Source organism: Chanodichthys erythropterus, chromosome 12 (genome assembly GCF_024489055.1).
Source record: "Chanodichthys erythropterus isolate Z2021 chromosome 12, ASM2448905v1, whole genome shotgun sequence".
NCBI classification, from domain to species: domain Eukaryota; kingdom Metazoa; phylum Chordata; class Actinopteri; order Cypriniformes; family Xenocyprididae; genus Chanodichthys; species Chanodichthys erythropterus.
Genome location: NC_090232.1, coordinates 15,872,077 through 15,976,561, shown reverse-complemented (window position 1 = coordinate 15,976,561; position 104,485 = coordinate 15,872,077). Strand labels below are relative to the sequence as shown.

Sequence of the window (104,485 nt, the reverse complement as noted above, 5' to 3'; positions counted from 1 at the left end):
CAAGAGAAATCTGGGGGGGCATTGCCCCTCCTAGCCCCCCCTAGACCCGGCCCTGCAACATGCCCTAATGATTAGAAATGTTCTGATTACTTGTTATTGTTCAGTAAAACTTTGAAAACATACAGCTTCATTAGTTAACATGTTAATTCATTATCACTAAACTGACAATAAAAATACTTATAAAGTATTATTATTAATTAATGTTAATTTCTTAGTTACTGTTTAATAACATTACTAAAATCACAATAACTTATTTAATGGACCTGAGATAAAACTAACAATCATCAGTTGTGTTTCTAAACTAACATTAACAAAAATAGCACTTTCTGTAACAAATGTAGCTATTGCTCAATCTTAGTTAATGCATTAAATAATAAGACCTTATTGTAAAGTGTTATCTGTTGTTTTTTATAGCCTAATTCTTTTGCATTAGACAATTTCACTTTATATATTTTTTGTGTATTGTATTATTGTATTTAAACATTCAGAGTTGTTTTTGTTTTATTACAAAAATAGTTCTTAAACCTGTTAAACTATGACAAAAAATATCACGATAATACCGTATACCGTAATAAAACCTTCATCAATTAATCGCAACATGAAAATGTGATACCGTCACATCATGCCTAGTGTCAAGATGACATCCCTTGTCTGATGCCGTCTCATTTTTTTTAGAGATTCTCAGTTTTCCCTTGAATGGGGGCCTGGCAGGTACAGGTGCTCCCTGTGGGGACCCATCTGGCATGGGTGCTCCCACAGGGGACCTGGCAGGCACAGGCTCTTCCTGCTGGTGCCTAGCAGGAAATGGGGCTCCTTGTGGGGCCTCTGCTATTTCCCACTGGCCTGAAGTGAGCCCACACTCAAATGATGAGCATAAAAGATCCTTTATTGCCCACCAGTGCCATGCGAGGAGGGCTGTGATGAGCTCATCATGCTCATTTAAGGGGCTGAAGGGTTCTGTTTCTGTGAAACAGGTGGGCATGTTTGATATGCTCAATTTGTTGGATACACATCTTTGCGTTATTAAAAAAACAAACAAACAAAAAAACTTTGAAAGGCTGTTTGTGTGCAACGGTGAACTATCTGTGAAACCCTGTGAGAGAAAGAGATTGTGAAAAGAAGTGATGAGTTAAATACACCCAGAAGCTTCAGAAGCCAGTTGCCTTAGTTTTACAACATTCATTAAATGTATTAATTAATTATATAACTAATTAACCTATTATTATTTACAATAAGTGATATGCCTAGTGGCAGTCTGTCAAAGGAAGAAAAAGAGATAATCATAACAATGAAGTTGAAGTTAACTTGTGTTGTATTAATGTGCCAAAGGCAGATGCATAATGTGAAAATACAGTTTTATATTTTCTATATGCAGTTGTCTAGTCTTTTTTTAAGTGTTTATTGTTATTATACATTTGCCTAATGCCCTAAGGAACAAAACACTGCCACACTGACATAACGATACTTTAAAACAGTGAAATAAATATACATTTTATTTCATGGTTGTTTAAACCGCTCCGTTATTATCTTTATACCTTAAAATTACAACAAACCAATGCTTTTTATCAATCAACTTGCATGCAATTAAATTTTTTTAACAAACATGGTCCTCAGGTCAGGTGTTATTCAGTAATTTTGCCCTCAGTTCTTGTACTCTTTTGTTTTGCCAACATCTATCTTTGACAAGTGTTGGAGTGAAAGTGTAGAAGCGGACAAGAGCATCTTTGTAACGGTAATGACAGTAACTCAGGGGCGAGCCACTGTTATTATAGTGATGGGCGGGGCCACGATCGGTGGCTCCAGTGCATCATCGAGCCACCGTTTTACCCCTGCCCAAAAAATCCTGAACACAGAATTGGTGAAAAATGATCTAACCTCACAATTCAGTACTACACAGTTCACAATCTTTGTAATGTGTTTCAGCAATACATCTGAAACATTTATAATGTGTTTAGAAAACATTCTCAGAATTGACTTTACTTAATGGACTTATGTCAGAAACATGTTCTATTTTGTGCAGCCTGTTGTATCGGGGGTTTTCAAAGAGAACCCCAGGGTTTTGCTAGATTCAGCCATACAAGTGCTTTAGAATCTTTAAAATCAAACTTTCATCTCAGATGTCACATGGCTATCAGTAAAAAACTGCAATTAATTTCATGTCATAATGGAGCTGTTACAATCCATTGGAGACTAAAACTGCCTAGCTGATATGCCGTCACTGTCAGACAGGAATTATGCATCTGAATTGCTATCAACACAGCATGTACTGCTCCAATCACATTCAAGCATTGATCTCCCTTTATACATGTGAAATATTTCAAGTTAAATATCTGAATTGTCCTAAATGTATGTATAAAAAGTAAATAAATGCATACAAGACAAACGCCCATTTTAGAGAATAATTTATTGCCAGTAGTAAAGCAGTTAAGCTAGTGGCAGTATTTAATAAAAATCATAAAACAAGACCATAGCATTGCTCACACACACAGACCCTGAAAAAGTCACATGTCTGTGAATAATCTCGCACTATAAATATATTGTGTCCCATTTTCATGGTCGAAAAATAAAGATGTTCCAAAGTCACAATTTACAAACAACAAATAAAAAAAAAGAAAACAACACATCACAAGAATATGCAGACGTCCATCGGATGATCCGTTCAGAAATGAATGCGTGTTGTGACGATCACACATTCGTATCCTTTACATTTTATTTTTATTTTTTAGATTCTTTGCTTGTGAATGAACATACAGTAAGGCTGATAATGACACACCAGTTGACTTGGTATACTACTTTTTCCTCTCTTTTTTTGAAAAAAAAAAGCAAAAAATATCTACAAAAACCTAGTAAAACCTTGAAATCAAAACTGTACAATAAAATTTACATTACAAATGAATGAGGATTTGTATAAAAACAGTTTGCATGGTTATATCTATACAAATACAGATATCACCTTGATGCTTGAAATTATGCTTTTTCTCCCATTATCCATGACAAATATCAGTTATAATTTTCTGGTTAAATTGTACATCTCAGCGTGATCTTGTGCATGATGATTATTTAACGGCACAGCCAAGTTAAGGCTCTCTCCAATATTGTTAAATAATAATAATATTAATAACAGCCCACAAGAGCTACTGGAGAGAACTCATGTTCAAGCAAGTCTTTCCAAAACCCCTCTTCAGTGAGATACAGATGTATATGGTGTGTGCGTTTGGATGTTTGGCATTTGCGTTAAGTGTAAGACTACGTTTGTGTACCGTGTTATGGTGTGTGGTTATGGTCAGTCTCCTGTAGCAAGGTTTCATTTAGGCACTTTTGATACTTTTGTGTTGGATCCAGTGTCAGACTTCAGTATGCTGCTGCTGATGTTGAGAGTCCAGCGGTGGTATGATGAGCCTCTGAAACTGAGCTCCCTCCTCCTCTCCTCCGCTCTCATAATCGCTCATCATCACTTCCGACTCCTCGCAGCAGGCGGACATGTCCGAACAGGATGCCGTGGACGTATACAGCGACAGTGACATGTTATCGGCAGCAGGGGGATCGAAGTCGCGGCCGTAGCCCAGTGTGAATCCTCCGCGCCTGTATCCTCCAGTGGAGGATGATGTGATGGTGCTGGTGGGGTTGGTCTGGGGTTCGGGATCTGAAGAGTAATGGTGGTGCGGTAGGAATTGGGTGAGGCTGTAGAGTTGGGGTAAGGGTGGGCGTTGGTGTACCACAGAGCCTCCGGGACTAGAGGGGGCACTGTTTAGCGCCCGCGTGGTGGACTGCAATGTGTCGTAGCGCTCCCCGTACTCCGGCACGGGTGGAGGAGGGGGCAGGTCATCATGAGAAGGAAAGTCGTCGGGTGGAGGAGGGAAGTCGCTTTCGATGTCGTATCCACCGGGATAGTAGTCCGTGTCCAGCAGGGCGGGGTCATTGTAAAGGGTGGGTGGGGCCTCCACTACCTCATACTGAGGGAATTCCTGGATTCCAGGAAGTTGAACGCTCGGCATCCAGTCAGATGTGTCCCAATGATAGCCTGTCGGACAAAAACAGTAGTAAACAACACAGTGACAGATCACAATTTAAACAAAATAAAATTTTATGATTAGATTGGGGTCACACACTGAAGAAAGGCTGGGGTCAATTCAACTTCAGAGGGGTCCATTTTATTTTTGGAGTCAACATAAAATGGCATTCATAACCTGTTTTACGTCGTCATGTGAACTGCTAAAGTATTAAAAAAAGATGATTTTGAAAAGATGATTTTAATCATCAGGAAATAATTCAAATGACGATTACATTTTTTTTTTTTTTTTTTACTTCTCTCATTATTTGCTTTTATTGCCATCACCTTTATTATACTAGTGTTAACTGGAAAAAGTAAAGTGTTGCACATTTATTTAAAAAAAATTAAACCTATGCATGGATGAATTGTTCACAGTAAAATTCATAATATGCATTTAGAAATTATAGAAATTTCAATTTCATGCTGACTTGAAATTCACAGAAAATTGTTTTTTTGTTGTTCAAATTACCATTTATTCCGTTTACTCCCTGAAAAAAAATTGAATTGACTTCAACCCTTTTCGTAAATCACTCTTATTCACTCACAGTTAATACAAGCCAAGTCATTTAAAACCAACAACATGCAATGTAAGTATCACATCAACACAACGCAGATGCATTCAGCTTAACACTAATATTACTGGAGTGCACACAAATACACACACCACACATGTGCATACACAATAACTCAGAATATGTCTATTGCTCGTAGAGTTACACAACCTTGAGAGAATACTTTCAAAGATTCATTTTTACACAATATATTATTAGGAAAAGTCTTTTAATGGTTATTATTATGTGGTTTGGGGAAATTCAAGGAAGACAACAACAAGTTAAACTGGGAACACAAACGCAAAAAAACAGAACTTTTTTAAATGCTGTGACAAAAATAACACAAAATTACCAAAAGAACGTTTTAAAAAAGGTGAGTTGATTTTTGTCACAGATTTGTGGACATGCAGTTTTGTTATATTGAAGGGGATACCAAGCCAAAAGTAAGTAAATAAATACATTTTAAAAATTAAATTTAAAAGGCTTCAGGCAAATTGTACAAAAAAAAAATAAATAAAAATAAATCAATCACCTCTTGGGTTCTTGTGTTCATGAGCCGAGAATGACTCTTTAGACAAAAAGCAAAGAGAATTGCAGAGAAAAGAGAGAAAGAGAAAATGTCAAATACAAGAAGATCGAAGAACAATGTGAAAAAAAAAAAAAAAAAAAAAAAAAAAAAGAGTAAGAGGACGTGGATACAAATGAAAGAACCATGAAGGAATGAGACAATCTTCATGCCATTTGCTTACACAGAAAAATTGTTTCATATCACAGAACGGTGGGAAGGTGAAATCAGCCTTGGCAAGATTGCAATTTTTCCTTCTCAAATTAGCAGAACAATCCTCAAATGAGGCACCTGATTGGCTAATGAGGCATTTCAAAGAAATTTTCCAGATGTGATTAGTCTTTTGATTAATTTCTCTGTCTCTGTATATTTGGTATGGTTGAAGAAAATGGCATTTTGGACAGCTAATAATCACCCATCAAACACTAAAACAGACAGTCAATAATCAGCAACGAAGCAGCAAAAGAATACCTTCTTTCTCCACCGAGTCAACAACAGAGCTGACAAGGTGGATTACGGTCACTAGGGAGGCTTGTAACAAGGGCAGATAAAGAAATCTAACATTAATTTTTCAGAAGTAAACATGACAGTAAAGAAACACTGGAAGTCAAGATTGCGGGGGAGAGAGGAAACAGATAGACAGAAGCGTTTCTTACGATGAGACACTGCATTCTGACATCTGACAAAACTGATGGATTTGATTTGATTTACCAGCACTTTGAACAACAAATACTGACTCTGGTTTTATGGGATTTTGGGTGTGATCTGAGGGATGGGAGAATGGCAGAGGGATTTGGTTGTGTCGGTAAGGCACACGTCTGGGTTGAGCTCTGGTGGAGGACAGTGGGAGTGACAACTGACGTTGTGCTCATGATTACACACATTAACAGAGAGATGGAAGGAAGGATCAGGAAAATTCTCAAGGATAAAAGAGAACAAAGACACTCGCTGGCCCCAAACCAAAACCAACAGATGGAAAAAAATGAAATAAGCAGGATTGACGCTTTAGAGGAATATGCGGCTACATGGCCATAAGGAAATATGGATAATCTGTTCAATATAATGCATTAGTATATATCCGAGATCCATTGGGGCAGTTTTTAGGTCAAGATCAGGGGTTGAGAAGGTCAGTTAAGGGTCAAGATTCAGTGGTTAGATGACTTTAGGTCCCTTTCACATGACTTCCTCTAGGGGTGTTCGGAACTACACATCAAAATCCACTTGCAGGTTCAGACACTGACAGATCAGACATGTTACTTTAGCGGCAGTCATACAGGATGTGCTTATGAATTCAAAAAAAGCTGAATGGAGTGAACAGAACTTTTTTGGGCAGTTGGACAGTTTGTTTGTTTTTTGGATGGTTATAGTGACGATGCTTAAAATGGGATGAATTGAGAGATGTAACTTCCGTGTATGTTTTAAAATGAACAGTTACCTACTATGAATTGTAAATTCTTTCACTTCTAACTGCCAAAGAAGGAAAATATTAAAACAAAACAAAAAACTGAATCTAGAAACTGGATAAACTCGCCAACAGACCATCCTGCAGTGTTTTTATTGTTAACTAAAACTAACAAATATTAAAAAATAAAATAGAAATATTAGATGGAATGCTTAAAAATTAAAAACGTTGCCTTGCGACCTAACAGAAATAAGTAATAAAATGACAAACTAAAATTTAAATAAAATATACATAGGAATATTTAAATAAAACAAAAACTAATAAAAAGGACAAAAGACACATTAAACTAATAAAACATAAAATAAAAGCCAATTCAAAACATGAATAAATACTATATTATGTAAATAGCCCTAAAATAACACTGCCGTTCTTACGCATTCCTACCTTCAACGCACTTCTCGGCACATGCATAATTCGCCGCTTTGATAAACCAATATCTAACGTGCATAATATGAAAGTTATTTTCTGAGTCTGATGATATACACACCTTTGACTAGATTTGCACTTAATCAGTCTGCCTTTTATCTTGTTTTCATTTTTGCACTGACACCAGCCTCATAATGACAGCTTTATAATTTGTCTGTTAACAATTTGCTTTGCTATGGAAGGTCAGCAGCAAATGGTTCAAAGCTGAAATTGTTTGTACTTTAAACACTGTGTTACAATGCTCAACCTGACTGCCACACAGTGCCTAGGGTACAAACTTGACGGTTTGTTCCCTTCAGTTCAACGCACTGGGGAACGCTGCCACAAGTCATGTGAAAGGGCCTTCAGATATAGTTATCAGGATCAACAGACCCATCATGTGTACTTTTCATACCCTGCTTTTACACTCTGAGCTGATGTCTTCAACCATCCATTGGCTTCATTAAGAGAAACAAAGATAAGGGGGAAAAAAGAGAACAGATCCAAAACATGAATTCCACACAGAGAACTAATAAAGATACTATATAGGTCATTCACAGATGTTGCCTTGAACTGATGAAAAACTTATGAGAAGCTGCCGAGAGCAACTGCAAAAGAAAAAGACGAAGGGGTTTGGAGGGAAGACACGCTTTCTTCTTTTTATGCATTGAGAATTTCACAGGGCCTTTAGTGATCGCTTCCTTTCACCGTGGGCGAGTGTTCACTTACGAGCAGGCCTCTATTTAAAACCTTGCTCGGTGTCTGTGGTGAGATTTGATCCAAATGGGAGCTGAAGCCCCAGTGCAGCGAGAAGGAAGAGAGAGAGAAACGACATAACACATGACCCAAAACATATCACCCTTTACACTCAGTTACATCAGTAAAATAAAGACAGACAGGGTTAGCAGATGTACAGAATTAAAAACAAACAAACAAACAAAGCAGTAACTATATGATGAAATAGGAGTCTCTCTACTAGAAGAGCATGCAAGAGATTTAGGCTATGTTTGGAATTGCATACTAGTAATGTTTCTACACTATGTATACTGTGAACAGTATGCAGAATTCCTGTATGCAGAGAATAACCATTGTTGACCTTTCTAGTATGTCGAATAATCAGAAATAATATCAGATACTTTAATAAAAGTCTGTAATATGACAGTTTTATTTATGAGGTGATGACCGAACACCACTAAAAATAAACGAGTAATGTAACGTGGAAGTGTGTCGCACATACTACTCATAACTGCAACCTCTGGACTGGTGAAAAGGAACTCTAATGCCTTTGCTAACATCCTAAACCATAAAAAGAACCATAAAAACAATATTAATAATAATAATAATAATAAAAAATAAAAAAACTTTACAGTTCTAATAATACAAGTTTTGACAAAAAGTAAACAATTGAATGATAAACTTCATGTTTCAGCCTTTAAACCTTTTTTTTAAGGAAAGATGAGTCAAAATTGTACATTATATGTTATATAATCGTACATTATATTTACATCAGAAATCATTCTAATATGCCTAACATTTTTTATTATCATCAATGTTGAAATCAGTTGTAATCAATCGTACAATTTTTTCCCATAATTATTTGATGAATAGTAGAAAGTTCAAAAGAACAGCATTTATCTGAAAAAGAAAGCTTTTGTAATCACTACCATTCAAAAGTTTGGGATCAGTAAGAGGTTTTTTTTTTTCCTGAAAAGAAATTAATACTTTTACTCAGCATGGATGCATTAAGTTGGTCAAAAGTTACTTTTCGACATTGATAATAATAATAAATGTTTCTTGAGTAGCAAATCGGCATATTAGAATGAAGGATCATGTGACACCGAAGACTGGATTTATGATGCTGAGAATGTCAGCTTTGCCAATACAGAAATAAATTGCATTTTAAAATATATTCAAATAAAAAAAAGGTTATTTTAAATTGTAAAAATATTTCACAATATTACCGTTTTTGCTGTATTCTGGATCAAATAAATGAAGCCTTGGTGAGCAGAAAAGACTTCTTTTAAAAACATTTAAAAAATCATCTTACCGGTAGTGTTTACATACAGTATATATATTGTCACAACAGCAAATTTAGCTGTAAAATGAGTTTGCAGTTATGGCTAATAGTGTTCACACTAAAGTAGCATCCTGTTATTTGAAACATTTTTTACATCTACTTCTTTGCACACAATGTTTTTTAATTAATAGACAGCATTCAGTGTATACTGTCTGTATGTAGAATGTAATGTGCAGTACACTCCATTCTAAACATAGCCTTTTCTGTCTACATAAAAGAAGTTTTATCATTTCCACAATATTTTTTCATCTTGTTACAAGGAAGCATGCTATATAAATAATTCTGATATCTGTTAAAAAAAATAAATAAAAAATGTCATGTCATTTCACTTATAATTTGCAGTGTAGCCGGCTGATTACGACCCATCAGTCATCTGAGTAAAAGCAAACGTACCATTGTCGTCACAGGACTCGGACTGGAAGGAGCTGAGAGAGTGGACCTCAGACATGCTGCCTCTGGTGTTGTAAGGGTGGCAGGCACTGTCCTCCACCGGTTTCTTACTTAGACATGGGTCCAAGTCCACTACTTTAGCTGTGAGGAGAAAAAAAAAAGGCACACAATCTTACTTACTGAACCCATGTAATAGATTAAATAGATTGTCTTTTACAAGTCGCATGCACAACATTTGGATTACAGATGGATCTCCGTACATACCATCGTAGTCATAATCCCAACTGGGCTTCTGTATGGAGTCGCTGTCAGACACTGAGTTGGAGGGTGGGGGAGGTGGCAGGTTAGGTGCTACACTACAGACAGCCACTGTCTTCCTGTGCCCGTGCACAGAGTCAGGGTTGAATGTGCTGAATTCTGGGTGTTCTGGTATGGTCGAGCCCTCAAAGGAGTTGCGGTCTAGATTGTTGCGGGAGTCGCTTGGAATGCTGGGTGTGTAGGAGATGGGCCGTACGGGGACCTGGGGTGGGATGTCGGAGTAGATGTTCTTGTTGAGTTTGGAGTCGAAGTATGGCCGCTGAAGGAAAGTGTGTGGGGCCCCTGAGCCAACCCTGAGCTTGTCCTCATCATCAGATTTGGATTTTGAACGCCGACAAATGCGCTTCCGAATCACTACGAAGAGTAGGACAAGGAGGAAGATGCTGGCGACGAAAACGACAATTCCGATTACTTCCTCCAGGCCGATGTTCCAAGAGGTTGAGACAAATTCGTTGCGGATTTCAGAACGGAGTTCACAATGCTGCCCACTGTAGCCCGTGGAGCAGTTACAGTTGAAGGAGCCGTATGTGTTCTGGCAGTGACCACCATTGCCACAAGGGTTCTTCAGACACTCATCTACATCACTGAGGCACCTAAACACATAAACGCACACAAACATGGCATTGGCGGTAAGATTTTGAAGTTGGTAATGTTTTTGAAAAAAGTCTCTTATGTTCACCATGGCATTTGATAGATAAAAATAGAGCAAAAATAGTAATACTATTATTTTTTTTATTATTATTTAATATTTTAGAAATGTAATTTATTCATGTGATGGCAAAGCTGAATTTTACTCCAGTCTTCAGTATCACATGATCCTTCAGAAATCATTCTAATATGCTGATTTGGTGCTCAAGTAACATGCCTTCTTATCAATGTTGAAAACGGTTGTGCTGTTTAATATCTTTGAGGAAACTAATTCAACTTTTTTCTGATTCTTTGATGAATATAAATTCAAAAGAACAGCATTTGTTCGAAATAGAAATCTTTTATTACATTTTAAGCGTCTTCGTTCAAGTCTCATTGGTTCATAAGATGGATCAAAAGATTTACCTGTCTCCTTGAAAACCTGGTTCACACTCACAAACAGGACCATCCAGGCTATCGATACACTTGCCGCTATTCTTACACGGGTTATCTGTGCAGTATGGACCCAGCTGACATCTGATAGAAAATTAAAATGAGCCAAATTGTCAGTAAGAAACTTCACACGCACAAATTTAGATAAACTTCAAATACGAAGAACTGTGTTTGGATAGTTTTTAATTGCAGTAGAAACTTCTCAAAAAGAAAATTGATTCTGTCTTGCTGAATTAAATCTGATTACCAATCACACTGCCTCCCAAAGCTACTGATTAAATTTCCAATTTAACAGGAATTACTGAGAATGCCGCATGGATCTCTGAAGTATTTTCCTTAAGTTTGAGTGTCAGACTATGCATATTAATGAAGTTTAATTAATGAAAATATTGACAGAGCTTACTTTTACTTGGTTACATATCTGGAGTATACAATGTCATTAAAATTGAAAAAGAACTAATTTAATGAAATATCAAACTTTAAAATTTTACTTTGCACTACATCTTGTTCTTCTTCGTTTATCTAATTATTTTAATTAGGTATTAAGTATTAGGTACAAATGAGTGATTTAACATATTTAAAAAGAAAAAGCATGACAAGTAATCAAATGTATCTGCTAAAACAGTCACATATAGAGAATGATGAATATGTGTGTATTCCAACAGTGTACAGCTGCCCCAAAAATATCAGGACACTTAAGCCACTCTTAAAAATGTATGAATGTCACTGCACAAAATATCAAAACTGATAGCATTTGGAGCAAATCATTTATATTAAAAAAGTTCAAGTTATCAAACAAAATAAAATATTAATGTTCATAATTAAAACAAAAAAGTGTCTGAACACTTTTTGAAAATACAGAAACGTTTTCTGAACTTGGAACATGTCTATAGATATTGGCATGAATCTGCACCTACACCTACTAAAAACAACCAAGACCCAGGGCTGATAGTGAAAAAAATTCCTGAGCCTGAACTTTTTTCCTTGCCCCCCGAGAGGGTACTATGTATGCGACACACTTTTAACACAACTTGTTGGCCCCTGGGCCCAAATATATAAACAGCCTAAGTATGTATAACCCTGATCATCATTATTGACAAGTGGCTATTTTTAGATATTTTCATATTTGCATTATGCCCTCAGTATTATTCAAGAAAAGACAGCATTTTCTTCTCAATATGTTCAGTGCCTACATTGACCTTATAAGCCCATCTTAGTACAATCACTGGAAGTAAATGCTGCAGATGCTACAGTCATACCAAGACAGGTCAGTAAGTGGCAATAATAGGGCTTTCCGTCGCTACCCACATCCTCAATCCAAGCCCAGCGCCATTTATTCTTTATGCTTTTATCAATGTCTTTAATGTCTTCCCCTGGCTTCATAAACATAGCCATGACTTACGTTTTGAGTTGAAAAATATGAGACACAATTGTAAACACCTTCGCGCATGGAGTATTGCCTTAACCTGTATCAATCTATTTGACAAAGACACGAGGCCCGCCCCTTAACTACTTCTGATTGGCTCATGAGTCGTTGAGCGTTAAAGCTGCTCTCTGACCTGCGCATCTCAGATCTAAATGACAGATCAATACGACGACATATAGTGCCATGTTAAAAAAAAAAAAAAAAATTAATAAAAAAAAATCTAAGTTTCCGAGATTAAAGTCGAAACTCCGAGATTAAAGTCGGAATATTCAGAGAATAAAGTCGAAATATCTAACCTCTGCAAAAAATAATAATAATAATATTAATAATAAAAATAAAGTCGGAGAATAAAGTCGAAATGTTCCGAGAATAAAATACTTTATTCCGCACGGAAACAAGGCTATGGTTGTGACGATGACGCGCTTGATTTATTAGCCTATGTAGCCTACTGCTGTTCTGTTTGCATAGACAGAACATAGCAAAACGTTTAGATATCGTTTCAGCTATTAAAACAGTTCCGTTTTGTATGTATGACACATTGATTTCGTTTCTGTTTTATTAAGTTCAGTTCCGCAGTAAAGAGACTTCTGCAGATTTCGTTTGTCTGTAAATACACGTGCGCTGTCATTGATGAAAATAAAACTAAATGTCATTCTCCATGATTTCAATGAATAATCCACCTGGTCAACATAATGTTTTATTCATTGATACTTTTAATTGAATAATGCCTATCACTTGAAACAGTTTTGCTGATTTGTATTTATTAAAACGATGTATTTTAAATTTATATTAGTCTACATCAACTTGTATTCCTTGTACATAACAATGAATGTGTTGGAGGGTAAGGGGATATTTGAATTATTTATGAATAAACTAGTGTATTCTAAATCAGTGACGCAAGATCCTTAATAGAAATCTCCACTTTGACGCGAGAAATGCATCTTTACAGATATAATGAAAGAGTTTTTGGTTTGATTTGTTTTATTTCGTTAAGCAATAATTTAAATCTCTCCATCTATGTATTTGATGTCGGTAAGGCAAGTATTGTTTTGAGGATAATTCGTTTCCACTGGATAAAAAAAAAGTGCAAGTGACGGCTCTGGCGCCTCTGTATTGCATTGTGCAAACTTCCACTCTCCGCACAAACCAATGGATATGCACCTATACCTTATTTATATCTGACGAATAAAAAATCTTCCCATTACAACTTAATTAATAAAAACAGAAACGAAATCACTGCCATACATACAAAACGGAACTATTTTAATAGCTGAAACGATGTCTAACAGAACAGCACATATTCTCTTCCGTGCTTTTAAAAACAGACATCAAATAAACATTAGATCATCTTTATTATTATTATTATTATTATTTTTTTAACATGGCACTAAAACGCCGCAGTAGACCAATATAACCAGAACCTGATTTTTTTTTTTTTTTTTTTCGCAGCCACAGTAGCCTACGCCGGAAATCCGGCGTGGTGCCGGAACGCTATCACCCCTGAAGACCTTGCATCATTTGTTTGCAGATGCAATATGATATGATATTGTTATCTAATGTAATTAAATTCATGAATTTATAAGTATTGGCTAAGTGTCTGAATAACTTCTGGGGTCATGTGTGCATGTGCTCTTACCTTTGGCCAGAGTATTGTCCTCTGCACTGGCAGTAGAAGTTTCCTCCTTGTGGGATACATGTGCCTCCATAGAGGCAGGGATTAGAAGCACAGGGGCTGATAGTAACTTCACAGTGAGTACCCATGAACGCAGCAGTGCACTTACAGAAATATCCTACAACAGCACATTAGAGCACAGCATTATTAGTCAATCCTATATATAAAACCAACCACAATGACTCAAATCCAAAAAACACCACACATACCTCCATTAGGCAGAGATGAACATGTGCCTCCATTGGTGCAGGGGTTACTGGAGCATCCCTGGACTGGAGGAGCTAAGCTGCATCCAGGAGCCGCTTCGACCAACTCCTCCAGCACTGAGTGAACCCCTCGAACCTGAGACAGTGGCAGCTCCCTCCCATTAAACACAATCCCCTCCAGACAACCCCGCAGCCCATTTGCCACAAGTCTTCCTGAGCCGGACGCCGGCCGCGCATGACCCCCAAAGAACATGCTGGTGTCTAGGTTAAGGGTGCGGAGAGTGCCTGGAGCTGTGCCGGATGCAGCGTGGACCTGATCCAGGACCAGTCTGGCGTAGTTGCCGTCTACCTCAAGTGAAACTGTGTGCCATTGTCCGTCACTGACCTGGGTACTGTGCACAGACACCACACCAGGTCCACTGCCACAGTCAAACTTGTACTGTAGGCGGCCGTTCACAATCTGAAACAAACACACATAGTTTTGTCTTTCATGCTGACCTTATGCAACAATCACATACATCTGGGGTAAAGTAAAAAAAAAAAAAAAAAAAAAAGTAGTGTCTCAAATCTACCATAAGCCTATTATTAGTCTTTTTTTTTTTAAATATTATTTTAAATTATTTATTAATAAATATAAATATATATATAAATATAAAACAATAAATAACTTTAAAAATAGAATTATAATATTTACAAAAACATTTTTTTTTTTACACAATTTTCAAATGTTACCAATCAAAAGTCTTTCTGTAGAGATTCTTTTAGTTAAAAAAATATTTAAAAATGTGTTCCCCCAATAAATAAATAATATATAAAATAACAAAACGTAAACAGCTCAAGCAAACCTGTCCATTAAGTTATTTGAATGAATTTAAATGGGTGTCTGAGAACCTATTAAGCAACCCAAAGCCCATGCAACATTTTTGGGCATATTTTGTGTTGGCATCATTTTTGGACAGAAAACAAGCTTATGACACCCAAAAATGTGTGCCTATAAAAACCGATGTCCAAATAGACAGTTTGTTAGTTATTATTAAACAGCCAAAAAGATTAATCTGGGAAGTACTTCAGGTGTGATATTACAGTATTCAGACAGTTAAAAAAAAAAAAAGATGAAATGAGGAATGATGCCACACATTATTATAATGTAACAGCAGGGAGATGACACTACTTGTATTTCAGTCTCAGACTCCTTTGCTCTATCTGTCAGTTGTGTGGTTTTCCCTCACCAAAGTGGAATGCGTGAGAAAGAGCTCCCCTCTCTTCTCCCAGCTCCAGAATAACTCCCTTTCTATTTTCTCTTCTTTTTTTGGAAGGATTGAGGGGGTTAAGAGTACACACTCACCTCCAGTATGCTGTAGTCTGTGCCTTTGGCATACATGACAGTAGCATGGGTGGAGTACGTTCTCAGTCTGAGGGACAGCTTCATTTCTTCTTTATTCTCGTTCTCCATCAGCCTGTACCGTGCATATCCATTTCCACTGAATGTCAAGGACTGATGCTCTATAACACAGAGAACAAACCCAAAAAAGTGATGTTATCATAATGTTCACACCCAAAAATAAATGTTTAATCCAATTTTCATTTCATGGGCAAAATTACACAGCAGCAATGACATCATCATTTGATACAGCTAAAGGCCAATTCACACTGCACTGACAAACGGCAACAGACACTTTGTCGGGTTTTGACGAATCAGTGCGTTACCCCTATCTGGGTCTGTTGCCGTCTGTTGCCGTCTGTTGGAGTTGGTTTTTGCCAATTGAAGATGCGGAATCAGAATTAGGATGTCTGAGAGGTGACGTGCTCTAATCTGGTGACTGTAGACGTTGGTCGGTGCAGTGTGAATTTGCCTTATCTTTCTATCATTCAAAAAAAAAATGTGTTGCCCGTAGCACAAATACAGCAGGACAAGTTATGTACCGAAATTTAATTTGAGCATGATTGAAAACTTGACTTAGCAAGTACTACTAATAAAAGGATGGTATTTCAATAAGGTGCTTTAATAAAGAGTGTATGACAGCAAAGAAATGTTTGTTCATACCAGAGCACTCATCCTGTTTTCCTTCAGGACAGATGCATCTGAATTTGGTGCTTATGGGGTCTTCTACACACTCCATGCCATCAGGACAGGGGCTTCCCTCACACAGTTTACTCAAGACGGGACACTCAGCTCCTATAAATCAAATAAATAAATGGTTAACATGACTCTAGACTGGAAGTGAAATACATTTTTGGAATATTTTGTGTCTGTATATTTACCTTCGCATAGACATTTGGATGTGCGCATGTGACGTGGAGTAACAAAACTAATCCTGGCTGTGCTGTAGGCCGACACTGCTCCTGTCTCCAAAGAAACCGTCTCTTGGCAGTAACTAAGCGGACAGTCCAAACCGGCACAGAGTTTCTTTACAACTCGCACAATGCGGACTCCAGTCATCTCTTCGATTACCCCAACTGAGGCGTTCAGCTTCCTGTACACCACTTCCTGGGGCTGGAATGGGCTTCCTGACCTCTCTAGAGCTAGAAGTACTTCCAAGTCACCGGACGCATCAGCAGCAGGTTGCAAGCTGACTAACTGTACATCTCCACGTCTGACACCGGCGATATTCCGCAAAGCCCGCAAAAAGTTGCGCCAATAATCTCCAATAAACTCCTCTGGTGCTATTGCGGAGAAACGCACCGCAATGGAGTTATCGAGCGCTTGCGCCGTTGCCTGCCGTACGTGAATATTGACTCGGGCAGCTGCGGTAAAGCGACCATCTGTCACTGTAATGTTAAGGACGTATTGACCAGCATCCAGATTCCCACGAGCCACGAGTTTGCCATCGGCAGGGGAGACGGAGAAGAGGCCAGAGTTTTCAGAGGTGGAGGAACTATCGGGCACGAGACTGTAAGTTAGAGTGTCGTAAACATCCTGATCGGTGGCGTGGATTTTACCCAGGACCCCACCTGAATATTCGTCTGTTGCAGTGGTGATAAAGATGTCCAGGGGAAGAATGACAGGAGGGTAGATGCTTTCTTCAATCAAGCGAACACTCACAAACGCTGTGGAGACCAACGGTGGTCGACCGCTGTCCGTTACCTAGGGCAAAAGAGTCAAAAGAATTGGGATTCAGAATCGCAACAGTCAGAAGTTTAGTTTCATACTTAGATGCCAGAGTTTAAAACTTGGGGTTAGGGGTCGTTTTCCTTTTTTTTTTTCTTTGATTTTCAATACCACAACAATGGTAGCAGAATCTCAAGGTAGCATTTAAAACATCCACTAGCTTATATGATCTAAGTAGGAACAGGGCATAAAAGAAAAAGAGGGAAAACTAACACACACACACGCACGCACACACACAACCATTTAAACGTATAAATAAAAGAACAATAGTACATAAAATAGAACTGTCTTCATTAAGAAAGCCCCAAAGAGAAGATATGCCATATGCCAGAAAGTCTCTGCTCTGTGATGAAGATCTTTGTGAAGTTTTTTTAACCCTAATTTTAAATAATAGCAATAGTGATGTTTTCTTTAGCAAGCACTATTACATATTTACAGGAGGAAGAACTCAGAAAGGAGTATTTCGCAGTAATATATATATAATAACAATTTCACAGCCACCTATGATGTGTCTCACTTTACAGCACAAAACAGCATGCATCATAAACGTTAACTAAAACAATCAATTATTCCAACATATGGTGCCAAATTATGAAGTCAGCTGTCTGAAGTGTAATTGAGTATTAAGGGCAAAACGGCTTTGAACCTTCTGCATGGGGAGGCTGATAATAAGTGGCAGTCACTGTCAGTAGAGGGAGCACTTGAGCCTGAATTTACTCTTGGCATAACAGACTATTTGAGTCCCAGCTAATTTCTCAGTTCACACACACACACACACACACATCCTAGTTTATACTACTTTGTGGGGTCACGCACACACACACACACACAGCAGAGTTACATTTATACGCTGTTCTTTTGAACTTTCTATTCTTTCTGAACTTTTTGTTCTTTCTAAAATGTATCATGGTTTCCACAAAAATATTAAGCAGCACAACTATTTTCAACATTGATAATAATAACAAATGTTTCTTGAGCACAAAATCAGCATATTAGAATGAAGGATAATGACACTGAAGACAGAAGTAGCATTGTTGAAGTAGGAGCTTTGCAATCACAGTTTTAAAACATTTTTGATCTACTAATTGGTCAGAATAAGATTTAACTGAAACAGAACACCCAAAAGAGGGGGTGACTGGGAAAGAGACTGCTGTAATTATTTCCTTACAGGTCCACGCCTCTACAAAGCTTTTCATGCCTGCTCCTTCATCTTACTTGAAGTGCATGCCTGGCCTGTGTGGAGAATACTGAACAAGTTTCACCTCAGCTCGATTGCTCATCTATCCCTTCAGACTTGCAATGAAAACTGAACAAGACCCCTACAGCTTCAGTTAGAGTTAGAGATTCAGACTGAGGTCTCACCTGGGCCTGTAGGAGGTAGAACTCTTGGGTCTGGCGGCTCAGCATTTCTGTGGAGACCAGGACACCCTGAGGAGTGATGTGGAAAGCGTTGCCCTCATTCCCACTGATGATTGCAAATGTGAAAGGAGGTCCATTGTGGGAGGCATCACGGTCAGACACAGTAAGCTGGAGAACACTGGTACCGACTGGCTGGTTCTCCTATACAACATATGCAGAAAGTGTTAAAGGTTTTATAAAATAGACCTACAACATTCACACATTTTGTTTTTTTACACTTAAAGGAAATTTGGCATGTTACACGTTTCTTACAACTTAAACTGAGAAGCTATGGTTATATTTTATATGTGCCAGCAAGCACAGGCATTTCTGGTGACTAATTATAGTTTTGCTTAGAGCAACATTTCAAAGGCAAATGGGATTCGCAATGCTTTTAACTTCCACAATGATGAATTTCAGCATGAAATGCAATAATCCTAGGGAAATAATATAGAGAGGGACAATGATCCATTGATTTTTGATTGCACCAGGAAAAGTAGACTATAATAATACTGGTTAATGTTATTTTTTATAATGTACATTTATAGTGTACATTTATAGACTATTTAATATACAGTTTCAGTGTTACCTTAGCTTTATTTATATGCTATTAAAGTATTATTATTTCAAATAAGCTTTTATTTTTAGATGTTCAGTTTTCATATGAATTTTAGTTTAAGTTTTGGTCATTTTAATATCTTTTGCCATTTTTATTCATTTTATAAATTTCTATTTAGTTTTTAATTTATTTTTATGCCAGTTTTAATTAATTTCAGTTTAACTTAAATAAAAAATAAAAAAAACTAAATATTTATAGGTTTTTCATTTTATTTCAGCTTTAAATGAAAATGATTTATTTTTAGAGTCTCATGTCATGAGTGTTGCAGTGTTAGGACACAAGTCAATATAAAGAATTCTGTTTCTCCATCCAATTGTTTTTGAACATGTACTACGTGAAATGCATCTGAATCGTGTCTATTGACCCCAAACCATGACTCTAAACCAGTGGAACTGGACTTCCTTAAGATAAGAAACTATTGACAATGAAATCACTGTATTGTCTCTTTTGAGGACTCAGACCTGTATAATGATGCTGTAGTTGGCCTGAGAGAAGAGAGGTGGGTTATCATTTATGTCTGAGACGTCTACATTGACCGTAGCGCTGCTGGATCGAGCCGGGCTTCCGTTGTCAGAGGCCAACACAGTCAGCGTGTAACCTGAAGTCTAAAAACAAACAAAACCAAACATCATTATTAGGTCTCAGCAACAGACTGTCAATGCACCTGCTACAGAGACACCCGAGTGTTTTGTACCTTCTCTCTGTCGAGCTGCCGAGCCACCTTGACCTCTCCTCTGATGGGGTCGATGGTGAAAGGACTGCCTTGATTGCCATCAATGATGGAAAAGCGCACCTGATTACTGGATGGACCATCTGCATCATCTGCCATGACCTTCACACACAGAAACACACACCTGGTTAAGACAAAGATTGCCACGGACTCAGGTATGCAACACCCCCGCCTTTCGTCCTTGCTTCGTGAGTCAGTAACTATTGGCTGAGACCCTCGAGGGAAATCAGAAGGCATGCAAGTGAAACAGAGCTCGGTATCAAAGCATCACTTTCACACTGACAATTTATATTCAGCATGATAAGACATGAACATCTCTAATAAATGACCAGAGTGAGAGAGAAGACTACAGATTACAGATTGGGGTGAGTCGCCAAGCTCTGGTTTGACACTGGACTGTGTTTGTTTAGTGTGTGTGTTCTTTGCTCTGTGTTGATTTTAGCAGATGATGTAACACACAGACCTGTGAATAAAATTAGAAGTGCTTCAGAAAGAGAAGCCAATGACTTACAGTGAGCACAGTCTTTCCCAGTTCTGCGTCTTCACTGATCACAGCTGAGTAGATGTCTTGGTTGAAAATGGGGCTGTTGTCGTTTACATCAGTCAGGTTGATGTTCACTGTGGCCATGTCGCTGAGTGATGGTGTGCCTCCATCTGTAGCCTCCACTGTTAGATAAAACTCATGCGCTGTTTCGTAGTCCAAAGGTTCGATAACAAAGACACCGCCTGGGAAGAGAAGGACAATGAGAGTAAATAAAAACCTCTCTAAATAATGAAATATTTTATAAAAATTAAACAAAATATATAAAATGAATGAATAAATACTCTCACGTCACTCCAAACCCATAAGACTTCCGCTCATCTTCAGAACACATATGAAGACAAGCGAAAGTCTTACGGGTTTGGAACAACATGAGGGTGAGTGAAGGATGACAGAATTTTCTTTTGGGTGAACTATCCCTTTAAAGTAAGAAAGGAATGTGGGTGTATATTGTAGGTCTTACATAGTTTTTACACCATTTTAGGTTACATATTTTCTCTATTTGAATCCTCAAGTGCTGCAGGGATCTCAAAAGTTCGCCAAAGCTGCTGTGTTTACCTGTATGGGGGTCGATGCGGAACGCTCCTCTCTCGTTTCCATTGATAATGGAGTATGTAATCTCCGCACCTGCTTCTGTGTCTCGGCTGGCTGCGTGTACCCGCAACACCTGGCTGCCCACTGGGATGTCTTCAGCAATGGTGGCAGTATACTCACGGCGCTCAAAGACTGGAGGGTTGTCGTTAATATCCAAGATGGAAACATTGACGGTTGTGAGAGAGGAGAGATGGCGCGGCGAACCACGGTCAGTGGCGCGGGCTCGGAGGGTGTAGAGCGACTGGAGCTCGCGGTCCAGCGGACGATCGAGCCGTACGACGCCCGTCTCCTCATCGATGGAGAACACACCATCAGCAGAGTCCAGCAGTGAATAGAGGATCTCTGCATTAGAACCTAAACATACACACAAAGCACAATGAAATTAATATTGACATTTAAGATGTCTGTTTTATCACTCTCTCACAAAAAGGACCGTTATAAAGTACAAATTATACCACATCATTGTTGAATTCTTGATTCTGACACATATACCAAGGCTGCATTTATTTGATCAAAACTACAGTAAAAACAGCAATACTAAGAAATACTATACAATTTAAAATAAAATAATTTTAAAATTTAACTTATTCTTGTAATGGAAAATTTTATGCAGCGTCACAAGATCCTTCAGAAATCACTTGAATATGCTGAATTGGATTCTTTGATTCATCAGGATGCTTTGATAAATATAAAGTTCAAAAGTACAGAATTTATTTAAAATCTTTTGTAACATTATAAAATTGATAAATGTAACATCACTGCAAAATAAAAATATTAATTTCTTTATCTTTTCTTTTCTTTTTTAATATTACTGATCTCGAACTTTTGAATTGTAGAGTAATTATACAGCAACACTGGCTCTACAAATGACATTTGTCAATTATTTTCATTAATTTAATGTACAACTGAAACATGATCATATTTCTTACTAAGAAAGGAAAATCATTCTCCATTTAAAATCAATGGCAAAGCCTCCAGCAGTCAAAATGATTTGCAAGAACCTATAGTACAACTGTGTCTCTGTCTTGTTTGCTCAATTATAATGACTTATAAATTCATCCTACAAAGTATTCAGTGGTGAAACCTCTGGTACTGTGCTGCATATTAAGAAGTGTGAGTGAGTGCCACCTATTGTATTGCGGAAAGCACACATGAACAAACAAACAAGATGAAGATAGAGTACACTAATCCCTCTAATGCATTTTTGAGTAAGCCTCATTTGTGGCTTGCTAGTACAATCCTATCTATCAAGACACACTCTCTCATTATAGCCAGTTAACACAATCTCTTGTCTTTTACAAAGTTTCAAACTAAATTACTGGAATGCAGCTGCTTCATGACAGAATGTTGTAAGTCTATAGATAAGACTGAATAAACCACCTCTTATGATCATTTCAAGTTTACGGTGCAGCTATCATAGATGAGTCCCATAGACCTTCATTGTAAGTGTACGTAAAACATGTCACGAATGTGGTCTATAGAGTTGAACTATTTGGCCACATCAGGGACTTTCAAAAAGCAACCGGTGATCTGAAGGTTGTGGCACTGATGATGAGAAATGAAGGAAGAATAATAGATTGATTATGTTTATGCTGGGCTTAAGTGAAATAGAGTCTGGAATATACACAGATCACACAATGTGTCTGTTTGAGGATAGAGAGTACAGAACAAAAGGAAGATAAGAGGAATCCATGCAAATGGAAATTGGAGCAAACTGAGTCGAAGTGAATTAAAGTGACAGAAACACACAGAGGTTTGTATTCTCTCAGATTAAAGGTGCTGCCCTGTTTGACTGAGAACGTCATATGTGTATGTGTTAGTTCTACCACATCAACAGGCCATACTGTTGCAAAATTTGAGAATATATTGGGAAATACACTTACAAGCACACACAATATAGATATAAATATATCATTGTACTGGATACTGGAGATCTTACCTGTGTCCAGGTCCGAAGCATACAGGCGAGCTACGGGTGTGTTTATCTCTGTGTTCTCAAACACAGTGAAGGTGTAGGGGTCAGAGGTAAACTGTGGAACATTGTCATTGACATCTTCGACTGTGATTTCAACTTCTGCTTCACAAAAGCGTCCGCCTCCATCCAGAGCATGCACCTTCATCTTGTGCACTTCCACTTCCTCGCGATCCAGAGGGAGAAGTGTTTTCAATTCACCTGATAAAACAAAAACAGAAAAAATTAATGCATGCATTTATAATTAGCAGGCTTGACTATTGTAATGCTCTTCTTACTGGTCTACCAAAGAATACAATTAACCGATTACAATAATCCAAAATACTGCTGCTTGAATATTGCCAAAAGCCAAAAAGAGAGATCATATTACACCAGTATTAAAGTCATTACACTGGTTACCTGTTAGTTTTCGTATTGATTTTAAAAAATCCTTTATAAGTTTATAAGGCATTGCACGGACTTGCTCCAGACTATCTTTCAAAAATGCTCACAGTATATGAACCTAGAAGAACTCCTAGATCTTCTGATTCTTTTCTTCTAAATGTATCTCATAGTAGAACTAAAAAATTTGGTGATGCTGCTTTTAGCCGTTATGCTCCTCACCTCTGGAACAACCTTCCAGAGAACATAAGATGTGCTGAAAACATTAATAGTTTTAAATCTAAATTAAAAACATATCTTTTTAGTCTGGCCTAAAGTCTTATAAAACCTTTTTATACTTTGTTTTGCATTGTTTTTAATGTTTAATTTTATATTTCATATTTTAATCTTTATAAATTTGATTCTTATTCATGTATTTTAATGGGTCTATTTTATTTATTTATTTATTTTATTTTTTAATTGTTCGTTTTAATTTTATTAATTGCTGTATCTATTGGTTCCTTGTCTGTAAAGCACTCTGAATTGCATTAACTTGTTTAGAAAAGTGCTATATAAATAAAATTTGTTTGCTTGCTAATCAGATGTGACAAGAATGTCACAGAAGATAAAAGCTCTTCTATGTAAATTATGATTTTTTTTTTCTAACCGGCTGCAACCACAGAGTTGTGCTGAGTAGCCCTGCCCATTATGAATTCTCATTGGTCTAAAATTGGTCAAAACTGTCAGAATCAGTTGCATCAAAAGATTAAAACTTTTGGTCGCACAACAGTGTTTCATTTTTAATGAACCTCTGCATTTTTCCTCTGAATTTGCAAACCTTTTAATTGAAATTCTGTCATTATTTATTCACCTTCATATCATTTCAAACCCATAGGACGTTGTTCATCATCGAAACTCAAATTAAACTAAAATGTGCATTGATCAATGGTAATATATTAATAAAAGCCTAAATTATATTCATTTATCATATAAAGTGATCATTTTTCATGAACTTTTTGAAATTGTCAGGGTTTTGGTTGCATCTGCTTTCAGTGGAGGGATGGAAATCTCTCAGGTGTCATTAAATATATCTTTATTTGTATTTTGAAGATGATTGAAAGTCATATGAGACAGGAACAACAGAAAGTTAATGAGTAAATGATGACAGAATTTTCATTTTTAGGAGAACAAACCCTTTAACTTATTTGCAACATTCTGTGAATTAGCATAGCTAGTTTGTATGCACCCTGATGCTGCTAACACACACAGATAGTTTACTGCGCTCTCATTTTTCATGTCTGCAAAGTTGCTTTATGTATATTTATTATAGCTGTCACTTGCTAAAAAAAAATCCAAAATGATTGATGGGGAGTGAATTTTGAACATCAGCTGGCACTGCACTAATGAACAAGATACAATCCAATTCCACTTCAAACTCTCATCTTTCAAGTCAAGAGGGCACTCTAAGAAAGCCCCTAAAAAGAAAATCAGCAAGCGAGGGAGACAGTCGTCTCTGTCATGAGAAAATGATCTGACCTAATAATTTCTGCAAGCGTGAGCTACATTCCATTGAAGTGGTCACTAATTTAAAACTGCACTTTTGTGTGCCAGCTGTTTGGTGTCGACCTTTTAGCTGGAGCACATCTCAAGAAGGGATGAATGCAGGGTGTCCAAAAGTTTCCCCTCGAGGGGAGCTAAATTCATCCTTGCACTGAGCAGCTTTAAGAAATAGAAAATATTAAAGAGGAGAGGGATGGTGAGAAATAGCAAATAGGCTGGTTGGAGAGCGAGCTGAGTGAGAAAAGAAGGAAAGGGAAAGTCACCCTTGGAAAAGCAGCCGCCAGCTTTTAGGGGTCTAGTTGGCTCAAATGAGAGCACTCTTGGCACTGCTAACTTGCTATAATGCTCCTCTTCTTTTCCATGATGGAACGAAGGGGAAAAAAAGCGAAGAAAACCCTCCGTGCACACTAAACCCACACAGAAGAACAGTAGCGCTCCTTCAGTTTGTGTGCCAGCATTCCCTGCCTTCACACTCAGTGTTATCAAAGAGCCAGTGAGTAGCGCCTTTACAATAGCTTTTGTGTTGTAGCAGTGTGACGCTGTCACAAACCCACTGTTGATTTCTGCTCTCTTACCGCCTGGAACCAATGTTTAATTCACACAGTTGAGAGACAGTTGACTAGAGTTAATAGCTGAAGTGGGGCAACACTTGCTGAAATGTTTATTAAAATATTTTGTCTGAGTATGTTTGTATGAATAAAACAGACGAGTAAAAAAAAAATGTAAAAGAATAACATCAGAAACAGAATTCTGTGGTATTTTAAAACAGCAATGAAAGCCCAAGGGTGTACATTCTTCCCTGGAATTATACAAGTAATTAAATTAGAAATCATTATGGTTTTAAATGGGATGTGTTTGACTGCAGGCAAAAGCAAATGGTGCTGAAAATGTTCTGTGTATGTGGCATGTTTTTGTGTGGTTGTCGAGACAATGGTCTTAGAACTACTGTTCAAAAGTTTGGGCTTGGTTAGATTTTTTAATGTTGAGAAAGAATGTGTTAGAAAGAAGTCTCCTATGCTCATCGAGGCTGCATTTATTTGATGAGAAATACATTAAAACAGCAATACTGTTAAATATTGAACATTTAATTTATATTTCAAATTTAAAATAACCATTTTCTAATTTAATATATTATAAAATGTAATTTATTCCTGTGATGTTAAAGCTGAATTTTTAGCATAATTTCTCCAGTCTTCAGTGTCACATGAAAATCTTAATACTTAATATAAACTCTTTCAGGATTTTTGTAATGAACAGAAATTTTAAAAGAACAGCATTTATTTGAAACAGAAATCTGTTGTAACGATTGTAACTGTCAATTTTGCTCAATTTAATGCTTCCCAGCTGAAATACTCATAATTTTATTGACCCCAAACTTTTGAACAGTTGTGTATATAAATATGAACATTTTAAAATATACAGTATATGTATATTCATTTCCTTTCTAATGCACAAAAATGCACAATACTACTGTAGCTTTGATAAAGTTTTTAATACATATTGACCCTGCTGAGTACCCTATCACTGAGCAATAGTGAATGAGTTTGAGTAGGTTCATGAGCACACACATTAAATACACACAACATTTTATAAGGTACATTTGACCTATTTGACGTGCACATACAAATATAAATGCATACCTGTCTCAGAATCTATGCTAAAGTGCTCTGATCCAGGCCCTAGCAGCTCGTAGGAGATTTGTGCATTGGAACGTATGTCGGCATCTGTGGCGGAGACCTGCAGGATCAGCCTACCGGCAGGGGAGTCCTCTGGGACACTTTCCATATAAAATGACTGCAAACAACAGAAAGGGAGACATGTGACAAACAGAAGTGACTTCACAAATGGGATGATAGGGCCAAAAAGAAGAGAGAAACGAAAGGAAAGAGGAAGAGTTTGGTGGTAATTATAAAGCCAAATTGAAAAGAGGGCTAAAAGATTTTCACCACAGGAGTTCTATTAAATTAACATTATTCAAAAAGGAACAATACGTAAAAGAAGCACATTAGCCCTCACAAAACCCTCTCACAGTGCAAAATCACTCTCTTTGTTTCTTAAATGCTGCATTTCACATAAGGACCTTTTCAAATCCCTCCTGACATTCTCTCTTTCTCTCTCAGTCTCGTCCCATTTAGCATGCACAGCGGGTAGGCAGCACCCTCCCCTTAACTGACAGAATCAGACTACATGACATTTTGCAGCAATACACTTCCCACACACACATACACACAAAACTAACATTCATACCTTCTCACAAATTGGGCTGTTGTCATTGGCATCCAAGACCTTGACTTCAACTATAGCCTTGGCTGTGAAGGTCCCGTCAGTGGCCGTAATGTTCAGCAAGTAATTGTCCCTCTCCTCCCTGTCGAGAGGTTTCCGCACCGAGACCTTCCACTCACCTTGAGTATACTCAATGCCAAACTGCCCCAAGGGGTCTCCACCTTCAGAGAACAAACATGAGAAATGTCAGTCAAACAAATGAACATGAATGGCAGATAAACTGACTACTGTATGTATTTGTGGGGTTTCCTGCATATGTGTAGTAGCTATAGCAATGACTTAATTTATAACATGTATATTTCACAGGTTACTGTGAGATATCTGTGCAGTGAATAATCTACAGAGTTTATGAAGCTTTACTTCTTGTTTGCTTGGACTTCACAACAGTAACACAAAGCGTCTATGTAAATAAGTGGCAATGTGACTTGTTATGCCAATTTCTGTCATCACTCTATGATCAGGCGAAGACGAGTGGATGTAATGAGACTGTTTTCTGTGCCAGGAAGGGCTCATCTCATCTCCAGCTTGGCTTCGATGTTTGCGCTAATTAACTATCACCAGAGCTGAAACATTCCCACTTTGTTTCAAAAGCGTCATTGGGAAAATTATCCAGTTTTCAATTTAGAATCTCTTTGGTATCTAGGTATTCTTTACACAGAAATCCCTTGGAATGTGACAATTTGATCGCACTTCATAGAATATTTTGCTTTGGCTTTGAATGGCTTCCCATAGATTATGAATTGCTTGTACTATAAATTATTACATTATAAACTAGTTAATCTAAACTATCCTTTTAAACTCAACTCAAATAATAATGGTGGCATGCAACTGCTAAAATTAAAATAGAAGTACAAAATCAACATTAGACTAACCTGTGATAAAGTAGCTGATTTGCTTATTATTGTCCTCTGTGTCCAGGTCTGTAGTGCTAAGAATGGCAATGACTCCACCAGGTGGGTCATCTTCGCTTACTGTGCCCTTATAGATCTCTGCTGTGAACTTTGGTGGGTTGTCATTCACATCTACCACTGTGACATCCACCTTGGTACTGGCCATCATCTGTTCTTTGTCTCCACGGTCAGTGGCTAAGACTGAAACAGTGTACTTATTTGTCTTCTCACGGTCAAGTTCCTTTAATGTGGTAATCCATCCAGTTTCACTGTTGATGGCAAACAATTCTGCGATGTCCCTTGTCTCTTGGTTGGGATCGAGATTGTAAACCACATGGCCATTAGTGCCTGAGTCCAGGTCTGTGGCCTTTACCTGTATAACAGAAGTGCCACCTGGGAGATTCTCCACAACGAAAGCTTCATAAGGGTTTGATTCAAAGAGCGGTCGATTGTCATTGACATCTTTGACCTGGATACTGATATCCACAGTGGAGACAACTTTACTACCATCATATTCGCTTTGTGCTTGTAGGGTTAGCTGATACCATTTGGTGCTCTCGTGGTCAAGATTCTTCTCTAGCTTCAAAGATCCTGAGTTGGGGTCAACCACAAATACCTCATCCTGGTTGCTCTCAGGAGTATTCCCTTTCACCAGGCTGTAAAAGATTGGCTGATCACTTTCGACCTGAATGACATCTATTTCTGAACCAAGAGGAAGATCTTCATCTATGGCAAATCTGTAGTGGGACTCTATGAACTTTGGCACTGGGACCTCGGGAGCAAGAATCCTGACATAGACGGGTACAACAGAGGACTTAGTAGGATTTCCACCATCTTTTGCCCGCACAAGAAACGTGTATTGTTGGTTCTCCAATCCAATGAGGCTTTCCTTTGTTACAATGACACCACTGAACTGGTGGATTTCAAAATTCTCCTCAACATTGTCTGTGTCCGCTTCAATAGAATAGGTGATGTCTGCATTACTACCTTCATCCATGTCGGACGCTGCAATCTTAAGTATGGTTGTTCCTCTTGGCACGTCGGAAACAACATTAACTCTGTAATCAGCAGCTCTGAACTGTGGAGCATTATCATTGATATCCGTTAAGATCACATTTACAGTGCAGAATCCAACTTTGCCACCACCATCTTTAGCAATTAAAGAAATTGGAATCACTTTCTCCAATGTGTTCTCTCTATCAAGACTCTCCAAAGTAAAAATCTCTCCATTCTCAGAGATTGAGAACTTGTCTTTAGCAATGTCATTGACTATATGGTAGGTGAGTCTTCCATATGTGCCAGAGTCTTCATCTGTCGCTTGAGCCTCAGCCACCATTGTTCCAACTGGTGAGTTCTCAAGAAGCTCAACCACGTAATCCACCTGGTTGAAGGTAGGATTGTGGAAGTTAGCACTAATAACACTGACCTTCACAATAGCTGAGTTTCTGAATACACCATCTGATACGGACACATTGATGTTATAGAGAGACTCCATGTGGGGTTTCCGGTGGTTTGATATGACTATAGCCCCAGTCTTTGGATCTATAGCAAAGTTTTGCCCTTCATTTCCTGATATAATTGAGAAATCAAGTTTACCACTATCTGAGTTGTCAGCATCGGAAGCCTGAACCTGGGTGACAAAGTGGCCACGGGGGGCCAGCTCACTGACCGTAGCTTCATAGACTTTCTGTGAGAACACTGGAGCGTTGTCGTTAAGGTCTGCTACATCAATTAACACCATGACCTCACTGGAAAGGGCAGGCACTCCACCATCTACTGCTCTAATTATCAGTTTATGTGAGGGTTTTTCTTCATGGTCAAGCATCTGAGTTGTCCAGATTGTGCCCGTGTCACGATCGATGCTAAAGTAATAAGAGCTCTTGTCTTTATCTTCAACAATCTGGTAAAAGAGCACTTTGTTGTTACCAGTGTCAGCATCTGTAGCTGAGACTTGCAATACAGACGTCCCGATCACTGATGCTTCTGAAAGACTTGCATTGTACAATTTGGTATAGAACACAGGTGGGTTGTCATTAACGTCTTCCAAGATTATGTCAACAAAGACTTCAGCTTTGGCACCGGTTAGCGAGTCGGTGGCCCTTACGCTAAGTTTATAGGCTGGGTGGGTCTCGAAATCCAACGGCTTTACAACCTGAATGACGCCAGTATTGAAATTGATGGAGAACTGATTGAGAGGGTCCCCTTCTGTGATTGTGTACACTATTCTAGGGCCTTCTGAGTCATTAGCCTGAATGTGTACAATAGGTGTTAGTAACTGTATGCTCTCTGGGATCTCCAGACTGTAGAAGGCTTTCTCAAACACAGGCATTGCTTTGTTTACAACCATTATTGGCACCTCAACAGATGAGGAAAGTGCTGGTTCACCTCCATCTCTGGCTACAATGGTGATTATAAATTCAGTGTTAAGGGAGTCTTTCTCAAGCTTCTTTGTGAGTGACATTTCACCATCTATGCTGATCTGAACAAACTCATTTGGCTCCTGGAGATGGTAGCTGATCTCAGAATTTCTGTCAATATCGGCATCAATCGCAGTCACTTTTGTGATGACGTGACCCACCTCAGAGTCAACCTGCACCAGTGCCTGATAGGGTAAATTGACAAACACAGGTGGGTTGTCATTGACATCCTCAATTATCACAGTGACGAGGACATGGGCTACATCGGATGACTTGTCTTCTCTCGTCACCTCGACCACAATATCAAATACGCCTTGCTCTTCTCGATTAAAGGGTGTGCCTGTAGAGGAGAGTACTCCTGATGTACGGCTTATTGTGAATCTTTTATCAGGGTTCAGAATGCTATAAAACAAAGGTTCATTGACTTGGTTTCCCACTGCAGCTATTACAGCTAAAGTCTTCTTCTCTAAGGAATTTTCTGGCACAAAGGCCTTATAAGATTCTTGGGTGAACCTCAGAGTACTCTCCTTATTCTCTCTGACATTTATTTTTACTAAAGCTGTTTTAGAAAACCTGCCATCAGAAACCCTCACTCTGAGCTCATACCTGCTTCTAAGCTGAGTGACATTTTGAATAGTGATAACCCCTGTGACCGGGTCCATTTTAAACTTCTCTCCAATATTGCCTTCAACAATAGAGTAAAACAGCCTTGAATTTGGACCAGAGTCTGCATCTGTGGCATTGACTGTGATCACTTCCACTCCTTTGAAAGTTGGCACTAAGACTGTGGTTTCATATAGATCTTGGCTGAACTGAGGAGGGCAATCATTGATGTCCAGAATCTCAATAGTCACGTTAGCAGCCTTCTCTGCAAAATGACGGGGGATTCCCATATCGTGGACTTGAACAGAAAAGCGAAACACAGATCTTTGCTCATAATCCAATTCGCTGACGGTTCTAACTGCACCAGTGCTAGAGTCAATGGCAAAGTAATTATGAGCAAATGGCTCAACAATCTGATAGACCAGCCTCGAGTTAGCATCACGGTCAGTGTCTAACGCACGGATGACAAGTGGTATGTTGTCTTTGGTGAGGACTACACTGTTGATTGGAGAAGACTCGCTGACCATTCCAGTGAACTCATCTTGAATGAATACAGGTGCATTATCATTCTCATCCTTCAAGTGAATTAGTAGAGTAGTGTTACTTGCCAGACCGGCCATGTTGGTTCCCTGAATGGTTAGTTTGTATGATGGAATAGTCTCGTAATCCAAAACCGAATGGGTCACAACCACTCCAGAGTTGGGGTTGATGTCAAATGCTCCATTCATATTTCCATCTTTGATCTGATAGAATACTGATGATTGGCTGTTGGCGTTAACCAAACTTACAAAGGTTCCAGGCAAAGCAGTTTCGCTGACCTCAGCAGAAAACTCATTCTCTGAAAATTTAGGGATGGCATTGTCAGAAATAGTGACAGTTATGTCAACAGAGGCAGTAGCACTAAGTGGTGGTATGCCTTTGTCAGAGGCTTTCACAGTTAGCTCAAAATGGTTCTTGTTGCTACGGTCTAGCTCCTTTGCCACGGTGATGATGCCCAGGATAGGATCAATGGCAAATGAATTGGCAACATTTCCTAGGAAGAAATATGACAAAGATGCATCAATCACTTGCCAAAAAGTTTAGATTTCCATTTTTAGAACTCTTTAGAACTCATTAATTTAAAACTTTGTTGTAAAACTTTGTGCATTAAAGACTTAAGTGAAAAAAAATCATGGATGCATTGATTCAAAATTTAAAAAATTACATCCTTTTGCAAGCATAAATCCTTTTGTTTTGCTTTATTTATACTGAATATTTGAGTTTGTAGTTAGTCAAGAAAAGGAAGTGGCTGTATTGTCTTAGACTAATCGGCTGCCTAAGCGTCAGTAAGTATGTGATCTAAACAATGTTCACACACACACACACACACACACACACACACACACACACACACACACACACACACACACACACACACACACACACACACACACACACCATTTCAATTAGCTTCTGTAATCTCAGATATTTCAAATATGTGCATTCTTAAAAGGACACTGGGAATCATTTCTGTGCTATGCTCTGCTTTCAAAACTCTCACAGAGTTTGGTGGGACTGCAGGACCCTTGGCTGCCACATTCAACATCTCCCACGTTTTCAACTCTAAGTGGCCAGCATGGGCCGCTCCTGTGGCTCTCTCGACAATATGTTAAAACATAGAGGACATGATAGGCTTTTAAACTTACAATCTGTTTCTACTTGCCTTTTCCATGGTCAGACATTTCATACATGTATACATGTGTAGTTTCCTAGACAAATTGGATTAAAGTCAAGAGCAATCAAATCAATCAAATGGATTACCTGATTCAATGCTATAGATGATCTCAGCATTCTGGCCTTTGTCTTTGTCAAGAGCAGAGACCTGAAGCACAGCAGAGCCGATGGCAGCAGATTCAAACACACGGCCCACATATGGTGAACCAGAGAACCAAGGTGCATTGTCATTGGTGTCCTGCACATTTACAATCACACGCACCAGGTTCCGCTTTACAGGAATGTCCTGATCTCGTACCTGCAGTGTGGAGGGCAGAGGAAAGGGTAAAAAAAAAAAGAAAAAAAAAGGCAATTCTCCAGTAATTTCAACACTTTAATTACCTGCTTATCTGAAACACATCAAACACTTGCAAGCCCTTAGGAGAGTCGTCTCAATGTCTAATGAATTAATTCATATACAAACTGCCAGGATAGTTTACCCTGAGGGATGGCTGACTAGCTGAACATTTCTAAATCAGACAGAAAAATCAATTACCATGACAGTTAGTGTATGTTGGTGCATGGTTTCATGGTCTAGTCTCTCTGCAGTGTACAACACTCCTGTTCCAGGATCTAGTCTGAACTTGCGTAGACTGAATGGGTCAGTGCTGCTGAGGAGGGTGAAGGTAAGCTTGTTCTTTTCATCCTGGTCTGTAGCTGTAATCCGTAACACCTCTGTTTCAGGTGGGGTATCTTCAGGGACATTCACTTCATACTTAGACTTAGAGAACTGAGGACGATGGTTGTTGGTGTCAATCACTTTAATAAGAACCTGTAAAAACATACAATAAAAGGTAAAGTTAATAATTTAGACACTGTAAGGCCTTGTTAAATATATTTACAGTACAACAATTTCTTTCCATTAATAATGATATCAAGTACATTTCAGTGTACAGTGTACTTTCAGTTTCAATGTTAAATTTTAAAGGTGCCCTCGAATCAGAATTTGAATTTACCTCGGCATAGTTGAATAACAAGAATTCAGTACATGGAAAAGACATACATTGAGTTTCAAACCCCATTGCTTCCTCCTTATGTAAATCTAATTTTTTAAAAGACTTCCGGAAAAAACAAACTTAATTTTTTCATAAAAAAATAATTAAAAAAAAAAACTATGGGGTATTTTGAGCTGAAACTTCACAGACACAGTCAGGGGACACCTAGGACTTATATTACATCTTGTAAAAAAACAATCTAGGGCACCTTTAACATTACTATGATCATTGATCACACCACTGAAATTCTATAAAGAATAGTTAAAACCATAACAAACTAAACAAGTAAAATATTTGGCTTACAGAGACCACTGCAAGAGGGGCAACAGGAAGAGAGTGAGAGACTGACTGCGTCCTAAATGTACACCCATATAAAACATAAAACCATATACGCACCCATATACAAATTCACCAAGGCTGAAAATCATTAAGCATTTCAAAAAAGTAGAACAAAACTGTTTATATATGAAAAATAGAGGTAGATCAGCGAGACAGCGAGGATAACTAGTGAGTTTATATACACATTTATCTCTGTTTTTAGTATGGATAAATTCAAAAGGATGAATTAAAAGACTAAACCTCACATCTCTGTGCCTGTCAGCTCAGGTAAACCCTCTCAGCAAAGTTGGTTGTCTAAATTCTTCCTTTTTAAAGCACCGCGGCTACAGCCATCAAAGCACAGCTTTTGTAACAAATGTTCAACAATATATTTCTAGACAATTACTACTAGATTTCAAATCACCTTGCTGTAAGCAAGGTTGTGCTGTGCATAATCTGTAGGTATCTGATTGTTTGTGAGGACTATGATCTCTTTATGCAAATATGAATGAAAAGTCATCTGGTTAAGTCAAGTCGTGACATATCGAATTTCTGTATGGAGATAAAGTTTAGGATACTACAGCACACTATGAGTGTATATTAACACTATGTATATTTGGGATTTGATAGAGAGTTTGAAGCCTGAAATGGTGACACATGACATCAGTCTTAACCGAATTCAGACTATTTGTAGAATATCTGTCAGGTACCTCATCTGATCAATGTTTAGTTGACATGATAACCAGCCTAATTATACAGAGCATATTTAAGACAGCTTAGTCAACTACTAGTTGTTCAGACTACACAGGGACTATTGATTTTATAAAAAGGCATAGATTTGGACATCATGACATTGCACTTAATTTATGTTTGCCGTCTCATACCTCAGGGAATCAGAACTCCTATCATGGCTGCTTTAATATAGGCCGGATCAATACCTGTATTAACTCAGGCAATAATTTAAATGCCTGGTTACTTATGACTTACATTCAGTAATGATGTTAGCAAACCGACATGAATCCAAATGAGTTTGGATGGTTGTGATAACATTGCATGTTGACATTTTCTTTGGTTAGGAATGATTGTATCGTGAATGCACTGGGATGTGTTTCATTAACAGTTAAAAGTCCTACAGCGAGTGAAATGCCAAGGTTATTCTACTGCATACTTATGAGCATTTTGACTTTTTAGCAATACTCAATCCACACACTTCTTGTGCATAGGCTAATGCAGTAAAATAATTTATGAGCTGTCATTCTGAGACACAAAAACACACAGACCAACTGTGTGCACACATTTATCGTCTTTTTCTTTCAGTTATTTTTTTCCCCGAAGTCAACCATCCATCTATTTGGCTTCTGGTTGTAGATAAGTGAGTGGACAGGGAGCTCCATACTTAACACAAGCAGAGCAGCGAGTATAGATTGAAAATGTGTGTGCTTAAATGAGCTGTGTTTATACAATCAGACATCCTTTTATAAAACCAGGATAGAGAACAAAAGGGTGAAATGAATTGAATTATTAGAGTTCAACAAGCCAGCCATCAGGTGGTGCTGTTTTACATTAAACACACACACAAAAAAAGGTTACAGCTCAGTGGATCCACTGATTTAAACCAGAATCCTTAGAATATATTGGCGACGTGTGTCCCTCTAGTGACATGCGTTTTCAAGTGACTGAACAGGAGTGAAAGTTGGAATATGAGGGACAGCTTTGGTATGTCACAGAGTTACAACTTGAATGAATTTAGCGATAAGCAACCGTATAAGAGTGCATAGTCTGGAAAGCCTGATGCTCTAGCATCATATTTGTGTACAAACAGATATTTCAAGAGCAGATTCACATATACCCTATGTGCTAATACAGTGATATATCAATATATTACAATACATTCAATCCTTTTATAAACATTTTTATTTATGTGCATATAATCCCAGTTCCTAAATCATATATTACAGTTCATTACATTTCCAAGAGCTCAGCTACTGAAGAAGCAGGTCTGAGAAATAAGCATCTCTTAAGGCATTTCTCAATGAGGTCAGAGCCTCTTTTATGAGGCATTGTACTAGTACTAGACAAAAGCGAAGCATAAAACTGGTACTAATGTTTGGTCTCTGTTGAGCATTTGCTGCAGTTTCAGTCACAATCAAAATATGATATACTGTCACTTTACTGTCACTTTTGAAAAATGTAATGCATCCTTGCTGAATAAAAGTATTAATTTCTTAAAAAAAAACAAAAAAACAACAACAACAACAACAACTCTTGCTTAAACCAAACTTAAATATATAAACTATAATTCACAATAAAATAAGACACTTTATTTGTCAAACATTCTGATTCACAATAAGCTTTTGTAATGACTTTAAACACTTCATAAGGCATCATCTATGTTAAATGTTTCACTTTGGAACATACATTTCAACAACATTTGATGGATGCAGCCCAAAATAAAATATTATATATATATATATATATACATATATACATATATACATATATACATATACACATATATACATATATACATATATATATATATATATATATATATATATATATATATATATATATATATATATATATACACACACATACACTTAGATGTTAGCTGCCACTTGCTCTCAGCTCAAGATTAGCCCATGTGGGTGTGAGTGTGGGCAATGCTCACACTTGTCCTGACAGCATCAGCACGTCCCCTGTCCCTGAAGAACATGTTTGGTTTTATCGAATGCCAAAGGTCGAGGAAGAGAAATCATTGCCTTTTTCTCTCTTTTCTTGCCTTCTTTCTCACACCTTACCCTGGAGACATGCCACCTGGCCCTGGCCCTGGCAGCCTGGCTCTTTTTTTTTTTTTTGTAAATCATGCCAGCACAGACAGTCAACTGAAGCACTGGTGTAAATAGATGAAGGTTGCAGCTTGTATTTGTTTATATCCTGCCTGCTTTCCATGATGCTTTAGAAGCAGAACGACAGGCTTTGCAACTGTGATGCAAATGTACGTTGAAAAAACTCAAAGGAGCTTCACTAATGTCTAACACACATAGAGAAAGAAGGACAGATGGAGTTATTCGAGAGGAAGTGGTGAGTGAGAGAGTGATTAAAGAAAAAGATCAGAGAGTGTGAATGACAGATGAAGAAGGATGCACGTGTGAAAGACAGAAAAGCAGAAAGATGAGAAACAGAAGTAAGGCACAATAAGAAGTAAGAGAAAGAGAGAGAGAAACAAAAAGGAATGTAACACTATATATGAAAATGAAGATATATATGTGTGAATGTGATATATATACACACATATCAGATGATCCCTAAGGGTGGCTATTCCAGAAGCCACAAGCCTACTATTGAAGTCAAATTCCTGTTACAGACTCCTACCACTTAAAAAGGCATTACCTCTCACACATGGACATCTCTTAGACTGTGTTAAAACTTAAGATTTATTATATTCCCCTGGTTTCACAGACAAGGCTTAAGCTAGTCCTAGACTAAAATTCATGTTTGAGCTGTTTTAACTGAAACCAACTCGTACTGACATATCTTAAAATATGCCAGTGCCATTGTTTTGTCTCAAGATGCACACCAGTAATGTTTTTTTTTTTCTAGTGTACGTTTAAAGCTACTTAAATGTCCTGATTGAACTAAGGCTTAATCGTGATTTAGGCTAAGCCCTGTCTGTGAAACCGGGCCTTTATGTTCTAACCCAGTCTAAGATACACACACACACTGCAATTCTAACATGGAAAATACCAGCGCTACTTTTAGCAACAGATCTAATTTTAGACTTCAGACTAAATTGCATTTTGAAATTGGTCACATTTTTGTCTCTTGGAAATTGTTCCGTTTTGCAGTCATAACCCAATTTGTTCAGCTAATCTCTAATGCTTGACCTTCGTGGTCGCCTCAATGCCTTGTTTGTCTCAATCAGGGTGTTACTGAATCACAGGCATGCACATACCTTGAAAACTCTAGCACAATTACAGACAAATCAAAATTTATTTAGACACCTTGAACATTTTATTCATTATTACAGTTTATTCACTATAGTTTAAAAAAAGGTAATAAAATATGACAAGATCTCACAGTTTAAACAGTCAGAAAAAAAAAATCTTAATTATGTCAGATAACACTTAAGCAAAACATGGTCAGGTCAAAGTGTCTGAATAATTTCTGGTCCCAAATTTTTATCAACTTTACTGGTAGTCCACTGTATGAAGAATTTTTGGGTATAATATGTCACAGTTTACTTTATTTTGCTATCCTCACTTACATGAATGAACTATAGTGTCCTGCACCCACTAATAAAAAAATAAATAAATGTATATGTATATATATATATATATATATATATATATATATATATATATATATATATATATATATATATATATATATATATATATATATATATATATATATATATATATATATATATATATATATATAGTGTCTGAATAATTTTTGGTTTGACTGTATATGCATGTTATTTATTAGATTTAACATCTTAAAATAGAAATCAGTTTTTAAATTGTATTATTCACATCAAATAAATGCATAAGAGACTTAATTAAAAATAAATAAATAAATAAAAAAATCCTACCAACCCCAAAGAGTTGCATATATTGTACACAAATTCATGAGTTTTGATTGGGTGTCACTCGGTGGGGCCCATCAAAGAAAAACTTTACTGATGGATATTTTTTCTGAAGAGCATTCCCTTAAAACAAGAGTAAAAAATCATTGGCAGAAATGGGCACTGTTCACCCAGATCCCCATATTTCTTTGTATGTGACATGTCTTAGAGAAAATGACTTTGGCACAGTTGCAAACACACAGAGCTGCTACAGATTCACTCAGAAGGCCTAAAATAGGATTACACCCAGCATACACTTTCCTCCCCCTCTGCATTCTTTTCTTCCCTTCCAAAATAATCATAATCCCTCATTGCCTGTCTGAAATGTGGTGCTTTTGTTGAGATTGGGGTGAAAGAGAGAGAGAGAGAGAGAAAGTGTTGAGATAAATGGTAAAAACAATGAAAACAGAGCATGGAGAAGGTCTGGCAAGCCCATGTGGAATACACATGACTTTGATTTAAACAAAGATATGCGGCTCCACGAGGAGGAGAGAGCTAATCGCTTCAGGAGAGGGTCACTAGACATACAAAGGCAAAAGCAGAGCCTGAATGCAGAATTATGATTAAAACGTGCATTTGATGGGTTGCAAGGGTAACGGAATTCATGCAGATAAATGAAATAAAATAAATAAAAATCCCCTCCTTGTCAGCTGTAATCTGTTTAAGTTTGTGTTTTCTTTCAAACACAACTGCCACATGATAAAGTTGCAGATATACTTCCTTGGTCGCATGCTCAAATTGACTTTGGAACCTGCTTTTATTTAGATGCAGCTGTTCCAAAACAAGTGCTTCTTGGAGCCAAACTCATTAGTCGGTCAATGTAGAAATCAAAGATGAAACAAGTTTCAAATGGGTTATATTACTCATCCATCTTTCTCTTGCTTTGTAAGGCGAGATGAAAGCTTGCAGGCAAACACTTAATATCGCCTCTTTAATGTTTTAAGGGCAAATATTTGCTTGATTTGTTCGTTTGGTCTAGTTTGCTTTCCAGCACCTGCCTAAGTGTTTACAGAGATATTAGAAAGTGCTGAGTATAAACTGACTTTTGCCATTACTAATTAGCCAGCAAGCTGAAAACTCCTGTCAGGGTGATCTAATGTACCAAGGACATCTGCAAAAAAAAAAAAAAAAAAAAAACTGTCTTCCCTAGTCTAGTACTGTTAAAGCAGTACTGAGACACCTGGCGGAAGTTAAAACAAGCTACAGATTCTGCAATTTAGTTTTGTTTATAGTATCAGTTAGCAGAATATGTCCTGGTAACATTTCATCACAAAAAAGAAAAAAGAAAAAAAAGAAATTATATTTTTCTATTATAATATATAATATTTTGCATAAAGAAAATAAATTGTTTGTAGGATGATGTTTTATTTATTTATTTTTTACATAACTGACATTTACTGTTATGTCAAAAAATCTGAGGGGGGGAATATATGTTCTTTGCCTTTTGATATTGGGGTGAAATATGATCCACACATGCTGTGAGACTCACCCAAAAGCTCTTGTCTGCTGTTGATTTTCAGACTTACAAAAGATCTACAGATTTCCAGACTTTATAAAAGAAATACCAGTTTTTATTACAGGGGATTAAACGGAGTAGATCAACCGACAAAACTGACATTAGACACGCAATCACTAATTTAGAGCCTGATTAAAATTTACCATCAAAGCCTCAGTCGTCATGGGTCAACGAATACATAACTGAACCTCAAACACTAATGATTAATCACCACATCAAGATGATAAACCCAACACAAAAGAGTCAAAAAAACCCAAAAATATGTGCACAAGCAGCTCCAGCCAAAGCCAGATGCAGGGCACCTAAGTCTGCACTCTGTGCCCTGAGAATGTGACAACTGTAACTGATTCAACTTGAAAGGTTTGAGGGTCCAACAATAGTTTCAGATTAAGCAGGGCCGATCGAGAGACGCTTTGAAGAGCTGCAGCGCAAGGACTCAGTGTCACATCACTGCCTTTGCGTTTGGAAATTTTGTCAATAAGAGGGAGAGAGATATGGAGGGGCCGGGGGTGGGGGTGGGCTTCAGTTCAGGATATTTGTGGCAGTTAATTTTGCGTGCAGGAATGTATGTGTTCGGTGGTATCGTTGGCCACAGTGGTCTGCTTGATCACAAGAGAGTTCCGACAGTGTTGCCTAAACATATCCCGGGAGGGGGGTTGGGGATCCACTCACAATGCAGGCTCTGTTCACAAGAGTGAGGGCAAAAACACAGCCCTCATCCAGAGAGCCCCGCTCTTCAGTGACCTCTTTAGGACCATATGCAAAGATTTACTCATGCTCCAACAGGAAATCGGCACATGAACTACGTGGCCAGTTTAGAGGTGATATGGTGATATAAATGATGTAGGGATGACCAGTGGCAACGTGTTTTACACTTTCAGCCATAACTCACAAATCTGAGTTTTCATAACGACTACTACAAATCCTGGTAATATTCTGGTAAAAAAACAAACAAAAAAAAAACTAATGAATGGATTCATGAAAATAATGAGATCATACGATCAAAATAAATATTAAAGGTCATATATTTACATTCTCCCCCAATTACATTATATTAACAATTTAACTCACAAAAAACATGCCTCAAAGTAGTAATGTTACTATGTAACCATAGTCTCACTAATTTGGTACTATTTAGTTTTTTAGGAAAGTGTATTTAGAGCAAAAGTGATACATATGGTCTAATGTTTTAAATCGCCTTAATAAAATGGTAACACTTTACAATAAGGTTCATTAGTTAAACATTAGTTAATGGATTAACTAACATGAACTAACCATGAGCAATACATTTGTAACTGTATTTAATAATCTTCGTTAACATTAATGAGAATACAGTTGTTCATTCTTTGTTCATGTTAGTTCACAGTGCATTAACTAATGTTAACAAGGTTTTAATAATGTATTAGTAAATGTTGAAATTAGCATTAACAAAGATTAATAAATGCTGTGTAAGTGCAGTTCATTATTTGTTCATGTTAACTAATGTTAACTAATGAACCTTATTGTAAAGTAAAATATACTGATCAGCTGACTCAGCTGGTGTTCTTTGATTCAAGTAGATACTTTGATTAGAGAATGTTTATTATGCACTTTCTATTCACACAAATTTAATTTCAGTAGTGTTAAAAAATACCCACAAACCTTACAACACAGTGTTGGCATCTGTCATCCAATTTTTTATGCAAAATAGATAAAATGGGTTCAAAGGCAACTTTATATAGCAAAATTTGAATGTCCAAATTATTTATTTCCCCAAAACATTTTTTTTTTTTTTTTTTGGCAAATAACTAGTAACATTTGCTGAGTAAGTGTCATCATTCATTTTATTTGTAACAAATGCAAAGGTCAAAGTAAACTGATAAGTTTGAAAAACCTTGCAGAATCAACTTTGTAATTCACATTATTGAAAGGTGTGGTAAATGTTCTCCTTAGATAAATATACAACAGAATTAAAGAAAAAGTGCGAGACTGTCAGGAGAAGCTAAATGAAAGAGTAGGGAGCCAGACGGCTTCATCCTCCTCACACGCTCCAGGAATGAGACAATGGAAGATTCCAGGAACCCTGGCCAAAAACTCTCCATCCGCCAGGCCAAGGAATGTCTGCCAGCATGTTGTGACGTGAGGTATTTGAAGAACATTCAGGGAACCTTTAGACATCGAAAAATGTCTACAATATCTGACCTGATTCTAACTAGAGAAACTGTCCAATGCCTGGTATTTCAACCCTTTTTCCAAGAAAAAAACATATGCCTTGGCCTGCACTGAACCTGTACAAAGCATATCTATAAATATACCTCTACAATCACTGATGATTTGAATCAGGTTTAATTACTGTATTTTGTGCTTTCACTATACCTATCAACATCCACATCAATAGCATGCTGTGCTCCTTTTTGTAATCTTGAAGGCTGATATGAGCTTATACAGAAAAGACCTTTGGGACCTATAGTGCCAGTGCAGCCAAAAGAGGAAACTCAATTTGGAAAGTTAGAAATGCTTGGGTTGCTTTTCCTTCCTTGCCACCGGTGAAATGTACATGCACAAAAAATCTGAGACATTTTTGCCCCTCATAGTGATCTCAAAAAAGAAGCCCAGGCCTCTATGGTAAGAGCACAATGCTCAGCTTCCATAAACACTTCATTAGCAATTCAATTACCTGCGTGCTGACAGATCTGGTGCCATCTGTTGCGTCCACCGTCAGGTTGTAATGGGATTTCTGCTCTGCATCCAGCGCTTGGGCCACAATCACCGTCCCACTCGCCTTCCCCACCTCAAATCGACTGTCAGAATTACCACCTGTTGAGAGGAGGTTTTCACCACAACCAAAATGGACAGGAAATTAGACGGCCATCATAACAAGTTAGGCAGTTGAAGACAGAGAGAGCGAGAAGGAGAACTGCACAGGTGGAAAAAGTCAGAGTGTCACATTTGTGGCTTTGCTGCAACTGTTTCACACTTTTTGTGTAAACCACAATAATCGATATCTACCATATCCGCGCATCAGTGCGTCAAAAGCCAAAATATATAATATACACATACTATGAACAATATGGATTAATGAGAGTAAATAATAAGAGTGTCCAAAATAAAAATTAGGAATTATTATTTATTTATTTATTTATTTATTTTTTAAGAAATAATAAATTATTCCAAACTACTTTTTTCAATTATATTCATTTAATGAGGATTTTCTTTACATAATGAAGTGCTCCTTTAATTTCTTTATATCAGTTCTTTATAAATTTATTTTGAAATGTACAGAAAAGCTTGTTCCTTGAAGAAGGTGTACTCAAGTCATTGTATGTGAAAATGTATTTTTTAATGTATTTTGAAATAAAGTAATATTAAATTTAGTAATAGATATACATATAGTAGCCATTTCACTCATATAAGAATGTGGTGGTACAGAGATATATATCGGTCAATAACCATTCTGCTTAGTTGATTAACTGTCTATGGACAGATTTTGGGACTGTCACAAGGAAAATCTAAGAATGAATCGGTATTTTAAAATTCTTTATTTGTCATTTTAAAAACACCAACAGCTTTGCCGAAGGATAATATATGTGAATTTTGAGTAAACATTCATTTGATATCATTAATTTGTATTATACAAATGTATCAGTCATCCTGCTCTTTTGATCTTGCCAGCAGCCACTAAATCACCAGCAGTATATATTTATTTTCTGATTATATGACCAAACATAAATTTAACAATAATAAAAACACCATACATGAAAGAAAATGAGAGCACTGGGCCTTCAAAGTGAACAACACTAAGTTCACAGGCTGGCAAAGAAAATAAGCTACGCTTTATGTATGCAATACTAAGACAATCTCATAGGGTGGACAGAGACAACTAATTTTGATTTAATGACCTAAATGTAACTCTTTCATTGCCAGCTCGTAAGCCCTTAGTGAGAAAGAATCAAAACTTGGGACCTGGTGCAACCAATGTGAAACAATCACAACAGCACAAGTACAAAAGCACATGACAGATCTCATAATTGGCCACGCACAGTAGTATTAGGAGATCTGCGGCAGATACCTTCTGCAGTGCAGTTCAGGTCGCAAGCCATCTGAACGATGTAAAACAGTTCTTTAGCCGCTATGTCCTCTTCCAAAGCCAAGAAGAGGAGCAAGGAGACAAACAAGAGGAGGAAAGCAGGAGGAGAGAAGCAGAGGAAACCAAACCATTCCAAAATAAAGAAGGAGAACAAGTAGAAAAGAGAGAGAAAGTAAAGGTTGTCAGTGATAGATTGGTTAAAAGATAAAGGGACAGGAAGATGCAAACTATTAAGTCATATTATGCCAGTTCTATTGAGAAGATAAACACAAAGATAGAAGTTAATTCATGCAAAGAAACTTCATCTAGAGAGTCTCATTAGAAGATTTAATAATTTCAGTTTGTAACAAATGTGTGTAATAACAAAGACACTTATTAGAATGCAAGCTTTAGCATGTAAAGGCTGTCAAACAAGCACACACAACAAACTCAGGAGATTTACCTCCACCGTACCTGTTATTTCAAACCAGACCTGTGTGTCAACAGAATCCATGGCGATGACCCCGACCATGTGTGCCACTGGGTCACTCTCCATGACAGAAAAGGAGTAAAACGGCTCGTCAAATGCCAGAGGGACTGTGCTCGGCTCCGGCTTGGGGATCCATTCGATGTGTAGACGGCAGGTGGACGATTTCTGGGGTCGGCCATTATCCACTGCTTTAATCTGAAGGATAAATGTTGAATAAAGCCATGTGTCAAATCACAGATTAAAACTACTACGTAAATAACAGTGTTTTTTTATTGCCGTAACTAATGTAACAGCAATGTTTTCAAATATATGGAAGCCAACTGAAAACATAAAATAAGTGTTGATCTCAAAAATTGTAAGAATGATGGGTCTGGGATTCATATGTAGGCTATGGGAACAATAATCATTTATGCAATTCTGTTTGGTGCCGTTAGTGGTATTCCAGACTTTAAGCTCAATAAACGAGAGATACAACTATCTGAATACTACTAAATGCGGGAATGACAGAACGTTACCAGAACACCTGTCACTGAGACCTTTGGAAAGCGACAGATGTTAGGTAATGAAACAATGGGAGGTCTGGCAAAAATGTCACTGGCCACATGGGCGGGCAGGAAGTTCACTTTACGCTCGTAAAACTTCAGCGGGACATTCAGGAAAAATGTAGTGCGGTCAAATATGAGATCACAGGTTTCTAGGACTTAATAATGACCTCCTTAAATGCTGTAACTCAAGATAGAAAGCAAATATATTTGCAATCAAAAAGGATGCAGTTATCATATCTTGTTATTTGCACATTTCTAATGTTTCCAAGGGTGCTAATACAAATAACAGAATTTGTGATAAAGAAAGTGTACGTCCTCACCGTTAAGATATCATAATCTCCAGCAGAAGAAATCTTCTTAAAGGAAACCAAGCCAGTTTTGGGCTCAATGAAGAACTTTCCCTGTTCGTCTCCGTCCTCGATGCTGTAGGAGATCTCAGCATTTGGCCCTTCGTCTCGATCTGAGGCGATGACGCGGTACACAGGATCTCTCTTGAGCGCACGCTCTTTCTCTGGCCTTTCTCGCTCTGGGAGTTTGATTTTGTAGACTTTCTCCATAAACTGTGGTTTGTTGTCATTCTCATCCAGAACTTTGACAATGACTCGAACAGTAGTGGACTTCACAGGAATGCCCTGATCAGACACTGTGATCTGTAACATAAGATTGTGAAGTTATAATGTACCCTCAAACTCTTTTTCATCACAGACAGACAGACAGACAGACAGACAGATAGACAGATAGACAGATACAGACAGACAGACAGTACTTTTAAGAAATCCTCAATGGCGAAATACATGACTAGAAAAATGTCATTTCAGTTCTACTTTCTGAGTGTGAATTATCATATGCAGTAAAAGACAACAACACTCAAGCACTGTAAAAGGTTTTGCCACTAACTCAACTGACTGACTTCTCTTCTGTATGATTTCAGTCTCTTTAGGCCTTACTGTACATGATTTATGAGCTTCTACAATTTTTGACCTCCTAACTGAACTCCTTTCCATAAACTGATCATAGAAATAAAAACAGTGTAAATAAAAATGGTAACACTTTACAATAAGGTCTAATTTATTAACATTAATGTATTAACCAACATCAACTAACAATGAGCAATATATTTGATACAGTATTTATTCATCTTTGTTTATGTTAGTTAACAAAAAAATAATCATTCATTGTTAGTTCATGATAGTTCACAGTGCATTAACTAATGTTAACAAATGAAACCTTATTTTTTGTGCTTGATAAGATTAAGAGAAAACTCTTATTCATTTTTTATGGTACTTTACAATAAGTGCAACCACAATCGCACTCTCTCAATATTCAAAGTGCAAATAAGACCAAATTTTTCTTTAATACAGAGCTAAGAGATGGTTACAACTGCACTGCCCTGCCTAAGATAGCTTTCATATTGAGAGATATCTGTATTCATCAGGGAGCCGCTTTCAAAATGCGGGGTATTGAAATTGTGTTTGAATGCGCGCTCGCTTTTACTTTCAATTTCAGCGATTGCGCATAACTCTGTAAATATGGAGCGACGGCATTCAGCTGAATTAAATGTTTTTTATTTAAATACAAAGCAAAACGACAGTGGAGGCGTAATGTAAACGTAGCGGTGGCATATTCTTTCCTAATCATCCTAACACTCTGTCATGGCAACATCACGAGACTACTTTTCGCCTCGACGAGAAATCTCGTCACATATTAGTCTCGAGATCTCGCCACACCCCTAACAAACAAACAAACAGACAGACAGACAGACAGACAGACAGATAGACGGACAGACGGACCAATAGAAGGACAGATAGACGGATCGATAGATTATAGACGGATCGAGTGTATTCTTAAGACCAATTAGTTGTCTCGTTCAGGCAAACCACTGACTAGTTGGTTTAGAAAATATGTACTTTTGCACATTCTTTTAAAAGTTTGCTTTATTTGAATAGAAAGCTTCAGGGGCTGATAAAAAAAAAATCCTGTAATCGAGGGGGCGGAAAGATTCATTCACTCAGTTCTAGTTTTCTTTCCTTTCATGTTGAATAACTCCAAAACCCAAGAGAGGCGGTGTCATAATGAACATTTTCAATTAGAGTGACAAAACGAGCTGTACTAAAAGAGGTGCACAGGACAATAATAGAACACACTCAAGAATATCTGACACAAGTGATTGAAAACCTTCATTATAGCGAGCGCTTCAATCAATCGTCGTTCAGAGGTAAAGAAAAATCTCCTGTTCGGAACACAGGGGCAAGTGTTCCTATCTAAGTCAATTGGCTGACAAAATTGAAGTAATTCCCTGAGCGCTTAGCTGTCAAGCAATCTTTTCAGAGACGTGCAGAAAGGCGGGAAGGGTTTCCCAGGGTTAGAACAGACTGTTTTGCATTACTCGGTGTGTGATTGAGGGATGATGTTTTTCCTACATAATTTCTCTTTGATGACATCTGATGAAAAATATCATCATGAATGTGATAGCCAAACAGGGTACATGGCCTCAAAATTAGTGTGTTTTTTTTTTTTTTTCTCCCTCAAAGCCAACCCTATCATCAAATCGAATTGTGTTTTTAAAAGACCTAGAAATGAGTACTTCATACATTATTCAAAAAGGCATTAGATCGATTTAGTTTAATTGTACTGCGAGGACACTATAGTGACAAAAAAAAGTTCACACCACTTCTAACAGCAAAGCACTTTTGTCAACAATATGAACAGTAATAGGTACAGGAGTTCTTCCAAATGAGCAGAGATGGCGACATTAAGCAGACACTGGTGGTTTGTTGAGCATATACTCAAGCTCAGAACGCCGTGTCCAATCTCAGCTGGTATCCGTTAACCAGCTCATTAATTTCCTCTGGATATCTTCAGTTAATCTCGGAAAATGCCCATTTGAGGCAGCTTAATGGTACGCTGGTGCATAAGCTGATGAATACAAACACACACAGAGATGCAGACATACACACTATTTCCTGCTAATGAACTCAGCAGACTTGTATATCTTTGAGTGCAAAATACAAACTACCGCTTTCTATGGCTGAAGCAGATTAATAACAGGCCAGCACAGACATATAAAGCATCTGTTCAACACTGTAAAAACTGTGCTTTTGGTGTGAACAACGAGTAGACCTATAATGTATATTTGTTTTCAAAGATGTCCAGTGCTGTCTAAGTGTTTTGACCAAAGAGATTTAATTGAATAGGAAGACAAGGGACTCGGTCAGCTCCAACATTCCTCTCTGCCAAGCTGAGCTTGTTTGTATGCCTGCAATGCACTGCTTTTTAAAAAACCTTTTCCAACGACTGGAAAGATTTCAGACAGTTGAAATTAAATTTCCAGTTCAATAAAAAAATTATATCATGTCTGCTTTGAAAATCAGTTATATAACTAGATTTTTACATTTTCTGTGATGCTATCCTGAGTAAAATCATCTGCAGGGTGAAAATAATCGCTTAAAGTTAAAGCTCAACTCTCCTGAACAAGACGTAAGATTTGCAGTCTTACATGACATTTATGCAAATGAACAAAAATGGGCATGTTGTTTGTTGTTAAAAGCTATGAAAGGCGAATCTGTTGATTGAATGATTCAATAACTCACTCATAACACAAAAGGATTGTCTCCACATACTGGTGTAATGATGTAACCTGCCAAATAGACTATCAATGAATCAGGTAACAAATCTGAACAGATTTTTAGGTGAACAGATTCAGAGGTCACTGGAATGAATCACCAGTAATAGATACAAGCATCTTGAACATTAGAAATGTGTTCAGAGCTTTCAGCATAGGCAAGGCAATAACGCAATTCACATGCCTGGAAAACAGGCAAAGCAACGCCCTAAATACTCAGTCATTCTGAGTGAATTCCCAGAAATAAATTACATTTCTTTGCAAATCAACTTAAGTGTATCGTGGGCATACTTTCCTGTTTGGTTTTAGAAGTTCAAAGAGCAACAGGGCAGGCTATCTGATGTGCTATGCATGCCTCAACATGTTCCAGAGTAGCTCTCTCTCTGTTCTTTATTTTCTCAAATTTCCCTCCCTTCCCCCTTTAGGAGCATTTGCACCTTACACCTTCCTTCTCAGCTCTTAAGTGTGTGTGAAAGTTTGCAGGGCTCTCTCCCATATATCTCACACACACATACACACTCAAATGCCCTCAGCCTGGCCCCGTATAACTGCCCCTCCCTCTCCCGCCAGGCATCTTCTGCCTCCAACTAACCTCAGCGAACTCCTGAGCACCAGCTCATTCCCCCATCCCCTGCAGTGTTGTGCCCAGCAGGATTGCACTGCCCCTGGGAGAGAGACAGCTAGATTCCTGGGTGAGAGGCTGGGTGAGACAAGACCCCTGGAGGAAAGATGTCAATAAAGAACTTCCTGTTGCTGGACCCCTGACTAAACACCAGCAAAAAACCCAAATTGCCAGAGTTGTCATGACTACTGCAGTGGGCCACCGGAGCAGTGCGAGAAAAAGAAAAAAGAAAAAGAAAGGAGAAACAGGATCCAGAAGAATGCGTGTGAACAGTGACTGGACTGACGGTCATTTGTTTATTAGCCTTTCCCTCAGCCGGTCTAAAGCAGCGCGGTAATCAAATTAAGCATGAGATCATAACTGTCCAAGAAGGTGTTTGAACAAAGAAGACAGTTGCTTCAAACAAGAGAAATGCATCCAAAAATCACATTATAATCTTTCTGTTTCCATGGACCAGATACCCAACAGACTAGTCAGTCTGTCTAGTTTTTTTTTATTTTATTTTAATATTCTTTTAGAGAAAGTGCTGTAGAGAGGATAAATTTAGTGTGGCTGTAATGAACAATTCAGTCTGCTTGATGAGACTGCCAAGGACCAAAAAAAAATTATTCTATTGGCTGAAAGAATGTTTTAATGGGAAATCCTACAAAATCACTTCATGATGCATTTTGTCTGAACAATGTTATTAAGACCATTAATATCTTATAACTATAGATTTTGGAACAACAACAACAACAAAACTATAGATTTTGGAACAAAACAGTTTGTGTCTGGCCATTTTAGTCTAGTTTTGGTCAATGAAGACTTAGTCACAATTTTGCCATGCTGCATAATGTTTAAATTGGGAATGACAATTATTTTGCTTAAAAATATAAGCAATATTATTTGTCATTTGAAATTATTATTATTATTTTTTTTTTAACATTTCATCAGAATTAGTGCACTTTCACCTACAAGCACAAATCAAGAAAATGACAACTCACATGCATGGTTTATTTTACCTCACCTAGTTTCCTGATTTATTATAAGCTATTTATGATATAATTTAACACACTCTCTAGTCTACATTATGAAAATGGGTGAAACAAGAAACTTGAAACTTAAACAGTGAAATTCCTAATAGTAACCAAACAGTTACATACAACAATCCTGTATACATTTCTTTCTTCTGCTGAACACAAAAGAAGATATTTTAAAGAATATGGGTAACCAAACTGGTGATGACTTCTATAGTATGGAGAAAAAAAAAGAAAAAAAAAAAACACTATGGAAGCCAGTGGGGTTTAAGTTAATGATGGGGTTTAAGTAAATGATGACAATTTTCATTTTGGGGTGAACTATCCCTTTAATGTTTTTTCTATTAAAACAACAGCAAAAAGACATCAGAGGTTGCGTAAGACTAAGAACATTTATTCTGCAACCACAATCGCAAACAATGTAGTCGAGATCCATGTTTGGATTTATTACAGTTCATTACTTAAAAGGTTTGATCGCAGATTTGGTCGCAGCAAACAGAACAAGTGTACAGACTGGAAACTTTCATTTGAGCAGAATATCTCAAGTAGCACATTTTCTTAAGTACACCAGGCAGATCCTCCGATTTAAAACCTTGACATCTGGCAACCGCAAACAAGAACGCTTGTAGAGGCCTGTTTAAAACAGTCTGTAATATTTTGTTGTCTTCAGTTTTATCTTTGATGCTACAAAAAGCAGATAGCTCAAATTTCTCCCAATGTTGTTATATGTGTTTGTATTTACTCGATAAACCCATTTTCAGACTTTAAATGTGATTGAGCTGGCCACCAATTTATGCAGCCTTGCTTTTCTATTTAAAAGTGCAATTAAAAGGGTAACAGAAAATGTTAGGTGAAAAGCATTCTTTACAGCTCCTTACAGTTAAGACAGCTGATATACGGCATCCAAGTCGAATGAAACTACACGCACCACCAAACTCCAATCTCAACAGTTTAAAAAATTAAATAAATAAAAAGCTTAGTTAATTAAAAACCAGTGGAACAGATTTAACCTTGAGGGGATCTTGGCACTACTAATATTTAGCTGAATTGTTGGCATTAGCTAATTACAAGCCTACTGTCTATCGGTCAGTAGGCTTTGCTTTGAAGTCAAGAGGAGCTCTTCACATCACTGAGGCATGGAGAGAAGAAGGGAGGACAGACACTGGATGAGCATTTGCTGCAGGGTGTACCATCCTCCCTGGTTTTATTTCCTGTCCGCATCCCGCTTGTCATTTACAATACAATTACAGTCACAGAAATGGGCATGAAAGAACTGGGAAGGGCTGGTGCAAATTTGCCAAATTAAACTACATGCCACAGGCCTTGAATTGCACAATCTATAATGATAATTAAAGTAGCATCAATCTCTGAAGTCTTTTGTGCACAACTTGAAGTATCAACAAACTGTGGTTGGTTTTTGGGGAAGGAAGGGAGAGGATGGTAAAGACTTATTGAGAAAAAGAGGGAGAGAGAGCGAGTGAGAGAAGCTTGCAGCTCAATTAAAATCCACAAGTATAAACTTTGGCTGGGCAGGGTGACGCTTCCTGTTCTGGCCTGCCTAATCCCGAGACGGTACACTGAGAGAGAACAAAGGCAAACCCCCACATGCATATACACACACACCTACCCTCCACACACACCGGATATCTAAATCCCCACAGAAGCACGTTGGAAGGAATGGAGGGGGGAATTGCAGTACGTTCACGTGCATAGTTTAGTTTGGTGACAGTTTAGTTTGAAAAAACCTTTAAGTTTTTTTAAAGGCTGAAGTTCAGGCTGAAGAATCATTTCCCCTTTATTAGGCTTTTTCCTTTGCACCCAAGGGGACCCCTTTAAAATAATTCTAGGTTAAAGTTTTTTTTATGTTAAACAGGGTTCAACAATAAGTTAAGAACAAAAATGTGTAAAAGTTGTTTAAAAATTACATTACATAATATTATATTTTACTATATACCAATGATCAAAAGTTTGGGATCAGTTTTTTTTTTTTTTTTTTTTTTAGAAATAATTTTATTCAGCAAGGATGCATTAAATTGAAAAAAAAAGTGACAGTAAAGACATTGGTTATACAAAATATACATATATATTTCAAATAAATGCTGTTTTTTAAACTTTCTATTCTTTGAAGAATCTTAAAAAAGTATTAGTATGGTTTAGACAAAAATAGTAAGCAGCATAACAGTTTTCAACATTGATAACAATAAGAAATGTTTCTTTAGCACCGTATCAGCATTTTAGGATGATTTCTGAAGGATCATGTGACACTGAAGACTGATGCTGAAAATTCTACTTTGCCATCACAGGAATAAAATGCTTTTTAAAATATAAAATAAAATCTAAATGCTAATATAAAATAATATAATAATAAAATGTTTTTTAAAATAAAAATAAGATGCAGCCTAGTTGATTATAAAAAACTTCTTCCAAAAACCTTTAAAAAAATCATACAGACCCCAAACTTTTGAACAGTAACAAATGAAAAAAGGCTTGTTAAATGTGCAACAGTTTCCATTAGACTTCAATTGAAAGAGCATTTTTGTACATGTTTTAAAGAAATGTTTTAATGTGGCAATCAACAGCACACCACAGTTGCTGTATATATATAGCTTAACTTTAACCCAGAACATTCCCTTAGAAGAAAAAAGGAACCTTTTAGGACCTTTCGAAATATGCGTTTCTAGGATTGTGATTGTCTGCTCTTAGGAACAGTGTTGGGAACATGTGATCAGCAGATGTATCTAGGTGTTTTTACCTCCAGAATATGTTCATCCTGCTGTTCTCTGTCCAGCTTCCGAGATGTGGTGGTAACCAGACCTGCAAACACATGAACACAATTTAATAACCCCATTAAAATTTCCAAGTGAGGGCAACATTCTAAAATGGCTAAAAAAAATTAGCTACAATTCTGTAATCTTCTTAAAGGTAGGTTTTGTCCAATTTATTTAACTCCCCTCCCCTTCTAACTGCAGAAAAGGGCATTGTTCCTGTTTCAGGACTGTTATAAAGCTGAACAAACAACCATGCTTTAAACACACTCACACAAAACAGACAACACAAACCTCACACACTACCTTCAACCAAACACACAACACTCATTATAAACCGCTTCAAGCACTGAAAAGATGAGTGAAATGTCAAAGTAACCATCTCTGCGTTTACTCTGTGTGTGGATCTCTTAGTAGGTGTATGTTTTTCTGTGGTGGATTTTTGAAGATTTCTCTGAAGAGCTTTGCTTTATATTACAGCAAAATAGAATCAAAGCTAAAAGGAAATTCAACTAGAAGTGAATTCAGGTGCCGAACCCAGAGAAGCCTGTATAAACAGGCAGACAGGCAGATCGAACAACAATGCAAATGAGCACACATTTCTGTAAAGAGCATCTCGATTGCAGATAATAAGCAGACTTGTGTTTCTCCGTCAGTATAATTGTACATTAGATGGGGCAGAGCACGCGGCAGACGTTGCCAGCCCCGGCCACACGAGAGACGCCTGCCGACCGCACCACGTCTGATTAGTGCAGAAAAAGGATTTCCGAAACCAGAAGCCATCAATGGCGCACATGCAGGCGGCAGAAATAGCCTTGCCACAACACGCCTCCTGCTCCTGGTCAAAACTGTGTTAGGTTGCTAACCATCTCTCTCCTTAGCTTTCGCAGTCATACATGGGAATGAAAATAAACTTTGAATGCGGGCAGTCTTCAAAATCTCTACACTTTAAAACGTTATATTAAAGGCAATGCCGTTTATAGACAAAGAACTTGACTAGAATGGAAAAGGACATTAAATAGGCATATTTAAAAGGGTTTTATAGGAATTTACAAGCTATATATATATATATATATGTATATGTTGTCTCCCAAGATTTTAGTGTTCAGAAAATGCAGAAATGACTCTTTTTCCACTATTAAATAATATTTCACAAGTTCACATGAACATATATTGCATATGAGGGATGCCTATTAAGCTAAAACAAATCTCTTGGCTTAAATGAACCCCCTTCCCCTAGATATTGTTCCACGTGAGAGAATACATATACTGCTGAGGTGTACGTCTGCTGGATGGACCTTAAGAACATGCTGCTAAAAAGACGCCCATGTTCGTACCCACAATCCATTTCTTCCTGGGCCAACAAAACAGTGGTCTCCTGCAAAGCGGGCTAAGCTAGCCAAAGAAAATTATAGTTCAGCCATTTTTGGAAAAAGAAAAACATGAAGGCAGCGGGGAGATGCGGGAGCAAATGTGAAGAAAGAAAGAAAGAAAGAAAGAAAGAAAGAAAGAAAGAAAGAAAGAAAGAAAGAAAGAAAGAAAGAAAGAAAGAAAGAAAGAAAGAAAGAAAGAAAGAAAGAAAGAAAGAAAGAAAGAAAGAAAGAAAGAAAGAAAGAAAGAAAGAAAGAAAGAAAGAAAGGCTGGTTTATGATGTTAATGCTAGTTTGGTCAGCCAATATTGTATTTCCAGAAAAGTTAGTTGACCAAGGAACTCTAGTTAAGCTAGTTAAGAAGCCTGGTGGAGACACCAGCAAACTGGGATAAATTATGTACTCTTTGCAGGCACCTCATTTTCATCAGCCATCAGAAGATATTTACCCTCTTTGTTTCTGAAAAAAAAAAAAAAAAAAAATTTTACCCAAAGATTTCATTATTTGAGCTGTCTCTGTAGTCTAAGGTACTTACAGCTTGCGCTTGTCTTGCTGAGCGCAAACGCGTGACCCTCAGCTAAAATCCTCTCTGCTAACCACTGTACTCCTACAATAAACCCTTAGTGAAATCTCACATATAATGATTGCGCTGCCGCACTGACACTAAAAAAAAGGATAAAATCAGAAAGAAAACGGCAAAAAAGAGCATCAAAGTGCCTGGGTAAATGACACTCTTTCCTCTAAAACACTTGTTTTGCTCAGGCTATTTTCTCTCTCTGGCTCACTTGAACTCTCCCTCACTCAGACGGAAGGCTATTGATGGACTTTAGAAGAGGTATCATTTAGCAGGCAGGAATGCAACACCTCGTATCTGAGACTGATGCCACATTCCTCATTAAGGGTCTCAAACACATGTTAAAGCACACACACTTAAAAGAAATGCACATGCAGATGAATGTACATACAAAACGTTCTCAAGGCCTACTAACAAGCACAAAACAGTCTGTGCCACAGCTACATAGATAAATGAGCACATACACAAAGATGTGCTCTACAGTGGGCAGACCCGGGCAACGTTCCCAAATGCACCCTAACTGTGTGTGTGAATGGCAGCCATTTCAGAGCTGAGAGAGAGATAGAAGGGCAACACTTGAGGTTGAGAAAGGAGTCTTTGCGTGGTTTGTGTCTCAGAAAAAGCCTCACATTAGTTTTACGCCATTAACCTCCTGCAGAACACTCAATAGAGCATATCAAAGCCACACTACGCACACAAATGTGTGCTCAGAAAAGTCACAAACATGCAAATGCTGAAATATTTTAGGTTATTCTACTAATAAATTTTCTTTCCACAACTAAGGGCCAGATTTCCTAACAGCTTGCACCAGCATGAACTGTCTTTTGGCATTAAAAAAGTACTGTCAGGATTTACTAAAAACATGCAGTGAAAAATTAGTGCTGAAAAGGCATGGACATGGTTACTTTTGCGGATGACCTTATTACACAGGCATTTGTAGAAGTTTCCCTTTCAGTTTCCCCTGCAAGGTTATTTACTAAGGTTTGCACTAGTCAGTTTACCGGTATGTGTGCCAATATGTGCCCAAAAAAGCATGTCTAAAGGGGGTGTCATATCATGAATTCTGACTTATTTACACTGTTAAAGAGTTGGATTCTCATGCTAAACATGACCAAAGTTTCAAAACACGGGTTGGATTTCTCAGAGACTTTTTCAAGCACAGCCCTTTATTACATAATAAAAGGGCGAAATTCCTTGTACGGGCACTTCTTCCGGAAGAGCGCATTCACACATTAACCAGAGCAAGAGCAAGAGCACGCCCATCAACATGCTTCGTTCGGCTTTATCGAAGTCGTCGGCAGCCCTGCACAGGACTTGCTCAAGAAAGATTTGTTACTTCAATTTTAGACTATGAAATCAATGATGTCACCAAAGAAGTGTGTTTTTTTTTTTTATTTGTGCTCACACATTACATTGATGCACTCTCGATATTTGTCATTAAAATAACCATAGAAACCACTTTAAATTAACTATAAAATAAGGATAAAGTCGTGTCTGATAGTTGCAATCAATTTTTTATTGGTTAAAATAAATAGAGAATATCTCATGTTTTTCTGTGGCTGCTCGAGCCCTCAGGATCGGCGCTTATGGTTTTATAAACAAGGCCCAGTTCAATGCTGGATTTACAGATATATATATATATATATATATATATATTATATATATATATACATATATATATATATATACATATATATATATATATACATATATATATATATATACACATATATATATATATATACATATATATATATATACATATATATATATATATACATATATATATATATATATACATATATATATATATATACATATATATATATATATATATATATATATATATATATATATATATATATATATTATATATATATATATTTATATTATATTATATTATATTATATTATATTATATTATATTATATTATATTATATTATATTATATTATATTATATATATACACACACGCACACATATATACATACACACATTTTTTTCAAATGTATATGTGTTCTGTAACTGTAGATTCAATTAAATTCTGACTCCAGACATTTCTCAAAACAGGACCTCTCAAAATCATTTGTGTCATTTGTGGATAAAGCAGACATCATCTGAATAAATCCCATCAGTCTCGTCCGGTGACTTCAGCTCAGTCTCTGCATTTAGCAACCAAAGGCCCCTGGAAATGGGGCAAGCTGATGGTAGGAAATTCCTATCTGAGTCTGACTGAGATTACCAACACTGAGCTTTCAGACCTCCGCTCTATTCTGTGTACTAACGCCATTTAGAGTGTGGGTCAGGAAGAGAGAGAGAATGAACAAGAATAAAGAGACAAATCCCTGGCAGATAATGTCTCTTTCAAAACATTCTTTCTGATTTGAGTATTCCAGAGCTCACAGCTCACTCATGCATGGGGACGACCTGGATTTACTACACTAAATCACTGCATTCCTGCCTCTGTGCAAGCATGTGTGCGCAAGGTCATGTTCACATTAAGACTGCTGCATTGATTTTTTTCGACATCACAATGTATGGCACACTACCACAAAAAGTATGTGTCCCGTCCTTTAAGCATAAGGTGCTTCTGCACCACTAGTGGCACCAAAAGGAATTGCAAAAATATTGACTATTGAGAGCAGCAGGAATGAGTCCTAAAACCCAGAAATTAGAATTTTTAATTTCCGGTCCCATTGTCTCAAAGTCAATACGTTTTTTATTGGGTTTTTGTTAAATACCTGAATTACGGTCTTTGGTTAACACAAGCTTAAGGTATTTTTACATTTTTTTACAACATAAAATACATCAATAATAGGGATGCACTGAAATGAAAAGTCTGGGCCGAAAATTTAAATTCAGAATGCACTTGGCAGAAAACTGAAAATAAATAATAAATAAATCAATTAATTAATCAATTAATTGATTGATTAAAATAATCAATTAATCAAAATCATTTAATAATCAACACTCAATATAGCTAGTTAATTTTTTTAGGCAGTTTTTATATCAACTTTTATATCACCTTTTTAATAACAGAATTGTTTCTACTCCAGTTTGTTGGTAAAATACAAACATTTAAACGATAATAAACTGTAATAACTTGTTTTCATAACATATATATTCAAACATAGCCTACACATACATTAAATAATGAAGACATTATGTCATCTCCGCAGCACTTTAGTGTTCATGCAGTTAGTCCCACCCCAAACATGCCATTGGTTGATTCAGAAGTTAAAATGTTGGGTCAATCAGGTGCCAAAGTGGAAGTCAGCCTTTAAATGACTTACTTACAACAATCTCTGAATGTTAAATTGGAAAATGAGAAATTATTTTAGCATTTAGGTGGAAAAAAACTTATACTATTATACTAATATTATACAAAAAAATTATATTAATAGTATAAAAATAATAGTACTCATAATACTAATAATATTATTATATATACTAATAAAGCTTAAAGATTCTGTCACAGGTCAAGCGCATTTATGTACTTTCACTCGCTCAGCTGGGTTGAATATCAGGAAGATTTCTGGTGTGCGAAATCCGTAGGTTAGCAGTAAACAAGAGGGACAGGTGTGCCGGTTGATATGTTCGCAAGCCTGTAAAACCCTGCAACTTTATCCACAGGAATGAGTGAGAGGGAGGGGGAGTGATTTGTGTTTTTTCCCCTCTGCACCTCGCTTTGGTTTTGCATTCTTAATAACCCTTTGTGCCTCGTGCCAACTGTGGGAGCCTAAAAGGCAGGAAACGACAGGAAGTCGTTGGACATAGTATCCATTTCTTTTCAAGCTTCCCCTGCTTTGGGTTGAACCCTTTGAAAAGAGTGCATGGCATTGTTGTATAACAACCCACAATTTTTTTCTTTTCCTTTTCTTATTTTTTTCTCATCTAAAAAAATAGCAGGGCCTTACTGAAAGTTGATAGGAAGGTGGAAAGGAGGCAAGAGGAGAGAGGAGAGGAAAGCAGGTTGTGTGAATCATTGCAGCTATATCCTCCTTTCACTCCAATTAAACAAGCAGAGCAGAGCTCAAAGGCACAGAGGTGGCTCGTAGACTTCTAATTACCTGAGCTGATTTCTATCCCAGCAGCCAGTGCTCTTGATATTGTCAGTACAGTGAGCTTAAACTACTGTGGTAAGAGGACAAAGAGAGAACTAATGCAGATATCGTGAATTACACCAGAGATCTGATATTTCCAGAAGAGTGTGTGTGTGTGGTTTGTACACCAGAACACGAGCTGTCAGCATTGAGCATTATACTGAGCACAATTCTTTCTGCTTGTGCCTGCCAGCTAGAGAAATAATTCCAATTCTCACACTACCTACCTACAGACCCAAGGTCCAAAATTAACATGTGTAGTCTTATTTTAGTTTTTATTTATATACTATAATAGTAATATAGTAATACTGTTTTGAATTAGCTTTTATTTTTTATATTTTAATTTTAGTTTGTTTTGATTTTGTGCTTTTGTTATGTTTATTACCTTTTCTACATAGCTATATCATTTTAATTTTTATTTTAGTTTTATTAATTTTAGTACCTCGACTTATTTCAACTTATTTTAGTTGCCAAGGCAACATTTAAATATTTTAAAGTTAAGTTTTTCCATCCAATGTTTATATTTTATTTTGGTTTTATTTCAGTTACCAAAAATGCAAAAATAGGTTTTGGCAAATAAGTTACTGAGTAACTGACAATTAGTGTTTTTTTGTTGTTGTTGTTTGTTTATTTAAAGATTTATTTTTGGCATTTTTCATTAAGATACAACAGTATACAGACAGGAAGCAAAGTGGAATAAAGAGGGGGGGATGGGATGGGGAAAGGTCCACAAGTCAGGACTCGAACTCGGGTTGCCAGAAGTGCAACAGTACTATATGTCGCCATGCTGCCCACAAGGCTATCAGAGCTGAACTGACAATCAGTGTTAATCAACAAAATTACTGACAAAAATGTGTGTCATTTTTTCCACACAACAGCAAATGCGAGACAAAAATAAACAAGTTTTAACATACAGCTGACAAAAAAAAACAAAAAAAAACAGGAAAACATTGTTCACACATTGTCTATTAAAATGTGTTTGCGGACTGAAATAATATGCAATTTTAATCACAATGAAATGTAATGAATACATATGACAAGATGACAAACTGAATTTCATAAGACAAAGTTCCAAACCTTACTGTCATCTGTCATTGACAAGAATAAACAAGCCTCAAAATATTTATGTTCCACAGTATATAGAAAGTCATATAGGTTTAAAATGACATGAGTGAGTGAGGATGACAATTTTCTTTTCTGGGCAAACTATCCCTTTAAGCTGAAAATGCTTTTGACAAGAACATCATACTGATATTTGATCCTCCTCTCTCTCTACACATGCGCTTCCGCTCCCAGAAATGAGTAGTCACGTTCTCTTGTGTAAATACGGAGCCTTTCATAAAGCCTTTTCTTTTATCACATCGTTCGAAGTCCAACTCAGTGGGGTCCTTTCGAAAATCAGGCTGAAAGAAGCTTTCAGGCAGATAGGTTAATTTCTCTTCACCGACAGGTAGAGCACAGAAAGAATTTCTCTTACACATACACATATTGAGCAAAAAAGTGTAGCGCAGTCATTGAGAGAAAAAATCTCATGAGGGCAAAAGAAAAGATGGAGATGCTAGCGAACCGCCCACACACCTTACACGGAGCAAAGGCCACTAGGAAAGACCTTAAAGAAATAGAGAAAGTGAGAAAATGAAGGTGTGAAAGAATGAAGGGGCAAAGGGAGTGCGTAAGCTATTGCATGTGCACTTATGCAGGAACACGTGTGTACATACACATCATATTTATGCAAGATCACACCCACACACTCACTTTATCACTTTAACTGTCCTGTGAGGAAGGGATTGAGGTCAGTATGAGCAGGTTAACCAGACTCGGGTTCTTTTGCATGACCTGACTCAAAGACTGGAACAATCCGTTCACCTGCAGTGCATGTCATTATCCTTAGCTACACTCGCTGAACAAATCTGCGGCTGTGAATGAAGCTCTAGCACAAAACACAAATTCAACAGGGATCCATGTTTCTCTGCCAGCTATCTCCATGGAAAATTCTAGTGCTTTTTGTTGAGTGTGGCACAGGTGTCAGAGAAAATTACAGTCTTCAGATGTTATGAGCTGGAATTTTAAGTTGGCTGTATTTTGCATTTTCTTTATTGCCTGACTGTCTTTTACCTGAAGTACTTATTGTCTGATTTCAGAAAATATTTAATACATATTTAATATATCTCTCTCTATTTGTTTATATATCCATATTTATCCATCTACAAATAAAACAAATAAATAAGGAGATAAATAGAGATAAATAAAAAGAGATGTAATTAAATATAGATATTGCATTCATTTATTTACCCCTCTATCCATCTGGACAGATGGACGGGCGGATGGATGGATGGAATGTGCTCATATAGATGTGTGTTTTTGAATGAGTTGTTTTACTTCTTTATATAAATGGTCTTAATGGACTGTGTGGGAGCTTGTGTTGTGCACATTCGATTATGTCTACATAGTACAATAAACTCTTTTTCAAAAGATCAAGGAAAATCCTGTTTTCCATGACATGTTCTCTTCAATGAAACACAAAAGCAGTGCTAAGACCTGTTTGCTGTTGCCAAAAGGGGAAAAAACACTCTCATCCAAGCCCTTAGTTATATCGTCCAAGGTGCTTTTGTGACCATGCAGACAAATACAGCACAATATTGTAATGCCATAATACTGACAAGCCAAACACAGAGAAATGCAGGCAACTGGAGCAATCGTGATGTTGCTAAGCCCTTCTTATTTAACATTCAATACACATGCATTAAGTGTAAAAAACAAAAAAAACAAAACAAAAAAAAAAAAACTTAATGATAAGAGTTAAGAATGTTTTTTTTGTTTTTTTTTTTCTGCCAACTGGCTCCTTTCAACTTAATTAAGACTGTGTACCATTGTGATTTGTACAGAGGCTCCACAGATTTGAACTAAACAAGACTAAGCAGAAAGAGAGTGTGAGAGAGAAATCGACTGAGGAAACCTGCACCTGTCCTTCTTCAGGTCAAGTCATATATTCAAAAAAAAAGTTTGCCATGACCGAAGAGGAAAGCAATATCTTTTATCTCATTAAATTTCAACATTAAAGGGTATTTTTCTGTTTGATAGCACTTGTCAATGCATTGAATCAATGCCATTGGTCTCTATATGAAGCATCACCTTCAGCTTTACCCCAGTGGCACACTGCTGGTGGGGTTGAGCCTTGTAAAGTGGTAATCAAACTTACAACCTTGTTTAATTCATAAATGAATCAGCATTTTTGAATGTATTAGTTGAATTAACAGTGTAATGACAGTACAGTTGCCAGGTTTGAGTAACAAAACCAGCCCAATTGCTATTCAAAACCTGCCCGATCACAGCCAAAACTAAGTTGATCGCTGGTAATTCCCTGGTAAAAATCTCGTTCTGGTGGGGGGTTTCCCCATAAAATTCTCATTCCCTTGGGTAAAAATCGAGTTGGGGGGTAGCTTCAACCCGCGCCAACAATGTAAAAGTAGCCCAATTCCACAGGAAAACCCCAAAATTGGCAACATTGAAATACTTAAAGTCCCTTGCCCTAATAATGGTGAAATAATGTAACCTGCACTGACTGACAAGCCTGTCTAGAACGCGCAGAGATGAGCAGTGCTGATAATGGTGAAATATCAGTCTTAGAAAGCCTCTCATCCAGTCAGATTCGAGGATCGGAACTAACTAGTATACAAATAACAATAGCCCAACCATATTGTCAGTTTTATGTTCTGTTATGAGGGCCCTTATTTTGACATTCTGTTTCCTTAATTCCTGTTTCCCTGCTCTGTTTATTTTCAGTTTCATTGTTTACTGATTATCTTCGTTTGTTTCTATAGCTATGTAATAGTTTCACGTGTCTAGTTTACTTTCCATTCTTCTACCCCTGTTCATTTAACCCTGTGTTTCAGTTGTTCTTGGTCACTTCTCATTTATGCATTGTGTGATTTTCATTATTCTCCTGCGTGTTCAGAGTATTTGGATTATTAATAAAGTTTTGTTTTTAAATCTCCATCTTCATGCCTGTTGGCCACTTCAACATGTAAGCCTATTTACATAGCAAAAAAATGAGGGGGAAAAAAATGGCGATATCACATATTATGCGATATTGAGCCACTCAAAATCACAGCAAGGGAAATTACTTCACCACGACAGCCCTAGCTAAGAAATAAACAATCAAACAGGCTGCAGATGTGTTCTTCACCAATCTACCAGCAAACCAAAAAACAAGTTTATTCTGTTTCTTCCCACAGGTCCTATTTTTTGCAGGGCAGCTTTGTAGACACGCCAGCGCAGGGCTCTGCTGTTTCTGAGCATGTAATTACTGAGGTTTGGCCTGCTGTATATTTAACTGTTTTATCGTCAAGCATAACATTTTGTGCAAAAAAAAGAAAAAAAAAAGAAAAAGAAAAAAATAAATACTAATAACAGAGGTTAACAGTGATAACAATTAAATGCCATATTCAACAGAGCATTCATTGAAACCTTGTTCAAATATAAACAATGCAGGTAGCTATGGTGTTATTGCAAACTGTGATAAGGGTTACGAGTTAATTGCTTGATTACTATGAGCCATATCGCATGAAGCGCTTTTAAGTCTTAAAAGGAAGTTATGAATTGTTGAAATGACTAACAACATTGTAGACAATGATACTGTCTGCACACTCTTTCTTTCTCACACAAGTACACACAAAATGGCTTCTGGTACTCGTGTATGAAGATTTAGTGTGGTTATCTTACTGGAGGACTGCTCCTCAGCGATGAAAGTTTAAGAGGTTTTGATATGCTGGAACAGACCTAGCTTGTCTGCTGCCTTACCTGGGAAAAAAAAGGGGCTGTCACACTTTTCTTTCCATTGACTTCCATACAAATGCAGGAAATCGGAAACACAAGCTCATGCAAAGTTCTACATTCCAAAGTTCAAGTTTGGTGAACTCTGACCAGTGATTTACGTCATGTGAAGAAGTGTGACCAATAGAACATTGAAACCTCACAGTGTGACCTCTTGACTTAGGGCTGGGCAACTCTGGCCCTCAAGATTCATTTTCCTGCAGAGTTAGCTTTCTAGTAATCCTGAAGACCTTGGTTAGCTAGGAGTTCCCTATCCCTGTCTTAGCTGAATTAAAAGAACACAAACTTTAATGCTGCAGGTTTGCAGCGTTACATGAAAGTGCAGTAGATTCTATATTTTTAGATTTTGTATTTATTATTTTGTTACATATCTTGTCCATTGTACTGTGGCTGCCACTTAGAGTTTCCTTTCTTATCTTTTTTTTTGCAGAACTCACTGAAATCTGACCAAAATCTTTCATTTATTTGAGGTAGAGACTGAATTTTTTCATTTATTTTTAAAAGGTAGTGACTGAAACCTTTCATTTTTATTGTAAGGAGTAAGGAGGTAGTGAAAATGTTTTTTTTTTTTGTTTGTTTGTTTTTTTGTTAGTTTTATTCATTCTGTGTTAGTAAGTGGAATCTTTCATTTGCCCTCTTAAACAGTAATGCAAGTCATCATGATTAAATGGATTATACTCCTGGATATTGTGAAATGCTTATTAAGGCAGGGAGAGCTTTATCTTGTTCATTCATCATTCATGATAAAGTAAATCTGGGCTAAAGGAAATTCAAGCAAACAAACAAATCAGTGGATTTTAGTATTATTTATATACTATTCATTTTAATTTAACTTAGTAATTTTATGTGCTTTTGTCATTTTTATTAGTTTTTTTTTTTTTTTAAATACTCCTATTTACCTTTAATTGATTTTTATTTCAATTTTAGTCATTTTTAGTACTTATTTCAATTAGTTGCCAAGACAAAATTTGTAATTTTCATTGATATTTTTAATCTATTATTTACACATTTTATATCAGCTTTATTACAATTAATGAAAACAATGTTTAATAGTTTTAGTTAAGGTGAATTTAAGGTTTTTCATTGACAGAAAATAACTTTCCTTTTCATTTTATATACATTTATTTTTTTTTAGGTCTGTATCAGTTTCTCCAGATTATTTATTTCTATATATATTTATTTTTTTCTCCATTGAACTTTATTCATTTGCCGATATTTACATACTGTGCAGCTGTATGTTATCTAGGAAGAGACAAACCCATCCCTGATTACTCCCAGTTATGTTATATTATGTCTGAGTCTGTAAGTGTTTGGGTGGGTGAGAATCCTGTGCTTTTGACAAACTATGTACCGTCTACATTACATACTGATATGGTTGTATGAGATCAGTTATGCTTTGCAGAGCCCTTCCTCTACTAATCTGATATGCACTTGCAAGAAGACCAAATATTTCAGGAACTTCTCTGAACCATCTTTGTGGATGACTATGAATGAAGGACTTCAGAACATGAAACTAAAAGTGTTGCAAAAAGACGTTTCCTAAATAGAAGTCTTATCCGTTTTTCATTGTAACACACACAAACATGCACTTTAATAATCCACACATCCGCCGCTCCTGGAATGGTTAATATTCGACTAAAAAAGTCAGACTGCCTCTCTTTTTTCCTCCCTTCCCTTTCTTTCTTTCTTTCCCTGGAGCAAATCCAAGTGTGGAACAGTTACTGAGAGAACACAGTCTGCTGGAGGACAAACCCTTATTTGGTCTGAAAACTCATTGGCCAATGCAAGCAAAAATAACCTTCACATTTGTGTATGTAACTGCATGGGGAAAAAAGACCACACAAGTCAGTAAAACACTGTGAGACAGGGTGGCCACCAACTTTCACAGACTGGCCAAAACCTTCAACTCAAATAAAAGCTCAGGGCCAGCTTCTCAGACTGATTGCTTTCAGGTTCACAAATTCGATCAATGCTTCAATGGGCTTTTTCATTGCACATACTCACTTCATCCACCTAAAGCTTGTGGATTTCAGAGAACCATACCCATAGGAAAGAAAATTCACAAAATAAAGAGATCTCGTTAGTTGTTCCTCATGAATGGGAATGAATGTAGAGCAAATGGAGACTTTTGCCTAAGTTCACATAAGATGTTTCCTAAGAAAAAGACCCTAGTAATATCACACACAGAAGTTTCAGAAAAGATCTTAAAAAAAAAAAGTCTCAAACTTTGCTCTGAAAATTTTTCATGAAATTCTTCATTTATAGCTCAATACTCTTACTGTACACTACAGCACTGTATTCAACATTGATAATAAGAATGTTTCTTAAGCACCAAATCAGCATTTTAAAATGATTTATGAAAACTTATTTCAAAAAAATTAAACATATATTACCGCCCCTGAACGATTGAAAGATAGTGTACATCAATGGTTGGCTCATTGTTTTCCCTTCTCCTAAAAATTGATGGAGCAATAGGAATGTAGCCACTAGCTATCACAGTATTTCTCAGTTAAGCTTTACAAGTTATTTGTTCTTAGCACTAAAACAAGTTCAGACAACAATGGCGAAGATATTGCAGGCGGTAGGTAATCTGACCTAACATGTTTCTGAAACGTCCTGAACTTCAAGTGTGAATCATTTCAAGGTTTCGTACATCTGCCGGCCTTTGAGTTTGCTGCTTGCACCTTTTTACACCCCTTCTCCTTGGTATGTATGCCAGCAAAATCATGTTCTACTCTACCGGGGAGAAGAGGATGAGGGAGGGAAACCATAGCTGTATAAAATATTCAGTGTGGGTCCATTTAGTAAACCCCACAGTGATCCATGAAGAGAGTGAGAAAGAGAAGAGGGCGACAGTGGGAGCGAGAGACAGGGTGAGAAAACAAGAACACGCAGTAGATCTGAGAGCAGGCGAGTGTGCCTTCGTATGCTTATTCACTGAGCCTTATGCTTCAGTAGATTTATATAAAAAAAACAGGTCTGGGACTAATGGCACTCAAAGAATCTCAGAAAACCGTTAGGACGCAGCTAACCGCTCTCTTCCTGTCTGTTTGTATGTGTCCTGTAGATGAATGTCTACTCTGATGGACTACTCTAATTTTCACTGTATTGGTGTAGCATTAAAACGAACAAAATCCACTCTGCAAACCATGCTTGACTGGGAAATGAATCACTAAGTTGAGAGTGAGATGAACAAATAATTAACAGAATTGCTGTTTGTTACAAAAAGCTTGAGCTCAATAAAATTTTAAAAATGTTTTTGAAGTATTTTATGCTCACCAAGGTAATATTTGATAAAATTAATATTGTGAATTATTTTCACAATTTTAAATATATTTAAATATATATTTAAATATAGTTACATATTTTAAAATGTAATGCACTCCTGCGAAAACAAAGCTGAATTTTCAGCAGTCATTACTCCAGTCTTTGTGTCACATGACCCTTCAGAAATTATTCTAATATGTTGATTTGGTTCTCAAGTAACAATTATTAGTAATTATTATCAGTGCTGCTAATGCATTTTTTTTCCAGGATTCTTTGAATTGAAAGTTTGAAGGAACAGCATTTAATTTAAATAACATTTTTGTAAGAACTACAGTCAAACCAAAATTTATTCAGACACCTTGAACATTTCATTCATTAATACAGTTTATTCACTATAGTTAAAAAAAAAGGTAATAAAATAAGACAAGATCTCAGTTAAACTGTGTCAGAAAAAAATAATCTTAATTATGTCAGATAACACTTAAGCAAAACATGGTCAGGTCAAAGTGTCTGAATATTTTTTGGTTCCAAATTTATCAATTTTACTGGTAGTCCACTGTATGAAGACTTTTGGGTATAATATGTCACAGTTTACTCTTTTTGCTATCCTCACTTACATAAATGAACTACAGTGTCCTGCATGTCAAAATTGTCTGAATAATTTTCGGCTTGACTGTAAATTTTTAACTGTGACCTTTGATCATGTGTGCTTTCAGAATAAAAGTAATTATTTCTTAAATAAATAAATAAAAATCTTACTGACCCCAAACAAACGTGCATGGTTTCCTTTTAGCATCATGACACAAAAATTCTATACTAAAGCCTGTTTACTCTGGTGCAATTCAATTGTGTGTGCTATATAAACAAAAACAAAAAAAAAAAAAAATGCTTTTCTTCTCACTGTGTCTTATCCTGAAATGTCAGCACACGTTATTCTTTAAAGCAAAATTAAAGCAAAATGTACCCCGAGATATTATTTGAATGGTGGACCAATAAGGGTGCAGAGTCATTTATAGGTAAATCTGCCTTATGTCTAATCTAAACCCGCTTTTGAAATATTCAATTACTTCAAACATCTTGAAGTCTATTTCTGTCAACCTCAGCACCATCTTCAAACTGACTGCTAGAAGGACTGTAAGATAAAAAACAAAGCTCTTTGATACACTCACCAGTCTTAGGGTTGATGATGAAGAAACCCTGGGGGTTCCCGCTAGTGATCTTATAGGACAGTTTTTCACTGGACTTCGTGTCCGGGTCAAACGCCTCGATCTGGATGATTGAGACATCTTTGGGTGAGTTCTCCATGACGGATGGATAATAGACAGGTTCGGAGGTCTGTGGGGCATTATCGTTGACATCCTGAACCTCGATGTAGACCTCCACGAAGGAAGACAGCGGGACCACACCACGGTCAGTGGCGTACACCGTCAGCCAGTAGTGAGGTACGGTCTCATGGTCCAGCAGTTCTTGTGTCCGGATTACGCCTGAGAAGAACATGAAGAAATCTTAGTGTTGTCTCCATAAGACAAATAGCATTTTTTTAACAAAACAGGCATTTTTTAACTTTGAAGTTATACCTATCAGCATGTATGCTATGAAGGACTAGGAACGACATTTAAAAATAAAATGAAGAAACTAATTATGTATTGATCAAAATAAAAAAATAGAATAAAGTAGACAATGCTTTTAAAAGTTAATGTTTAACATTTTAAATAAAACAAATCTAAATTAATTTTTTGTGTCAATTAGAAAGCTGATTATTTTGTTACACTAACTACGCTTTTAAACATGAATTAACTAAACAGTTTGAAATATGCCACAAAACTGATTAATTCATGTACACTTTTTTTTTTAAATAATAGCACTCCTAGTCCTCCATAGGATGCACATCACACAAACTTTTCCAGGTACCGAAGCTAATGTAGAAACACATTGATCACAAGAATATTTGTCACCCATCATTCATTTATTCAGCAACAGGTACTAAGATAAAGTGATATCTGGCTGACATCATCACAAATGAATATAAATCACTTTTCCCATATTGTGTTTCTTTCTCTAACTTTAAAACCTAAAGTAGACCTTTAAATAGCATTTTGACTTTTCACAGCCACAATATCCTTTACCCATAATGCTTTGCCTATGATAATGGTAGCCTTAGAAGCAGATAAGTGGTTCTGATAGGTTTAAGTGGGAACCTAATACCTCCTATAGATCGTCTTATGGACCTCTAAGTGTACAATGCCTTTATTGAACTTGCTTGCTTAGAGCCAGAGTCACCTGTTCGGCTCTCTACCTTGCAATCTCAAAACATTAGAGCCGTTTCACATGTGCCGCATTGCACTCAGCTGTGTCAACAGTCTGCCTATTCACTGCCATAAAGGAATGAGAAGGGGGAGGAAGAGGAGGTGGGGGCCATCAGAGAGCAAACAGCAGGTCTGCATACAAAGAGCAGTCGAATCCTTCACATATGATGGCGAAAGAGTGAGAAAGTAAAAAGAACACTTGGATTGTGATCTCTACATTTTTTCCAGTCCAGGCACACTAGTGTAAAAAGGTGTGGCATAATTTATGTTGCAGAATGACTGTTTTATTGTATCTTACTGTATATGACTTATATTTTATTGTATCATACAGAATTAATCATAAGCTTGTTTAAGGGCAATAAAGATGTGGCTTGCCTGAAAAGACCTGTAATGTTATCAGTAGCTGAGTGATCTCATCGTAACTCAGGGCAGGCAGGTGGGGTGTGTGTGAATGAAAAAGAGTTAGATAGACACTCCCTGGCCAAAGTTTACCGCTGCCAGAACAGGAAGGTTCCTGTTGCTGAAAACTCGATCCGTTTAAACTTGAGCCCATGAACTTAAGATTTCTTAACCAACTAAGTAGAATCTTTAAGATCCGGTGTTGTTAATGTTGCAAACATTTTAAGAATACAATCTAATTCACTAACTCTCAAACTTTATTTAAGCCAGCTCAGCAATTTTTTCTTTAGTTACAAAGTACAATTATATCGCACAAGGACATACGGAACATGGATTCGACAACGTTATCCTATTTGTTCCAGAGTTGTTTTGCACAGTGCATTGCGCCAGTTCTGGTTCTTTGTCTTCTTAACTTGCTCTGCTGGGCTTTAGCAAACTCAGAGGACTAGATGGAGCCTCTAGGGGGATAAGTGAGAAAGAATAGACTTACTGCTTATAAAACAGACAAGGAAAAACTGCTGCTTTTCGCAGTTCAGGCTGTTTTATTTGACCTTCTTGGCCTTATTTTTCATTCATCATTGATCTGTAACACCTGGCGTTATGAATATCTTAAGGCTCTAATATATAGGAGAGGGGAGAGAAAGGAAGCGGATAGCTCACTTCATCTTGCCCATGGCTATCGGTGTAGAGTGGCCCATAGATCAGTACTGTAAAAACTCTGCAGAGTTAATTCTTAAAGAAGGAACATGCATAAGAAATGAGGCAAAATAAACACTACAGTTCAAAGTTTTGGGGCAGTAAGTTTTTTTTTTCTAAGAAATTAATACTTTTATTCAGCAAGGACAAATTAAATTGATCAAAAGTGACAGTAAAGACATTTATATTGTTACAAATAATGTTTCAATAAATGCTGTTTTTGAACTTTCAATTCAGAATTCAGAAAAAGCATTATTATATTAACTGATAATAAGAAATGTTTACTGAGCACAAAATCAGCATATTAGAAAGATTTCTGAAGGATCATGTGACACTAAAGATGGTAGTAAATTCAGTTTTGCCAGCACAGGAATTAATTGTATTTTAAAATATAAAATTACTGTCTTTTTATTGCATTTTTGATCAAATAAATGCAATCTTCATTAGCATAAGAGACTTCATTCCAAAAAAAAAAATAAACTCAGATTTTTGAACAGTAGTGTATGTGGTTACTAACATGTTCTGGTTTGTTTAACTAGCTAAAATAATCTTTAAAAAATGTTTCATGTTTATGGTCACTTAGAAAGTTAATAGCATAGTCAAAAAAGCCACATGATGAGGCAGCGTTCATGTCGTAGCACAAATAATGTTGGATGAGTTACATAATTTTAATTCTTAGGGCAGGGATTTGTTCAAATCCCTAACCACAAGTACGAGCCATAGTAATTGCGTTTCTTGCCTTGGCAACCTAATGAATCATCTTTAACTGTAAGGTTGTTAAACTGAACTTTGCAAAGGATTCGTTTAGCACTCAAGATTAACTCACGTGTAGAGGTTTAAGTGTACTGGACTGAGGGTGAGTGGAGAAATTGTTTGTGCAAGACTTTGAATGCAAGACATTTATAAAAAAACAATTTTATTTGTAGATGGTTGGCTAAGAAGGAAGAGTGGCAAAGACAAATGAGTGTGTGTAAGTGGCTAGCAGGGTATGAGAACATGTCAAATAGAGTCAGAGGAGCTGAACGATAGATGTGGACGAGAAAGAGGTGGTAGGAGAAGAGAGAAAGTGTAAGACAGAAAATGAGCTTTGTCTCTGCCAAACGACTGCTCATGCTTGAGTGCTCATTTGGATGACCAGGGGATACACACAAAAGAAAGCTGCTCCTTCAAGCTCAAAAGGCCGCTGCTTAAAAAGCAGTCACTAGGATGATGACTTCACCAAGCACATTCCCACTAAACCTGTATACTTTTGTAATTTCTGAGACTTATTTAGAGAGGCAACTAAGTTTGCAAGCCAGATTCGAATTCACACCACCCACATGAGCGCCATGCTCGACATTTCCAACAGATCCAATTTAATGCTCAGGGCTTTTAGACTTGGTTCATAACATGTCCAATGCCAAGGGTTGCGTATCCATTTTAGAACTGGTTCCAAATTTCCAGGAACCAGGGATTTGATAAGACACATGCATTTCGATTCCATTTAACAATCACATTTTAATGCGATTTTAACCATTCAAGCAAAAGCAGAAGCAAAAGAGAACACAATTCAGCAGTAGAACACGGTTTTCGGCACTGCGTACAGATCTAAAGCATGCATAGAAAGCGTCCTCTCATCTAGTGCGCAAATACTGAATACTTTTGCATCTTATTGTGCTTGAACGGACACATATACACAAAATTATGTCAAGATATCCTCGTAAACACCGTCGGTTTTGCATGTGTACCAGTATATATTGGATCTGTGAATTCAGTTTTAAGTGACAGCAGCCTAATAAAACGGCTGCAGTCTGTCATTAATGTTAAACAAAAAACAAAAGAAAATGAAGATTCATCTATATTTTATTAATATAAAGAAAACTATGAAGTGTTAGGCCCATTTTACATTTGATTACATTTGATTTCAATTTCTGTACATGAACTTTGTTCAGTTGTAGGCTTATTTATTTGTGCTTATTTTATTACTGATTGTTTACTTGTCTTTAATAATATTTGAAATTTATATTAGGCTAGTTGTTTTTGCTGTGTTATTTTTGTTAAAAACACTAGGCACAAGCTCTTTAAGGCTGCTGACTTTTGTTCATGCAAAAAGACATAATAAATATGCTTGATATCGAAATGTTTGGATATTTTTCCTTATTGGAATTGAAACAATAAGCATTGGAATAGTGATTGGAACTGCTAAAATTCAAACAATACCCAACCCTACCATTGCCACTAAATGATGAACAAAGTTGACGCACAAATATTTTTTGCACACAAAATTCAACTTGATTCTGGTACCTATATATACTATATACAAATAATGAAACTTTGTCTGAATAGGCTTTAAATCCAACAGCATGGATTTACCAGGTGAACTGCCCACAATCAATTGTCTTCTAGAAACGGTGGATCAGGACCAAATTGACATGCAAGAACATTTACCTAACAATAAACAGGATTCCGATTCATAAACACAAGCCCTTTACAATACTAACTAACCCTGACTGAGAAGAAGCTATTGTTATAAAAAAAAAAGGCTTCAGGCACTTCTCAGTGTTAAAGCTCAAGCTTAATTAATGGTATAATCCTTAGCACATGAGAGCAACAAGAAGATTTCCAACAGAGTCTGTACCATCTGTAATTGTAATGATTCACTTAACAACTGCATTAAAGTTGTTTCATAGGTATTCTGCCACACCTTTGAACCAACTGTGGTTGAGGAAGTTGTGAAACCTGCCCTTAAGCCATGGAATATGATGACAGAAATAAAGCAGGTCTTTCTTTCTGGCTGCTTTGTCTGTTCATTTCTTCACCCTGAAGCGAGGCATTTCACAGCTACCTGAGTGCCTCAATGAACAATGAGAACCGCCTGCACTGACTCAACATGGCTGACCTTGCACGTAGGTGTGTGTGCATATTTGTGTGTACAAAGGGAGACAGAAAGGAAGCAAATTTCATTCTCAGACTGGGTCGACATCCCCAGTGACTGATTAGATCATAAGACGGCCATGACAACACATTCTCCACACTGAGTTAACAAACACAGAGAGTTTCTGATCCTGACTTGACATGTTAAAGTTCGGTCCTGGTTTAGAGTATCAAGGGCCATAATGATGGGAATGTTAAGTGGATTGGGGAATAACACAGCCTCCAAGCTCCCTTCCCTTTTTTTAATGTTTCTCAATTTTCCCAAAATGTGGGTCAGAGAGAAGGTTTTGTCCGAGGTAGTATGAGTTCTCCAGAATGCTGTGCTGGTGGCCATATGACCGAATCCAGCTTGGGTCAATTCCAGAACTCCGGTCAATTCTCTTCTCCCTATCATCTCCCATCTGTCACTTGAAATCATAACATATGAACATCCATCATAAAAAAATATGAATTCATATTAATTATTTGTATTATTCACTGTCCCACCTTTGAATGCAATTAAAAGCAATACCGTTCAAAAGTTGGAGGTCTATAAAATTTTAAATGCTCCTAAGATTTTAGGAGCTTATGCTCAACAAAGCTGCATTTTTTTGAAAAAATAAAAAAAATAAAAAATACAGTAAAGGCAGTAATATTGTGAATATTATTAAAATTTAAAATAACTTTGCTATTTTTATTCATTATAAAATGTGATATGTGTGCATCTACTGCTGGAGGACAAACTAAACTAGAGATAATGTGAAAAGTGTGTTTTGAGAGTTAACTTTCTAAAAGTCTACAGGGCTATAAGTGCCCATGATAGCTGACGAAACAGTCCTATGCATCAACAAAACCCCTCTTTTCTTAGTTATACACATGGCACATCTTCAGTTTGAGAAATTGCAAATTGCATGCATACGAAGAGCTGGCAATTGCACTAAATTAGAAAGCCAGAAAAGATTACCAAGGTTGTCAAATAGAGGATTATGATATGTTAAACCCTGTTTATTCCTAGTGCTCATTTTCAAAAAGAGACAAGCTGCCTTCAAAAAAATGTCAATATCATCGTTTTTTTGAGGATGCGTAACAAGCCACAAGACATCATCTTCTGTAAGCACACTTGACGTTTGCAGAACTGCTGCGAATATCATCAAAGTGAAGCCTGACTAACTCTGAGCAATTCTCTGACCTTCAGAGAGTGACTCTAAAAGGCTTTCACATATGTAGTGGAGGTGGTGGAAGAAGAGGGATAAGTAAGGGCAGCTTAGGAAGTGTATTCCCCTGGTCTGCACTTTAAAAAGCCGTCCGTTTCTCTTTGAACTGGCTTGGTTAATTCTGTTTGCCGGGCTCCTGCATTCCTCAACCTTCTTAGGCCTCCTGCTCACATGCTTACATAAACTTTCTCAGCGATTTTTCTCTCCACCACCCATTTCACTCGTTTTCTTTCCCGAGACTCCAGAGAAATAGTTGAGATTCCAGTGTCAGAACCTAGAGTATTATAAGGGAACCCTCCGCTAAGCTCCCATCACCACCCCCCTTTCTCAACTTTAATCATATCATGCTCTCGATTCCCAGAATTTTTTTTTTTTTTTTTTTTTTTTTCAGGGGCTTTAAAAGGGCTCTACCCCACTTCATTTTAGGGGTGCAAGTGCAGCCAAGCCTTGAGGCATACTTGTACTACGAATTAACTTAAATATTTCTTCATAAAAACCATGAATATTACCATGACTCAACAGCATGTTTCTTTTTGTTTGCCTGATTAGGCCACTATTTTAGATTTCTGCTTGTCCTGCCAACATTTTCACAGACCTTAGCACAAAAATTATAAAGTCACCTACATCTTGGATGCCCTGGGGGTAAAAATTATATATATATATATATATATATATATATATATATATATATATATATATATATATATATATATATATATATATATATATATATATATATATATATATATATGAAGACTTCCGAAGCAAAAGCCTTTAAATGCCATCTGAAATTTTCTTATAAAATGAGCATTTTTATCAAGCTTGTATGTTTATGTTCAGTTATTTCACTTTAATGGCAATGATAGGGACATTGTGGAAATGTAGTAATAGCTGTCCTGACAACATTTCACTGGAGACACACAAAAAAATTATAATACATTTGTAATTTTCTAATATTTAAACTTATTTTTATATTTATTCTTAAATGTATACATTTATAACAATAATAAAATCCTTTTTTTAAATAATCAAATACACTTTTTTTTTTTTTACGTAGCTGATTTTAGTTGACAAATTCGTAACCAAATATCAAATAAAACCAAATAGTTAAGTTTATAAGGCATTAAAATACATTTAGGGCAGTCTTAATGTTGAGCTCTAAATATGTGACCCGTCACGGAAACCAGGGACACAAGTCGGCAGCACAACTCTCGAGCAAAATGAGAAAGCATTTTTTTTCAAAAATGGTGATTTTCGTTTTTTTGCAGAATCTGTTAGTTGAGATCATGAAGAAGCCTTTCCGTGTTTGAGATAGCAGTATTGGTATATTTAAAAGCGTACTTTTTGAGGTTGAAATTGGCTTGTTTTTCAGAGATTCTAGCACGCAGTAGGGGCGTGTCATGTCTGTGTGTATTTCCATACTGGGAAGCGTGGCTACTTATGCAGCGCTCTGGCCGGTTCTAGCTGATATCAAAATTCAATGAAGAACCGTGGCCGTTACACCGAAAATGTTTTGAAGTACTTCTTCGACAAGCCGGATGCTTATGAACAAGCGCTCACTGATTCTGAAGACAATCTGAGCAACGATGAAAGCGGCATAATGAGACATTACCTCTCTGGAGTCGGGTAACGCGCCGGCGCATTTTGCAGGATTTTTTCACATTGCAGCAAAACAGACTTAAAATACTCCGTCATTTTTTGTCATGGAGACATAAGTAATATATCAATTGAAACTATAGAATGTCTTCTTTTATTTGTGTACACTCAGAGTAAAAACAAAATGTTGTGCTTTTTGAAAAATAAAGAAAACTAACATGATGCGTGATCTTTCATCTCCCTCTGAACGAAGTCCAATCTGATAGTTCTCAGAAAATGAACTGTAACTTAGTGAATACTAATCATAAAAAAATTATACTTATGTCTGAAAAAACGTTGAAATGTCAAGCTTTAAAACGTGTAAGTCAAATCGAAAAACAAACATTCTGTGTTTATGTAATCTGTATGAAAAGAGAGCCATGTCAGAAGTCTGTGATTCAGCTCATTATCCGCTAATGCGGCAACGCCCACGGAGGGAGCGCTATTCAGACACAAATTCAGTCAATGTGTCACAATGCAGAAAGGACCCAGAAGCGAATGCTGGTTCTTGTAATTTATTAAACAGTCAGTAAAAGGACAAAATAGGCTGTCTGCCGGTCACCGGCCGTGCAAGGCGGACGCAGATCAGGAGAAGGAGAACTCAAAGGAACCAGAGATCAAACAGGCGGAATGCCTGGTACAGGAAGCCTGCAGACAGAGGGTGCCCGCTGGAAACGCCGATCACACAGTCCACTTGGCAGTCACGGCAGTACAGGAGCGCAGACTTGAAGGCAGAAACAAACAGGGTGAAATCCTCGTTCGCCACGCACACACTGTGATACAGGACTAGATGAGCACACAACGACAAGGCGTAAACTGCAGACATGAGTGAACAAACAATAACCCGACAAAGACGAGAGAAGGGCATGAGAATTAAATAGCAAGGTAATCAGGGCAAAGGAGGAACAGGTGAGAGACTGTGCAGAGCGCAACCGCTGATTAAGATAGCGAACAGCTGAGGGAGAGTGAAAGCAATTAGAAGAGAAAGGCAAAAAAGGAATCAAACCAAACTCCTGACAGTACCCCCTCCCTGACGGGCGCCCCCTGGCGCCCGAGGAGACTGACGGGAGCGGAGGAAGTCCTCGATGAGCGAGCGGTCCAGCACATCCCCTTCCCGGTACCCAGCTTCTCTCCCCTCCGGACCGTATCCCTCCCAATCGACAAGGTACTGATGGCCCCCGACCCCGGGGTCGGACGTCAAGCAGCCTCTTAACCCTAAAGACGGGGGAGTTAGCGAGAACAGCAGGGGGGGAGAGGGGGAGAACGAGAGCGAACCGCAGGCTTAATGCATGAGACATGGAAAACGGGGTGGACGCGCTTAAGGGAATGGGGCAACCTGAGCCGTACAACCACTGGACTGATAACTTTAGTGACGGCATAGGGACCAATGAAACGGGGAGCCAATTTCCGAGCGGGCGTCTGAAGGGGTAAGTTGCGTGTGGAGAGCCAAACCCTCTGACCACACACATACCTAGGTGCTTTAGACCGACGACGGTTAGCGGCACGACGGGTGCGTTCCCCTGTTCGGCAAAGAACCGATCTCACTCTTCTCCAAGTGCGACGACAGCGCTGAATGAAAGCCTGGACCGAGGGAACAGCGGCCTCGGTCTCCTGAGAAGGAAACAGAGGCGGCTGGTAGCCCAAGCAGCACGAAAAAGGAGACAGGCCAGTGGACGATGACGGCAACGAATTATGAGCGTATTCCGCCCACGTCAATTGCTCGCACCAGGAGGAGGGGTTATGGGCTGCTAAACAACGAAGCATCCGACTAAGATCCTGATTAGCGCGCTCGGCCTGGCCATTGGTCTGAGGGTGGAACCCTGACGACAGACTGGCAGTAGCCCCAATCTGTCGGCAGAATTCCCTCCAAAAATTAGAGACAAACTGGGGTCCCCTGTCCGAAACCACATTAGTAGGAAGCCCGTGAATCCTAAAGACATGGTCAACGACCGCACGTGCAGTCTCTTTGGCGGACGGAAGCTTAGGGAGAGGAACGAAATGAACTGCCTTAGAAAAGCGGTCAACGACCGTAAGAATCACCGTATTGCCACTGGAGGGGAAGCCCCGAGACAAAGTCCAGGGCAATATGGGACCAAGGACGGGACGGAATAGAGAGGGGCCGAAGCAGACCATCGGGAGGCGAATTACCGGACTTTTGCTGAGCACAGACAGAACATGACGCAACAAGCGACGTATCTCACGTTCCATGGCAGGCCACCAAAATCGCTGGCGAACGACTGCCAGAGTGCGTCCCACCCCCGGATGCGCAGCAAATTTGGAGGCGTGACCCCAACGAAGAACAGCTGGACGAACTGACCTGACGACGAAAAGCCTACCCTCAGGACACCCCTGGGGAACGACAGTGTGAGCCAGCGCCCTTCTCACCAACCGTTCCACACCCCATGTGACGGACCCCACCACGCATCCTTCTGGTAGGATGGTCTCTGTGGAGGAATCGCCCTCAGAGGAAGAGAACTGGCGAGAAAGAGCGTCAGGCTTAACGTTTTTGGACCCAGGTCTAAAAGAGATCGAGAAATCGAAACGCCCAAAAAAAGAGCCCAGCGAGCCTGCCTAGAGTTAAGTCTCTTAGCAGAGCGGATGTACTCTAGATTACGATGATCCGTCCAGACAATAAATGGAGTGGAGACACCCTCCAGCCAATGGCGCCATTCCTCCAGGGCCAGCCGAATGGCTAGGGAGTTCCCGATTACCCACGTCATAATTGCGTTCCGCAGGTGAGAGCCGGCGTGAAAAAAACGCGCACGGGTGAACCCTTTGATCAAGAGCGGAGCGCTGCGAAAGCACAGCTCCCACCCCGACATCCGACGCGTCAACCTCAATAATAAATTGTCTCTCTGGATCAGGCGAAATCAGAATGGGAGCGGATGTAAACAATCCTTTAAGACGTTCAAACGCGCATTGAGCCTCCTTAGACCAGACAAAACGGGACTTAGCAGACGTAAGAGCAGTCAAGGGGGCGGCAACCTGACTGAAATTACGTATGAAGCGAGCGATAAAAGTTCGCGAACCCTAAAAACCGCTGAAGTGCCAAGCGCGACTCGGGAACGGGCCAATCCGTGACAGCCTGAACCTTGGAGGGGTCCATGCTAATGCCCTCTGCAGATACGACTGAACCAAGGAAGGTAACCGACTGGACATGGAACGCGCATTTCTCCGCTTTGACATAGAGACGATTCTCTAATAATCGCTGTAATACGCGACGTACGTGTTGGGTGTGTACCTGGAGAGATGGAGAGAAAATGAGGATGTCGTCCAGATACACAAAGACAAATATGTTGAGCATATCTCTCAACACATCGTTTACGAGCGCTTGAAAAACGGCTGGGGCGTTGACCAGCCCGAACGGTAGAACCCGGTATTCAAAATGTCCTAATGGGGTATTAAACGCCGTCTTCCACTCGTCCCCCTCTTTAATGCGCACCAAGTGGTATGCGTTACGGAGATCCAACTTCGTAAAAATCCTTGCCCCCTGCAGGATCTCGAAGGCCGATGACATCAGAGGTAAAGGATACCGGTTCTTAATGGTGATGTCATTCAGCCCACGATAATCAATGCAGGGGCGCAAGGAGCCGTCCTTCTTTTTACGAAGAAAAATCCCGCACCAGCGGGAGAGGAGGAAGGGACAATAGTACCTGCCGTGAGAGATTCGTCTAGATATCTCTCAAGCGCCTTGCGTTCGGGAGCGGACAGGGAATACAAACGCCCACGGGGAGGAGAGGTGCCCGGAAGAAGATCGATACTACAATCATACGGACGATGTGGGGGAGAGAAGCAGCCGGGAACGACTAAACACCGCTCGCAGATCGTGGTACTCTCCTCCGGAACTCCAGATAAATCAATAGACCCCTCCTGAAAAACAGACAAAGATGAAACAGAAGGAACAGCAGAGACAAGACAATCAGTGTGACAAGACAAGCTCCATGATATAATAGAACTATTAGACCAGTTGATCTGGGGATTGTGCTGTATTAACCAAGGATGTCCTAGGACAATAGGGGCCATAGTTGTATGAAATACTAGAAAAGAAATTGTCTCTTGGTGGTTGCCCGATGTGGTGAGACTCACCGGGGCAGTAGTCCACCGAATGTTAGAAAGCACACGACCATCCAAGGCAAAAGCTGTGGGAGTCTCTTTTAATTCAAGAAGGGGAAGCCCGTGTTCAACAGCCCAGGTCTCATCAAGAAAATTTCCCTCCGCCCCCAGAGTCAATCAGGGCAGAACAGACAACTGAAGAGGTGCCCCAGCGAAGAATGGCCGAAATCATGGTGCGAGATTTGAAGGATGGGGATAGAGGAGTTGCGCTCGCCAATACTCCCCGATCTACTGGCGAGCTCTCTCTTTGCTGGACATGCGGCAGCAAATGTCCAGTGCCACCACAGTAAAGACACAACCTCTCCCGGATGCGCCGTTGACGTTCAGCGGACGAACGGAGTATTCGACCCAGCTGCATGGGCACAGGCTCGGGGTGAGCCTCAGCTGGTGCCGATGATGTGAAAGGGGATTCCCGGAATCCCGTGACGTCAGCACGAGCGCGTCTGCGCAGATCAAAACGTTTGTCTAAACGAATGGCTAATTCCACCAACTCATCCAGGTGTGAGGGGAAACTCACGGGCAAAAATTTCATCCTTCAGCTCATCATTTAATCCCTCCAAAAAGCGAGCCGTGAGAGCAGCCTCATTCCATTCACAGGTGGCGGATAAAGTCTTAAAGTCAATCGCATAATCAGCTGCAGAACGCCTTCCTTGACGAAGAGCCGCCAGCTGGCGAAGCCTCACGCCCAAAAACAGAGAGATCAAATACCTTCAACATCTCTTCCTTAAATGAAATGTACCGATTACAGCAAACAGCCTTAGCCTCCCAGACAGCCGCACCCCAATCCCGGGCCCGGCTCGTGAGAAGGGACACGACATACGCAACCTTGGCGCGGTCTGCAGCATACGTGACGGGCTGAAGGGAAAACACCACCTCACACTGGGTGAGAAAAGCCCGGCACTCGGTAGGCTCACCGGAATAACAGGGAGGATTGTTAATACGAGGCTCGGCCGTTTGTCGCGTCCCCGGAGATGAGGACTGGTCGTGACGTAAGTGATGTAGCTGGCTGGTCAAATCTGTCACCTGGGCCGTAAGTGTATCCACGGCGTGTCTGGCGGCTGATAACTCCTCGGCATGTCTTCCTAGCATAGCTCCCTGGAGCTCGACCGCTGAGCGGATGGCCGTCTCATTCGCTGGGTCCATAGTGGTCGGGTTATTCTGTCACAATGCAGAAAGGACCCAGAAGCGAATGCTGGTTCTTGTAATTTATTAAACAGTCAGTAAAAGGACAAAATAGGCTGTCTGCCGGTCACCGGCCGTGCAAGGCGGACGCAGATCAGGAGAAGGAGAACTCAAAGGAACCAGAGATCAAACAGGCGGAATGCCTGGTACAGGAAGCCTGCAGACAGAGGGTGCCCGCTGGAAACGCCGATCACACAGTCCACTTGGCAGTCACGGCAGTACAGGAGCGCAGACTTGAAGGCAGAAACAAACAGGGTGAAATCCTCGTTCGCCACGCACACACTGTGATACAGGACTAGATGAGCACACAACGACAAGGCGTAAACTGCAGACATGAGTGAACAAACAATAACCCGACAAAGACGAGAGAAGGGCATGAGAATTAAATAGCAAGGTAATCAGGGCAAAGGAGGAACAGGTGAGAGACTGTGCAGAGCGCAACCGCTGATTAAGATAGCGAACAGCTGAGGGAGAGTGAAAGCAATTAGAAGAGAAAGGCAAAAAAGGAATCAAACCAAACTCCTGACACAATGCATGCATTCATCGTCTCAATCGTGTATTTATTGTCTTGAAAAGTGTTTTGAATAGCCATAGTTAGCGACCTCTGGCCTCTGTTAGTCCAGTTAGTTCCTGGATTGCCTATTCTTCTTTAACAGGCTTCTCATGTGAGAAAATTTCATTTCATGATTAGTGTGACCAAAATGATCACGGTTATCACAGAATCCTGTTCAAAAAGTCAATTCACCAAGTTTTATGTGGAAAACCAGCAAATAACAAATAAAATTAGCATCAATATGTACTTTTTCTTTACATAAACATTAAAATAATAACATTAAAAATGATGGCCAGATTTTAAAGGAGTGTCTTGCAACATGTTATCTACAATGCACAAGTTCAAATAGAGTTTTGACAAAAAAGTCACATATTTCAGCCTCTAAATCATTTTTATAAAAGTCAAAAAAGATAAATTACTGACATTTACAATGCACATTAACCTTTATTATTAATAGTATGCGGTCCATGCAGCTTTACAGGGGGGTATGGCTTAACTAAATGAGATGTAAATGAGCCCTATTGTCACTCCCAGCAGGTGAGAACAGGCAAGAACTGCAACTTTAGAGGTGTTTTTCTCCCTATAGAGCTTTCTTAAGTGCCTACTTTCAAATGGCCACAACTTCCCCAAATATGATCAGATTTCCATGTGTCACACATCGTTGGAAAGTTTGGAGACTACACTTTCAGAATCTGTGAATAACTCAAAATGCCCCAGAACCGACTTGTGTCCCTACTTTCCGTGACTGGTCACATATTCATACAATTGTATGAACTTTATAATTCATTGTAATTTTTAAAAATCTATAAATGCATCTATGGGAAAAGATGCATTCCAGACCAAAATTCTCTTGCATGTTGAAAAAAGGGACTGCCACTGCCAAGGTTATCAGCCTCTAATGGCAGATTGAGGAAGCAATTAAAGAACGAGTGCTTGATGACTTTAACAAACACTGTGGCACACAATAGCCATCTTATCTGCAGGGCATCCTGGTCAAGTGATTACAGGCTTGCGGAGCCTCTTGAGTCAGCCCTCTATTTCAGCTTACGCATCATTGCGTCTTCACTATATGGTCCTGGATAACAAAGCAACTACCAACCTAACTATCACAAAAAAAAAAAAAAAAAAGCTTGTAACATCTGGCTGGAGGGAAAAATCATACTTAGGAAGAGCAGAACCGACTTAATGTAGTCTCACTCTACATATCGCACTAATCTCATCTTGAGTGTGCGTATATCACAACATTTGCAAAACAAGAACAGGTAAGTAATAAAGACGTATACTGCAAGCTAAAGAAAATTCAAAGCTGGAACAAGAAAAAGGAGCAATTTGAGAAATTTGTCGATAACTGAAGGAGAGTTTCTTTTTGTTCTGCCTGCTTTAGCCTATTAATTCCAGCTGATAGCTTCTTTTGACATATGCCCAGACAGATCCTATTGTCCAGAAGACCTTGTGTTTTTGCAGAGGCCTGGCAGTGAGCACGGCCTGTTTGTTTAAATATCATGTTTGTATTTTAAGCATGCCCTTTCCCCCGTGAATTGACTCCAATCTCTGAGCCCTTCCTGATAACGAGCGTCTGTCCTCCGTTATAACAACATTTTTTCGAAGCATGAAATAGCTGCCCAGTTACATAGTATGCACTGGCATTATCACTAGGCCGGCACATTAGCGTCCCAGTTCATGCCAGAGATCTTTTCTCTCCTCTTTTGGGAAGGCTGATAAGACTATGAAGTGAGAGTGTGTTTCATATGGGGTGCTGTCTTGACATTTTGAAAGCCTCACTTCTTTTTTCCTCTCACTTTTCTATTTATAAACTTGCACTCCTTGGAGTGTTTCTGTGTGGTGAGGATCAAAGGCGTTTAAAATACTGAAGGGAGGAGTCTGGTGAGGCAGTAAAACATAGGGAATAGAAAAGTCATTTGGTTCAAACCCCAGATGTTTGACTCTTAACTAGGCTCCTAATTGCACCTTTACATATCATTACGAACATGAATTTATACATAACCGTTATCTAGGGGCAAAGCTGCACAACCGACATTCCGAAACAAACACAGACACTGTAATAACGGTTTGCACATAAGAGTGTTCAAATCAAATTAACCATTCTAAATGAAGGCACATGTTCCTACTTTAGTTGTTTCTGACTGAGTTTACATGGACAGTATTATGAATCTGAAATGTGCAAAGCCCTAAAGCTAGGCCAGCTTGACTGCAGTAAAGATGACATGAAAGAAGAAAATGTACGTCGCCATCATGGCTGTTTTTAAGTTTAACACCATGACAAGTAGTGTTTCATGATTAATCAATATAAAATCTCCCGGCTTCTTGAATCCCATGCCGCCTGAGCTGACTGGAGTTCTTTTTGGTTGTCCTGACAATGACGTAGTTTAGGGCGGCTAAATTCCGCTAAATTCATTTACACTGAACCAGAACAGTATCAGAGTCGCCTTTTAAACTCTCGACGATGCTGAATGACTTCTTTAGTTAGCAAACAAATTGCTCAGGTGGGTGTAAATACCAATCACTTTCATGGTTTTTATGATATGGTTTTATTGCTCGATGCCGTTGCTGCTTCTACAAGCCACGGATCAATGCTACAAACAAATACAAACTAAACCTGCGTCTCAAACAGCTCCCTAGTTCCTTAGGTCGTGAATCAGTATATCATGAAAGTGAATGTGGCCGATTCCCTGATCAGTGCCCTGGCTACTGAACTAGGGAGCTGATTGAGACACACGGTAAACCTGTCTGGAGTTTTCGCATCGCTCTGCAAAGTAATGCCTACGTCACCCGGATCGTTGATCTGATTGGTTGAAGGACTATCCAATTGCGTGACTAATGCTCGTTGATCACACCTCTTGTGCAGTAGGAAATACATAGCAAACTCCCCAGACCAATGTTCAATTTTAAATTGATCTTGGTCTGGTGATAGCCAGACTAAGAATTAAGGGCTCCCTGCCGGTGGTTTCCCGCCAAATATGATGGTTTAAGGCTTGAAAATACTGTAAAATAAATTATTAGATTTAAAAAAAAAAAAAAAAAATGGTAACACTTTTGTATGGTGAACACATATTCACTATTAACTACGACTTTTGCCTCAAACTCTTTGTTTACACTTATTAATAGTTAGTAAGGTAGTTGTTGTAGTGGTTAAAGTCCCCCTGTGGTGAAAATCAAGCTTTTAATGTTGTTTATGTGTCTATGTGGTGTTTTTAGTATGCTTTAAAGAGTTAGTTCACCCCAAAAATGAAAATAATGTTAGTTATTACTCACCCTCATGTCGTTCTACACAACCGTAAGACCTCCGTTCATCTTCGGAACACAAATTAAGATATTGTTGACGAAATCCGATGACTCAGTGAGGCCTCTATTGAGAGCAAAGTCATTAAAACTCTCAAGGTCCATAAAAGTACTAAATACATATTTGAAACAGTTCATGTGAATTCAGTGGTTCTATCTTAATATTATAAAAGCAACAAGAATACTTTTTGTGCACCAAAAAAAACTAAATAAGGACTTTTCCACAAAATCTAATGATGGGCCAATTTCAAAACACTGCTTCATGAAGCTTTACGAATCGAATCAGTGGATCGGAGCGTCAAAGTCACGTAATTTCAGCAGTTTAGACGTTTGATAGGAGATCTGAATCACTAATTCGGAACAAGTTTCAATTGTTGAAGTGTCATTATTTTTTTTATCGCTATAATATAATAAATTAAAATAGAACCACTGAACTCAAATTAACTGTTTCAAATATGTTTTTAGTACTTTTATGGATCTTGAGAGTTTCAATAGCTTTGCTCTCAATAGAGGCCTTACTGTGCCGTTAGATTTCATCAACAATATCTTAATTTGTGTTCTGAAGATGAACGAAGCTCTTACGAGTGTAGAACGACATGAGGGTGAGTAATAATTTTTTGGGTGATCTAACCCTTTAAGACAAACCATGTGCAAATTCATAAGTCAGTCCATTGCTGAGTATTTTCTCCTTAAAACTGTAGTGTCTCAAAAACGTTTGAAATCGCTGGTGTTTCTAACGTCACAAACTACCATGTAACCAATCCTGTCAACATGCGATCGTCAACAAGTGGATCTCTGAACTGGTGTGAGTGGAGGCGGGGCTAATTTGCATATTCACAGAGCAGCATATACTAAATACTTATAAACAGCCAACATTGTAAATGGATAATGTAATAATTTTTTTTTTGTCCCTTTGTTCAAGATGCATACAAAACAATACATCTAAATAGAGGTAGCAGTTTTCAAAATCAGGTGTGAGCAAAAACACTGTAGTTTCACTAAATGCTCCATGATGCAATGATTTGTTGTGCTTTTGTTGCAAGCTGTTGTGATTATCTGTCAAGCGCAGGAGCCCAGCAGTGAAATAAAAAGCATTCATCTTCATTTCTCATCTCTAACCTCTGAGTGGAAAAGCCGTGGGTATGACATTCATAGTCCCAGGATGTGCAATTCTAAAGTGCCAGTTAACTTTGACGCACAGTCAGATACAGTTTGGGAGCAGATGCATCACACAGTTTGTCTCGCGTCGGTGGTTAGCGTCTCTGGTTTCACACTCTGCATCCACCAGCACCATGTTTACATCTGCTGTCACTCGCCTGCGATTCTCGTTATAAAAATCTGTGACATCACAGATGAACAGTGAGCACACATCGCCCACCGTATTGGGAATTGGTATAGCTGAGAGCTGGACCATGACATATGGAATTTGAGTATGAAATATTGGGCTTAACATCAAACCGTTAAACCTTGTAGCACACACATCTAAAACCATTCGATTGCTGGTTTGTTTTTGGCACGGGCGATCTTCTTTCGCTCAACTGGCTTTTATTTAGGGAACATTAAAATAACAATAGTTAACATCAGCACGAGTTCTCAAAAATGGGACCTGATAGTTGGAGACGGCAGTCGACTTTAACAAGGGAAAGTGTGCTTTTCATTTAGCACCCTACAATCAACTCCTGATCCTGCATTCCAGAATCCGGTTGCCCCAGCAACACGGCTCAAGCAGAGACTACATGGAGTCAGTCAGTCATATACCCTCAGTAAAAAAAAATGGAAAAGTAGTTGTCACACTCCTGAGAGAAAAGAAAAGACGATGAGAGGGCAAGATGGACATAGCAAAGACAGTAGTCACATAAAAGGCTCAATATTTTGACACTTAGTGGGAAATGTACAAGAGAAAAAGAAAAAGCCAGAGGAAAATGTACCAGGTATGCAAGAAGAAATCATGATAGGAGAGAAAACTCGCTCATGACCCCTTTCTTTTAGATGACCCCCTTCCCGTTCTCCCTGCCCGGGCCAACTGATAGGTAGCCAAACATGAAAAGACAAAGCCACCAGCACATTCCTCCGTTATCTGGCATCAGAAAGAATCAGCCAGCTTTTCTCCCCACAGGAAGGGCATATGGGGGATATAGCACAAAGAGCAGCACATGCTAGTGCTTTGTACATCAAACTAATTCACTTTTTTCTAAAATTGGCGTTTCACTAGTCAGAGGAACAAAAGCCAATACCTGTCGTAAAGAGGGAAAACAGTTTTAAAAGAGGTTGGGAACCAAGAACTGTTTTGAAAATACTAGAATCAAACTACCCTAATAGTCTATTATTTATTAATTTGCAGTAGCGCCACAAAACCACTACTGATTCTACAAATTATATGTGACCAGTAAGGTGCAAGTCACAGAACTAAGTATTATGATCCAGTTCTTTTGAAATAATCAAAAACAGACAAGCATGTCCAGTGTAGTCTGATTAAGAATCAATGAATGTTACGGTTTCTTTTTTTAGCAAATCAAAACCATATGGCTTAACCACTGGAGTACGATTCATGACCAAATAACACTTATGAGCTGGTAGTTAGAAGTGCATTTCTTTTCTTCAAATATTTCTGTCTCAAAAGTGCTAAAAGAATCTTTATTGGAGTCGTTAATTTGTGTCAGCCATTATCAAGTGAACTGAGCATTTTAAAAATGCTGCATTAGCTACTACAAAAATGCATTTTGAAACATACTAAAAAGATAGTAGGGCTGCGAGTCTTCAAAGAGAATTCTTGCCAGACCATATGGACTTAAGAGTAAAAGATGTTAACAGATATGTTAATAAAATCAAGGACCAAGTACATAAATTAAAACATTTAGAAATAGAGTTTGAAGCTTTTGGCATTGCCTTGGGAGTACTCAATCTTTGAAATATCTTAACCAGAACTTGTAAATGTTGTTTCTTATGAATGTATTGTTATATCATAAGTCAGTCTACATTTTCTGATCATCAATCACATGAGCAACAGCAATGGGGAAAAAGCCACTGGCTTTCTGCTGTCTCATGCACAAACAGATATTTTGGAGCTACGAGTCAGGGGATTAGAAATGGTTGCATGCTCAGCATTACAGGCCACTCTCTAACCTAATGGTGCCTGGCTCAAGCACGTATGTCTGTATGCCAACGTCTGCGTAGGTGCGTTCCAATTCACATACTTATGCACTATTCTATGCCATTTTTAGTATAGTGTGAGTATTGTCTATTCACAGTGAAAATTCCAATAAGAAGAGCACATCAAATACTTGAATGATGAACTTATTTAAAGGCACAATATATCTTATTTTCACAGCTAGAGGTCATTTATTCAAAACAAAGGAGTAGCTTGATGATGCCATGAATGAGTGTGGAATCTTGGGAACTGTTGTCTTTACCTCCACAGCCGATGGAAAGCAATCCGATGCACTTAGGCAAAAATCATGTTCATGGATGAGCTAATGTATTAAAGTTTTATTAAAGAATTACATGTTATACATGTTACATGTTATGTTATAACGTTACTCTGTGCAATCTCTCGATGGTAAGTATAAGAGACTTGTTATACTTTGCAGTAATCTAGATCAATATTAGAAAGTCATAAAACTGGATGGCTTGTGTTGCTAAATGACATCCATTTAATTTAAAAATCTATTGATCTATGATTGAAAAAGCTCTCTCCAATTATGCGGTATTAGCTACTTGACAAAACAATGCTGTCTCTGAGGCATGGCAAAAACATGGTACTCATGGTAAATCAAGAAAACAAGCGATTCAAACAAGAATACTAACCATGTTGAGCTATATAACAACGATTCGTTTTCTGTTGATAAATGTATCCAAACAGTTGCTCACCTGTCTAATAAAACACATCATTTATTAAAGCGTCTTTGACGTTTCTATGGTTTCTATGAAAGCAAAGCTGGAAATGACATGTTCTGTGTCCTGGTTACAATTACTGATACAATTACAATTAATTCTCTAGATTTAAACATTGTTGGAAACGTTTGGGATAATATAAGTACACAAGTCAACAAAATATATAACATTGTTCTAGTGGTTTTTGGATATTTTAATCTTTAATCGAAAAAAAATAAAAAATAAACATATATAGAATGTCATTTGGAACACAACTAGTTATTGACCATGGCATCAGCATGTAAGCTTTTTTTTTTTTTTTTTTTTAATAAATAGTTGACAAATTGGGATCTCTGTTGGTTTTAAAAAAAAAATATTTGATGATTATTTGGCTTATACTTGTGAAAATTTAAATTAACACAACAAATTACATGTACTTAGAGGGAGGAATTGGTATCAAGATAAGTAGAGTCCTTTCATTTTCTTAAATTTAATGATCTGAAATTTGCGACTACTCAGTATCTTGAAATGTAGGTGACCCCCGCAAACTTTCACAAGAGGTGTAAACTGCTTTAGCACATTTTGTGTGGACAGCTGGGCAAAGAATCAGAGCTGACTTCCCTGCAGATCTAATGAATAAAATAAAGCAGAAATGTAGGCTACTATTCTCAGAACACAAATGAGAGAACTGCTTGATACAAATGGTTCTATAAAATGAGCTCTAGGAAGAGGACTAAAATGAAAAGTTAAACCTGACTGAGCATACAATGTCATTGGCCTCAGAATTAGGGTTACAGCTCCTCAAAATCTAAGCTCCTTTGCACCATCTTCAATGAGTTGCTTTTTAACTGATCCCATTAAAGATAGCAAAGACTTCTCACTTCAAGATCAAACCTTACTAGATTTTTATGGTGTTATGGAAGGTTGCTAGGATGTTTTGGTAGGTTGCCTACTGGCCTGGTCCCAATGATAATATTCTCATCCCCTTCAATGCAAATCTATTAGAGGTTGATTTTGCCAGTTAATTTGTTTTTAATCATCATTTTAATGCATTTTTTATATTTTGATTGGATAATCTGTTCTATACTAAAGTGAAATGATGCTGATACAAATGCAAGTACATCAGCACTCACCACATTGATAAGTTTAATCAATAAATTATTAGCAGCACACCTCAATGACTTGTGCATCTGTGGGTGTGTGCGTGTTTTTTTTTTTTATATTACATTGTGGGTAGGCCTGCACGATAAATCGTTATAAAATCGCGATCTCGATTCACCCTGTTCACGATTTAATTTTTAAATGACTTCGATTTAAAAAAAATAAAAAATCAGCCTTTATTTTGAAAGGACCGCTCTCACAGGGCTTCACCCTCAGCCAACGACAAAGCGCCTGTTGAAATTATGATTTCAATGTTAAGTCAATGTAAAGACGCGTTTACGCGCGTCTGGAGGTCTCACGGCGCGGAAGACGCGAATTCGCCTCATTCGAGCGTCAGCCAGAGATTTATGACACAAGTTCATACTTCAGACAGGAATAAAAACGAGCTCGCTTGGAAGAGTGTCGGTGAGGAGATTGGGCTACCTGGTAAGTTGTAAATACACATTTCACTTTTGAGTCACGTACAAGTTTATCGACCCGCAGCCTTCCCGCGACGCTGACCCCTACGCCGCTGTTCTGCTCTCCAGAGCAAATACAAAGCGGTGGCTCTCTCGATGAACGCACGATCAACATCAGCCATCTTGCAAACAGACAACCGCCTAGCAGTTGCCCCTCACACAAGAAGCGGATTTCGCCTCGGACGCGTGTCAATTTCGCTTCAAACGCTTGTTTTTTACGCGCGTCTATTTCGCTCTAGACGCGCGAATGCATTCAAAATGTTCAAGCGGCAAACTAGACGCGGTAGACGCGAATTTGACTCTCTATTCGCGTTTGGTGTGAACGCTAGTCTCGTGTTTCACTCGTCGAGCGAGTGCGGTAGTTCTATTCATTGAAGCCTCTATGTTTACAGGCTTGTGGTGATGTGCAATGTTCTATAGGTGCCAAAACAAATATTTTTGGTACGTTACTTCCAATTTGTTTTGTTTTGTCATGGTTCATGTGTGCAATAAACATTACATTTCATGAGAAAAAAATCGTTGTAGAGAATCGTGATATCAATTCTAAGCTAAAAAATCGTGATTAATATTTTTCCCAGAATCGTGCAGGCCTAATTGTGGGGACCAAATGTCCTCATGATGTAATATAAACCTGAGTTCACCTACATCGTGGGGACCAGCCACCAGTCCCCACAATGTAAATTAATTAATAAAAATACTAAATTATGTTTTTGTGAGAAAATTAAGGTGTGCACGGTTTCCTGTGATGGTTAGGTTTAGGGTTAGGGGTAGGTTAGGGGGATATAAAAAGTATGGTTTGTACATTATAAAATGCATTGCGGCCTATGGAAAGTCCCCACAATTCACAAAAACAAACGTGTGTGTGTGTGTCATCTTGATACACACACATGGCAGAATTTGCCTGTTTGGAACACTAAGGTCTCACCAGGGCCCAATGTAGCCCTCTGCTCTTGACATGTTTGTGAGAATCACATATGTAAACACTGCAGGAGGTTCTACAGACAGTAGAACCCCCTACAGCTACAGATCTAGCTTTGTTATTGGTTGTTGCAAAAGCAGACTGGAAAAAAAAGGCACAATCTCTAGTAACCATTCTGTTTTAAAGCAAACTAATTGGACTGTAGCTCAGTTTCAGTTGTGTCAGTAATAGTTTAATTCGTACTATATTTTTCAGAACTGATGTTTCTGAGAGCAGCTTTCACTCCACTCAGGCAAAACAAAAATACATTTATGGGAAGACAGGATATAATGATGGAAGCCTCAAATTCCTACGAGGTGAAACTACTGGAGTCAAACATGCAAGGCTGAGGTAAACAAAATTGGGGGCAGAAATGTACGACAAAACATTTTATTTGCGCATTCCTCGTTCCCCTGTGGTGTCTACAGAAGTAGAGAATAAAATGAGTAAACAACACAAACACATGGAAAATATAGTCCAAAGCACCAAATCTGGCCCAGATGTGTCTCAGTCTTTATTTTGGTGTTCATTCTCATAAAACATGATTAAAGGTGCGCCCATAGCCCCCGGCGATGGTGACCCCACATTCTCAAAATACCCATTTAGTGCAGAACAACAAATGACTCTTTATTACTACTCTCTGGCCTCAGTTTAAAGATTGATTCCTTGCTTGAAACATGATATTCATCCCACATGTAGTGACCTCAAACTGAACACCTCCTACCCATCCCTCTTCTAATCTTTCCATTCCCATGAGAGCTGCTGTTACCTCAGGCATATTTGCTTTGCTACCAGTCCTGGCTATGATCCTTAACAATGGTACTCTGAAAAAGACAATGGCATGGCTGCCAGAGCAGATAGATCAATTTGGGGGTCAGAGAGTGGGGGAGAAGGTCAGAGACTCCTGCTGACCCGTTAGGGGTGGTGCTAAGTGGACCCTCAATTGACAATATTCACTACCACAAAACATTATGGTAACTCTTAGATTAAAACTTCGATATGGAGAACATTCTGCACCCAGGAAACTCAACAAAACCTTTTTTTTCTGATGGAAAGTAAAAAGGCCAACAAAATCAATAAATATAAAATTTTCATGTAAAAGTGACAGTTCTGTTAACTGGCCCAAAACTCCCTCATAATGGCCCTGGATCAGCGAGCCATCCTTATCGCTGAGCCCTGCAAAGTATTTTAAAGTTCATAAGTATTGACTGTGGTGGTGAAAAAAATAAGAGTTTCTAACTTTCTAAACTTTTATTATTAAAGTATGCACCTCTCAAGACACCATTTATTTTCTCTATCCAAATCAGTTTGGAAAAACCTTCAAATAAGCATCCATCCTTTGGAAGTGCAGCAAAGCCCAATCTCCATAAGACTGGGCAGGCACAATGGGCAACAGATGGTCTTGTTGGGGAGTGGGGGGGGGGGGGGGCAACCCTATGCCAGCACATCCTGTCATGCTAAATTTACCACCCAAGAAAGCAAGATTTCCCAAAAGGCATTTAAAAGAGATACTAGTAATTTACTTTCTTAAGGCCCTTTCACACGGAGCATGATGCGATAAAGCGAAGCGAATAGTCACCGAACGGTGCTTTCACACCGAATGCGAAACGATTGCTTTGGCTAATTCATGCCTGCATAATAGGTGGCACTGACCGAGAATGCATTTTTCCTCATGTATCTTGTAAGTTTTTCCAGTTGGCACTACACCAAAAACACAAACTATGCTTACGAGACCTTATGATCTAAAACTCAAAGCTAATTGGATTGCCCGTTTCAACCGCTGGTCGGAAAAAAAAAAATTATCAATTTGTAGAGCCGCAATTGATTCTGAATAGCTCCATAGAGACCTATTGTTATGATTCAAGAGCGTCATCTCATCGTACGTTTACATCGCTTAATCACGTTCAGTGTGAAAGGCCCTTTATGCAGATATGCTTGATATAAATACCAAGATATATACTACTGTACAACTATTAATATGTTTTCACCTTGACTAACTACATGTATTTCTAAGGCCAGATTTTGATTGGATGCATAAAAACATTACAACGTTTCACTGGTCTATTTGTACATTAATCATTTAGCTCTGCATAAAAATCCATTAATCCAAGAAAAAACATTCAATATTCACAGTCTTGTGAGTTTTGTGTATATTTGGCCTTCGTTTTTACTGGGTGGCCATTAGTTGCTCAGTGTCAAAAACCGTTGGAATTCCAGACTGCTTATTTTAAGCTTTTGGCACAGGTGCTTTGAGTGCTCAGGGCAGCTGAGAGAGGTATTAATACATTCTTTGTATAAAGATAATGAGGCCAGATGTTGACTTTTGCCACAGAAATGTGTATGCTTCAAAAAGCACCATTCCCTAACACTCATCGGCTCACATTAATACACGTTAAGTACCCTATGGCCTACATAAAATAATCTATAAATGAGAAATAGCCGGAGTTTGATTTGCTTATTTAATAAGAAAAATAGACAGAAAGAAAGAATCAAGTAAAAAAAAAAAAAAAAATGTGTGCACGGAAGTAGGGGGCGGGGAGGGCGAGCAATCCTCTTAATACCACGGCAACTAGTGTGGAATGTCTACAGCAGGTCTGAGAGACAGCTGCTCCATCTGCTCCTGCCATCAATTCTCTCTCCTCCGGTGGAAAAATGAAAAGAATCAGGATGCTCTTCATCAGCTCTCTCAAAGACATCCAACTGCTACCACCAACCTGCGCAAGTATCCAACTGATGCCACTCAGAATAATATGAATCCCTCCTTCTATACACCCTAAAAAAACCTTTAATATAGCAAGTCCTTTCACATTTGCACCATTCATATCACCGGCAACTTTCGTGCATTGGAGATTTGTTTTTTGAATAATTCATGACCTGACAAAACATCCCCCGCTACCCCACCCCAGTCACAAACAGATAAAAGGGAAAGGAAGATAACTTACCAGTTTCTTCATCAATAGTAAAGATCCCCAGACCCGACCCATCCCGAATGGAGTAACGTATTTCTCCGTCTCTTCCTTTATCCTCATCTTGAGCTGTGATTTTCATCACCGATGTTCCAATGGGCACATCCTCTTTGATAAATCCCTTATCCACAAATGATGGGAACAATGGCCTGTACAGATTCTCGTTCACATCCACAACCTCTACCTCAATGTGACAACTCGAGGACAAAGATATCGGCTTGCCTTTGTCCTTTGCCCTTGCTGTGAGACTGTACACTTGCTTTTTCTCGTAATCCAGATTCTGTACGATTCGTACGGCACCACTCAATTTGTCTACTTCAAACTTCCCGTCCCCATTGTCAATGAGGCTGTATCGAACCTGGCTAGACGGTCCAACATCAGGGTCATGAGCCTCCAGCCACATTATAACAGTACCGATGGGTAGATCCTCACGTACTCTCACCTGATAATTTGGGGGAATAAATTTTGGAGGGTTGTCATTTACATCCTCCAGTGTGATTTTAAGCAAAACAGTTGAGACAAGTTGAGGTTCAGCAGCAGCCTGGTCACGAGCTGCTATCTTGAGTACAAAACTGGATTGCACCTCTCGGTCTAGAGGCTTCTTCACCGTAACGATCCCTGTTTCCGCATCAATAGCAAATTGATCTGTATCTGCCAATATGGAGTATCTGACCACACCATTATCCCCAAGATCTTTATCTTTTGCTTCAACTTGAATGATCTCTGTGCCGACCGCAGTGCTCTCGCTGATTTCCACTGAGTAGGTGTCCTGTAAAAACTGTGGGCTGTTGTCATTAGCATCCAGGATCTTTACATCCAACAGACGTGAAGATGACTTCTGGGGAATTCCAAGGTCATACACAGTGACGTTCAATGTATAGTGATCAGTTGTTTCTCTATCAAGAGGAGCATACACTTTGAGCCATCCACTGTCCATGTCAATGACGAAACGACTCTCAGCGTCACCCCCAGAGATAACATACACCAGCTTTCCATTAAAACCGCTGTCAGAATCCGAGGCACTAAGATGAACAATCCTGGCCCCAACAGGCAAGTCTTCTTTGACCTCAATCACACTGGGAAAAGTCTCAGCAAACTGGGGCACAATGCGGTTCACAGAGTGAAAGTCTTGGAAATGGTCTTCGGGTTCACTTTGGCTATGGATCTTGCTTCCTTGCAGGAGCTTTTCTGCCAGCATGCTGGCAACTCCAGTATCAACACATTTCACTTGGACCGGTTTACGTGCCGTAACAACCGTAATGTTCAAAAACATGGGCTGAGTTTCATGTTCTCCATCACTGGCTATGATCTGCAAGCTGTGATAGGACACTTTTGCTGCCTCGCCCTCATTTAAAGGTTGCTTCAAAGACAGTACGCCAGAGTTTGGATTCATATCAAAATAATTCAAGTCATTCCCAGCTTTTATTCTGTACCTCACCAACTGCAACTCATCAGCATCAATAGCAGACACCGTCGTGATCTGCTCACCAACACCATGGTCTCTCGGCACAGTTATGTCACAATCCACACTCTCAAAAAGTGGCTTGTTGTCATTCAAGTTGTTAAGCGTGACTGTAACCTGGGTTTCCACCTCACGTCGATAAGGGGAACCCCAGTCTGATGCCCGCACTTTCAAGGTATAAATCCTTGGCATCAGTTCATAATCCAAAATCTCTGAACTGCTGATGACACCAGAGAAGTAATCAATGACAAACGGCTGGGGATTCACATTGGCAATGCTGTAAGTGACATATCCATTCTCCCCACTGTCTAAATCAGTGGCTTTCACTGTTAGCACACTAGTACCTATGGGCATATTTTCATCAACACTAGCTTTGTAAGATGTCTGTTTGAATTCTGGGGCATTGTTGTTCACGTCGATGACATCAATAATGACTTTTGTGACTGCCTTTTTCTCGCTGGTCACAACTTCTAATTCATATTTGTTCAAGGAGTCTGCATGAAGGGGTCCAACTGTAGTGATCAAGCCTGAATCTGCATTAATGGCAAAATGATTTTTATCCAATTTGTGTCTAAATGCATACTTAAGTTGAGGATATTTTGGTACAGCTGTTACCATTACAACAGGTGTGTGCAATGGTGCAAATTCACTCACATTGACTCTGTAAATAGCTTGACTGAATTTAGGAGGCCCTACTTTATAGTGGGGAGACATGACATGGATGACCTTTGCCGATGAAAACTGGGGTGGACTTCCTTTGTCTTTGGCTTGCAGTGTTAGGTTGTATCCAAAGGGCTGACTATCCCAGTCAACCTGCTTAACTGCTTTGATTTTATATTCCTTACTGCCTGGACTTGTCCGCATGGCTTTAAACTGCTGAAGAGGGTCGCCCGCAACCACACTGAGAGATGCTATCTCACCGTTAGCACCTTGGTCATTGTCTTCGACAGTCACAACAGCATAAGTAGGATCCTTGTCGGTGTCTGAGGGTGCTAGGGTTACAGCAGTGATGACCGGTGCATGCTCATTGGCCTGCTCCACTCGTACCGTTAACTTAGCCATGCTGCTAAATCCACTGCTACCATAAAGCTTCATGCCTCTGTCCACTGCTAAAATCTCTAATTCATACTGCTTAGTCTCAGAGTAGTCCAGCTTTCCGGTTAGTGTAACTACACCACTCGTGGGATGGACCGAAAACATGTCTGTCCATTCTCTGAAACTGTAGTAGTACTCTCCGTTTGTACCAATATCTGCATCTGTCGCCATCACCTTGGCTACGCTTGTGCGAACAGCTGTGTTTTCTGGTAAAGATATGCTATAAGCAGTCGGGGAGAACAGTGGCCGAAGGTCATTTGTGTCAAGTACCTGAATCCTGACCCGTGTTCGAGCCTCAGCATTTGAATTCTTTTCCATGGCTTTAACTGTGAGAATATAGTGGTCTCTAACCTCCCGGTTAAGAATGGCACTGCTACCTCCTTTGGTCCTTATTCGCAAAAAACTAAAGTCTCCCAATTGATAGTCCTCAGCTTTGAACAGGTTCTCGTTGTCTCCTGACACGATTTTGTACCGTATTTCCCAGGTAGGGTCTGTGATGTAGATTCCCATTTTGACAGGACTTTCCACATAGGTCTTAGCAGCAGAGTTCTCATAAATGGTAGCATTGTAAACAGACTGGGTAAACAGAGGGATGTGCGCAGTGTCGAGGCTTTGGTTCCCAGTGCAGCCGCACAGGAGCAGAACCACCAGCAGTAAAGTCACGTGGTTCTGCATGTTTGCAGCGCACTCCTCACTGAAGCTGTGGAGAATAAAGAGAAAAAGTTAATAGATAATACAGTTCCACTTTCAATGAATTTAGTACTTTTCTGGCACATGGTTTGGTCTTTCATCTGAAGATTTCAATTCTAAACACCTCTTAAATTATCATTAAGAGGTTATATGGGTTGCAGCAGATATAGTTTACACACAGCACAAAAGAAACCGACAGACAACTTTTAAATATATGTTTATGACACATCACTCAAAACAAATATGATTAGTGCATCAGCATCCTTAGACGCAGGCACCGACTATTTGTCTATATTTCTAACTTCACCATCGACACCATGACAGCAGATTCGCCAAATGATGAATTGTTGTGAGCAGTGAAGTGCCTTTTGTATATATAACGTCACATTCCACTACTTCCTGAATAAATTATACATTATTCTCACTGCCTACTGCCATATATCTTCTTCAACTAAGAACAACACAATGTGTTTAAAGAGATATATTCAATGATATGTTAATAGGAAAAAAACGAACAATTATGTTGATGAATATGAAAAAGCACAAATTTTGATGAATATAAAAATATGAAAAACTTCTTTACACCACTAGTTACACACTACAAAGAAGTGCTTATTTATCTAATCATATTAGCCTATGTATAAGTGGTAAGCATCATTATCGTTCATTAGCATTATAATAAGCACCATTATTATGGTGGTTCGTAGTAATAGTGTTTATTGTATTTTTCTGATATGCTGTCAGCAAAGTAACTTATGTCTAACAATATTAAACAAATTTCTAAAACTAAATAAATAAAAGTTTCAGCGTTAGTTTATGCTCGCATTAAATTTGCTGATAATACGTAGGTGATACGTTCGGATCAGCTTGCATATTCGCATAGCACATTAGATCCGACGAAAGACGGAGCAATGTAACAATTTCTGACATTACTCCATCATTTACGTTAAGTAAGTGGTTAGATGAGAAAAGCAATTCGCAACATATGACTTCGCACTCCGCGAGCGCGTGCTCGAGATTTTCAAATGCCCTCGCGACTATTCGTGCCCTCGAGCGCATAAAAACAGCAAGAGACTCACAGCCGTTAACGTGACGTTTAGTTCAGAAATAAAATATATCTGACCCAACTTTATCAGCGACAGCAAAGAACCATAAAACCTCTTTGCTGTTAGCACACTAAACAACATACGATTTGAATGTTTTCACGGGAACCTCAGTGTTAACACTCCCCAATATACGGACGGCAATTTAGCCTTTGGAATGGAAACAAAATACAAAAGTAACAAAAGACGGCTTCTGCTCCGTTGTTAAAGTGTATCCCCATCCCCCAGTCCGTCAGTCCCTATTCATTTCACGTCGCCAGACTGATGCCTTCATGCGCTGGCCAGATGTATGAACTGTTCCCATTAGAAAACAATTAGCTGGCCACTCTGGACCACTTATCTTAAATAATTAAACTGCAACTGAACACACAGAGTATTCCAACAGCTTTTCCGAGCTACGGTCAACTTCAAAGCTGCCCTATTTCCACTACGGAGAGCAGTGGGGGACTCCCAACGGCAACTTTACACCGCGAGCTGGCTGAAACTTTTAAGCATATCTGAAAATAGCACAAAACCAGAATAAGTCCAAGAAGTCCTCGCTCGATTTTAAGACTTCCCAAGTCGTACATACCTATTCCAGTACTAACGTCCTTTGTTTGGTGGCTTTTCATGAAGTTTGTAAGTTTCAAGTCTCAGCATGGTACCGACACTCTCAGCAGCGCTCTCTGCTCACTGAACTCTCCGATCCGACACACACACACAAAGCGCTCTTAGTATTTCTCCGCGCTCCTTGCACAGCGCACGGATCTACTTCCTATTGGCATGTAGATGAAACGGCAGTCGCTCTCCCCTCACAGTGGGACGGGAGAAGTCTTTGATGTTTTATTTTATGTGCCAAACCTCTGTCTCTAATGAAGAAATATGCTGCGTCATACGCTTTTTGAAACAAAGCAATGAAATTATCTTCAAGGATGTCAGCATTTGGTATATTAGTCACGATAAAAGCCCCACGCGCAAGGTACTACACACATTACCTGCACCTCGGTACCAAGTTGATATTATAATTAGAAAGATATAACGATTTTTCTACAGCATTGCGTTTTCTGACTCACATGCGACTGCTCTTTGCGCGCGTGCTCTGCTCTGTGAAAAGCGTTCGCAAATGAACGCTTTTTTCCGATCAGCACAATGGGCTAAATGCTCGTCTTGGTGATTATTAATGTAAACAAAATTGGGTATGTATACACGCAGGGAAGGGGATCGGATGTGTGAAAACATCAGATATGGAATAGGCTGTGTAGTATACAGTCGTTAATATTAACCAAACACAATATGCATTATGAAAAAAAAGGAGAAAACACTAATTCTTGTGGCTAGATAATTTTAATAGACTTAATAATAGACTATAAACTAGGCTATATCCAATTCATATAGTCAAGACTATACAGCTTGTATTTCATTGGATTAATTGATTTCATCTAAGTAATTGATAACCTGAAAACTTTGTTGTCTTTATTTGAGTTAATGCTTCTTGTTTTATTATTTGACTGATCATCTTTTAATAGGCATAAGTCTTTGCAAACTTAAAGCAAAGTTTGCTTAAATTAGAAGTTATTGATAATATTCGATGTGGTGTCGCGTATCGTATTCTAATTTCCATGGTATTGCAATCGACTGCAATCTTGGCGGATACCGACATTCTTTACATAAATTTAATAAACATAAACATTGAAATATAAAGCAGCGTTCCGTATCACATGGAAACCGGGAAAAGTTGCACTGACAGACCTTTATAAAGCGTGGACACATACACTCTGTTGCTCGCGAATGATGGCGCTGTCTCACTGCTGTGCCAGAGCGCGAGCGATCCACGAGGCTGTGCGCGCTCTATACCTCAATCTGTGCAACTCACTTTATAATATCTTACATCGAGTTGCGTGTGTCCACTGCCTCTGCATGACCATTCATTAACATGCATAAGACATGATATTAATAACTATTATATTTATGTAGCGCGCGTAAACGAGTAGTAATAGTAGTAGATAGAGTAATACTGTTTTGCGTTTTTCTTTAATGCATTTTTTTAAACATGTAGTTGCATTTGGCAAAGTTGAAAAGCTATTGTGAAAGAGGCTCACCAGATTCAGCGGGCAAAAGCCGCCGCTCCAAAGTTGCGTCTAAATGATCTCCAGGATGTGTTGGCAAAAAGAGTATGTGAGCATATCTTCGCATGGAGATTCATTCAAAACTCGTAATAAATCCGTGTCTTGTAAACCCCTACATTTCCTTACACATCCGAAATCCTCGTGAGCAGGATTCCACGCAGCCACGCGTGCAGAGACTATCCACAATAGTCACTCAGAGCTCGTGCGCTCAGGCAGTGGAGGAGGCGCGCGGATCCTCCGGGATGCCTGGCTGGCTTTCCGCCGCTGTGACGTCACCGCTCTCCCGGGGGAGTCGATCATTTGATTCAGTGATCTCACCTCTACCTTACGCTTTGACGTTTCGCACTGACATTGAAGGCTGTTTATTGAATTATCAGCGTAATGGAACTTTGTAACTTTAGACTTCAGCTGTCTGTGGTGATCCATTACATTAGGATCAATAAAATAGAGCATTCTGCCTCTCAAATAGACTTTTTTTATTCAGTTTAATAGATAAATTCTTTGGCCAATTTGAGACTGTGAAACATCTTGATTGTATAAAGTGAGTATACCGACCTTTGTGTTTGAATTTTTATTATAGCCGGACTGTGGCATGTTGCTTAAATAAGAGCACCTGATGTTCATTAAGTTTACACTCATAAAACATTTGCCCTGGGGGCTCTGTGAATGAGAGGCATCAGGTCCCTTGCGCGCGTGTGTGTGTGCCCCACACTCCTCCTCTGACCATTTATCGAGATGCAAGATCGTCCAGTCACCCCCACCATTGCACCTCTCTGCACACTCACACAGACACACTGTTTCACTCTGATCCCCCCATAAAGGTTTAATTGGATTCCGGTCAGGTGACGTGAGGGAGCCGGCCGGTGCTTTTGATCCTGCCAGTGCTGAGACATTCCATTGCTGGTCTGGAGTTTGTGGAGTGCCGGCCCTAAGAGAGAACAGCCGGCATGGAGGAGGTGCATCCAAGTGTGTGTGTGTGTGTGTGTGTGTGTGCACAGAAATGAGAGCTTCACAATTGCTGGATGTCTCAACACTGGCAGGGAGTAACTTTTTTACCTCAACATCTCAGAATAGGCCATGACATTTTTTTATGTTCAGTTTTTGGGGCATATAGGCTAATAGGTTTCTGCAGTGAAATTCTTAGCAATAAAAATAGAGTATCTCAGAGATGACGTGTTTTTGTATGCAAAACCCGGAAGCGATAGCATTTTAGGATCCATCGCCCTAAAGTCTATGGGTTTTTTGAATGGGTTTTTGCTAAATCGCCTGAAATAAGGTCTGTGGTTAACAAAGCCTCTAAATATTTTCAAGTTTTGATTTATGACATAAAACACACCAGTTATAACCCGCTTGTGATCAAACCTTTATTGTGTCTTAAAAACGGCGGTTGCTAACAAGTTGCTAAAAGCGACTACTTCCTTTGGCGGGGACTTTAGAAGTCATCATGACAAACAGGACATTTGGACAGCATTTATCATGGAAAAAGTGAATAAGTATTCATACACAGCGCAGATCATAATCAGCGAGCATGTTTTTAAATAAAGTTTGAGGAAGCTTGGTGGTGGTGACGTTGATCCGCAACCATGGTGTGCTGTAGTGTATTTTTTGCGATTTTCCAAAAGTCTATGGGAAAAATGAAGTAACCTGTGTGCCGCTAACTTCTGGGTTGGCCTACAAAAACATAATTTCTCTATTAACCAGCAACAATGAATTAAAGGGATGGCCACCTAAAAATGGAAATTCTGTCATCATTTGCTCATCTTCTACTCATCCTCATGATGTTCCACACTGGACTAAAAATACAATGGAAGTCAATATGAGCTGAAACTATTCGGTTTAGCAGCATTCTTCAAAATACTGTATCTTCTATTCTGTTCAGCAGAAGAAAGAAAGTCATACAGGTTTGGAATGACAAGAGGGTGAGTAAATTATGACAGAATTTTAATTTTGGGTAGCCTATCACATTATAGATTTTGAGCATGACACTGACTTTCCACCATTTTCTTCATGTCGATGTCTTTATTCCATATAAGGTTGAAGAAAATATGATCACAGCCATATTTGATCACTAAATGATTCATTTGATCATTAAAAAAAGTCAGTCTGAATTGAGGTTCCTCTTAAAAGATAAGTGGACACATGCAGTTACACTTCCCAAGTGTTTATGTAAAAGCAAAGTCATTTTAGATAAAAGTGACTGCCAAGTTTATACATCATGTACAAAGCTGACAGTCATTTTTTTAATCAAAAGGGCCTTTATGCAATTTCATATGGTAAATAACAAGCTCTGTCCCTACAAATATCTTAAAAAGAAAATAAGAGGAATCACCAACCATATATTTAGAGAATGTGGAACATGGCTGTCAGAGCACTCTCTTTCTCACTTCTCTGGAGAACTGCAGATTATCTTTATAAATCCTTCAAGCTAAAAGTCTCAGAATAATTGCCACTTACCAATATCACACTCCATACTTAATATCTGTTCACTAATCGTTGAAATTTAATATGGATGATCTCTATTACACTTGGTTTTATTTGCTGCATTGCCATCCTGCATGGTACAAGATGGTTTTCTACAAAAATAGA

General features: G+C 38.4%; 1 protein-coding gene across 4 annotated transcripts; it reads right to left on the bottom strand.

Moving 5' to 3' along the window:
- Positions 1 to 2,391: 2,391 nt before the first annotated feature.
- On the bottom strand, positions 2,392 to 100,504 carry fat1a (FAT atypical cadherin 1a). 4 transcript variants are annotated; one of them, XM_067405188.1, is made up of 28 exons: positions 100,366 to 100,504; positions 95,421 to 98,701; positions 68,911 to 69,225; positions 53,583 to 53,644; positions 45,891 to 46,220; positions 45,010 to 45,220; positions 43,147 to 43,286; positions 33,528 to 33,803; positions 33,080 to 33,290; positions 28,242 to 32,312; positions 27,334 to 27,530; positions 26,727 to 26,880; positions 23,134 to 23,367; positions 21,159 to 21,548; positions 20,571 to 20,785; positions 20,024 to 20,161; positions 19,791 to 19,934; positions 18,675 to 18,872; positions 16,466 to 17,288; positions 16,248 to 16,379; positions 15,549 to 15,706; positions 14,207 to 14,663; positions 13,962 to 14,115; positions 10,873 to 10,983; positions 9,766 to 10,412; positions 9,505 to 9,642; positions 5,639 to 5,698; positions 2,392 to 4,021 (listed from the first exon to the last, which is right to left on the bottom strand). In XM_067405188.1, exons 2-28 carry the CDS (start codon positions 98,674 to 98,676, stop codon positions 3,345 to 3,347), a joined length of 13,899 nt encoding a protein of 4,632 aa, XP_067261289.1. In that variant the 5' UTR covers positions 98,677 to 98,701; positions 100,366 to 100,504; the 3' UTR covers positions 2,392 to 3,344. The 4 variants fall into 4 exon arrangements, 3 of the variants coding, with proteins under 3 accessions (XP_067261289.1, XP_067261290.1, XP_067261291.1); XM_067405189.1 differs by lacking the exon at positions 5,639 to 5,698 and adding an exon at positions 5,135 to 5,170; XM_067405190.1 differs by lacking the exon at positions 5,639 to 5,698.
- Between the last annotated feature and the right edge of the window lie 3,981 nt (positions 100,505 to 104,485).

Bases quoted from the DNA above. Each gene is read 5' to 3' on its own strand.
- fat1a (XM_067405188.1), bottom strand. From the start codon at position 98,676: ATGCAGAACCACGTGACTTTACTGCTGGTGGTTCTGCTCCTGTGCGGC. The intron at 69,226-95,420 runs GTAAGTTATCTT...TGTTCTTCTCAG, and splicing joins TACTATTGATGAAGAAACTG to GCGTAATCCGGACACAAGAA. The intron at 16,380-16,465 runs GTAAATATACAG...TTTGATTTATAG, and splicing joins ATCCAAATGTCTATGCGAAG to GAGCTGAGTGTCCCGTCTTG.